The 144,179-nt window shown below is 38.5% G+C and overlaps 2 long non-coding RNA genes across 2 annotated transcripts; one reads left to right on the forward strand and one right to left on the reverse strand.

Moving 5' to 3' along the window:
- The first annotated feature begins 25,216 nt into the window (after nt 1-25,216).
- On the forward strand, nt 25,217-99,640 carry LOC145527046 (uncharacterized). Its single transcript, XR_014069429.1, has 5 exons — nt 25,217-25,304; nt 28,186-28,243; nt 32,371-32,503; nt 33,863-33,958; nt 95,561-99,640. It is a non-coding gene; the product is annotated as an uncharacterized LOC145527046 (long non-coding RNA).
- A 16,243-nt stretch (nt 99,641-115,883) lies between these two features.
- On the reverse strand, nt 115,884-117,438 carry LOC145527041 (uncharacterized). Its single transcript, XR_014069424.1, has 2 exons — nt 117,116-117,438; nt 115,884-116,299 (listed from the first exon to the last, which is right to left on the reverse strand). It is a non-coding gene; the product is annotated as an uncharacterized LOC145527041 (long non-coding RNA).
- Between the last annotated feature and the right edge of the window lie 26,741 nt (nt 117,439-144,179).

Genomic DNA, 144,179 nt, shown 5'->3' on the forward strand with positions numbered 1-144,179 from the left:
TGCTGGTAGAAATGTGAATTATCACTAAAGCTTAGAATGCAACCTGGCAAGACCTATTAAAACTAAAAACACACATACTTTTGACCAAAGATATCACATCTGAGAATCTCTTTCATTGGAATAAAAACTCTGGTTCATAGTTGATATTTATAAAAGTTTCAACAATAGAGGGTGAAGATGGAATTAAAGTTAATGTACAAATAGTTATTAATTTCAAAAATTTTGATAATACACATCATGTCATAGTAAACAACAATTAAATGGGGTTAGTTAGAACTATATAAGTTGACTTGGAGTGATATAAGTGAGAAATAGAAGATATAGAGACATGGATGTATTTTTATTGCATATTGGTGAAAAAATGAGAACAATTCATATACATGTATATTTGTATGGAATTGTATTTTTATGCATAGTTATACATGTCTCTCGGGGTTGCTAAGAGTCGGACGACTGAGCGACTTCACTTTCACTTTTCCCTTTTATGGACTGGAGAAGGAAATGGCAATCCACTCCAGTGTTCTTGCCTGGAGAATCTCAGGGACGGCAGAGCCTGGTGGGCTGCCGTCTATGGGGTCGCACAGAGTCGGACACGACTGAAGCGACTTAGCAGCAGCATACATGTCTCTGTGATATAAGAATATGGAAAGAAAAAAAATATACTAGATTTTTAAGCACAGATAAGATGGTGAGATGGGTGATGGGGGTTCAGAAATGTTGACTAGGAAGGTAAGTAAAACAATAAATAAGAGTGCAAAAAAATTCCCATTGAATGTGGATTGGACTATATTTACATATTTATGTCAAATTATTTATACATGTATATATGTAAAAAGAAATTTAAACTGGCATTTACTTATAAAAATTACCAATAATTAAACCCATAATTATTTCACTTGATATAAGTACTTTTAATAAATCTATTGCTGTCATTGTACAACTGTGCATTTTAACAAAATTTTATTTGTAAATACTTCTTTGTATCTCTATGGACTTTATGTTCCTACATTTAAATTGCTTCATATTTCCTTCTAGATAATATAGCATATTTACCAATTTTCCAAATGCTGAATCACACACATTTTAAAAATCAGGACTATATTAATATTCTTGTCATAACCATTTTTGTATATATAACATTTTCCCTTTGTTTTTTAAAAATAATTTCATTACAGTAGTTTAAATTCCTGGCTATGTGGTTATTAGGTCAAAGGTTATGAACATTTTTATGACTCTTGAAGCATGCTGCCAAATTTTATCCTCAAAGAAGGAAACAATGGATATTAATGGATATTATGGATATTATGGATATTAATGGAGATTATGGATATTAACGGATATTAATACCAGAAATTTGTGTCTCCAATTTTTCAAATTTTCCTCTAAAATTTTTTAATTTTAAGATATTAAAGGCATATTTTATCGCTTTAGAGATAAAGCTTGATTTTTTTTCAATATTGAGATAATCTTATCATTCCATTTTTGTTGATGCCTTTGAACTACATTTCCTCCTGTGCTTTGGCATTGCTCTTTTATAAACTGACATTTAAAATGTATTTTAGATAATTACTATTTTGAGAGCATATGGGAATTTTATGATGAATAAAGGGAATTTATTTGTGCGAACGGTGTCTTGCCTGGACCCTCAGAGTTAGGGACATAGAGGACACTGAAAAATTAAGGGGAGAAGGGAATTCTGTAAGGAAATGTGCTCAATAGTTGAGTAGCTATGTTTGAAGATGATTATGTTGCAATGTATTGTCCTTCGCGTCTCTAGTGTTCAATAATCCTGTAAGACTCAATTTAAACGTTGCTCCTCCAAAGAGGCTGTTTAGATACTTCCATATTTAAACTTCCATGCTCACATAGAACCTAGGAATGTCCCTGTCATCTTCACTTAGCATTCTGTTTTATTACATTTGGGTTATTTGTCTCCTCATTGAACTTGAAAACTATGAAGACTTTTGTTCTTTTATTAACCACAAAAATTATAAATTTGGGAGGAATCTCAAATGAAACATCCACACAGACAGATAATTATATATATATAAGTCTTCAATGAAGGGGTTTTTGTACCTTGATGTAATAGTCCATTCCAACGTATAACCAGTGAAGCAGTAAAAGTAAATTGTCAAAAAGTCTGTTGCAATTGACCATGTGATTCTATGAGAAAATTATATAAAGTAAGCTATTTATCATTTCTAAAGAGTTGACTCATGGGAAAAGACCCAGATGCTGGGAAGGATTGGGGACAGGAGGAGAAGGGGACGACAGAGGATGACATGGCTGGATGGCATCACCGACTCGATGGACATGACTTTGCGTAAACTCCGGGAGTTGGTGATGGACAGGGAGGCCTGGCGTGCTGCGATTCATGGGGTCGCAAAGAGTCAGACACAACTGAGCGACTGAACTGAACTGAAAGCGATACAATACTTTAAATAGTTTGTCTTCATATTTTAGGGGCTTTTAGGCTTATGTCTACTATAGCTCCATAACTGATATCGTGGGCCCTAACCAAAACATTATGAATAGAATATCACTAAGAGAGAGCACCTAAACACAATGATCACCATTAGAAGGGATACCGGCTGTTTACATATCAGACCTGGAACAAAAATAATAGTAAAAGCTAATGTTTACCCTGTATGTATTAATACATGCATTATATGCCAGGCATTGTTCTAAAGGTCTTATTAATACTTTTAAATCTATTTAATTTTCACAAAACCCTAAGAGGTGTTATAATTACATGTTGGCACTCTAAAATATTCTGGTGTGAACCTAGTTCTGTCAGGATACTCAACCACATGGAGCTTATGTGATTACAATACATAGTCGATGTACCAGGAGGGCCAGTGCTTGGTCTCAGACTTCCTGGATAGTATAATTTAGGTCTATTTTCCTTCCACTGATCATTTTCAGATATTTGGATTTTAAATTTTAAACAAAAAAAGGAGAGCTAAGATGATGTTGAAATTTTTTTCTTAATCCAAGTAAGGTAATTAAAAACCAGTATCTTTTTTTGAATAATAACAATAGCAAAAAAGGAAAAAAAGAGAAAGAAAAACCTACAAAAAGCAATGAATAATAACAATAACAATAATCTTACATAACATCTATTAATTTTTTGCTATTAGCCAGACACTGTGCCAAATTTTACATGGATTATCCTGTCTAATCCTCACACAATCCCACAAAGTTAAGTACCATTATTTTCATTTTGCCTTATCCTTTCACAGGAGAAAGTATACTTTTTTAAAAAAAAATAGGTAGAAAGGCCATGACTTTACAATAAAATTTAGTCTTTTAAATGGAATAAAATTTAGCTTTTTGAAAATGAACTGTATGTGTGTGTCTTTTTGGTTTGCTTGTTTTTCTGTAATCTATAACTAATCCATGGGACGCTGATATAATAATGGAGACCTGTCATTACATGTACAACCAAACCCATAGAGCATACAAGACCAAGAGTAAACCCTAAAGTAAACTATGGACTCTGGATGATTGTGGTGAGTCAGTGTATGTTCATCAGTGGTAACGAGTGTAGGGGATGCTGATCATGGGGCGGCCATGCATGAGTGGGAGCAGAGAATACATGGGAAATATCTGTACCTTCCACTCGATTTTGCTGTTAACCTAAAGCTGCTCTACAAAAATTGTCAAGTCTTGGGAATTTCCTGATGTTCCAGTAGTGGCTAAGACTCTGTGCTCCCCATGCAGGCGGCCTGGGTTTGATCCCTGGTCAGGGAAATAGTTCCCACATGTCTTGACTAAGAGTTCACATGACACAACTAAGACCTGCTGCAGCCAAATAAATAAATGAAAGTTAAATAGTTAAATAAGTAAGTTATAAAATCTTGAAACACAAAACAAATATCCTTAACCGTGGATCAGTATTGGCTAGCCTTTGCCTTATGCTATATTGCTTGCTCTCCTAACAGAAGACAGGAAAACTTTAGCAGCCATTTGGAAAACTGAAGCAAGAAATGACTGCAGGTTCCAGAAGAAGAAATGTTCACTTGACATCCTGAAATACAATGTAAAGCCTTGCTGTATAGTTAAGATATTCTGAGTATAGCAGCAGCCAAAAGACCCACTTGGCAGTGAGTAAATCCATGTAGCTCTTTTAGAGCAAAGACATCAGTAACCCATTGAGCAAAGAGACAGAGTCATGAGAAATGATTTGTTCTAAAATGGTCTCTAGAGCTACAAAAATAGGACAGTCCTCCAGTACATCTGCCCATGTGGCAAGATTGTTAGTCTCTCTCTGAGATTTTTAACCTTATCCATATATATGGCAAACAACTCCATTAGTAGAGTTATCTGTGACTGCAAACTACAACAATACATTATATATGTGCACTAACATATTTGCTGAATTTTAAAGTATGCAGCAATGTGAGAGTTGGAGTGAGGCTGTTGTTTATAACGTATATCATGAAATGAAGAACAGATGATCTAAGAATGAACATTTGTTGGAGTGATCTCTCTGGGCTTAAATATTTATTTTACTTCCTCCATCCCCCTCCCTTTTTGACAAAGTACTATGTTTTCCAAAATCTACAGTATGAAACCATGGAAAGTTTATGATAAAATCACCTCAAATTGCTACCATAAATTATTACCTCCTACATAGTCTTTTTTCCTGCAACGTGCAATTAATCAAGGAAGCATCTTATTCATTCTAATTAAAAAGTTGGTTCTCCGAGTTTTATTTTAGGTGTGAGAGGGGGGTCTTGATTTCTGGGGAAAAAATACATCGTTGCTCTATAGTATATTCTGTATTTTCACTTCAATCTTCAGGGTTTTGTATACGAACCCAAGGAAAGGGTGCACCTTGTCCTATTCTTCAGGGCAAGTGGGAACTCATCACTGTAAAAGTTTAAGGTTTGGAAGGCAGTCTTGAAGGTAATGATGTCATAATATGCAGTTTACACAGTAGATTTTTGGGAGACACACTCACAAGAGTTGGTTACAATCAATTTCTAGAGCTCATTAGAGAGGATAAAGATTTATTTTCTATGTTAACTCCTGTAGGGTGTGGTGACAATCTCATTGCTTATTTCCTAGGTTTTAAAAAAACTTGTTCTGATAAATTATTTCACCCAGAGCTCATTTATCCTTGTGGTGTGATGATTTATCAGTTTACTCATTCATCTGTCTATTTATCCTTCTATCCATGAATCCATCCAACCATCTTCTAACCAACTAATACATCAATGCATCTGCACTGGGCACCTGCCAGATACATACAGTGTAAGTCTTGACAATCCAAATATGAATTAAATGATCTCTGCCTTTGAAAAACGCCGAGGTCAATATAGTCATGCAATAACATTTGGTTCACTCCTTGAATTATTTTTCTAAAACTGGATCATGATAAGACACTTCAAGGGGTCAATCTTGTTATCAGAATAAAACTAGCCAGTGCACAATTTGAGGTCTTACCTGAATTCACCGTTAATTACTGTTATAGCCACACTGTGTACCACTTCTCCTTTTCAAGGCCCACACTTCGGCCCAGGCACCTTCTTCCCTTATATATTTCGTCCTTGTATTTTCCTGTCTCCTAAACCTTATTTGCATTGTTCCTTTAGTCCTGAATGGGCTTTTTCCAATTCTAGGGCTAAGCTCAAATTCTTCCTCCTTGAGGAATTTATTCTATTTCCTTTTTATAATCCAGCTCTATATTGTACCTCTTTTGAGGGCCTCCAGCCTCATTCTTCTACAACTAATAATCAGAATGTTCTTTTAAAGCATCAACTTGATCCCGTCACTCCATTTTAAACCAAGTAATGATTTTCTGTGGCCCCTGTAAGATGAAGTTCTAGGTTTTCAGCAAGGCATTTGAGATCCTTTATGGTTTGACTCCAGCCCCAGCCAATCAGGATTGTGTGACATTCCTTCAGCACAGCACATTCTCCTGTGTGTGCAATCCTTTGCACAAATTATCTTCTTTTCCTGAATTGCATCCATTTCCCTTTTCTATCTGATAATCTCCTGATTTTCTTTTGGCTTCCAATTTTGATGTCACTTCCTTCAGAAAATTGTCTTGATTCTTGAAGATTGGGTCAGGTGTCTCTTGTGTGTTCCCTTCCTGTCTTGCATTTCCCTAGCAAAGCACATCAGGTACCTTGTCACACTGACATGCGGGAGGTACCAGCAATAGGTATTCAATGAATGTTTGCTTAGTTGAGAATATTGGGTTGAGCCACCGTAATTTCCCTTAGGAAATGTGCAAGCTGGAAATTGATAGTAATGTTCTACCACATGGCCAGAGAGCATGTGAGAGCTGGAGGGAAGCAGGTGAGCACTGAGGTTAAATATTCCCAGCCCAATATGCATACACTAAAGTTTCTTATACAACTTGGTTTGAAACATAGTTTCCATAACGTAAGGATAACAATTTTCTGTCTAAAATACAGCAGTTATGGATTCAAAGAGTCAAATTACTAAGAGCTGAAAAACCAATTAACATACGGGGTTCAAGCAGTTCTTTTTGATTTCATTTGTTCTTGGTGGAGAGTGGATATCTTTCCTTATATCTCAGTCAGTTAGTTCAATTCAGTCGCTCAGTCATGTCCGACTCTTTGCAACCCCATGAATTGCAGAACGCTAGGCCACCCAGTCCATTACCAACTCCCGGAGTCTACCCAAACCCATGTCCATCGAGTCAGTGATGCCATCCAGCCAACTCATCCCCTGTCGTCCCCTTCTCCTGCCCTCAATCCTTCCCAGCATTAGGGACTTTTCCAATGAGTCAGCTCTTCGCATCAGGTGGCCAAAGTATTGGAGTTTCAGCTTCAACGTCAGTCCTTCCAATGAACACCCAGGACTGATCTCCTTTAGGATGGACTGGTTGGATCTTCTTGCAGTCCAAGGGACTCTCAAGAGTCTTCTCCAAAACCACAGTTCGAAAGCATCAATTCCTTGGGACTCAGCTTTCTTTACCATCCAACTCTCACATCCATACATGACTACTGGAAAAACCATAGCCTTGACTAGATGGATCTTTGTTGGCAGAGTAATGTCTCTGCTTTTAAATATGCTATCTAGGTTGGTCATAACCTTCCTTCCAAGGAGTAAGCGTCTTCTAATTTCATGGCTGCAGTCACCATCAGCAGTGATTTTGGAGCCCAAAAAAATAAAGTCTGACACTGTTTCCACTGTTTCCCCATTTATTTCCCATGAAGTGATGGGACCAGATGCCATGATCTTTGTTTTCTGAATGTTGAGCTTTACACCAACTTTTTCACTCTCCTCTTTCACGTTCATCAAGAGGCTCTTTAGTTCTTCTTCACTTTCTGCCATAAGGGTGGTGTCATCTGCATATCTGAGGTGATTGATATTTCTCCTGGCAATCTTGATTCCAACTTGTGTTTCTACCAGCCCAGCGTTTCTCATGATGTACTCTGCATATAAGTTAAATAAGCAGGGTGACAATATATAACCTTGACATACTCCTTTTCCTATTTGGAACCAGTCTGTTGTTCCATGTCCAGCTCTAACTATTGCTTCCTGACCTGCATACAGGTTTCTCAAGAGACAGGTCAGATGGTCTGGTATTCTCATTTCTTTCAGAATTTTCAACAGTTTATTGTGATCCACACAGTCAAAGGCTTTGGCATAGTCAACAAAGCAGAAATAGATGTTTTTTCTGGAACTCTCTTGCTTTTTCGATGATCCAGCAGATGTTGGCAATTTGATCTCTGGCTCCTCTGCCTTTTCTAAAACCAGCTTGAACATCTGGACGTTCACGGTTCACGTATTGCTGAAGCCTGGCTTGGAGAATTTTGAGCATTATTTTACTAGCGTGTGAGATGAGTGCAATTGTGTGGTAGTTTGAGCATTCTTTGGCATTTCCTTTCTTTGGGATTGGAATGAAAACTGACCTTTTCCAGTCCTGTGGCCACTGCTGAGTTTTCCATATTTGCTGGCATATTGAGTGCAGCACTTTCACAGCATCACCTTTGAGGATTTCAAATAGCTCAACTGAAATTCCATCACCTCCACTAGCTTTGTTCGTAGTGATGCTTCCTAAGGCCCACTTGACTTCACATTCCAGGATGTCTGGCTCTAGGTGAGTGATCACACCATTGTGATTATATGGGTCATGAAGATCTTTTTTTGTACAGTTCTGTTTATTCTTGCCACCTCTTCTTAATATTTTCTGCTTCTGTTAGGTCCATACCATTTCTGTCATTTATCGAGCCCATCTTTGCATGAAATGTTCCCTTGGTATCTCTAATTTTCTTGAAGAGATCTCTAGTCTTTCCCATTCTGTTGTTTTCCTCTATTTCTTTGCATTGATTGCTGAGGAAGGCTTTCTTATCTCTCCTTGCTATTCTTTGGAACTCTGTATTTAGATGGGAATATCTTTCCTTTTCTCCTTTGTTTTTCACTTCTCTTCTTTTCCAGCTATTTGTAAGGCCTTCTCAGACAGCCATTTTGCTTTTTTGCATTTCTTTTCCATGGGGATGGTCTTGATCCCTGTCTCCTGTACAATGTCCCAAACCTCTGTCCATAGTTTATCAGGCACTCTGTCTATCAGATCTAGTCCCTTAAATCTATTTGTCACTTCCACTGTATAATGATAAGGGATTTGATTTAGGTCATAGCTGAATGGTCTTGCGGTCTTCCCTACTTTCTTCAATTTAAGTCTGTATTGGGCAATAAGGAGTTGATGATCTGAGCCACAGTCTGCTCCCGGTCTTGTTTTTGCTGACTGTATATAGCTTCTCCATCTTTGGCTGCAAAGAATATAATCAATTAGATTTCGGTGTTGACCATCTGGTAATGTCCATGTGTAGAGTCTTCTCTTATGCTGTTGGAAGAGGGTGTTTGCTATGACCAGTGCTTTCTCTTGGCAAAACTCTATTAGCCTTTGCCCTGTTTCATTCTGTACTCCAAGGCCAAATTTGCCTGTTATGCCAAGTGTTTCCTGACTTCCTACTTTTGCATTCCAGTCCCCTATAATGAAAAGGACATCTTTTTGGGGTATTAGTTCTAATAGGTCTTGCAAGAAACCACTAAATTCTACGTTAATCAACAGAACTCCTCCTTGCAGGCTATGTAAACAGTGAGCATGGCCCTGGGGAGAGGGTTATTTCTGCAGTATATTCAGGTTCTAGTAGTTACTGTAAAAGGTACCCAAGTGTCAACTACAGACTGGCACTTGCCATCTACCTCTACAAGGATTAAATCATGTGCTGCTGCAGCTGCTGATTTTCAACACCCCCAAAAAGAGTTCAGAATGGAGAGCAGAAATGAGGCACTCTGTGCTGGGGCAGGGTAGGGGGGTAACTGGCAGAACAGGTCTTTGGTTAGTTAGTTATTTTCAGGAGCTGATTTTATGAGCCCAACTCTTTCATCTCCTCATATTTAGAAAAGCACTAAAATCCTTCATGGTGATGACTGTTCCTCATGACTAGCAGAATCCTTCTGCAAAAAATATGTGCTTCACTGTATGCCTCCCCTCTTCACCAAATTCACATATATATTGACCTTCCTCCTCTGTTTCTTTGGAGAAGTTTCTCAGAACTATCATAGGTGTTGTTTTCCAGGCTGCAGTCCTCTTTTGCCCCAAATAAAACTTAACTTGCAACTCTCACATTGTGTATTTTTTTACGTCAACACAAGGGAGCCAAGATCATCAAGATACGCTCTCTGGAAGTCACCCATTATGGAAATCTGTACTAAATATGTTTGAGTTACAAACCAGAATAAACAAACCTGGGGATTCTTCACAATTTGTGCACGTGTGGGGTAGGAGAGAACTATACCCATTCCAGTGTTCTTGTCTGGGGAATCCTAGGGACAAGGGAGCCTAGTGGGCTGCCGTCTATGGGGTCGCACAGAGTCGGACACGACTGAAGCGACTTAGCAGCAGCAGCAGCAGCAGCATTACTACTCTCAGGATGTGGTAATTAGTGTCAAATTGGAATTGGTTCACTGGATTTTAAAGGTAAAGCAACCAAATTTCATAATCATGGTTTGGGGAAGATTGGGGGCTTCTGAGTTGTATATCATTAATTAAGCCATATCAATTTACCCATTCTTTTTCAAATAATCCATAGTTTTCACATTTAAAAAGTGAGTTAATATAAACCTATGGAGCATAGGACCTTAACAAATTATACATTTGTTTCTCTGTCTCTAATCAGGTCCTCACTATAGGATTTGCTTGACTCTTTAAAAATCTTCCCTGGTGGCTCAGACTGTAAAAGCATCTGCCTGCAATGCAGGAGACCTGGGTTCGATCCCTGGATTGAGAAGATCCCCTGGAGAAGGAAATGGCAACCCACTCCAGTATTCGTGCCTGGAAAATCCCATGGATGGAGGAGCCTGGCAGGCCACAGTCCATGGGGTTGCAAAGAGTCGGACACGACCAAGCGACTTCACTTTTTAAAAATCTTCAAAGGGAACAGTTCCATAACTACTTTTGGTAGTTATTTTGTCTTCCTTGAAGTAATTTAGTTTATTTCTATAATAGTCCTTCCTGCAACAATTTAAAATCCTGTTTTCTTTTTGTAGTCTTGACTTACAATGACAGCATTGCTTAGTGTGCTATGATAAATGAAGCAAACTTTCAATTATCTGTGCTAATGGGGTGGGCAAGTGAAGAAGAGCATGGATAAATGAAATTTAGCATAGTCTCCAAACCTCATTTTGGCTCTTAGTTTTGACATTTTCTCCAACTAACCTTTCAAAGGGTCTACTGAATTTCATGCCTTTTCTTTTCTACCTTCTTCTCTGGTGGAGATGATAATGATCATTGAGATCCCCAAAGGAGAGGGAGACAGTGGGAGAGGGAGGAATCAGGGATGTGGATAAACTGGAGGCTACATTCATGCATTTGTAAAATGGTTTAGGTTTCTGGCTTACCAATCTGCTTTCTCCAATTGCTCCATAACTTCATTTAGCATTGTAAGCCGTGAAATCATTGTGCATGCATGTCATTTTGGATGGGCAAAATGTGCGCTTGAACAATATTCTGCATTGAGCAATGGTAATGTATCCAGTCTGAGCTCAAAATCCATGAACTATGTAACAACAAGGTGCTACTTAGGAGAATGCACTCACCATTTTATGAAAATGGAACAATAAAATAATAAATGCTCCTTAGTAATTAAAAACACAGCCAATTAAAGGCTTGTACATTTCCATAAATGGAAGAACCTTAAATTTTGCATTTCCTAGCTGATAGGATTAAACTTCCAAAGAAAGTGTGAATTAATGCAAATGTTAACATGGCATCTCCTAAATCCTTTTCTACTTTTACCGCCATGAACAGAATATAGAAAAGTAAAAACACATAATGAGAGGCCAGTCTCTGCTAGTTTTGTCATTTACCCAAGGAATACCAAGCATGCTTAGAAACTGTGGAGGAAAAGGGGAGGGGAGGGATAAACCGGGAGATTGGGATTGACATACACACAGTACTATATATAAAACAGATAACTAATAAGGTATAGCACAAAAAACTCTATTCAATACACTGTAATGACCAATATGGACCTATATGGGAAAAGAATCTAAAACAGGAGTAGGTATATGTATATGTATAACTGATTCACTCTACTGTACACTTGAAATTAACCCAACGATGTAAATCAACTATACTACGATAAAAAGAAAAAAAAGAAACTGTGGATTATTTAGCAAAATATCAGGTAGCAAACATGTATAGAGATTATATCTATGTCTATCAATATCTAGATCTATATGGTTGTTGGTGTTGTTCAGTAGCTAAGCTGTGTCTGACTCTGTACTGCAGCATGCCAGGCTTCCCTTTCCTCCACTATCTTGAAATTTGCCCAAATCATGTCCATTGAGTCGGTGATGCTATCTAACCATCTCATCCTCTATTGCCTACTTCTTTTGTCTTCAATCTTTCCCAGCAACAGGGTCTTTTCCAATGAGCTGTCTCACTGCATTATGTGGCCAAAGTATTGGAGCTTCAGCAGTCCTTCCAATGAATAGTGAAGGTTGATTTCCTTTAAAATAAACAAGTTTGATCTCCTTGCAGTCCAAGGGACTCTCAGTCTTCTCCAGCACCACAATTTGAAAGCATCAAATCTTCAGCACTCAGCCTTTTTTATGGTCCAACTCATCCATACGTGATTACTGGAAAAACCATAACGTTGTCTTTAAGTGGTATCTTTGCTTTTTTATACTGCTGTCTAAGTTTTTGATAGCTTTCCTTTCAAGGAGCAAGCATCTTAATTTCATCACTGCAGTCACTGTCCACAGTGATTTTGGAGCCCAAGAAAATAAAATCTGTCACTGTTTCCACTTTTTCACCTTCTATTTGCCATGAAGTAATGGGACTGGATGTCATGATCTGTGTGGATCATAATAAACTGTGGAAAATTCTGAAAGAGATGGGAATACCAGACCACCTGATCTGCCTCCTGAAAAACCTGTATGCAGGTCAGGAAGCAACAATTAGAACTGGACATGGAACAACAGACTGGTTCCAAATAGGAAAAGGAGTATGTCAAGGCTGTATATTGTCAGCCTGCTTGTTTAACTTTACGCAGAGTACATCATGAGAAATGCTGGGCTGGAAGAAGCACAAGCTGGAATCAAGATTGCCTGGAGAAATATCAATGACCTCAGATATGCAGATGATACCACCCTTATGGCAGAAAGTGAAGAAGAACTAAAGAGCCTCTTGATGAACGTGAAAGAGGAGAGTGAAAAAATTGGCTTAACACTCAACATTCAGAAAACTAAGATCATGGCATCCGGTCCCATCACTTCATGGGAAATAGATGGGGAGACAGTGGAAACAGTGGCTGACTTTATTTTTCTGGGCTCCAAAATCACTGCAGATGGTGACTGAATCCATGAAAATCAAAGACAGTTACTCCTTGCAAGGAAAGTTATGACCAACCTAGACAGCATATTAAAAAGCAGAGACATTACTTTGCCAACAAAGGTCCGTCTAGTCAAGGCTATGGTTTTTCCAGTAGTCATGTGTGGGTATGAGAGTTGGACTGTAAAGGAAGCTGAGCCCCAAAGAATTGATGCTTTTGAACTGTGTGTTGGAGAAGACTCTTGAGAGTCCCTTTGGACTGCAAGGAGATCCAACCAGTCCATCCTAAAGGAGATCAGTTCTGGGTGTTCATTGGAAGGACTGAAGTTGAAGCTGAAACTCCAATACTTTGGCCACCTGATGCGAAGAGCTGACTCATTTGAAAAGATCCTGATGCTGGGTAAGATTGAGGGCAGGAGGAGAAGGGGACAACAAGGATGAGATAGTTGGATGGCATCACCAACTCAATGGACATGAGTTTGGGTGAACTCTGGGAGTTGTGATGGACAGGGAGGCCTGGTGTGCTGTGGTTCATGGGGCTGCAAAGAGTCGGACATGACTGAGCGACTGAACTGAATCGGACTGGATGCCATGATCTTAGTGAGACCTAATTTTATCTGGTACATCCATGCAGTTCAGACTCCCTGATAAGAAACTCCTGACTAGCTTTATCTTTTCAGAGGCTATCATCTTTAGTGGTCCTATTCCTTAAGTGAGATCTTCCTCTTTATTATCTATAGCAGCCTTTCTAGGATGGTTGCCTTGTTGTCCTCTGTCCCCAGCAAAGCGTTTGTTTCCTTCTTTGTTCCTCTGCTTGTTTCCTTCCTAGTGGGATCTAGGTTCTATGATGGTGGTCTATTTTCTTTAGACATCTCTTCTTTTCAACTGGACCCCTTACTCATCACCCTGGGCTGGGGAAATCCAGGTCTCCACAGGGCTGCCTTTGCATGCCTATGACCCTGTAAGGTCAGGCATGTTGCCAAAAACTTTATCCCTATTGAACGTCAAGCCCCACAGTGTTAGGTTTATGGTTACATTTATAGCTGTGTCAATGTAAAGTACTTAGGACAATTGAATATTGGAGTCTGGATTGATCTTTATTTACCAGATTTGCTTTGGAGACGGTTGTAAGAATCTACATGCTAAAAGACCTCTGTTTTCTCTGTTTTGCATAGTTGACACTGCTTAATAAACATTCATGTGTATTTCTTCTCATCATTACCTACTCACTTACTGAATATCTCACTGACATTAAATATTTTGTAACCAGCAATTGCAAAAGCTTATGCTTATTTTTATGAAGTTTCATTTAAAATACAATTTCTAGAAGTGTTTTGCATTGTAAAAGCTGGAGTCATCTGTCAAAGATAAATGCCTACCTGCTCAACCAAAGATATAGAAAATACAGTGCTTGAAAAATGAGTTTCCATAAGAACACAAGTTACAATGACCCATAATATACAGTTCTTTGAATGCCATTATGTGCAAAGTCTTCATTCAGTTTCAAATAGTTTCTGTAGCCCATCCTCTCCTGACAATCAATATATTTAACATTTTTATTTCTGACAGATGAAAATCATTTGTGCAAATCGAGGTTTCATGGTTCAGCCATGTTGGGATGATTTACTGTGGAAAAGCAGCTGTGGTTCATTGTCTTGTGGTTCATGGCTTCTTTCCTTTTAAGGTGCTGCGGGGTGTGTCCCACTAGAGTTTTGGAACCTACAGCCAATCAGAAATGGATCTCTGGTTGTACTCTCCTCTTAAGGATGTGAATTTGAGGTCAGAGATGACTCAGTCTAGGTGATTGTGTAACAGTGAAGAACAAACTAACACCATGTTGGATTTATTTCTTTAACATTTGCTTTCCATTGCTTTTGTTGCTATAATGACTGAAAGGATGCTGTCTATAGCTATTAGTTCAGTTCAGTCGCTCAGTCATGTCTGACTGTGACCCCATGGACTGCAGCACACCCGGCTTTCTAGTCCTTCACTGTCTCCCGAAGCTTGCTCAAACTCATATCCATAGAGTCGGAGATGTCATCCAGCTATTTTATCCTCTGTCATGCCCTTCTCCTCCTGCCTTCAATCTTTCCCAGCATCAGGGGCTTTTCTAAGGAGTCAATTCTTTGCATCAGGTGGCCAAAGTAATGGAGCTTCAGCTTCAGCACTGGTTCTTCCAATGAATATTCAGGACTGATTTCCTTTAGGATGGACTGTTTGGATCTCCTTGCAGTCCAAGGGACTCTCGAGAGTCTTCTCCAACACCACAGTTCAAAAGCATCAATTCTTTGGCACTCAGCTTCCTTTATGGTCCAACTCTTACATCTGTACATGGCTACTGGAAAAACTATAACTTTGACGAGATAGACCATTGTCAGCAAAGTAATGCTTCTGCTTTTTAATATGCTGTCTAGGTTGGTCATAGCTTTTCTTCAAGGAACAAGTGTTTTTTAATTTCATGGCTGCAGTCACTATCAGCAGTGATTTTGGAGCCCCCAAAATAAAGCCTGTCACTGTTGCCATTCTTTCCCTATCTATTTGCTATGAAGTGATGGGACCAGATGCCATGATCTTAGTTTCTGAATGTTGAGTTTTCAGCCAGCTTTTTCACTCTTCTCTGTCAATTTCATCAAGAGGCTCTTTAGTACTTCTTTGCTTTCTGCCTTTAGGGTGGTGTCATCTGCATACATGAAGTTATTCATATTTCTCCTGACAATCTTGATTCCAGTTTGTTCTTCATTCAGCCCAGCATTTCACATGATGTACTCTGCATAAAAGTTAAATAAGCAGGGTGACAATATACAGCCTTGATGTACTCCTTTAACAATTTGGAACCAGTCTGTTGTTCCATGCCTGCATACAGATTTCTTAGGAGACAGGTAAGGTGGCCTGGTATTCCCATCTCTTCAATTTTCTACCGTTTGTTGTGATCCACACAGTCAGAGGCTTTGGCATAGTCAATAAAGCAGAAGTAGATGTTTTTCTGGAATGCTCTTGCTTTTTCAATGATCCAACGGATGTTGACAATTTGATCTCTGCTTCCTCTGCCTTTTCTAAATCCAGCTTGAACATCTGGAAGTTCACGGTTCAGGTTCACTGTTGAAGCCTGGCTGGGAGAATTTGAGCATTACTTTACTAGCATGTGAAATGAGTGCAACTATGAGGTAGTTTGAACATTCTTTGACATTACCTTTCTTTGGGATTGGAATGAAAACTGACCTTTTCCAGTCCTGTGGCCACTGCTGAATTTTCCAAATTTGCTGGCATATAGTGTGCAGCACTTCCACAGCATCATCTTTTAGTATTTGAAATAGGTCAGCTGGAATAGCGGAGAAGGCAATGGCACCCCACTCCAGTACTCTTGCCTGGAAAATCCCATGGACGGAGGAGCCTGGTAGGCTACAGTCCATGGGGTCGCTAAGGGTCAGACACGACTGAGCGACTTCACTTTCAGTTTTCCCTTTCATGCACTGGAGAAGGAAATGGCAACCCACTCCAGTGTTCTTGCCTGGAGAAACCCAGGGATGGCGGCCTGGTGGGCTGCCGTCTATGGGGTCGCACAGAGTCGGCCACGACTGAAGCAACTTAGCAGTAGCAGCAGCAGCAGCTGGAATAGCTATAAGCATACATAATGGCCTGTCTCAGGGAACCCTGCCCCTCTGCCTGAATGTTAAAGTACCTTTGTTCAGCTCACAGGGAAATACCCTGACACTGCCCACCTGTGAATAGCTGGAGGAAAGAAGAAATTAACACCCCCACTCCTCACCCCGCCCTAAGGCTGGCCAAACCAGAGATATTTTGCAAGACTTAGGGCCTTTTAAATTTATTTCCTCACCTCCTCCCCTTCTCTGTTCTATAAAAGAACCTAGCCTCAAGACCCTAGTAAGATGGCTCTCTAGGACTCCTGTCTGCCATCTTCTCGGGCTATTTGGCTTTCTGAATCAAGTTGCCTCGACACCTCATTTCCAGATTATTGGCCTGTTGTGTGGCAAGCAGACCAAACTTGGACTCGGTAACAGTGAGAGGTGAGGAAGAGCAGTCTGGAATCTCAGGATTCAACTCCCATCTTCTTTTTCACCAACACAGTACTACATTTTACGGTTTGTTTTTAAAGTTCATGATTGAATTCAGAGGAAGTCTTCTATCACTGTCCAGAAGACACTTTGGGTTTTGAAAATTACATTGTTTTAAAATTTTTTTACTCTAAATGAGCCATTTTTAACATCTCTAGGGTATTTTTAACTTGCTACCGTAGCATAGACCTCTCTGCTTTAAGACAGAGCCAATGTCCCCTGCTTTCCTCTCTCAGATTCTTCCCGAGAGGTTTTTGTGGGCTCCACAAATATTCTGTTAATTTCCTGTGTGGAGTGTTAGGGGAATCTATTTCCACCAAATTTCTTTTGCTCAGAAGCTTCCCATCCAAACGAGCCTTGTCCCAGGTTGGGTTCTCCAGAAAAAGATGCTGAGTCAGAGACTGGAGTGAAGGACGTACATTAGGGTCAATAAGTGTGGAAGGATGTAGATATGGGCAGAGGGCAAAGCTGAACTGAAATGCTGGCCAGATCTCTCACGAGAGCTCTGGATTTCTACTCTCAGAGTTGTCTCTTGGGGAGCTGAAACGGCCAGGTCTCTATATGATTGCTATGAGCAGTCTTTGGATGTGGTCCACTCTTGGAAGAGCCTGGCCTTGGCTGAGGAGAGCCTCTGCCACTGAGGCAAATCTTGAAGAAGCTGGCAACTAAGGGTCCTTTGCTGACAGCATTCCCAGCAGCTAGGACAACAGTGTCTCCCCTGAAGGAGATTTGGGTATCCCCATCTCCCCGTCCACTGCATGCAAGTACCCCTCACATTCTCTAGGTAGATATATGAACAGGAATATTTATTGTCATTATAATTATAATAATTAAAATAATTAAGAATTATTGGCCCCAATAATTCTTTTTGGGGAGATAGGAGTGGGAGGGGGCTCCATATTTATTGCAGGATATTTAGCAGCATCCTTGGCCTCCATTCACTAGATGCCAGTAACACTGCCCTCCCTTCCTCAAGTTGTGACAACCCAAAATGTCTCCAGACATTGTCTAATGCCTCTTAGGGAACAAAATTGTTTCTGATTGAGAACCACTGTGTTCCATAGGCAATTTCTTAGTTTGAATTATCTGATCTACTTAGACAGAAAGAAAAAAAATCTTTTGATAATATGAAGAAACATTCATTCATAATTATTGTGTCAAAAGAATGACTGCTAAAGTAGTTAGCAGAAAAAGAAGTCTGTGCTTCAGGGTGGAGATTACTGGGTATTAAATAACTTTGCATGTGCATAGAATGCTACATTTTCTTTTTTCCCATGTGCTCTGTAAATTTGCTAGGGAACTTTTTCCCTCTCTCTCTTTTTCTTAAAGATATCAGATTGCACATTTCATCTTTTCCCTTGCTTCTTCAATCTGGCTTTGCTATATCATATCACCCAGGGAAGTTAGTTGTATTCTGGGTGAGATTTTTGGGCGGAGGTGGTTTCTAGGTAAATAGTTTGGTTAGTGAGTTTTCATTTTTCTTTTACCTTCAGTTACGTAACTGAAGGTAAAAGAAAAATGAAAACTCAAGACACTGAAATAAGATATTTTTATTTCTTGCTTTTTCCTCATCTCCAGATATGAATGACTTCAACTTGTGTCTAGGCATCATTTTAACAACTGATCTAAGACTGATGTTGATTTCTTATATATATTTTCCAAGGTTGCTCCAGGAGAGCAGTTGATATTTTCTCCTTGTCAAGTGTAGAAAAACAAAGTATGAGAAAACATGAACTTAGAAACAATGCAATGCTGGATATAAAGTTTCTGGGAAAGTTTTCTTCATGATTGCTGAGGAGTGTATGATCAACAAGGCAGAACATTTTAGGTGTGTTTCAAATAATGGTATAAACTTGATGCTAGATTTTCTCCCCAATGGGAAGGCACAAGATTTCCTCTGAATGGAAAATTCATATTTGAAATGTCTGCATGAAATACATAAGCTACAATATTTACATTTCAGAGCACGAGGAAGATTGAGGAAAAAGAAAAATGAGTTAAGTAAAAATAACTATAAGGAATTTTGATTTGGTAGATTAAAAAAATAGATGGTACTTTTAGAAACCATATAAATATATGAGTGATGAATTCTGAAACCTTATGTATTTTAAATATTTAAAATTGCTTTTCAATGTGTCCCTTTACAATTGCTAGCAGGCGCTTCTCCCTGTCAGTGGTTTGTGATTCTCTCTCAGAATTATCAAATCCCATTAAATTGACGGGTATTATGAAGTGTGTTAGGCGCCCTGGATGTAAGACTGATATAAAACACCTATTCAAATTCTTGAGCCTAAAGTACTGCCAGCATAGTGACTGTTCAAGAGGTATCAAGTTTATAACAAATTTCTTGGAAGATTTCTCTGAGAACACACCATAAGATCTCTCTGTACCTGTTTTACTCCCTTCACCCATTTCTCCCCACCACTGACAACTACCAACCTGCTCTCTGTATAGATCAGTTGTTTTCCTTTCTTTAGATTCCACCTATAAGTGAGATCGTGTGGTATTTGTCTTCCTCTGACTTATTTCATTTTGTGTAATACCCTATAGGTCCATCCATATTGTCACAAATGGCCAGATTTCGTTACTTTTATGGCTAATACTATTTCTGTGTGGGCATCTCAGTGTTTTTCTTCCTCTGTCCACAGACGTTCGTGTTGCTTCCACATGTTGGTGCTCGTGCAGTGCAGCCGGGAACATGGCTGTGCCTGTAGCTTTTCAGCTGAGTGTATTCACCTTCTTCTGACAAATATCCAGAATTGGAACTGCTGTATCATGGGGCAGCTCTATTTTTGATTTTTGAGGAACCTCCATACTGTTTTCACAGCCAGTTTGTACCAGTTTGTGTTCCCACCAACATTACACTGGGCTCTCTTATCTCCACGTCTTCACCAGCACTTGTTACTTCTTGTATTTTTTGATGTGCACTATTCTAACAAGTGTGAGGTGATAGGCACAGCATGGTGACTGTAGCTGATAATGTACGACTGCATATTTGAAAGTTACTAAGAAATTAAGAGTTCTCCTAATAAGAAAAAAATTCTGTAACTGTGAATGGTGACATGTTGACTAGATTGACTGTGGTGTCCATTTTGAAATATATACAAATATCAAATCATTATTTTCTACACCTGAAGTGAATATAATGTTGTATGTTGATTATATCTTTATTAAAAAATAAGTAAAAAATCACTCTGAATATCCACACGTGTTTTCATTGCTCCAATATGACACTCTGTTATAGCTGATGCACAGTGGGACCCACACACACTCTCTTTCATGGAGAAGCAGGCAGCTCCCCAAAGAGAAAGGGATTCAGCCTACACATTTCCCCAGGCAGGGAACAATATGTCCCAGTGCTTGATAATGCTTTCTTGGACCTGCTTTTCCAGAGGGATTGGTTTGTGTCCCAGCTTGGTGGCCACGCCCCTTGGGAAGTTATTATAAACACTACTTAAAAGTAGGAAGTCAGGAGATACCTGGAGTAACAGGCAAACTTGACCGTGGAGCACAAAATGAAGCAGAGCAAAGGCTAACAGAGTTTTGCCAAGAGAACGCACTGGTCACAGCAAACACCCTCTTCCAACAATACAAGAGAAGACTCTACATGTGAACATCACCAAATGTTCAATACCAAAATCAGAGTGATTATATTCTTTGTAATCAAAGATGGAGAAGCCCTATACAGTCAGCAAAAACAAGACCAGGAGCTGACTATGGCTCAGATCATGAACTCCTTATTGCTAAATTCAGACTGAAATTGAAGAAAGTAGGGAAAACCACTAGACCATTCAGGTATGACCTAAATCAAATCACTTACAATTACACAGTGGAAGTGACAAATAGATTCAAGGGATTAGATCTGATAGACAGAGTGCCTAAACTATCCTAAACTATGGATAGACGTTCATGATGTTGTATAGGAGGCAGTGATCAAGACCATCCCCAACAAAAGAAATGCAAAAAGGCAAAATGGTTGTTTGAGGAGGCCTTACAAATAGCTGTGAAAAGAAGAGACACAAAAGGCAAAGGAGAAAAGGAAAGATATACCCATTTGAATGCAGAGTTCCAAAGAATAGCAATGAGAGATAAGAAAGCCCTCCGATCAGTGATCAATGCAAAGAAAGAGAGGAAAATAATAGAATGGGAAAGACTAGAGATCTCTTCAAGAAAATTAGAGATACTGAGGGAACATTTCATGCAGAGATGGGCACAATAAAGGAGAGAAATGGTATGGACCTAGCAGAAGCAGAAGATATTAAGAAGAGGTGGCAAGAATACACAGAAGAACTGCACAAAAAAGATCTCCATGACCCAGATAACCACAAAGGTGTGATAATTCACCTAGAGCCAGACATCCTGGAATGTGAAGTCAAGTGGGCCTTAGGAAGCATCACTAGGAACAAAGCTAGTGGAGGTGATGGAATTCCAGTTGAGCTATTTCAAATCCTAAAAGATGATGCGGTCAAAGTGCTACACTCAATATGCCAGCAAATTTGGAAAACTCAGCAGTGTCCACAGGACTGGAAAAGGTCAGTTTTCATTCCAATCCCAAAGAAAGGCAATGCCAAAGAATGCGGAAACTACCGCACAATTGCACTCATCTCACATGCTAGCAAAGTGTTGCTCAAAATTCTCCAAGCCAGGCTTCAATAGTACCTGAACTGTGAACTTCCAGATGTTCAAGCTGGATTTAGAAAAGGAAGAGGAAGCAGAGATCAAACTGCCAACATCTGTTGGATCATTGAAAAAGCAATAGAGTTCCAGAAAAACATCTACTTCTGATTTATTGACTACACCAAAGCCTTTGACTATGTGGATCACAACAAACTGGAAATTTCTTCAAGAGATGGGAATACCGGACCACCTTACCTGCCTCCTGAGAAATCTATATGCAGGTTAAGAATCAACGATTAGAACTGGACGTGGAACAACAGACTGGTTTAAAAGTGGGAAAGGAGTACGTCAAGACTATATATTGTCACCCTGCTTATTTAACTTATATGCAGAAAATATCACACGAAATGCCAGGGTGAATGAAGCACAAACTGGAATCAAGATTGCTGGGAGAAATACCAATAACCTCATTTATGCAGATGACATCACCCTTATGGCAGAAAGTGAAGAAGAACTAAAGAGCCTCTTGATGAAAGTGAAAGAGGAGAGTGAAAAAACTGGCTGAAAACTCAATGTTCAGAAAACTAAGATCATGCCAGCAGGTCTTATCACTTCATGGCAAATAGATGGAGAAACAGTAGAAATGGTGACAGACTATATTTTGGGGGGGCTCCAAAATCACTGCAGATGGTGACTGCAGACATGAAATTACAAGACCCTTGCTCCTTGGAAGAGAAGCAATGAAAAACCTAGACAGCATATTAAAAAGCAGAGAGATTACTTTGCTGACAAAGGTAATCTGTGGTGTTGGAGAAGACTCTTGAGAGTCCCTTGGACTGCAAGGAGATCAAACCAGTCAGTCCTAAAGGAAATCAATCCTGAATATTCATTGGAAGGACTGATGCTGAAGCTGATATTCCATTACTTTTGGCCACCTGATGAGACGAACTGACTCACTGGAAAAGACCCTGATGCTAGGAAAGATTGAAGGCAGGAGGAGAAGGGGACGACAGGGGATGGTACAGTTGTATGGCATCACCGACTCAATGGGTATGTGTTTGAGTCAGCTTGGGAGTTGGTGATGGACAGGGGAGCCTGGAGTGCTGCAGTCCATGGGGTCCTACAGGGTTGAACATGACTGAGCGACTGAACTGAAGAGTTTGGTTATCATTTTTGGATTAGAAAGTGTCCACAGATAGAAAAAAGTTTGTGATTCCAGAGAGATTTATGTAAACTTAGAACATTTTTCACTTAGAGCAATAAAATAAAGTTTTTCCCTCTCTATGATTGCATTGCTAAGTATGGAATCTGAGCAAGAATTGGTTGGATGATCCAATCAACTGATGAGACTGATGATCTATCTAATCAGCTGTGTCCAACTCGTTTTCAATCCCATGGACTGTAGCCCATCAGGCTCCTCATTTTATGGAATTCTCCAGGCAAGAATACTGCAATGGGTAGCCATTCCCTTCTCCAGGTGATCTTCCTAACCCAGGGATTGAACCTGAGTCTCTGGCATTGCAGGAAGACTTTTTACCATCTGAGCCACCAGGAAAGCACTCTCACCAACTAGTGACCTGCAACCATTGTGGTGTGATTTTGCTGTGCTTGTCACATTCTTGGGACAGTGCTGGTGACATTCCTCAGCTCCTTTCCAACAGACATCTTTTATTTATTTATTATTTTTCATTTTATTTTTTGACCACGATGCGAGGCATGTGGGATCTTAGTTCCCCAGTCAGGGATTGAACCTCTGCCACCTGCAGTGGAAGCACCAGTCTTTAACACTGGATGCCCAATAGACACCTTTTAGACTGAGACATTGAAAGCCCATTCAGAAATGGTGAAAACCTTTTTAAAAGATGCTTCCCAGCAAGGGCAAATATATTTTGTAAAATACTTTTAATAATACTTATAAGGGATTTGTGTTAATAATATTGTCAAATGTTATTCCACTTTTTGTTTGGAATATGTTTTCTTAAAATAGCAAGGTTATGCTGATTATATTTTGAGTTCTGAACCTCTCAATCTCCTGCACTGTGTCGTTCCTAATTTACCATGTTCTATAAAATTTAACATATTTAAAAAGCCCATATATTCTAAGTGTTTTACTCACTGGGTTTTCACAAACTGAAAATACCCAGTGGAACTAGCACTGGATCAAGAAACAAAATTTTCAATACCTAGGAAACTACCTCACCACACCCTGAGGCTCATGCCCACTTCCAGTCTCTAACTATTCATCTAAGAGTAAACACTATTCTGACTTCTGTAGCATAGAATTGTTTTGTTGAGATTGGGATGCTTCGTTTCATCAGAATTTTTTTTGTAGGTGGTTGTGTTGATTTCAACCTTCTTGTTGCCCCATATGCTGCATATAGATAGGAAATTATCTGAGGAAGGGCTAACCAAACTGAACTGCTCCAACAGCGTGATGTACTCTGGGTAGTGATTACAGGTAGAGCAATGGAAACTGGGAGGAAGTGGGCATCATGGAAGAAGGACTAGAAAAATAAGACAGGCAGAGGTCAAAGAAAAGGTTTCCTGTCTTCACACCTCTGCTTAGGAAAAACTCTAGAGAACAGAGTTCTCATTTCTCTTTGCAACTTTTCTCTTGAGACCTATGTATGGTTTTCATTGTTGACTTTGCCATTTGTGCTTGTAAAGATCAAGTGTTATTTTTAGTACCAGACAACTTGGTGAGTATTAAAGACATAAATACTGAGATTTATAAGAACATTCTGCTTATACGAGTATTTTATTTTAGTGCATTTTCAGGGAATGTCTTTCTCAGGACTGAAATAGGACCCGTATTTTCAATTCATCAGCAGATATTAGTTACTAACAAGAGGTACAAATATTGGTCAAAGCATAGGATCGCATTATTAATGAGAGGGTGGAGGGTGAGCAGAAATTGATGTCTTCAGGTGTGGATTTCTAGTGACAAGAACTACTGAGAAAAAAATAAAACACTGAGTAACTTCCAGAAATACCCATCAGCTCTCACCTGTTAAGGGTTGAGGCAGTTCTTTATTTCCCTCTTTAAGGAACATCAGTCATGAGCGCCCCTTACTAAAGATGAGAGAAGGAAGCAGCAGTGTGAATTATTCAACTTCTGCGTAGGCTGAGAGCAGGACCTTTTCTTATTCCCAGAATAATTCTTGGAAGGTTTATTTCCTGGAAGAGTATGGCTCAAAGAAACACCTAATAGCCCTGGATGCTTCCTTTTCTTTTATTTGAAACAGACCCCACCCTTCCAAATGCAACAATGATTTCAGTTGTTAGAACACGTGACACGTGACTTACTAAGGCATCTTAAGGGCCTGAGTTGCTTTTCTGTCTGATCTACTTTTATATGGTCCCCTGTGATACTCCCTGGTAGCTCAGCTGGTAAAGAATCTGACTGCAATTCAGGAGACCTTGGTGTGATTCCTGGGTTGGGAAGTTCCCCTGGAGAAGGGACAGGCTACCCACTTCAATATTCTTGGGTTTCTCTTGTGCTCAGCTGGTAAAGAATCTGCCCGCAATGCAGGAGACCTGGGTTGGATCCCTGGGTTGGGAAGATCCCCTGGAGGAGGGCATGGCCACCCACTCTAGTATTCTTGCCTGGAGAATCCTCATGAACAAAGGAGCCTGGTGGGCTACAGTCCATGAGGTCATAAAGAGTCAGACAGGACTGAGTGGCTGAGCACAGCACAGTGTTATTTCCGACAGTTAGCATTTGAACTGGAGTCAAGGGAGATGCAGAGCTAGGCAAGCCTGGAGACTCATTATTCTGTTCCCCCACACAGGCAAGAGCAGCCATACCTGCCAGCTGGAAGGGCTTTGTATATCCTGTGAAGTCTTGGTAGTCAGTAGGCTGGGAATAAAAGACCCCTAAGTGTTAGGTCTGGGACTCTCCCTTCAGGTTCATTCTGAGCCCTAGGAATCTCACTGAGACCCACATAAAAAGAATTCTCTGAAGTCCATCCTTATTTACAGCTTGCTTTCTGTCATGCTTTCTTCTCCAGTCTCAGTTCTCTTTGCCTTCCAATTCTGATCTCTGTGTCATTTTCCCCCTATTTGTCTCCCTCTCAAATTTCTCTCTTATGCTCAGTAGGTTTCTTTTGACTTCTGCTCTGATTCTGTTCATCTGGTATTCAACTTAGCTCCCACTTTGTGCAGCTGGGTCTACCAAGGTGAAACTTTGATGAATCCTGGTTTCTGATGTTCTAGTTATTCTCAAGAAGGACAGCTCAAGCTGTGGTTTAGTGCAGGGCTCTCCCTCTGCCTTTTCTGCCCCTCCTCACCTCTTTATTTTTTCCATCCATGCCAACTTAATTCATTTATAATGAGAAATACAAATGTCAAGTTTATTGCAGTGCTTGTATTGTTAGATTGCTTTAATTTTTTCCCTGTAAGTAAAAGAAATCTTGCTTAGCAAACATGGCATCTGATGTAGGGTAGTCAATTATTATTTGACTGTTTAATCATCTTCAGAACAGGAAAATACTTTCCATCCCATGCTTGTGCTTAGGAATGTGTCTGCCATGTTGGGTGATACCAGTATTATATGTGGGAAATTCTCCTTCTCCAGGCTCCAACGTAGGCAGCTTGCGTGGCTAAAACTTTGGCTTTGAAAGTGCTTCTAACTTCTCAGTATCTCCTTCCTTTCTGCTTTCTTTTTCTGCTGCTTTAATATTGCATTTCTACACTTCTCTTTTTTCCTTCATTTTCCTATTTTTTGTTTCTTTTTTAAAAAATTATTACTCTGTTTATTTACTGGAGCATAATTGCTTTACAATGTTGCATTTCTGCTGTACAATGAAGTGAGTGTATGTTTACATATATCTCCTCCCTCTTGAACCTCCTCCCACGCTCACACCCAATCCCACCTGTCCAGGTCATCACAGAGCACCAAGCTGAGCTCCCTGTGCTACACAGTAGGTTCCCATTAGCTATTTGTTTTACACATGGTCATGTATATATGTCAGTCCTAATCTCCCTCCCTTTTCCCATTGTGTTCACATGTTTGTCCTTTACATCTGTCTCTATTCCTGCCCTGCAAATAGGTTCATCTGTACCATTTTTTTTCTAGATTCCACATATATGTGTTAATAAATTAATACAATGTTTATTTTTCTCTGACTTATTTCACTCTGTATGACAGACTCTAGGTTCATCTACATCTTTACAAATGACCCAACTTCATTCCTTTTCATGGCTGAGTAATATTCAGAAGGAAATGGCAACACACTTCAGTATTCTTGCCTGGAAAGTTCCATGGACAGAGGAACCTGGTGGGCTACAGTCCATGGGATCACAAAGAGTCAGACACGACTGAATGACTAAACAACAACAAACCACATCTTCTTTACCCATTCATCAATTTATGGACATTTAGGTTGCTTCCATGTCCTGACTATTATAAACAGTGCTGCAATTAGCATGAGGGTACAAGTGACTTTTGACATTATGGTTTTCTCAGGGCATATGCCCAGTAGTGGGATTGTTGGGGCATATGGTAGTTCTATGTTTAGTTTTTTAAAGAAACTCCATACTGTTTTCCATAATGGCTGTATCAATTTACATTCCAAACAACAGTGCAAGAGGGCAGACGAAGCAACTGACAAGGGATTAATCTCTAAAATACATAAATAGCTCATGTAACTCAATATCAAAACAACCAACGACCCAATTAAAAAAATGGGCAGAAGATCTAAATAGACATTTCTTTAAAGAAGACATATAGATGGCAAGAGACACATGAAAAGATGTTCAACATCACTAATTATTAGAGAAATGTAAATCAAAACTACAATGAGGTTATCACCTCACACTGGTCAGAATGGCCATTATAAAAAAAAAAAAAAATCTACAAGCAATTAATGCTGGAGAGGATGTGGAAAAAAGGGAACTGCACCTTTTGTTTCTTTCCCCAGAAAGCACTCTCTCTTGCAGCATCCTATGCCTTCCTGCACGCTCCTGACATTACGTCTTTCTCTCTGTCCTCCTGGCCTCTGCTTCTACTCATTTACCACAGAAAACAAGATCATCATTGGTAACTAAAGACAGATACCCGCAAAATTCATATATCTTTACACTCCCTGGAAATAGCAAAGTGCAATCACCATTCATTCCTATTTCTCTAGCTTCAGCAATGTGGTAGGGACCAAGGCACGCCAAAGATATTTGGAAAACCTCAACTGTTAATAATTGTCAGTCATGGTCATGACCCATGAAAATACTACTTTGGAGCTTTTGATGCATTATGTTTATAGCGAGTGTTATGTCATAATATTTACCTTAACCATTCTGTTGTTTATTTATCTTACCAGGTTGGGGTGGAGTGGGAGTGGCTCATCTTAGAATCTGTTCTGAATTAGTTACTTTAGGACTTGCTCTTAATAGTTTTTTTTTTCTCTGTGTGTGTGTGCTTTTCCTGAGTAAATGAGTAAATATGTGGGGAGATTCTCAAACTTGATGGGAAAATGAACCCAAGAAGAATTGAAGATGGGTAAAGATATCATTCCTTTTGCTTTTAGTGGTCAAAATTCCACATATTCATTAACTAAAATGAAAGCACTAGAAATCAATGAAATTAGAGTTAAAATGGGATAGAGTATTTCTAAAGAAAACCTTTTTGTTTTCATTTTTTGACAATGTGAATTAACTCCACTTATCCGCTTACAGCACGTTACCAGGTAGAACTCCTACCAAAACTGTTTTAATGAACAACAAAGACTCATTTGTAAGTAGTCATTTTTTTCCCCAATGACATTGTGAAAATATGTTTTTTTCTTGGTTTGCTATTCCCTGTACAATCTGGCTTATACTGATTTTCTCAGATCCTTGCTACTCAAAGGACTTTTGTGCACTGGGGGCGAAGTACTGGCAGTGTGTGGAAGTCACTCAGTCGTGTCTGACTCTTTGTGACCCCATGGACTTTACAGTGCATGGAATTCTCCAGGCAGAATACTGGAGTGGGTAGCCGTTCCCTCCAGGGGATCTTCCCAAACCTGGGATCGAACCCAGGTCTCCTGCACTGCAGGCAGATTCTTTATCAGCTGAGCCACCAGGGAAGCCCCGAGGGACCAGCAGGAAGTCAGTTAAAAGGCAGACACTCAGGGCCCCACTCCAGAGCTGCTGGAATGCTTTTAACAAGATCCCCAGATGATTCCTATGAACATTAACATTGAGAAATATTGACCTAGAAGATCTTTCTCCCCAAATTACCAAAAAGCTAACTTTAGTTTATTTTTTATGAGATTATCTGAAATTCTGAATTAATAGAGTCAAAATTAATCAACTTGTATTAAATTCCACTTCTAGTATTTATAGGGAGAAGGAACTGGCAACCCACTACATATTCTTCCCTGGAGGATCCCGTGGACAGGGGAGCCTGGTGGGCTGCTGTCCATGGGGTTGCACAGAGTTGGACATGACTGAAGTGACTTAGCATGCATGCATGGGTGCATTGGAGAAGGAAATGGAAACCCACTCCAGTGTTCTTGCCTGGAGAATCCCACAGAGGAGCCTGGTGGGCTGCTGTCTATGGGGTCGCACAGAGTCGGACACGACTGAAGTGACTTAGCAGCAGCAGCAGTGTTTATAGACTGAATTTTACCATTTGATTTTACTTATAATTTTATTATCTGATAGTTTATTTTATATGCTTGTATTATCTACTTTAGAGAAAAACATCAATTAAAAGCTGGAGTCATCTTCTTTCAATACTCTTTCAATCTATTCAGCGTAGATGGGCTCTATCCTTAGGATTCTGTTTGAAGGTGGTTTTGACATCTTAGCATTTCCTTTTCTGGAGCATTGTATTCTTTCCTCTAATGGTGTGATGGACAATTTCCTCAGTAGCAACCTATGTTTCATGTTTATTCCCTGAATTAAGAACTCTCAACAAACTTAGAGAAGTCTCCCGATATATGTTCAACTGACAATATTTGGAACCTAGTTGATGAGGTAGAAATTTCTTAAATTCTGTAAAACACATTCAAAGGTAAGTGTCAGCTTTTGGTTCAAATAGGAGGAAATTTGCAGAATGTCAGGGCAAACCTCTACTTATGGTATACACTTTGCTTTTCTTACTTCTACTTTTTCCATTATCTTTGTGCTTCAAACAATAGCTCTAAGTGGTCTAAGAGGTCTTTGTGGTCTTTGAGGCCTAAGTGGCCTTTGTGCAAGCCAAAAACTATAAGGCCAAATAAAAACTGTACAAGTCACATTTGCTTGATATCACTTTAAAAGGAAAATTTATTGATCTCTCTGGGAATCCATATTTTCTTTTAAAGACAGATAATACTGTAGCTATCTGGATGGCAACCTTTATCCTTTGCCACTTTATTAAAAATACTTTTTAGACATTAATTTATTTCAGATGACTCTCAAATTATTGTAAAACTAAGATATAAACTCTCTGGAGGCAGTATTTTTCTCTGTTGTATCTTCTAGCACCTAGGACAGTGCCCCACAGAGGGTGTATGATAAACTCTTGCTGACAGGATGAATAAACGAATTAAAAGATTAAAAAGATGAAAAATGTAAAGTCTCTTCAGAATTAAACAATTTAGATTCATTTCTTACTGGTAGCATTTTGCCAAAAATATCTTTGAGTAAGAGTCTCCCTGGAAACAAGATCTTATCTAAACAACTAAATAAGGGAAGCCAAAGATAATTGTGATTCTTAAAAGGACTATGTAGGAATGGTCCCAACAATATGCCCAGTGTACCTACAGCTCATCTATTTCACAGCTTTCATCTATGATGGTATCACAGCTAAAGTGCTTTTCTCTTAAAGCACCTCCTCTTCCTATCACTTGACTTCTGGTAACAAAGTTGTTCAGAGGAACTTCCTTTCTACTTCACACCTATCACCTTCCTGGACCTGAGACAGAGCCATTTTTTTCCTTTTAACCTTGACTTTGATGCCCTTCTCTCTATGGCTGGCTGGTGATATGGCTCTCTGATATTTATCTGATAGGCTTATGACCCCCATTTTACCTCCTTTTTCCTTATGGAAGAACATACTCTATGCTTATGGTAGGGTAGGTAGATGGGTAGATAGGGAATAATGGCATGATTATTTTCCCTCTTGGGGGCTTTGTGGTCAGAATAACTTCTATCTTCTCCCATTTCATTTGTATGTCCTATACCCCTGCACCCCCACAGAAGATATCTGGCCTTCCTACAGCCCTGCTGAGTTCCACAGCTTTTCAAAAGGGCTCAATATTTTAAAAATATATTTTATAATTTTAAAAGGAAAATCCAACTCTGTTGTTTTCTACTTAATTTTACTGCTAAAAATGTGATAAGCAATTCCACATGTTTTGTGGACTGGCCCAGAAAACTTAATTCCTCCTGGGAAATACATTCCTTTAAAAAGCCATGATTTGCTAGTGAACTTTCATAAGCTGGGAACTGCTGCTAAGTCGCTTCAGTCGTGTCCGACTCTGTGCGACCCCATAGACGGCAGCCCACCAGGCTCCACCGTCCCTCGGATTCTCCAGGCAAGAACACTGGAGTGGGTTGCCATTTCCTTCTCCAATGCATGAAAGGGAAAAGTGAAAGTGAAGTCGCTCAGTCGTGTCCGACTCTTAGCGACCCCATGGACTATAGCCTATCAGGCTCCTCCGTCCATGGGATTCTCCAGGCAAGAGTACTGGAGTGGGGTGCCATTGCCTTCTCCAAAGCTGGGAACTGTAATATACAATAAAGTAGGTTTACAGTCCAAAATCATAAAAGATTTTGAAAGGATTGTATAATGATAATAATTCCTTAAGCATTGTAAAAGCAAACAACTATCCATTCAGTTGGTAAAAACAATGTGTAGCCTTTATCATAAGAGGTGCATTCACAAGCAAAGCGTGTATGTAGAGCTAACATATTAGGATGGCCAACGGATGTGGGCTCTATAGTCAGAATCCCACTTCTGTGACTTACAAGTTCTTTGCGATCAGCAGGTTACTTCTGTTGGTGTCCCAGTTTTCTCATCTATAATAAGAGACACAATAATATGACTTATTTCTAGAATTTTTGTAAAGACTAAATAAAATACTGTATGTACAGTATTAAGATACTGTAAGTACAGTGATTATCATGCATTAAGTGCTAAATAAATATCAGTGCTAATAGTCTTTTTGTTGTTGTTCAGTCACTTAATTGTGTACGACTCTGCGATCCCATGGACTGCAGCATGCCAGGCTCCTCTGTCCTTCACTATCTCCTGGAGTTTGCTCAAATTCATGTTCATTGAGTAGATGATTTCATGTTTATCTTTGAAAATTCAACTGCCTTTGAATGAATCTAAAAATCAATGGCAAGTTAAGACATTCTGAGAGTTTTACATCATGTGCTCTATTAAAAACACGATATAAGAGTGAGTTGATTAGCTGGAGAGGGAGCTTAGCTCACCTTGGCATCCACATTTTATGTACTTCACCCTTTTCCATTTGATCCCAGACGCAAATGATGGCCCTGGAAAGGAAGCCAGGTGCTTATGTTGGCGACAGTATTGGAAAATTTGAAGATGCATGGACATGTTCTTTATACGAGCTAATGGTCTATTTGCTGTATTTGCTATTCCTTAAAAATGTAAGCTACTAATATCATTATTTTGAAAATAAAATTCAAGTCAAATAGTCCATAGTATATGACTATACTACATCAGCGGTGGATCAAATATTACAACTCAAACATTTTTGTTCATGTTAGAGAGGCAGATTCCAATGAGGACAGCTGAGAGCTTCAAGGCACAGAACTAGCTGAGACATAATTCAGGCAAATATGCCTGTTTGAGCCAGGCCTGTAATAAGAGGGTGAAATCAAAAGAAGGAATCACACTGTTGTTTTTTTTCCCCCCCGCAGTGAGAATTTAACATAAAGAATTGTTAATTAATGATTGAAGAATTGACAAGGCTAAAAGACAACCTGAAGTTATCTCCAAGGTAACAACTGCAGGGAGCAGCCATCAACCCTGAGGCTGAGAGAGGTTGAGAAGGTAAAGGGAGGAGTCGGAGTTATTACAGCTTAAAGCTTGGGGGAGGGGGCTGGTTTGTGGATGGTCAGAGGAGGGACCCTGTGGACCTGGGACCTGAATTTTTAAAGAGAAGACACAAACTGCTGCTGGTGTCTCTGAGCAGGCATATAAAATTGGAAAAAACCTGCAAACTGGATTTAATATTAATTGGGATTAACTGCCAGGGTGAAGCAGAGGCGTGGTTGATTGTTGCTGTCAGGAGCAGGAAGCAGCAGACTCTTTCCCTTTCTCCAGCCCTGTAGTCTCCTCCAGCAGCCCTGTTGGAAGAGTCTAACAGAGCCAGCGAAACAGAAATGCAGTCTGCAGAGTCCTAGTCTCAGCATCACAAGGCAGAGAAGAGAAGGGCGGGTTTGAAGCAGATAGACCATAGCATAATATGGGGTCTGCAGGGTAGTGATTGGAGTAGTTGGAGGAACAAGGCAGGATCGGTGGTCCCATGAGATCGCTCTGTCCTTCCTAGGGCAAATGGGGTACTATGAGATAGGATAGCCTTGTGGGGGAGGTGTCAGTCATAAGTGATGCTGAGGCAGTCTTGGGGGCATGTGCCTGGAACTTAATGGTTTGGCTGCTGGTCTTGCGGCAGGATGCCATAGCCTCCTAAGTGTTAGGCTGAAGCTGTTGCAATTATTGTTGTCCTTGTCAAAATGACTCAGAAGCTAATGCAGATCTGAGGCTGTAAGTGAGGGTCATCAAGTGACTACTGTGGTGGTGAAGGAGCTAATGTAGGGAAAGAGGATTGAGAACCCAAGTTAGTGCTCAAAATATTCCATGGAGACAAAAGCCAATACTTCCATAAGCAGACAGGAAATACTTCAGTTTGCAGCATGTGAGTTGTGAGAGAAAGAGAGAGAGAGGATGGGAGAGAGTGCTTTTTAGTATTGTGTATATTGACTAAAGAAAGGTAAGTGGTCCTCAGGACACTGTAGAATTGATCATGGAAAACTCACATTCAATCTCCCAAGATTCTCGACCAATTGGAAAGTCCATGGTGAGGGATGATGTGGCCCCAGAGCAAGGTAGTTCTTAATTGCCTTGAGCTGGCATTCATGGAGCTTTATAATTTGACCCTTTCTCATGTCTCTGGGGCTGCCCACTCCTATTCCCTGCCAACAGTCCCTGTCGACCAGCCATGGAACACTGCCGATAATACTAGTGCTTTATCTCTCCCAGACCAATTAAGCCAGACTATTTGGATATGGGATAGGGTTGCTGGTATTTTTTAAAAATTCCCCATGAAATTCTAATGTCAGCCAAACTAATGAACTATGTGTTTGAGAATCCAATGCCCCAACTAATCTGTTTTTCAATTTAATTTACCAGGCAATATTTTTGGTGCTGGAGGTACAAATGAGAAAAGATAAATATCTTATGATCCAAGAGGAGAGATCAAGACATAGATATATATGATTTAATCTGGTAAGTTTTATGAATAATTAGCTATTGAAAAGGATGATAATTAATTCTACCTGGGCATATCTGAAGCGAAAAGATGAGGAAACCCTCACATCACAAAGGAAAATATGCATCTAGAATGTAGAAGATTAGTCTATAATTGAGTTAATTCTTGGAGGATGAATAGGCTTTTAACAAAGAGCTTAGAGTATGAAAGAGCATGCCTTGTTCAGTCATGATGAATAGTCTGTATGACTAGATATTTGGGTGAATTGGGTGAAAAGTTAGAGATGAGACAGAAAAGGAGAGTGAAAACCACATTGTAAATGGTTTTGAATTCAATGTCGATTGAACATCCATGAGAATCCTAGTACTCAGCTAAGTTCTAAAGGTACAAAAATGAATAAAAATCAGTACCTATTTTTAAGATGCTCTCAGTTATATGGATGAGTCAAATACAAGGTGGTGGAGGGCAGCAGGGCAGGAAGAGAGAACTATATGGACGAAAACACAGAGGCTTGACCATGCCTGTGATTTCAGTACTGCTGAATGGCTGATAGAGATGGATGGAGATAAATCTTAAAAGCCAGAGTGAATGAGATTGGAAAGCACTGTGGACTGTATTTTTATTATTTTTAAAATTTTTTACTGGAGTCTAGTTATTGAATAGTATGGAAGTTCCGTAAAAATCTAACACGAGAGCTACCGTATGACCCAGCAATCCCACTACTGGGCACAGGCTCAGATAAAACTGTAATTCAAAAAGATACGTGCACTTCAATGTTCATCGTAGTACAGTTTACAGTAGCCAAGACACAGAAGCAACCCAAATGTCCATCACCAGAGGCACGGATAAGATGTGTACCGTACTGAGGAGTTTGGATTTTATGCTATGACTTAACAAGGGGGTATGAGGATTTTAAAGTGAAGATTGACATGGCTCATATCTGATTTATAATTGATAATCTTGGTTGTACCGCACAAGTTTTGACTTGGCAGAAAGGTGGAAATTGGAGAACAAAACACCAGGTAAGTACTATTAAAGTAGTCCAGATAAGAGATTTTCTGATTTAAGGCAGCTGGGTTTTGTCATTAATGGGTTGGAGTTTATGGGCTTAGGAAGAGAGGGAAGGGGAATTTTTTCCTTTTCATACGTTTTGGTGAGAGGAAAGAGGATGCCTTGAGTCTGAGGTTTCTGGGTTATCCCGGTGGAGCAGGGACAGCTGAAAATACACTTCTAGACCATAGACTAACATAGACTGGAAATGGCGGTGTGGTGTCAGCAGCTTGTGGGGGGCGGATGAAGCTAAGTAAACAGCCAGATGTGAACTGACTCTTGGGGAAAGTCAACATTCAGACATGAACAAAAGAAAGATGCAGAAGGAGACTAGAAAAAATGGGAGAAAATCAGGAGGGATGAATATTTCAGAGGTCTTTCTTCTCTCTAGATATTAACATTAGGGAGAAGATCATTTCAGGAGGAATGGATTGTACAACAGTGTCAATTTTTGACTGAAAAGAAGTCAAATAGTATAAAAAACTGAGAAAAAAACCTTTCAGACCAAATTCCATGAACAAAGGGGACCATACATGTCTTTGATACATATTAGGTACCTAATGTCTGTGGAATGAATGAAGGGATTTATGTTTTGGATTTACCTTAAGGGACATTACTGCTACGGTTCTCCAATTTTCTCTTGCCTGTATATAAGATAACCTATATTTCAAACTATAACCCATATTAGATAGGAATATTTCTCTGGTTTTCAAAGAAAGGAGATAGAATTAACCTAAAAGGAATATAACCATATTTTTCTAGTTAAAAATGGGCATTATTTTGCACAAAAAAAGCATCTTCCTCTCATTTCCAGATAAATGATATATTAGGTATTAAACAATAGAAGATGAAATAGCACATATTTAATTTCCTTTGTCATTAGAAGTATGTTCCTTTTGACCTTTACAAGTTAAATTCAAAAGTTAATTCAATTTTCTGACTAAAGGCTATTAAGGTTCCAAGGCAAGGATTTAGGTTGGATTCAGAAAGATTTTAATGAGTTGGAGGTGGGTCAAAAAACATTTACCACTCACTTTCAAAACTGCTCCTATTTATCATGACTTTTTCTCTCTTTTCATAGTGTGTCCTCTATCAAAATTAAATCCTATTAGGTGATCAACCGCTATAATAATTTGAAAGAAGCCAAATGTCTTTCAAGGGACCTAATGAAATAATTTGTAGACTATTTAAAAAATACATCACTTGAAAGGAATTTGACTTAATTTTTTTTCAGTGAAGAAGCTTCAAAACTGCTGCAAACCTAAATATTGTTTTAAATCTTATTTGTACTCTTCTAACTTTCCATTTATATTCACATTCACTAGGATGATATTTAGTTTTATATTCTCTTTGAGGGAGAGCATTATGAAGGTGATTAACAGATTATGTGAAATTTTAGTTGGTTAATATAAACTTATTCAGAAAAATTCTGTTTTTGAGCATTGCATGTACGCATAGATTGCTCATTATAGATTAGTAAGGAATGCAGATGGCATGGTTTTATTAGTGGTTTGAGCTACTATCTTAGCTTAGTTTTTCCAGAAACAGCCTCAGAGAAGAAGATTTGGGGCCAAGTGATTTATTAAGGAGGTACTTCCAGGAGAAACTAGAAAGAGAAATGGGGCAGGGAAGGAGGCAGGCCAAGTAAGGGTGGGGGTTCAGGCAATGTCCTTCTTGGCCTCACCTTGAGCCCAAAGGAGAGCTCTGGGGCATTTTGAATCCCCTGAGTGCCTTACCCTAGGCAAAAAACTTGGACTGTCTAGTTTGGTATCAACAAGACATTGGCTTAGTGCTATGGGCTACTCTAGTGGGCTCAGATAGTAAAGAATCTGCCTGCAGTGCAGGAGATCTAGATTTCATCGTTGGGTTGGGAAGATCCCCTGGAGAAGGGAATGCCTACCCACTTCCGTATCTTGCCTGGAGAATTCCATGGACAGAGGAGCCTCACAGGCTACAGCCCATGGGGTCACAAAGAGTCAGACACGACTGAGTGACTGACACTTTTCACACAGTGAAGGTGGAGGAAGACAGGGGAGTACACTCCCAGAACTTTCTTCTACTTTATTTGGGCAAAGCAGTGGTTGCAGTAGCCTGAGGACAGACGTTGGAGGAGCGTCTATGGCACTGGCCATTGAAGTCAAAAAAGGTAGGTGTAGGGTGTGAGGGTTGAGTAGGGGGTAAGAAATTATAGAAGTGATATGAAGTGATCTCAGCAAAGCAAAAACAATATGCTTTATATAGTCAAAACCTAATTTGTTTGAAGATATTACAACTTCTACATTCCTCTAATTTCACTTTAGTTCTTGATTCAAAAGTCCATACCAACAAGGTTTTATGTAACTACTTATAGCACGTTGGTTGCTGAGTTAAAAATGTCCACTCTTCTTTATAGATAAAACCAGGTAGAAATACATTTAGAGACATGCTAGCTGGCTAAAGGAAATGTTCTTTATTGCTCTATTTTTTTTTTGTTTGGAGAGGCTCTTTTCTGATCCTAGAACAAACTATTCCATATGACATTCTTCGATAGTAAAAATAGGTACCTGATTCACCAAGATAGCTTCCACATCACATTTGACAAATGACCATTTTTCTCATTCAGCAGTTTTTTTGTTTTTTTTTTTTACAGATCCACATGAAGTTTGTTTTGCTTTTGTTATGGGGAGTCACTCTTCTCATCTTAGTTTGGCAAAGATATTTTTTTGGTCCAAGGATAAAGAAAGCATATAAAAGCATGTGATGATGTTTTTAGCTCAAAAGCACTTCACAGAAATCTCTATGTCATTAGTTTCTCTTTATTGAGAGTATGAGAAGTTAGTTGGTACAAAAGTTCCTTCATGGTTTGCAGTAACTGCTGGGAAGATTAAGCAATGTAGTTTGAAACATACGCTTGCTTTGCTTTTGCAAAGAGTGATATTCTAAGCTCCATTGTCCTCTGAAAAGATTCAGATTTTGATGGAAGAAAATATGACAGAGATCTTACGACCATAACTAATATTTCTTGTAGAGTCAAATATTTCATTATAGTGTTGACAAACCACAGACAATAGGCAATCCAGGTCAGAGTTTACCCACTGCCTTCCCTTTTGCAGGGGACTGAGAGAGGAGGATGCCTCAAACTGAGGGTGAGAGGTTAATCCAATCTCTGTTAGTCCATCTTGGCTGCAAGTGGAAATAGAATCTTTGTCTTTTGAAAGTGGATATGATTTTTAAAAACAGCCCAAAGAGGGGATCCAACCAAGATGGCAGAGTAGCAGGATGGGAAACTCACCTCCTTCCATAAATACATCCAAGATACATCTTCAAAAAGAACAATTCTCACAGAACATGTATAGAATATCAGCAGAAGACCTCAAACACCTGAAAGGATAGGAAAGGTCTCTATGTAACTTGGTGGGACAACAGGAAAAAATGAAAGTGGAAGGGGGATGAGACCTGTGCCTCTGGGAGGGTGACGAGAAAGAAGAAAAGTTTACACCCTGGAAAGCCCCCTCACTGGTGCGAAGACCAGGCAGGACAGAAAGGAAGTATCAAAGGATCAGAGGCGAGCACAACAGCTCTTTGTGACAGGTGGCACAGAGGAAGACCTGCACAGAGTCCATGCCACCCCTTGGTTTCTCCAGCCTGAGATGTGCCTCTGCTGGTATGGGTAGGGGCTTGGTAATGGAACTCAGGGTTCAGAGCACCGACTCAGGGAGAGTACTGCTGCTGGCTGTAAGGAGACAGTTGAAGGGACTGGAGTGTGGTACTGCAGCAACCAGAGGTGTTTGTCAAAGAAGCCCTGGGCCCACCACAGAAGCAAAGCTCCATCATTAAGAGGCACCTAAAGGGAGGGCTGAAGCCACCATTACAGCCTTTTCTCTGTGAGTTGGCCCCTGCCTCCATCGGCTTTGGGAAGACAATCCTAGCTGCCACTTTAGCCAGTTCCTCCTGAGGCAGGCTTTGTAAATTTAGTGCCTTCAGGACATCTGAATGGACAGTGGGTACTCCTGCAGTTGGGACGGGTCTGGCCGTAGCAGCTGTGGGCTTTGTGAGAATGTGCATGTGGGGGCTGGGCTGAGCCACCTCCAAAGCTCCCACAGCAGGTCCGGGTGTGCAACTACTACAGTCTTAGGACCTGACTTCTGTGGATTTGCACTGATGACTTTGTGAAAACAATGTCTGCAGGATACCAGGGCTGATTATCAGCATTCCCAAGGTTGAGACAGGGTCAAGGGCAGTGCAAACAGCAGTGTATTTTGTAAGCCCACACAACAGGTGATAGGTGACAAAACAGTACATTCAATGGTGAACAGCTCTGGCAGAGGAATGCTCAGTGGCTCTTCTCCCAGTGGAAGAGCTCCAATCCCACCAATTTCACACCACAGATCACAAACACAGCACAAAAATGGATCTCAAGGGCTCCACTTCAACAGCTAGGGAACAGACCTTGTCCCTGACAGGACTGTGACAACCAAGCAGCAAAGAGGAGGCCCTGCTCAATATTCAGTGCAGGCTCTGGCCACCACAATACCAGTCACACCTCCTATCAAGGGGGACACGGCCAGCATACACTGAGAAGAGAGGTGGCAGGCATCCACACTAAAAACAGCGCTTATGCCAAAAAAATTAAACCCTAACAGGCTATATGGGGATGTTCCCACATAAAAATAGCCCTCCAAGACCATAGTAGATAACTGTTTCTCCTAAACTCATACAGCAAGAGAAATAAAAGTAAAATGAAGAAGCAGAGGAACCATTCCCAATTAAAAGATCAAGAAAATTCCCCTGAACAAGCTAACAATGAAACAGACCTCCTCAGTCTAATAGACACCACTTTAAAAAGGAGATAGTGAAAATACTGAAGAAATTAAGAAAGAAAATTGACATAAATGCAAATTACTCTTAAAAAGAGCTAGAAACTATAAAGAGGACCCAAGAAAAATTAGAAAATTCATTTGCAGAGATGAAAGCTCAACTAAAGGTGACGAATAGCAGGATGAATAATGCAGAAGAACGAACAAGTGATCTGAAAGACAGAAAAATGGAAATCGCCCAATCAGAACAGCAGATAGAATACCAAAGAACAACAAAAAAAGAGAAAACAGGATAAGAAACCTATGGGATCATATAAAGTGTGCCAGTCTATGCATAACAGGGATTCCAGAAGGAGAAGAGAGAGAGAAAGGGATGGAAAATGTAATTGAAGACATTATCACTGAAAAGTTCCCAATTAAAGAAGGAAAAAGATATCCAGGTACAGGAAGAACAGAGGGTCCCAAATAGATAACCTCAAATCGACCTACACCAAGACATATAATAATAAAAATGTCAATAAAGGCAGCAAGAGAAAAACAAAGAATTAATTATGAGGGAACCTCCATAAGGTTATCAGCTGATTTCTCTACAGAAAGATTGCAGGCCATAAGGGAGTGACAAGATATATTCCGAGTCCTGAAAGAGAAAAACCTGTAACCTGGGATATTCTACCTAGCAAGGTTATAATTTAGAATAGAAGGAAAGATAAAGAATTTCTCAGAAAAGCAAAAACTAAAAGAATATAGCATTACTAAGCCTATTCTAAAGTAACTATTGAAAAGTCGTCTCTAAAAAAAAAAAAGAGTAAGACTCTATAGCAAATAGAAAATTACAACTGGAAAGTAAATCACTTAAATATGCCAGTACACAGATCAAAAAAATATAAAAAATAAATTTCTGTGAAAGTGACGATAACCACAATGAGCAGCAAAAGGATGAAAATGAAGATGTAAAATACAAAATAATAAAATGTGGGTGAAAAGAGTAAGAAAATGTAGTTTTTCCTAGAATGTGTTTGAGCCTATATGACTACCAGCCTAAGGCAAGAAGATATAGGGGGGTGTTACTACACTTGAAAAATAGGTTAACCACAAACCAAAAACATATGATAGATTCACAAAAATCAAAAACAAGAGAACATAAACATAACACAAAAGAAAACCTTCAAACCACAAAAGGAAAAAGAAAAAAGGAACAAAGAAGAAATATAAAATCAATGGGAAAAAAGGTTTGAAATGGAAATAAATACATATCTAAGAATAATTTCCTTAAATGTCAATGGACTAAATACTTCAACCAAAAGACACAGAGTGGCAGGTTAGATAAAAGAAAAAGAGCCTACAATATGCTGCCTATAAGAGATCCACTTTAGGGCAAAAGGTACATATAGATTGAAAGTGAGGGGATGGAAAAAGATATTTCATGCAAACATAAATGATAAGAAAGCAGGGGTCACAATACTCATATAAGACAAAATGGAGTTTTAAACAAAGGCTATAAAGAATTATAGAAGGGTCAATACAAGGAAAGGATATTACACTCATCAACATGTATGTACCCAATATAGGAGTGCTCAAATACATAAAATAAATACTAACAGACATAAAGGGAGAAACTGGTAGGAATACAACAATAGTAGGAGACTTGAACAATCCACTAATGTCAATGGACAGATCTTTAAAACAGAAAATCAATAACGCAACAGAGATCCTAAATGATACAATAGTACAGCTAGACTTACTTGATATTTTCAGGACATTACATGGAAAAAAAGTAGAATACACATTTTTTCAAGTGTACATGAAATATTCTCTAGGACTGACCACATACTAGGGCACAAAACAACCCTCAAAAGTTTAAGAGTATAATAATTATTTCAAGCATCTTTCCTGACCACAGGGTTATGAAATTAGAAATTAAACACAGAAAAGGAAATGACAAAACAACAACAACAACAATTACATGGAAACTAAACAACATGCTACTAAAAAAGCCAGTGGGTCAACGGTGAATCAAAGAAGAAATTTAAAAATACCTTGAGGCAAATGACAATGACAACGCACCATACCAAATCTATGAGAGGCAGCAAAAGCAGTTCTTAGAGAGAAGTTCATAACAAAACAGGTCTTTTTAAAGAAATAAGAAAAATCTCAAATAAATAATCTAATCCACTACATAAAAAATTAGAAAAATAACAAACAAAATTTAAAATCAACAGAAGGAAGGAAATAATAAAGATCAGAGAGGAAATAAATAAAATAGATAATTAAAAAATCAATTGAAAAAATCAATAAAACTAAGAGCTGGTTCTTTGATAGGGTAAACAAAATTGAGAAATCTCTGGCCAGGCTCATCAAGAAGAAGAGAGAGAAAACCCAAATAAATAAAATAAAAAATGAAAGAGAAGAAATCACAACTGATACTACAGAAATGCAAAATGAACAGAGAATACTGTGAACAATTAATACGGCAACAAATTTGACAACCAAGAAAAAATGGGCAAGTTTCTAGAAACAATCGGCCCATCAAAACGAAACAGGTAACTTGAACAGACCAATCACTGGAAGTGAAATACAATCTGTAATTTAAAAATACAACTCCACACAAACAAAAGCCCAGGACCAGAGGGCTTTCCAGGAAATTCTACAAACATTGAAAGAAGAACTTATATGATCCTTCTCAAACTCTTCCAAAAGGCTAAAGAGGAGGAAACATCTCCAAAGACATTCTATGAAGCCATTATCACCTCAATACCGAAACCAAAAACACTTCCAAAAAAGAAAATTACAGGCCAATATCTTTGATGAATATAGATGTAATAATTCTCAATACTGGCAAACTGAATCAACAACACATAAAGAAAGGTCATACACCATGACCAAGTTGGATTCACCCAAGGTCACACGAATGGTTCAACATATGCAAATCAATCAGTGTGATACACCACATGAACAAAAGAAAAGATACAATCATCTTAATAGCATTTGATAAGATTCAACATCCATTCATGATAAAAACTTTATAAAAAGTGGGTATAGAGGGAACGTATCTCAACATAATAAAAGCTACTTATGACAAATGCACAGCCAATATAATACTCAATGAAAAACTGAAAGCCTTTCCACTGAAATCTGAAACAAGACAAGAATTACCACTCTCGTGACTTCTATTTAACATAGTACTAGAAGTCTTAGTCACAAAAATCAGACAAGAAAAAGAAATAAAAGGTATTCAAATTGGTATGGAAGAGGTTGTATATAGAAATGGGTTGCATTTCTTTACACTGACAAGGAAATATCCAAAAGTGAATGCAAACAAAAGACTCCTTTAAAAATGACATCAAAAAAGACAAAATACTTGGGAATAAACCTTACCAAAGAGGTAAGACTTATATGCTGAGAACAATAAAACATTCATAAATGAAACTGAAGATGATTCAAAGAAATGGAAAGATATTCCATGCTCTTAGATTAGAAGAATTAGTATTTTTAAAATGGCCATACTACTCCAAGAAATCTGCAGATATCATGCATCACCTATTAAAATTTGCATGACATTTTTCACAGAACTAGAGTATATAATCCAAAAATTTATATAAAAGCATGAAAGACCCCAAATTGCCAAGGCAATTCTGAGGAAAAAGAACAAAGCAAGAGACATAAATCTCCCAGATTTTTGACAATACTACAAAGCTATAGGAATCAAATGTGTGGCATTAGCACAAAAATAGGCATAAAAAGGATGAATGGAAAAGGACAGAGAGCCCAGAAATAAACCCATATACCTATGGAAAATTAAATCTTCAGCAAAGGAGACAAGGGTATACAGTGAGAAAAAGAATCTCTTCAGCAAGTTTTATTGGGAATGTTGGACAACCACATGTAAATCAATGAAGCTAGGACACATCCACATATCATACACAAAAGTAAACTCAAAATGGGTTAAATATGTACATACAAAACATCATAAAGCTCCCAGGAAAAACACTGGCTGACATAAATCATACCAATGTTTTCTTATGTCAGTCTCCCAAAGCAACAAAAATAAAATAAAAATAAACAAATGGGACCTAACCAAACTTATAAGCTTTTGCAAGGTGAAGGAAATCATAAATAAGACAAAAAGACAACCTACAGACTGGGAGAAAAAACTGCAAATAATGCAGACTGGCAAGGGATTAATTCCCAAAATATACAGAGAGCTCATACAATTCAGTATCAAAAGAAAACAATCAAAAAATGAGCAGAAGACCTACGTAAGACATTTCTCCAAAGAAGACATACAAATAGCTAATGGGCACATTAGCTAATTATCATCACTAATTATTAGAGAAATGCAAATCAAAACAATAATTAGCTACCACCTCACACCAGTCAGTATGTGCTGTGCTGTGCTCAGTCGCTTCAGTCGTGTCTGACTCTTCGCGACCCCGTGGACTGTAGCCCGCTAGGCTGCTCCGTCCATGGGATTCTCTAGGCAAGAATACTGGAGTGGGTTGCCATTTCCTCCTCCACCTGTCAGTATGGTTATCATTAAAATGTCTACAATAATAAATGCTAGAGAAGGTGCAGAGAAAAGAGAACCCTCTCATACTGTTGGTAGGAATGTAAAGTGGTGCAGCCACTATGGAAAATGGTATGCAGGTTCCTCAAAAAACTATAAAGAGTTGCCATACGATCCAGTAATACCACTCCTGGGCTTATACTCAGATAAAACCATAATTCAAAAAAGTACTTGTACTCCTATATTCATAGTAGCACTACTCACAATAACCAAGACATGGAAACAACCTAATGTCCTTGACAGATGAATGGATAAAGATGTGGTATATACATGTATATATATGTAAACATATGTTTGTGTGTGTATATATACACACACACACACACATTCACACACAATGGAATATTACTCAGTCATAAAAAAGAGTGAAATAGTGCCATCTGCAGTAACATGGATGGACCTAGAAAGTGATATTATTATTGAGGTAAGTCAGAAAGAGAAAGACAAATACCATATGATATCACTTATGTCTGGAATCTAAAATACAACACATATGAACATATCTGCAAAACAAAAACAGACAGATACAGAGAATGGAGGTGTGGTTGCCAAGTAGGAGGGTAAATGGAGGGGAGGATTGGGAGTCTGTGATTAGCAGATGCAAACTATTATATATATGATGGATAACAACAAGATCCTACTGTAATACACAGGGAACTATATTCAGTATCTTATTGAATATTGAATAGGTCATAATGGAAAAGAATATGAAAAAGAATATATGTATGTAATAACTGAGTCCAGGCAAGAATGTTGGAGTGTGTTTCCATTTCCTTCTCCAGGGGATCTTCCCAGCCCAAGGATTGAACCTGCATCCCTTGCATTGGTGGGTGAATTCTTTACCACTGAACCACCAGGGAAGCCCAGTTTAAGCTCTTACTTGGAGCAGTCCACATCTTCAGATATTAGCAAAAATGACTCTAAAAACACTTAAACATATACTCTTCCTATTGCCAAAAATGTAGTGCAGAGTAAGGTCCAAAGGGATAGGGCACAATGGAGTTGATTGCAAAGAAGCAGAAGAAGCAGGGAGAAAAAGTTCCTGGACAGTTGAAATGAGTGGTTCACCTACATGGGGAGACATCATTTCATTTCAAATTTGTTATCAAAGCAAAAGAAAACATATTTTGATTTCTCTCTTCCTTTGCCATCAATCTCAGATCACTTTGACTTGAATGGGCCACAGGCTAGAAGAAACTTGGCTCAGTTTATCCCCAGCAATTCTGTCCTTTTCTTTCCAAATTCCCAACAGAAATCATGAATTTCAGAGGATGATATTCCATGTGAAACTAAACACTGGAAAAATGAGGTCCAGAAGTGACGTGACTACTGAAGAATGTACGATGTAATGGAAATGAACTTAGCCATCACCCCTTGCCATGTCCCTGGACCACTATATTTCCTATCATTGTGCTTTCAATGTGGAGTGAAAATGGTGTTAGAAGTAACAGCAGCTATTCTGTCCTCTGAAACCATAGTGGTAGGATGCCAGGCCGAGGTGACCATTCCTTTCCTCCATTCTTCTCTCTGGCTCTTCATTCCTATTGATCTCACTATCTTCTCATTTCCTTATAGTGGTTTGAATGGACATGCTTGGGGTCCTGCAATATCTACATCTGTGGCCAAACTGCAGTTTGACAGGAGGCAAATCACTGTTCCTGTTGAGTATCCATTTTCATCACTTAAAAGCAAGGAAGTGTGCACAGAATGTTCTAGACATGCAGGGTAAAGTACTACATACCACAGGTTATCTACCTATCTCACCGGGATATTATAAACTAAGTGAGATCATATGTGAAATATTTTGAGTTCCATGGAACATAAGCAGCATATGCATTTGAGCTGTTATGATTTATGTTCTATGTAGCTATGACCATATTTTACTTAATACATTTATTCACTTCTTTATTAATTCTATAGCAGACTCCACATGGGCAGTGATTCAATAGTGGGAAAAGAGAGATTGCATTTCTAAAAATTCCCAAGGAAGTATCCAGTCATCCAATAAATATTGTAGGTCCTGTCTACACACCACCACCAAGCTGTCTATTGTGATTTATATTTTCATTCCAATGAGGAGGGAGGTGGAAGGGATGGTAATGAAGGAAGAGAGCAAAGAGAATATAATGTCAGAGAGGTTTATATTCAAGTAATTCTAGCTCTCCTAACACTCAGCATGCTGAAAGAGCCTCCAAGCATTAAGACACTGAAATGTCTCTTTGGGAATAATTGATCAGTGGAATGGACTTGAATTTCTCTGTTTGCTACAGGATAAAAAGCTTTTACTTAAAAAAAAACAAAACATACTTTCATGGAGATCTGTTTTAAGAAATATAGGTCATCTAGATCAACCCCCTCCATGGACCATTCACATTTCAAAGCACCATGAAAAATGTCTCCTTACTGCATGTTTAGAGTTTATTATAATTACCATATTATTTAGACAGGCTAATAGAAAACAACACAGATTAATTTGATCAACAAAATATTTGGGAGGGGAAGCCAGGCAGTCCACACAGTATAAGAAAGACCTAAACCAGCAGACTTTGAGAAAGGAAGGAACATCTGCTTCTGCCGTCTGAAGAGCAGGAATTCAAGGCCCTCTCCTTTGGTTGGGCCCATCACTCAAATAAGTATCTGTGTTCTGCTCAAGATTCAACTCCATGTGAGAAAGTATAATTAAATTAGTTTGGATCAAGTGCCCATCTTGGTGGTGGTGGTGAAGGGTTCAGGACATTGGCAGCCCTGCCAAAAAACATGGACCTTTCCCCAAAAGGAAAGAAGGTTGGTGGACCAAAACCCAAGACATCTACTACTTCAAAACTATACTATATACTAAGTTGATTCTGAAAAATATGCAACAGAGGATGAGACGGATGGATGGCATCACCAACTCAATGGACAACATGAGTTTGAGCAAACTCCGGGAGATGGTGAAAGACAGGAAAACCTGGCATGCTGCAGTCCATGGGATCGCAAGGAGTCAGAAATGACTGTGACTGAACAACAACATTTTATAGTGTATTGGAGTCCTGACAGATTTTATATTATATTTTCATAAAATTTTTAAATTTATTGTAAGAGGATACAAGGGGTGAAGTGGTCTATATACCTGGGTTTGCCTTGGTATGGCCACTAACTAGCAATTTTACCTCGGTAGGGACCTTAATCTCTCAGGGCCTCAATTTCCAGAATTGAAAATGAGGGAATTGATAGATCTATCATTTTTTCCATATGTTTTTGTTCTTGTCATTGATCTGAGTTACAGGATTATTAATTATTTACCTTGGTATATAGCACCCTATCACATTCTTCTAAGCAAGATGCCTTTCTTGTTTTATTTTCTACTTTATCCTTAATCTCCATTCTTTTCGCTCCATATATAACCAATCTAATACTTTCAATACATATTCTGGTATATGTAAAATATACAGCATTTTTGGTATGTGTTTGTAGATGTATTCATATACAAATTCATTATATATACATATTTAAGTTATTTATAAATAGTATTAGCTGTTTGTACCTATCACCAGTAATTATAATCAGTAATTAGCTACTGGTATCATTCTGTTTTTTTAAAGTGCTTTCATGCAACATCATGATTTTTAAGGCTATCCACATTGGCCCAGGTATATCTAATACATTGTTTCTAACTGCTTTATAGCATTTCATTATATGTCTCACTAGTGAAACCACTAGTGATACCATGAGTGTACCACTGGTGATAAATACACAGTTCAGTTCAGTTCAGTCACTTAGTCGTGTCCGACTTTTTGCAACTTCATGAACCACAGCACACCAGGCCTCCCTGTCCATCACCAACTCCCAGAGTCCACCCAAACCCATGTCCATTGAGTCGGTGATGCCATCCAACCACCTCATCCTCTGTCGTCCTCTTCTCCTCCTGCCCTCAATCTTTCACAAAGCAGTGCCAAATTCCACTAGCATACTGCTTGCTTTTACCTGTCAAGAATTTATTTGGGATATTCCTATTGTAGTGAGATTAAGATATGAAATTTATAATTTCACTAAATACAGTAAAACAACTTTTCAGAAAGATATTACACTTACCACTTCCATCAGTTTAGGCATAAAATCTCTTGTTTGTCTATATTCTCTTAAAAATTTGGCATTATCCAACGTTATAAATATACATACAGAAATATTGACATATGCTTATATACATATAAATATATATATATATTTTGCCCCCAGTCAGCAGGATATTCACCTATACTTTCTCCTATTTGCTTTATCATTTTAAGTTTCATACTCATGTCTTTAGTCCATCGAAATACATCTTTGTTTTTCCTTATTTTATTTGTTTATTTATTTTTGGCTGTGCTGGGTCTTTGTTGCTGCGTGGACTTCTCTTTAGTTGCCACAAGCAGGGGCTGACCTCTAGTTGCAGTGCTCAGCCTTCTCATTGCAGTGGCTTCTCTTGTTGCAGAGCACGGCCTCTAGGGTACACCAGGCTTCAGTGGTTTCAGCACATGGGCTCAGTAGTTGAGGTTCCTGGGCAACGGGCTCAGTAGTTGAGGTTCCTGGGCAACAGGCTCAATAGTTGTAGCACACGGGCCAAGTTCACCTGTGGCATGTGGGATCCTCAGAATCAGCAATCAAACCCTTGTCTCCCATACTGGCAGGTGGATTCTTCACCACTGAGCCACTTGGAAGCCCATAAATCTCTGTTTTTCACTTTGACTTTCTCCATGCAAACTAATTTTTCCAGCTCATCTATTAAATAAGTCTTATTTCATCTTTTCTCACATATTTTTGTGTCAACTTTATATTAGTATAGCAAATAATATATAAATATTAGCCTACTTCAAGCACTCTGCTTTGTTCCATTGATCAGTCTGTTTATTTTTATACCTATACCACATTGCCTCAAATTAGTGCAGCTTATGGCATACCTTAATTTCTGAGAGGTTAAGTCCCTGTTCTTTGTTTTCCTTTTTTCTAAAATTGACCAAAAATGACTAGCTATTCATAAGGAAAAAGAAAAATATGATCTATTGTCAAAAATTAACTCCAGACAAATAAGGGCTTAGAAATAATTTTTAAAACTTGGCTAGATATCTATGAGCATAAATGCAGAACAGATGGATTACTGAGGTCTTCCTAGTGAAATTGGAAATCCAGAGGCCATAAAGTAGGAGATAGAAATATTTGACTATGTAGGAAATTAAAACTTTTTAGTGGCAAAACATCCCATAAAACATCAATAGGCAATGATGGAACAAGAAAAACACATTTGTAACTCAGATAAAAAAGTTTTAATTTCTATGTTATTCAAAGGTAAACCACTCAATTAAAAATGGATGATATGAATAGATAATTCAGAAAATGACAATTTAAATGGTCAAATATGAACAGAAGTACACAAGATGATAGAGAACTTCACATTAAAGAAATATTAAATAAAATATTCTTCTCATTGGACACAGATATAGGGGAAAGGACAGTATGATAAATGTTGGTGGTGAGACTGTTAAGATGTATAGAATTTTGGAAAAGAAATTAGTTAATTTCTATGAAAACTAAAAATACACCTTCTTTTGGTCAACTAATACTTGACAAAGGAGCAAAGAATATTCATCAGAGACAAGACAGTCTTCAATAAATGGTGCTGGGGAAATTGGACATTCACATGCAAGAGAATGAAAACTTGATCCCTATATTACCTCACTCACAGAAATTAAACCAGAAATGAAACCATGAAACTATTAGAAGAAAATACAGGAAAAAAACCTTCCTCACGAGGTCTTGGTAGTGAATTTTTAGAAAACACACCTGACAGCCTCTTCAATCCTTGGTGCTGGAAAAGCTGGACAGCCACATGTAAAAGAATGAAGCTAGAGCACTTCCCAATACCACTCACAATGAAAGAAACTCAAAATGATTAAAGACTTAAATGTAAGGCCAGAAACTATAAAGTGCTTAGCAGAAAACATAGGCAGTATATACTTTGACCTAAATCACAGTAAGATCTTCTCTGACCCACTTCCTAGAGTAATGGAAATAAAAACAAAAGTAAACAAATGGGACCTAATTAAACTTAGAAGTTTTGTACAGCAAAGAAACAATAAACAAGATTAAGAGACAACCCTCAGAATGGGAGAACATAATTGCAAACAAAACAACTAATGGAGGATTAATCTCCAAAATATATAAGCAGCTCATACAGCTCAATATCAAAAAACCAAACAGCCCAATCAAAAAATGGGCAGATCTAAACAGACATTTCTGCCAAGAAGACACACAGATGGCCAATAAACACATGAAAAGATGCTCAACATTATTAATTATTAGATAAATGCAAAGAAAAAGTACAAGGAGGTATCACCTCACAGCAGTCACAATGGCCATCATCAAAAAAATCTACAAACAGTAAATGCTGGAGGGGAGGTAGAGAAAAGGGAACCCTACTGCATGGAGAAGGAAATGGCAACCCACTCCAGCACTCTTGCCTGGAAAATTCCATGGATGGAGGAGCCTGGTAGGCTACAGTCCATGGGGTCACAAAGAGTCAGACACAACTGGGCGACTTCACTTTCTTTCTTTCTATAGTTTCTTTTGGAGAAGGAAATGGCAGCCCACTCCAGTGTTCTTGCCTGGAGAATCCCATGGACAGAGGGGTCTGGTGGGCTGCAGTCTATAGGGTTGCAAAGAGTCGGACACGGCTAAGCAACTAACACACACACACACACTGCATGGTTGGTGGGAATGTAAATTGATACAGATACAGCCACTATGGAGAATACAATGGAGATTCCTTAAAAAACTAGGAATAAATCTATTGTATAAACCAATAACATGGTATATACTCAGCATATACCCTGAGAAAATCATAATTGACAAAGACACATGTATCTCAATATTCATAGTAGCACTATTTTCAATATCTAGGACATGGAAGCAACCTAGATGCCCATCAACAGATGAATGGATAAAGATGTGATACATATGTACAATGGAATATAACTCAGCCATAAAAAGAATAAATTTGAGTCGGTTCTAGTGAGCTAGATGAACCTAGAGCCTGTTAGAAGAGTGAAGTAAGTCAGAAAGAGGAAAACAAAAGTCATATAATAACACACATATGTTGGAGGCTCAAGGGGGAGGTATATGTATAATTATGACTGACTTGCATTGTTGTATGGCAGAAACCAACACAACACTGCAAAGCAATTTTCCTCCAATTACAAAATAAATTAAATTAAAAAAAAACACACCCGAAACACAAACAATAAAATAAAAAATGAACAACTAGGACTACATCAAACTAAAAAGCTTGCACAGAAAAAGAAATCAATTGAGTGAAAATACAACCTACAGAATGGAAAAAAGTATTTGCAAACCATATATCTGGTAAGGGGCGATATCCAAAATACATAAAGAGCTCATACAATAGCAAAAAATTACCCACGTAATCCTTTTAGAAATGGGCAGAGGATCTGAGCAGACATTTTTCCAAAGAAGATATATGAGTGGCCAATAGGTACATGAGAAGTTACTCAACATCACCAGTCCTTAGGGAAATGCAAATTCATGAGGTATCACTTCATGTTTGTGAGAACAGCTATTATCAAGATGACAAGACATAGCAAATGTTGGGTGGATGCAGAGAAAAGGGAACCCTGTGCATTGTGGTCAGATTGCAAATTGGCATAGCCACCTTGAAAAACAATATAGAAGATCCTAAACAAATTGAAATAGTATCATATGATACAGCAATTTCAATTCTGAGAAAGTGTAAAACAATAAAGATACCAACTCAGAAAAATATCTGTACCCCTGTGTTCATAGAAGTTTTATTTATAATAGCCAAGATAAGGCAGCAACCTGTCTGTTGATGGATGAATGGATAAATTTGTGATTTATACATACAATGGAATATTATTCAGCCATAAAATGAGAAAACTCTACAATTTGTGACAACATGGATGACCTCAAAGACATTATGCTAGATGAGATAAGTCAGACCAAGACAAAAACTGCATGATTTCACTTACATGCGGAATCTATAAAACAACCCCAAAACTCAGAACATCAAACTCTTAAAAGAGATCAGATTTGTGGTTACCAGAAGTCAGGGTGGTGTTAGGGGGAGTTGAAAGTGGTCAAAACATATGAAGTTCTAGTTACAAGATAAATCAGTCCTAGCAATACAGTAATATTCAACATAGTGACTATAGCTAACACTGCTATATGATATATTGTAAAGTTGTTAACGGAGTAGAACTGAGTTCTCATCACAAGGAGAAATCTCTTTCTTACCTTTTATTGTACATATATGAGATGGATGTTAACTAAACCTATGGTGATAACCATTTTAAAACGTATGGCAATCAAACCATCATGCTGTACACTTTAAACTTAAATAGTGATGCACGTCAATTATTTCTCAATAAAAATGGAAAAAATACATATTCTCTTCTACTCAATGATTCTACTTCCAAAATCTCTATTACAGAAATAAAAACATAAACCTTGTCCACAAAAATAAAATACACATTTGTATGAATCTACAACTTACAAGGACATTTATTGCAGCATTCTTTATACTGACCAAAAACTAAGTAAAGAATATGACTAAAGAGATGAATATAATTATGGTTCAAACTCTATATAATATTTAAAGCCATGAAAATCAGAACATATATGTATGCGTAGGATATAGGACCTAACAGAAGCAGAGGATATTAAGAAGAAGTGGCAAGAATACATAGAAGAACTGTACAAAAAAGATCTTCATGACCCAGATAATCACAATGGTGTTATCATCCACCTAGAGCCAGACATTCTGGAATGTGAAGTCAAGTGGGCCGTAGGAAGCATCTCTACGAACAAAGCTAGTGGAGGTGATGGAATTCCAGTTGAGCTATTTCAAATCCAAAAAGATGATGCTGTGAAAGTGCTGCACTCCATATGCCAGCAAATTTGGAAAATTCAGCAGTGGCCACAGGACTGGAAAAGGTCAGTTTTCAATCCAATCCTAAAGAAGGGAAATGCCAAAAAATGTTCAAACCACCACACAATTGCATTCATCTCACACACTAGCAAAGTAATGCTCAAAATTCTCCAAGCCAGGCTTCAACAGTATGTGAACCACGAACTTCCAGATGTTCAAGCTGGATTTAGAAAAGGCAGAGGAAGCAGAGATCAAATTGCCAACATCTGTGGGATCATTAAAAAAGCAAGAGCATTCCAGAAAAACATCTACTTCTGCTTTATTGACTATGCCAAAGCCTTTGACTGTGGATCACAATAAACCGGAAAATTCTTCAAGAGATGGGAATACCAGACCACCTGACCTGTCTCCTGAGAAATCTGTATGCAGGTCAAGAAGCAACAGTTAGAACCGGACATGTAACAGTGGACTGGTTCAAATTGGGAAAGGAGTATGTCATGGAGGTATATTGTCATCCTGCTTGTTTAACTTACATGCAGAGTACATCATTTGAAATTCTAGGCTAGATAAAGTACAAGCTGGAATCAAGATTGCTGGGAAAAATATCAATAACCTCAGGTATGCAGATGACACCACCTTTATGGCAGGAAGTGAAGAAGAACTAAAGAGCCTCTTGATGAAAGTGAAAAAGGAGATTGAAAAGTTGGCTTAAAACTCAACATTCAGAAAACTAAGATTATGGCATTTGGTTTTATCACTTCATGGCAAATAGATGGGGAAACAATGGAAAAACTGAGAGACTTTATTTTCTTGGGCTCCAAAATGACTACAGATGGTGACTGCAGCCATGAAATTAAAAGACAGTTGCTCCTTGGAAAAAAAGGTATTACAAATCTAGACAGCATATTAAAAAGCAGAGACATTACTTTGCCGACAAGGTCCATCTAGTCAAAGCTATGGCTTTTCCCACTAGTCATGTATGGATGTGAGAGTTGGACTATAAGGAAAACTGAGCACTGAAGAATTGATGTTTTTGAACTGTGGTGGTGGAGAAGACTTTTGAGAGTCTCTTGGACTGCAAAGAGATCCAACCAGTTCATCCTAAAGGAAATCAGTCCTGAATATTAATCAAAAGGATTGATGCTCAAACTGAAACTCCAATACTTTGGCCACTTGATATGAAGAACTGACTCATTGGACTAGACCCTGATGCTGGGACAGATTGAAGGCAGGAAGAGAAAAGGATGACAGAGTACAAGATGGTTGGATGGCATCACTGACTCTATGGACATGAGTTTGAGCAAGTTCTGGGAGTTGGTGATGGATAGGGAAGCCTGGAGTGCTGCATTCCATGGGGTCGCAAAGAGTCAGACATGACTGAGTGACTGAACTGACTCCTCTTGACTCCCCTTAGAGCCACAATGGGAATTTTCTTGGATCTTTACCCTGAGAACCTCATCGGGTTCCTGACGATAAGGATCAAATGACCCTTGGATTTTCACTTTTAATACATGTTCATCTCCCAGAAATTAATCAAAATTGTCACTGAAGTATTCCTACCATTGTGTGGCTTCCATGGCTTCTGAGCAGATCTTGGCTGTAAGTCTCTGGATTTGTCTATCTTTCTAGATTTTGAGAAGGTAGTTAGTCCTGCAGACTCAGTTCTGATTTGTTCAAGAAAAGTTATTGATTTTCTTTTTGCTCAGCTTCTTGTTTTCGTGAGAAAAGGACTTGCATATTGAAGCTGAAACAAAATTCAGCTCACTTCTTACATCTTTGTTTAATGCATCCACTCATTTTCATTGTTTTCAGCTTTTCTATATTCTCCTCTTGGTATGTCTCTTGTGTTGGATGCATTGCTGGATAGTGTCCTTTTTAGTGCAATCTAAAAGTCTTGATCTGTGTAGTTAAAAATTACATGTATTGTAGTTACTGCTGAAGTACACCTTTCAACTTAAGTATCTTGTATTTTCTGTTTGCTGCTTTTATGTTTCTTTTCCTATATTCTATCTATTGCATTTTCCTGACTTTAAAGTTATGCTTTTGTTTTTAGTTTTTTGGAGACTCCTCTTAAGCTATAAAAGCTCACACCTAAATTTCTGTTCCTTATTCATTTTGAAGTTTCTTTACCCTATCTTCCTCCTGAACCAAATGACTACTTCTGCCCCCCTACAGCTACTCTCATTTTTCATTACCAACGTTCTCTGCTCTTCCTTAATATTGTATGTTGGTATTTCTCCAGGTTTAAGTTCAGGCAAAAGAGCCACCAACTATGCTACTTGCCACTGTATCAGGTGCTGAAATATCATTGCTCTAACATTTCATGGATCAAAGTCCCAACTGCTACTCCATGTTTCACTTGGTAGGGGCAGTAAGGATGTACTTTGTCTATTGGAAATGAGAATGATACCATTTGTGTGCATAAATTGACCTTACAGATCATTTAGTGTAATTGTCTTGTTGAGCATATAAAAACTCATTTCCTTGTGGCTTTCTAAGCAGGTTGCTCCCATTGTCTTCATGTTGTGAAAAGGAATAGTTAATTACAAAACTTAGCTACTCTGCACACTATATTTAGTGTCACTCTCACCTCTAAATGAGCTTCCAGAAAATTTCAGATAAAAGACAAGTGTCACTTCAGTGTAATAAGGGATACCTGATTTAGTTTAGTTGCATGCTTTTCAGAGAAATCAATGTAAAACTAGGTAGGTTAGGTGACTGTGGTCCAGCTCATGTAACAGTTCAGAAGAAGAGCCAAGGCTGGGTCCTGGGCTCTGACACCTGTTTCAGTGCCTAGTCCCTGGAACCTTAATGGCTCCTATTTAGATTCTATTTTGTGTTGGTGCATATGAGGAAATAGCGACATGTGAGTACATGAAAATTCCATATCACAATACGATGCTGTGTTAGAAGGAGAAAGTAATTTTCATTATAAGCCATCCCTTTCTGCTGTTCAAAGCCTTCTGAAATAATCTCTTTTAGATATAAATTATCCTATCCTTGAAAAATGCCTGGTCAAAACCCAGAGGTAATTTTACTTTGAAGAATTTGGGCAGACTCTTTTGAGATACATCAGATTACTAGACAATTAGAGAAGAAAGGAATTCATGAAGACTCACTCTTCTTAGCTTTTATTCAATGCTCAACTTGCTGAATTCTTCATTTAATTGGAAGAAAATAATAAAATCATAAAATAGTTGAATAGTTAACATGTTAGGCCACTTAATTTTTAATTAATTGAAAATACCAATAAGCACCATGACCCTTATTTTTCTTGCCTTTAAAAGAAAAAATGGCACCAGCTGAAACATATACACACACTAACAGGACCACCCACAGAAACTTGTATTTAGGTAGGATGTTTGAACACTGTAATGTCGGTTTTCAAAATTAAGTTTCTTTATGAAATAAAGCACAAACTCAATATTTCTTGCTATTCCTGTTTCTTGCTAAATATTTAGTTAGGCATTTTTGCACTGATTGAAAGGAATAGAGAACTGTTCTAACAACCCAAGCAATTGTGGCATTTGGGGAGAATGGATGTGGTCTGAAGCTAGAAGAGGAAACCCACTGAAAACTGAACTGCTCTTTCTTGATTTCACTCATTGAGTTTTAGTTTCTCTCTAGGTGTCTTTTTTGGCTCTTTTCTTTCTTCTGGCAGATTCTTTTGTTTATTTAAATCTTTCGCTCCCTCCTGACTTCAATGTGTCATTGCAGACTCTTTGGCCTTCCTATATATGCATCATAAGTATTCATCTCCACATGATCCTCAGAGAACAGAAAACATCCACCCACAGGTCACAGTGATGTTCACCTTGATGCACCTGGTTTCAGGTACATGCAGTGAGGTCATGTAATACAAGCTTTGCCTGCAGAGTTCCTCATGTCTCCAGCACAAATAGGTACTTACATACACATATTTAACCAGCAATGACAAATGGATACATATACATTACCATGTCCATGTTGTCATCATAAATTACAGTTATTGGGGACCTCAGTAAATTACTCCAAGATGTCAAAAGTGATACTATATATAGGCTACAACTGTCTAAGATAGTTTCCCAAGATATTTACTATTAATCTCTTAGCTGGATATTATTCCAGTATTTTTATGTAATTCAGACACATTTCATGAATTGCAACATAGACAGTTGCTACACATTATCATATCTCAGGAGTTTCTATTTACAATTTTATTGAGGTGAGGGAGAAGGGGGATAGAGAACACATAAAGAGGAAAAATAAACTCAAATTGTCAATTTTTTTTTGCTTTGATCAATGCATATATACAAAGGTAGATATATTTGGCAGTTACTTTTGAGACCAGGGGTTCCTCCCCTGACTATTTTTAGCTGACTTTCCTTTGCAATACCCTTTTCTTCACTAAGTGTTTTCAGTTGACTCTATCTGAATCCCTAGGAAGAGGCAGTCTGAACACTGAGCTTATCCCTGGTACAATTATGACCTTTCACGGCAATTCATGGATCATGCTGTTCCAAGCAGGTTGTAGGAAATGGAGAAAATTTATTTTAAAAGCTAGTTCTTTGAAAAGATAAAAAATACTGACAAACCTTTAGCTAGACTCATCAAGAGAAAGAGGAGAGGAACCAAATCAACAAAATCAGAAAAGAGAAGTTACAATTGACACCTCAGAAATAAAAAGATCTTAAGAGACTACTATAAGCAACTATGTGTCAATAAAATGGACAATCTAGAATAAATGGATAAGTTCTTAGAAAGGTACAATTTCCCAAGACTGAACCAGGAAGAAATAGAAAATATGAACAGACCAATTACAACTGCTGAAATTGAATATACAATTTAAATCTCCCACCAAACCAAAGTCCAAAAGCAAATGGCTTCACAAGTGAATTCTATCAAATATTTAAAGAGTTAACACCAATTCTTCTGAAACTATTCCAAGAAATTGAAGATAAAGGAACACTTTCAAACTCATTCTATGAGGCCACCATCACCCTGACACCAAAACCAGAAAAGATACCACAAAAAAGAAAATTATAGGTTAATATCACTGATGAACATAGACTCAAAAATCCAACAAAATACTAGCAAACTGAATGCAATACATTATATATAATACAGTATATTAAAAGGATCATACATTATGATCAAATTGGATTTATTGAATGGATGCAAAGATATTTCAATAGGTGCAAATCAATCAGTATGATGATACACCACATTAACACACTGAAAAATAAAAGACATCTGATCATCTCTGCAGACGATAAAAAGTTAATAAAATTCAAGATCCATTTATGATAAAAACTCTCCAGAAAGTAGACATAGAGGGAACCTACCTCAATATAATGAAGGTCATATATGACAAACTCGTAGCTAACATCATCCTCAATGGTGAAAAGCAGAAAGCATTTCCTCTAAGATCAGGAACAAGACAAGTATGCCCACTCTCACCACATTTTTTTCAATATAGTTTTGAAAGTCCTAGATACAGCTATCAGAGAAGAAAACTAAATAAAAGGGATCTAAACTGTAAAAGAAGTAAACACTGTCACTGTTTGGAAATGACATGATACTATACATAGAAAATCTTAAAATGTTACAGAAAACTGCGAGAGCTCATCAGTGAATTGGTAAAGTTGCAGTATATAAAACTATGTATAAATCTGTTGTATTTCTATACCCTAACAATGAGAATTTTGAAAGAGAAATTGATGAAACAATACCATCTACCATAATAAAACAAATAAAATACCTAGGAATTAACCTACCAACGGAGGCAAAAAGCCTTTACTCTGAAAACTATTAGACATAGAGGAAAGAAATCGAAGATGACACAAACAGGTGAAAAGATACATTGTGTTCTTGGACTGGAATAATCAATATTGTCAAAATGACTATACTACCCAAGGCAATCTACAGATTCAATTCAATCCTTATCAAATTACCAATGGCATTTTTCAGAAAACTAGACCAATTTATTTTTTTGAATTTGTATAGAAATACAAATAGCCAAAGCAATCTTTAGAAAATGGAGCTGGAGGAATCAGGCTTCCTGACTTTCAGTTCAGTTCAGTTCAGTCGTTCAGTCGTGTTCGACTCTTTGCGACCCCATGAATCGCAGCACACCAGGCCTCTCTGTCCATCACCGACTCCCGGAGTTTACCCAAACCCATGCCCATCGAGTCAGTGATGCCATCCAACCATCTCATCCTCTGTCATCCCCTTCTCCTCCTGCCCCCAATCCTTCCCAGCATTAGAGTCTTTTCCAATGAGTCAATGCTTTGCATGAGGTGGCCAAAGTATTGGAGTTTCGGCTTCAACATCAGTCCTTCCAATGAACACCCAGGACTGATCTCCTTTAGCATGGACTGGTTGGATCTCCTTGCAGTCCAAGGGACTCTCAAGTCTTCTCCAACACCACAGTTCAAAAGCATCAATTCTTTGGTGCTTAGCTTTCTTCACCGTCCAACTCGCACATCCATACCTGACTACTGGAAAAACCATAGCCTTGACTAGACGGACATTTGTTGGCAAAGTAATGTCTCTGCTTGTTAATATGCTGTCTAGGTTGGTCATAACCTTCCTTCCAAGGAGTAATCATCTTTTAATTTCATGGCTGCAATCACCATCAGCAGTGATTTTGGAGTCCAAAAAAATAAAGTCTGACACTGTTTCCACTGTTTCCCCATCTATTTCCCATGAAGTGATGGGATCAGATGCCATGATCTTAGTTTTCTGAACGTTGAGTAAGCCAACTTTTTCACTCTCCTCTTTCACTTTCATCAAGAGGCTCTTTAGTTCTTCTTTGCTTTCTGCCACAAGGGCGGTGTCACCGGCATATCTGAGGTTATTGATATTTCTCCTGGCAATCTTGATTCCAGCTTGTGTTTCTTCCAGCCCAGCGTTTCTCATGATGTACTCTGCATATAAGTTAAATAAGCAGGGTGACAATATACAGCCTTGATGTACTCCTTTTCCTATTTGGAACCAGTCTGTCGTTCCATGTCCAGTTCTAACTGTGGCTTCCTGACCTGCATACAGGTTTCTCAAGAGACAGGTCAGATGGTCTGGTATTCCCATCTCTTTCAGAATTTTCCCCAGTTTTTTGTGATCCACACAGTCAAAGGCTTTGGCATAGTCAATAAAGCAGAAATAGATGTTTTTCTGGAACTCTCTTGCTTTTTTGATGATCCATCGGATGTTGGCAATTTGATCTCTGGTTCCTCTGCCTTTTCTAAAACCAGCTTGAACATCTGGAAGTTCATGGTTCACGTACTACTACAAAACTATAGCAATCAAAACAGTATGCTACTGGCATGAAAATAAAAATATAGATCAATGGCACAAGATAGAAATCCCAGAAATAAACCTATGCACCTATGGTAAATTAATCTATGACAAAAGAGGCAAGAATATACAATGGAGAAAAGATGGCCCCTTCAACAAGTGTTGCTAGGAAAACTGGACAACTGTATGTAAAAGAATGAAACTAACATCATGCACAAAAATAAAATGGATTAAAGATCTAAATGTAAGACCAGTTACTATATAACTCCTAGAGGAAAACATAGGCAGGACACTCTGACAAAAATCAGAGCAATATATTTTTAGATTGATCTCATAAAATGACGGAAATAGGAACAAAAATAAACAAATGGGGCCTAATTAAACTTAAAAAGTTGCACAGTAAAGGAAACTATAAATAAACAAAAAATACAACCTACAGAATGAGAGAAAGTATTTGAAAATGATGCAACTGACAAGGGGTTAATTTCCAAAATATACAAATAGCTAATACAGCTCAATACCAAAAACAAATAAATAACCCAATTGAAAAATAGGCAGAAGATCTAAATAGGCACTTCTCCAAAGAAGACACCCACATGATTGAAAGGCCCATGAAAAAGTGCTCAATGCTCAACATTGCTAATTATTCAGTTCAGTTGCTCAGTCGTGTCCGACTCTCTGTGACCCCATGAGCAAGTTAAAATTGTTCAATACAATGAGGTATCATCTTACCCCAGTCAGAATGGTCATCATCAAAAAGTCTACAAGTAAATAAATGCTGGAGGGAGTGTGGAGAAAGAGGAATCTTTCCACACTGTTGGTGGGAATGTAAAGTGGCATAGCCACTGTGGAGAACAGTGTGGAGGTTCCTTAAAAACTAAAAATAGAGCTACCATATGATCATGAAATTTCACTCTTGTGTATATATCTGGAGAAAATCATAATTTAAAAAGATGCATGCACCTGAATGTTCATTGCAACACTATTTACAATAACCAAGACATGGAAGCAATCTAAAATCCATGGACAAACAAATGGATAAAGAAGATATATATGTATATGATATATATACATCATATACATATACACACATACATACATATATACACACATAAATACACCATATCATAATAAACCCACTTGCCAATGCAGGAGACTCAAGAGATGCAAGTTTGATCCCTGGCTTGGGAAGATCCCCTAGAGGAGGAAATGGCAACCCACTACAGTATTCTTGCCTGGAAAAGTCCATGGACAGAGGAGCCTGGTGGGCTATAGTCTATGGACTCACAAAGAGTCAAACACAACTGAGCTACTGAATATATATATCTACACATACATATATATGTATGTATGTACATATATATATAATAAAATATTACTCAGACATAAAAAAGAATGAAATAATTAAATCTGGAGCAAACAGACATACCTAGAGGTTATCATACTAAGTGAAGTAAGACAGACAGAAAAAGACAAATATCTTATGTCACTTACATGTGGTATCTAAAAAAATGATACAAATAAACTTATTTACAAAACAGTAAGTTGACTCACAGACCCAGAAAACAAACTTATGTTACCAAAGAGGAAATGGGGACTGGAGGAAGGGATAAATTAGGAGGATGGGATTAACAAATACATGATACTATATATAAAATAAACAACAAGGACCTACTGTATAGCACAGAGAACTATGCTCAATATTTATATATAATAATTTATAAAGGAAAAATTATAAAAAGCTATATATATACAGGCTTCCCAGGTGGTGCTAGTGGTAAAGAACCCACCTGCCAATAGAGAGGATTTAAGAGACATGGGTATAATCGCTAGGTTGGGAAGATCCCCTGGAGGAGGGCATGGCAACTGACTCCAGTATTTTTGCCTGGGAAATCCCATGGACAGAGGAGCCTGCTGGGCTACAGGTCATGGAGTAAGACATGACCTAGCAAATAAAAAAAACACAGGAAAGCCTACTTAGAAGTTATCAGAATGCAAGTAACCGAGAAGAGAAAAAGTACCTTGTGACCAATGAAAATAATTTGAAAATGACTAAATACATAGGTATGTATAATTGAATTACTTTGCTGACTTAAATTACTTAGCACACATACATGTTGTTGTTGTTGTTCAGTCGCTCAGTTGTGGCCGACCCTTTGTGACCCCATGGACACCAGGCTTCCCTGTCCTTCACCATCTGCTGGAATTTGCTCAAACTCATGTCCATTAAGTCAGTGATGCCATCCAACCATCTCATTCTCTGTCGTCCCCTTCTCCTCCTGCCTTTAGTCTTTCCCAGCATCGGGGTCTTTTCCAATGAGTCGACTCTTCACATCAGGTGGCGAAAGTATTGGAGCTTCAACTTCAGCATCAATCCTTCTACTGCATATTGATTGATTTCCTTTGGGATTGACTGGTTTGATTTCCTTGCAGTCCAAGGGATACTCAAGAGTCTTCTCCAGCACCACAGTTCAAAGGCATCAGTTTTCCGCACTCAGTTTTTGGGTTTTTTTTTTTATTGCCCAGCTCTCACATCTGTACATGACTACTGGAAAAACCATAGCTTTGACTATATGGAACTTTGTCGGCAATATCTCTGCTTTTTAATATGTTGTCTAGGTTTGCCATTGCTTTTCTTCCAAGGAACAGTAGTCTTTTAATTTCATGGCTGCAATCATGGTCTGCAGTAATTTTGGAGCCCAAGAAAATAGTCTGTCACTCTTTCCATTGTTTCCCCATTTATTTGCCATGGAGTGATGGGACCAGATGCCATAATCTTCATTTTCTGAATGTTGAGTTTTAAGCCAGCTTTTTCACTCTCCTCTTTCACTTTCATCAAGAGCCTCTTTAGTTCTTCTTCACTTTCTATCAGATATCTGAGGTTATTGATATTTTTCCCCACAACTTTGATTCCAGCTTGTGCTTCATCTATCCTGGCATTTTGCATGATGTACTCTGCATATAAGTTAAATAAGCAGGGTGACAAATGTACTCCCTTCCCAATTTTGAACCAGTCCATTGACCTGCATACAGGTTTGGCAGGAGGTAGGTAAGATGGTCTGGTATTTCCATCTCTTTAAGAATTTTCCACAGTTTGTTGTGGTATACACAATCAAAGGCTTTAGCATAGTCAATGAAGCAGAAGTATATGCTTTTCTGGAATTCTCTAGACTTTTCTATGATCCAATGGATGTTGACAATTTGATCTATGGTTCCTCTGCCTTTTCTAATCCAGCTTGTACTTCTGTAAGTTCTTGGTTCACATACTGTTGAAGCCTAGCTTGAATAATTTTGAGCATTACTTAGATAGCATGTGAAATGCATGCAATGTGTGGTAGTTTGAACATTCTTTGGCATGTCCTTTCTTTGGGATTGGAATGAAAACTGAACTTTTCCAGTCCTGTGGTCACTGCTGAGTTTTCCAAATTTGCTGACATATTGAGTGAAGCACTTTCACAGCATCATCTTTTAGGATTTGAAATAGCTCAGCTATAATTCTATCACCTCCACTAGTTTTAAAGTTCAGTGCTTCCTAAGGCCCAGTTGACTTCGCATTCCAAGATGTCTGGCTCTAGGTGAGTGATCATGCCATCATGGTTATTTGTTTTTTTGTGTTTTTTTTTTTTTTGTATAATTCTTCTATGTATTCTTGCCACCTTTTCTTAATATCTTCTTCTTATAATCATATACATATATATATGTGTGTGTGTGTGTGTGTATAATTGAACTACTGTGCTGTACACCTGAAAATAACATGATATTGTAAATCAACTATACTTCTATAATTTTTTTTAAAGGTAGATCTGTCTTCACCACTCTGGTCTTTAAAGTCCCAAAACTGCATAAGAAGTAGGAAAAGTAGAAAGATAGAGCAAGAGGCCAAGCTCATTCTGGAATAGGGGCATCTGTGGATGAATAGGTAGAGATAAGGGATCCAGATGATCAAGTCCCACTCTACCTGCTTTCAAGTTCCTGCAGGCTGTCTGATTAACCAAGTGGTTCATGGGAAAATCGTTAATAGTCTGGTTTGCAAAAGCTCTACTGAAGTACTGATCTTGTATTTATGTGAATGCATCTGTTATTTGTAAATCTTCTGCAACAGCAGAGGCTCTGGCGAGAGCACATTTCTTCAGCAGGAAGATTCACTGTGGTGTAATAGAAAAAAAACCCTAGAATAAGCATCAAGGCATTAGAACCTGGATTTGTCCTCATGAGCTGTTTGATCTTTGGCATTTATGGGACTGGGTTCTTCATCTGAAAAATGCAGGTGCTTTTTTTTTTTAATTATTAAACATTGAAACACCCACCCTACTTTTCCTTAAAATGAAACTGTAAATAAAAACCTAGTATGCTCAAGATTTTATGCTGAGTGGCGATATTCATCAAGCTTTCTTTTCACTCTTAGAGAAGTCTCTGAACATCTTCTGCAGAGTCTTAGGACTCAGAAGAGAGTCTGATATGATCAGATTATCTTAGTGCTTCCTGGGCTGTGCTCCCAAAGATTCTAATTCAGAAGTGTTGGGGGAATTGCCCAGGAATCTGAATTTTTCATGTCCGTCACTCACCAAGTGATTCTGACATGGGTCAGGATTTCTGAGGGTCTCTTGGTCTGTTACTTTAGTTTTGTGAAATTTCACTTGGATAATCTGTACTTATAAAGATTAAAATAGTATCTTACTTCAAAGGGTTTTTTTGTGAAAATCACATGAGACAATGTATGCAAAATTATGAATTTTAAAAAGACATCTGTTGAAAGATGATTAAATACCTGACAGTCTATAGAATACTATAGTCTACTAAAAATAGCTTCATGTAAAAATGCAATCCAGATAGTGTAAAAAGGAAGCTTGAATTCCAAAACTTCTATCTGAAGATCTTCTAGAAAGAAGGTGGTGTTTTTCTCTAACAAAAAAAAAAAAAGTTATATGTACTATCTGAATGATTAAAGTGAAATAGTTCTTAAAAGAATAGTACTTTTTACAAGTTTTCTTTTAGGAACTTCTGTGTAACAGGGGGATATAAAGAGACTCTTCACTATTAAACTGATGCTCATTCCAAACAGTTCTTTAATTTGACAAGAGGTAGAGGGTCTCTGGCTAATTTTCACTGCATATAAAGACCATTCCTTTTTTTTGGATGAAAACACACTTGTGTACATTCGAAGAAGTTCAGCTCTGGGATATATTATGTTCAGTTTGACACTAAAACACTTGTTCATTTCAAAAGTCTTCAGAACTGTATTCCCACATCTGTAATATAAGAAACCAGGGACTTCCCTGGTGGTCCAATGGTTAAGACCTTGCTTCTACTGCCAGTGGCATGGCTTTGATCTCTGGTCTGGGAACGAACATCCCACATGCCCCATGTCCAAAAAATTAAAAACAAGCAACCAGATCATTTCTAGGTCCTTCAACCTAAGCATAAGCCTTTGCAGTGTGCAAACAGCACTCTGGAGGGGATAAATTACTTCAAAACATCCATGTAAGAGGGGGAGGCTATTGCTTGTCTTATAGTCTTCAATTTTTGCAGCAGCTGATATTTCTTATGATTCTGTAGAATTTTCTGATTTAACAGTCACTATTCATTAGCCTGGGCTTCCATGGTGGCTCAGTGATAAAGAATCCACCTTCCAATGCAGGAGACTCAGGTTCAATCCTTGGGTCAGGAAGATCTCCTGGAGAAGGAAACAGCAACTCACTCCTGTATTCTTGCCTGGAAAATCCCATGGAAAGAGAAGCCTAGTGGACTACAGTCTATGGGGTCTCACAGAGTCAGACATGACTTAGCAACTAAACAATTCATTAGCCTGTAACCAGGAAAACAACAATTCATTAGCCTAGAACTGGAAGGTCCACTTAGCCTTCGCTTCTGACCCAGGCTCCTCTCAGACCTAGTGAAGATTAGAACTGGGATGACTGATATTTTCAATGTGGGTCTTTCTGAAGCAAGATACAGCATATCTTGCTGCAATATATACAGTATTCCATTTGCAGCAAGAACAATCTGAACTTTCATCACATCATCATGCCAAGTTTCTCTTTCCAATGATAATATCCTTTTGATGGAATCTTTATAAAATATAGGCTCTCTTATAGCATTATAGTTATGGAGAACTTAATAATAAAAGCATGCAAATAAGTTGGGCCATATTATATTTCCAAATAGAATCAAATGAAAACGCATTCAGGAATTTAGTCAATATGCCTTCCTGAGCCCTCACTGCTTTATACACATGGAAACATCTATTTCTCTACTGTTTCCCACAGACACCACGTGATGCATGCTAAGGGCTCAGTTATTTCTCCCCAACTCCAGAATTTCTTTGTAGATGAAGGGGAAAGCTATTTCAAAGGAAGTAGAATAGAAAAGCAAGAAGTATTAAAAAGTTGCTCTTGAAAGAATTTATGATAAGTCAATAAACCTTTCTATCTCTGGCATATTGGAAAAACCCTGATGTAGGGCTTTCAGTAGATTTTTTATAATTGCCTTTGAATATCTTCTGTGTTTCCTCCTACAGCCTGGACATCTTCCTTGCACCTGTGTTTTCTCTTAACAACTGGCATAGAAAATGTTTTCCTTTGGTTGTGTGACAGCTGGTAACCTTAACTTTTTACCTCATTGTATTCTTCTGAGCTCATTGTTTTGATTACTCCACTCTTCTAAATACGGTACAGATATGTATTGTACCATGGGTCCTCTGCGGAGTTCTTTGGGCCTAATCAATAATATGACCAAGTGAATCAGCACACACACAGTGAATACTTAATGATGACAAAATGTCCCGTTCATGTACCTCATATATGTTAGCACACGAGTTATAACAGAAAGTTTCAATCTGAAATGTTGAATTATGACTTTTTATAGCTGACTATTTTAGGGATTCTGTTAGCAAAAACAAGCTCGCTCAAGCCAGCATGAATAAAGGGGTTGTCTCATGTCTTTTCACTGTGAACTAGAAAGTTAAGATTTTTCCTCTTTTCCCCTCTTCTTGTCACTATGCATGTAATATCTTCAGCTAGTGTCTCTGGTTGTCAATTCCCAGGAGAGAGAACCAGGTGGGCTCAGGTGTTATGTAATCTCAGTGCTGGAAATTGGTAGGGAGCAGAGAAAATAAGGAGAGGCATGGAAACTGGGCAGAAATGATATTTCTGGTAAATAACAACGCTACTTTAAGAATTTCGGTTGTAGTATCTACTATACATCTTTTTTTCCCCTCATGTACTTCCATAGTCAAAGCATTTTAAAAAACCAGATTAACTCACTTCACTAGCATCCTCGTTCTATTATTATTACTATTATTATTTTCTGATGCTATGCTGATCTTGGGCCAGACTGTGCCCATCTTTGTTCGTTTCTTTTGCTCTGGTCCCTGTGGTCCCATTGCCTGCTTCCTACATTAATTAGGGTTAGCTAATAAATGGTACTCACAAGATCAGGGTAGGTGGAAGGGAGATGCATGGGTCTTCCTTCCTCTTTTTCCTACTTCGGCATCATTTTTTGGTGTTAGCACCTTCTGTGTGTCCAAAACTCCTATGGGCTATGGTGGTTCCAGCTTCCTCCCTGCCCCAGCCCCTGGATCTCATAAGGGCTCTCTCCCTTTGTCTTTTCAGCTTAAGGGTAGATGTTGTTTCCTGCCATTGCAAATCAAGTTGCCCTCACTGTCTGTACCGTCTCTGATTCTCATCTTCCACCTCATCTATGTAACTAGTCCTTGTTATTAAATTCCTTCTGGTTTAAATAATTAACAGTGGTTTATGTTTTCCTGTTTGGACTAAGATTGATACATACTGATAGATTGTTATCACTTAAGACAGTGTTTGGACAAATGTGTTATGACTGTAGAGAGCTAATTCCAAATTATGTGGTTTTCTATTCAATGTATAGAAATAAAGAAACTATATATAGAAATAGAGCAGTTTTAGGTTTACAGAAAAACTAAGTAGACAGTAAAACACTTCTTATCTATCCCCTCCCCCTTCTCAGGTACCAATTCTCTGGTGTTAGTAGTTGCATTAATATGGCACATATGATGACTGCATGCATGGGTGCTCAGTTGTTAAGTCATGCCCAACTCTCGGTGACCCCATGGCCTGTAGCCCTCCAGGCTCCTCTATCCATGGGGATTCCCCAGGCAAGAATACTGGAGTTGGTTGCATGCCCTCCTCCAGGGGATCTTCCCAACCAAGGGAATGCACCTGCATCTCCTGTGTCTTCTGCACTGTCAGGTGGATTCTTTACCTTGCAGTCACCTGAGAAGTCACATTTGATAAGACTGATGAACAGACAGTGATACATTATTATTAACAAAGTCCATAGCTTACTTTAGGGCTCACTCTTTATATTATGCATTCTATATGCTTTGATAAATATATAATGATATATATCCACCAATATAGTATCATAGAGGAATCTTTTGTGTTCCATCTATTTATCCTTAACTTCTTTCTTCTTTCTCCTTCCTACTGGAAGCTCCTGGCTTTTTACTATCTCTGTAGTTCACCTTTTCAGAATGCCATATAGTTGGAATATATAGCCTTTTCAGACTGGCTTCTTTTTACTTAGTAAATATACATTTAAGTTTCTTCCCTATATTTTTGTGACTTGATAGCTATTTTTTTTATTGCTGAATAAAGCTCCATTCAGACCACCTTACCTGCCTCCAGAGAAACCTGTATGAAGGTCAAGAAGCAGTAGTTAGTACTGGACATGGAACAATGGATTACTGGTTGAAAATTGGAAAAGGAGTACATCAAAGCTGTATATTGTCACCCTGATTATTTAACTTCTATGCAGAGTACAACATGCAAAATGCCAGGCTGGATGAAGCACAAGCTGGAATCAAGATTGTAAGCAGAAACATCAATAACCTCAGATATGCAGATGATACCACCCTTATGGAAGAAAGTGAAGAGGAACTAAAGAGCCTCTTGATGAAGGTGAAAGAGGAGAGTGAAAAAGTTGGCTTAAAACTCAACATTCAAAAAGTGAAGATCATGGCATCCAGTCCCATCACTTTATGGCAAATAGATGGGGAAACAGTGGAAACAGTGGCTGACTTTATTTTTCTGGGCTCCAAAATCACTGTAGATGGTGACTGCAGCCATGAAATGAAAAAATACTTGGAAGAAAAGCTATGACTAACCTAGACAGCACATTAAAAAGCAGAGACATTACCTTGCCAACAAAGTTCTGTCTAGTCAAGGCTATGGTTTTTCCAGTAGCCATGTATGGATGTGAGAGTTGGACTATCAAGAAAGCTGAGCACCGAAGAATTGATGTTTTTGAACTGTGGTGTTGGAGAAGACTCTTGAGAGTCCCTTGGACTGCAAGGAGCTCAAACCAGGCAATCCTAAAGGAAATCAGTCCTGAATATTCATTGCAAGGACTGATGCCGAAGCTCCAATACTTTGGCCACCTGATGTGAAGAAGTAACTCACTGCAAAAGACCCTGATGCTGGGAAAGATTGAAGGCAGGAGGAGAAGGGGACGACAGAGAACTAGATGGTTGGATGGCATCACTGGCCTGATGGACATGAGTTTGAGCAAATTCCAGGAGATGGCGAAGGACAGGGAAGCCTGGCGTGCTGCAGTCCATGGGGTCGCAAAGAGTCAGACACAACTGAGTGACTGAACAACAACAACAGAGCTCCTCATGGACTTCCCCGGCGGCCCAGCGAGTGGCACCGAATACACCTGCCAGGCAGGAGACACGAGTTTGATCTCTGCATTGGGAAGACCCCCTGGAGGAAGAAGTGGCAGCCCACTCCAGTATTCTTGCCTGGGAAATCTCATGGACAGAGGAGCCTGGTGGGCTGCAGTCCATGGGGTCACAAAGAGTTGAACATGTCTTTGGAACGAAACAACAGCAACAACAATGCTCCATTATATGGATATACTACAGCTTGTTTATCTATTTGCGTATTGAAGGATATTTTGGTTGCTTTTGAGTTTGGCACTTATGAATAAAAGTGCTATAAACATTTGTGTGCAGACTTTTGTGGAGGTGTAAATTTTTGACTCATCTGCGTATCTAATCGCTGGGTGATATGGTAAGAGTGTGCTTAGTTTTTTAAGAAATTCTCAGGCTATCTTCCAAAGTTGGTGTGCCATTTCACATTCCAACCAGCAATGAATGTGAGTTCCTTTTGCTCCACATCCTTGCCAGCTTTTCAGTGTTTCGGATTTTAGCCATTTTAACCACATTTTTTGTTTGTTTGGCTATCAATGTTAACTTAATCTTTTTTTTTTCTTTTCTGGCGTAAAAAATTTAGCTGTGTCATGACTGTTGGTAAGATGCTTTGTTAATTATTACTATTTCTTAAGGACTTATATGTTTTGAAACACCTGTTACGTATTTGCTTCTTTTGGGTCTCATTGCTTCTTTGGTCACAGTCTTGTGTTTCTGGAGAAGGCAATGGCAACCCACTCCAGTATTCTTGCCTGGAAAATCCCATGGACGGAGGAGCCTGGTAGGCTACGGTCCATGGGGTCGCTAAGAGTCGGACACAACTGAGCGACTTCACTTTCACTTTTCCCTTTCATGCACTAGAGAAGGAAATGGCAACCCACTCCAGTATTCTTGCCTGGAGAATCCCAGGGACGGCGGAGCCTGTTGGGCTGCCGTCTATGGGGTCGCACAGAGTCGGACACGACTGAAGCAACCTAGCAGCAGCAGCAGCAGCAGTCTTGTGTTTAATTTCCTAATTGGTAGCATAATCCAGAAATCAAGGATGGTTGTGTCTGTGTGTGTGTGTACATTTGCCTGTGTGTTGTAGTGTACACCAAAACATCCACATACAAGGCAGGAGAACAAGACATATTTCCTATATTTTCTGTGAGAACTATCCTGGTCCATGTTTTCTTTGTTAGATATGTAGACCAGTAAGCCTAAATCATTATTTACTAAGGCAGTCTATAACTCACAAAAGAGGAACAAGATTGTACTTTTTCCATTATAGTTTTGGAAAATGTTCTAGGGCTTAACCTACTTTTGCTGTGTCTTTCATGTTCATTTCCAATACTCCAACCTCACTTCTAGCTTTGTCGCCACTTGGGTCACACCACTAATCCTCCAAGTGACATTTCTGCCTGCACATTCTCATTCATTTACTCCACAACTACAATACAAGGTCATGACAAATCTACGATATGTCAACATTATGCTAATCAGTGGGGATAGAGAGACCAGTGAGATACGGTCTCTGCCATCTAAAGTATTATATTGTAATACTATATTGCCATACAGTAGGAGAGAAATTTAGGTAATGACATAATCAGAACAGAATTTAGTAGGTTAGACAATAGAGATATCACACAATAACAACATACTTACTCATGAATACCCCCAGGTAATTAGTTTTGGATCAAAGACTGGTTACTATGCCAATAACTCCAACAAGAAAAAAATGATGAGGACCTTGACTGACTCATGGGCAAAGCCTTTAAGATCATCTGGGAATTTAGCCACATAAAGTACAGTGTAGATCTTGGTTGTTCAAAAATCCTACAGTGGATTTGAACTAACTTTTAAACTAAAACCAAATGCTTTAGCTTGAAAATTAAGGCCATTCATGTCCAGACCTTTGCCTCCCTCTCCAACTCTGTCACATTTTACTTCTGCAAACCTATTGCACGTATAGTCAAACTAGGCTGCAGAACCCCATGTCATACTCGGCTCATATCATTCAATCTATAAAATTCCCTCCTCACTTCTACCTGTCAAAAATTTTACCTACTGTTCCAGTTCAAATAACAGGATACTTGTAAATATACTGGGGGTCTCTCCAAACACATTCAATCTCCTGATTTCCTCAAGCATTTACAACACATATATTTTCCTTTTTGTGTCTTACCAGAATGTGAATCTTTGTATAATTTTCATAGTTATCTAGTGTACTTTAATAGATTAGAGGTCTATTGAGGGGTTTTTTGCCCCATAAAAATGTAGCACAGGGCTGTGACCATAACATGATCTCAAGAAATATTTGTTGAATGAGCGAGAGCTTGAATTCTCCCTCTCTGTGAATGTCAGCTGAGTTTTCAGATGTGCAGTTTGAGAAGCTTTAACTCTTACGGAAGCATAAATCTCATTGTCTTTCCAACCGAGAGGTTCAGATTTAACTGAGCAATAAAAAACATACTCCCTGTTCTACAGAAAAAAACCAAGTATCTGTTTAGAACATTGCTTGTTCTTCTTGCAAGTTTCCATTAAGGTAGTATATAACACTATAAATATCTTGCATCTGGACCTGCAATAGAGCTATAGTTGTTTTCCCCTCTGGCTCTGACCGTTCTAGCCTGTGTCTAGAAATTTTGGGTTGTATGCAGAGGCAAGTCAGAAGACTTCCCTGTAAAGGGGATAGCAGAGAGAGGTCCATCTCTAGGGGTATCCATGGAAAGGGAACATCAAGCGTGTGGAGTCACCACACAGAAATGGAAAACCAGACCCACATGCGTGTGCATGATCAACCAACCCACAAAACTGTTCCTCATATCTCTAAAAATATGAGTTGTTATTGAACAGTCTAGGTGTGTGGTAAAACACTAGGCACTTTTGCATCTATGATTACTTTGAAATAAACATGCTACAAAATTTGCCAGCAAAGAGATGGCTTGATGAGAGTAGCTTTGGGGAGAGGTGGTCAGTGTACTGATGAGTGCAGAGAAGGGGTCCTTGCCAAGAAGCTTATGTTTGAAGCACAAGGTAATAGGGAGACCTTGAGGAAGGAAGGAAAACTAATAAGAGCAGTACTTTAAGAAGTTTGCACAGCAGTGTTTCCCCCAACCCAGAGAAGCTGACAGGAGAGGTGGACCTTTGCAAAGAGGGCCTGTGTTTGCAATGAGCTCAGAGGTTGTCCTCTGGTCTTCAGCTGTATGTTCTCTGGTGAATGTTGTAGCCCTGCTCTGTCTGGCTTTTTTTGGTGTGTGCTCTGCCCTTCCAGTTTGGAGGTCCACTCAGCTCTGAAGGTGGGGATGAAGATGTCAGAAACACAGATGTAGCAGTTGATCCCTAAGAGGGAATCTGGTCAAATGGAAGATGCAGGACTCAAGGGCTACACCTTGGGGAGAGAAAGGAAAAGGAGTCAGCAAAGAATTGGAGGCCTTTGTAACAGAGCTTGAGATGAACACTGGATCAGGCTATATGACCAGCAAAACCAAGTGAGTTTCAAGAAGAAAGGACTCTTCTTTGGGATCAAGGGCATTGAGTCTGTGAAGCACCTAGGAAACCTGTACCATGACCCTGGTTAAAATTAATTACTCCCTCATCTCTGCATACCCTGAACAGCCCTTATTTTTAGAGGCTCAGATATATAGTTGAGTCCATGACCTTTTATACTCATGTTGCTTAAGTAATTACAGGTTTATGCAGTAAATATCATTGTCATCATTGTTATTTACTGGTTGACTGCAGGTGAGGAAACTAAACTCAGAAAGGTGAAATAACCTAGCTGGGTTTATGCAGCTGGTCAGTCAACCTGGGATTAAAACTCAGGTCTGTTTGTGTCCAACGTCTGAGTTTTTAGTACTTGTAGTCATTGGTGGCACTTGAGGTTTTGTTTGTGTGTCTCCCTCCTCCAAAAGTTAAGTCCCTTTTTTCTACTGCTTCTTTGATCTTCACTACCTCATGCGCACAGTAAAAATACAATGCAGATTAAATGGGTAAGAGAGAAATGGAATGAAAAAGAACAGGCTGTCAGCATAGATGATAGAGACATAGTAATTGGTACCTCATGAAATCAGATTGCAAAGGATTTACCTCTGACCTAAGCTAGATTTACTATTCCCTCTCCTGGGTGGTCTGGATGCATCTCCAGATTCCTATTTCCATTATCTGACTGGGCTAAGAATTACCGTGCATCCATCCCATAACCGTAATTGTTAAGGGTAAGGTTCTGAAGCTAGAATAACTTTTGACTCACTGGCCCTTACCATGTCCTGAACATGCTGTCTGTCTAACAACACTTTTATTTGCATAGAATTTTCTATAGTTTTTTTTTTTTTAATGTTTTGTAGGCTAATCTTGGTAAGAGAAAACTCAAGGACCACTGAGTGAAATTGAAGTACTTTGCTCACTTTGAATAAAACATTGGATTTGCCCTTCCTTGTCATCTGAAAAAGAGACTACCTACATGACTCATCAACAGAACAGCAACAAAATTGAGTGAAAAAGGACTGTAGATCCTTGGATAAACAGGATCTACAAAAGATCTGAGTGACCCTATTTAGAGATACCCTATGCAAATTAGAGTTGGATTTTCCCCTAGACGAGTGAATGTTGGGTGACATTTAAATTGGGGTGGTATACCACCTTTTTATTTAAAAAAATGTGTATGCTGGAAGTTTCTATTTAAATGAAACACGGGATCACTGGATTCACATTGGCTCACACAGATGAGAAAACTGAGATTAGCCAACTGGTTTTAAAAATCCCAAAACTAAGAAGGTGGGGAGTACACCAAGACTCTTGCCCTGTCCTATTTTCTGGTTGCCATGGCAAACTGCCACCCAGCAACTCTGTGGTCCCTTCCTCTCAACTGCCTGGAAACAAAATTCTGAGATTTTCAAATATTTCTTATCTGGGGTCATAAAATTTATTTTAGGATGTTAATCCCAGCACCCACTTTTTGATGCATATATTATACAATAATTAGGGGGACTTTTTAAAAGAGCCATGTTAATTCAGCGACTTAAGAAATGTTTACTGAACTTCTGTCATATGCCAGGCACTGTGCTAAAGCCAAGCGACACAATGATGAGCAAGGCATGGGCCCTCAACTCCAGACACCTCAGTGATAGTAAAACTGGCTTCATGTTCGGCAATTTCGGAGCTTAACCTCGGGTTAATTACCTAACCTCTTGGACTTTTCAATTTTCCTTATCGTACAAGGGAATGATATCTCATAGAGTTTGTATAAAAGTACACATGAAAATCCTAATATACAGGAGCTCAGCAAATGGAGCTATTATTAGAGGCTCATTTTATAAGCAAGGAAGCTATGGTCCAGGAAGGCCGAGCTATTTGTGGAAGGTCACACAGTTGTGGGCAATCTGATTCATCATCCGGCCCTAATTAAATGGCTGGGACTTTCTGAGCATGCTCAACCAAGAACCCTTCATTTACGTTTTGCTGAATAATATCTCATGCAACAATTGCTTTCTATGGCATTTTGTTACACTGAAATCTCTTTGAATGTTGAAGTGGATGACAAAATAACCAATGATGATTTAGCAGGTATTAAGGGGGATAAAAATGGATATTTTCGACTTGAATTCTTCATCTCTTATAATGAAAGAAATCTCAGAGGTCATTCAGATAAATACTTTGTATGTATAGGTACTGGCTTTCTTAAAAGCTGTCTGGTGTTAATTTTCAAGGATACTTATTAAGTACCAGATAATCATCTTATCAAAGCACACTCAGTGTGATAGAAATCTCCAGTTTAGAAAACAATACATTTTCAAATACTGTGTCCTTTTCAGACCATAATGGTAGGTTTGTTTCTGTGTAAAATAAGGTGAAGAGGTACCTGGTGGCCATTCAGTAATATTCAAGTAGTTTTAGGAAGATTTAAATTTCAGGGCAAACAAAATTGTAATTAGTCATATGTTCTGTTATCCTATACCACATTTCATTTTAAGAAAAAAAAATTGTTACCTTTTTCGGGACTGAGTTTGAGTGAGCTCACTCTGGGACCAAGGTTAGGAAGAGTCATCTTCAGGGTTAGACTTCCGCCTCTCTTCTGCTCCTCAGTCACCATCTCTTCCCCAGGGTGTCTCAGGATCACTGGGAGCTTGTTACCAACGTAGATTCATCCAGACCAACTGAAGCTGATCTTCTGGGGGAGGTTCGGGGTGGGTTTGAGAAAACCCACAACTTCAACAAGCTCTTCAGGTGGCTTTCCCTGCTAATAAAGTTTGAGAGCAGCTTCAGGTGTGTCTGTTTACTGTCTCACTCTGGCCCCTGTTTGAAAACGATGGTTCTCAAACCAGGTTGCCTGGAAGAACCACCTGGAAAACCTTGAAAAAATGCTGTTGCCAGAGCCGCACCCCTAGTGATCCTGGAATAGCTGGCTTGGGATGGAGCCCAGCCATCATTGTTTCCCCCAGGGGGTTTGCACATGAAGTTGAGAACTACAGTGGTCCTTCTGGGCTCCCCACCCAGGCCTCTCTCCCACCCTTCCTCTCTCCCAGTACTGTGCTTTCTTCCACCACTTTCCAATTTGCTGCTTGCTTTACTTGCTTTGTACATCCCTCATTCCTGACAGATGGGATTCACAGACCGTTTGGCCTATGAAAAGGGATACCGTAAAACATGGAAAGCAGGAAGTCCCTCTGTATTTAACGTCTGTATTGCTTACTTGTAACCTCCAGGAAGGTTGTGTTCCAAGCACCATCCTATAATCCAAATGATGCCCTTTGCACCTGGCTCTGCGATTCTGATTATGAGGTGACACACCTTAAAAATGAAACAACAGAAAAAAAGGAAGGATTGATCCTATTGCTGCTGATGTTTCCATTTGCTATTAGGACATGGGGGAGTGCTGGGACACATATCATTGGGCCACATGCTATATTGCCTGTAACCTTTGGAGACCCAGTTTGAAGACTAAAGTTGGTCCATTTCTTTCATTTCATGACATGTGGAGATTTACTTCCTCTTCTGGATCTTAGCAATCATTGTTTTGTGCATTATCTTCATTTATAAATATTTATTGGATGCAGGCACTACTGGGATGAGAATGATCTACAGCCACATGCAGCAGTATGGATGATTCTTCCTATCATAATGCTGAATGAGAGAATTAGACCCTAAAGCAAATGCACTGTATGATTTATGTAAAGTAAAAGCAAGTACAAAACTAATCTATGCTGTGATAAATCAGGATTATCATTACCCACTGGGATGTATTGACCAGTAGAGGCAAAATGGGGGGCTTCACTGGATCATGTTCTATTTGTTAATCTGGGTGATGTGCTGCATTTGATTCATGGTTATTTATTATTTTGGGGGGCTCCAAAATCACTGCTGATGGTGATTGCAGCCATGAAATTAAAAGACGCTTACTCCTTGGAAGGAAGGCTATGACCAACCTAGATAGCATATTGAAAAGCAGAGACATTACTTTGCCAACAAAGGTCCGTCTAGTCAAGGTTATGGTTTTTCCAGTAGTCATGTATGGATGTGAGAGCTGGACAGTGAAGAAAGCTGAGCGCCGAAGAATTGATGCTTTTGAGCTGTGGTGTTGGAGAAGACTCTTGAGAGTCCCTTGGACTGCAAGGAGATCCAACCAGTCCATCCTAAAGGAGATCAGTCCTGGGTGTTCATTGGAAGGATTGATGCTGAAGCTGAATCTCCAATACTTTGGCCACCTCATGTGAAGAGCTGACTCATTGGAAAAGACCCTAAAGCTGGGAAGGATTGGGGGCAGGAGGAGAAGGGGATGACAGAGGATGAAAACGGTTGGATGGCATCACTGACTCGATGGACATGGGTTTGGGTAAACTCCGGGATTTGGTGATGGACAGGGAGGCCTGGTGTGCTGCGATTCATGGGGTCGCAAAGAGTCGGACACGACTCAGCGACTGAACTGAACTGAACTGATTGAGCTTTTAACTTATGATGTGGACATGATTTTGTGGCTATTTTATATTCCAATAAAAGTTTAGAAACAATGTGAAAAAGTATTTATTTCATGGACACAGCAGGACACTAGGGATTTGGTGGCAAGTCAGTCAGACCTGTATCCTGCCCTCCTAGTATTTTTTTACAGTCATGTGGAGAATGCAGGAATGTTAGAGTAAATAAGGTTTAGTGGAGAAAATGACAGCTAAGGGATTTGAAGTGTGAACAGGAGTTGGCTGGTATAAATGGTAAGGGAAGGGAAGATGTCTACAGTAGCAGGAACCATATGACCATGGTCCAGAGGATGAGCAAGCACGGAGTGATGGAGGCGCAGAATGACTTGGTGGGATGGGAATATAGTGAATAAAGGAAAGCGATGGAGGCTGAGACTAGATAGATACACTGGGGCCAGAGCAGAAAGACCTTTATAAATAATTTAAGGGCTTGTACACCAAAGCCTTTGACTGTGTGGATCACAACAAACTGTGGAAAATTCTGAAAGAGATGGGAATACCAGACCACCTGACCTGCCTCCTGAGAAATCTGTATGCAGGTCCAGAAGCAAGTTAGAACTGGACATGGAACAACAGACTGCTTCTAAATTGGGAAAGGAGTACGGCAAGACTGTATATTGTCACCCTGCTTATTCAATTTATATGCAGAGTACATCATGAGAAATGCTGGGCTGGAGGAAGCACAAGCTGGAATCAAGATTGCCTGGAGAAATATCAATAACCTCAGATATGCAGATGACACCACCCTTATGGCAGAAAGTGAAGAAGAACTAAAGAGCCTCTTGATGAAAGTGAAAGAGGAGCATGAAAAAGTTGGCTTAAAGCTCAACATTCAGAAAACTAAGATCATGTCATCCAGTCCCATCACTTCATGGCAAATAGATGGGGAAACAATGGAAACAGTGACAGACTTTATTTCTTTGGGCTCCAAAATCACTGCAGATGTGATTGCACCCATGAAATTAAAAGACGCTTACTCCTTGGAAGAAAAGCTATGGCCAAGCTACATTGGAGTATAGTTGACAACTCCAACTATATCCTAGAATGCTAGGAAAGACAAGGCAAATAGAGAAGAGGGTGGCAGAGGATGGGATGGTTAGACAGCATCATTGACTTAATGGACATGAATTTAAGCAAACTCTGGGAGATAGTGGAGGCCTGGGAAGCCTGGTATGCTGCAGTCTGTGGGATCACAAAGAGTCAGACAAGACTTGGGGACGAACAACAATAGTTGATTAACAATGTTGTGTTAGTTTCAGGTGTACATCAAAGTGATTAAGCTACACATATACACCTATCAGTGCAAACAGTGTCAGACTTCATTTTTCTGGGCTCCAAAATCACTGCTGATGGTGATTGCAGCCATGAAATTAAAAGACGCTTACTCCTTGGAAGGAAGGCTATGACCAACCTAGATAGCATACTGAGAAGCAGAGACATTACTCTGCCAACAAAGGTCCGTCTAGTCAAGGCTATGGTTTTTCCAGTAGTCATGTATGGATGTGAGAGTTGGACAGTGAAGAAAGCTGAGCGCCGAAGAATTGATGCTTTTGAACTGTGATGTTGGAGAAGACTCTTGAGAGTCCCTTGGACTGCAAGGAGATCCAATCAGTCCATCCTAAAGGAGATCAGTCCTGGGTGTTCATTGGAAGGACTGATGTTGAAGCTGAAACTCCAATACTTTGGCTACCTCATGCGAACAGCTGACTCATCAGAAAAGACCCTAATGCTGGGAAGGATTAGGGGCAGGAGGAGAAGGGGACGACAGAGGATGAGATGGTTGGATGGCATCACCGACTCGATGGACATGGGTTTGGGTGGACTCTGGGTGTTGGTGATGGACAGGAAGGCCTGGAATGCTGCGATTCATGGGGTCGCAAAGAGTCAGACACGACTGAGCAACTGAACTGAACATACCTATCTGTTCTTTCTCAAATTCTTCCTCATTTGAGTTTTTACAGAATATTGAGTGGTGTTCCCTGTGCTGTACAGTATGTCCTTGTTGGTTATTTTTAACATAGTAGTGCAATACAGCAGTGTGTACATGTGTTAATTCTAGCTGAGAACTCTCTTACAAAGGTGAGCTTTCTGCTCAGCTTCCAGTCCTCCCTAAGGGTGAGGGCTATTTCAAAACAATGGCATTAATGGTGAAATAAAAAGAAGCTGTTAGATCCATCCATGGGGCAGCTTAAGGCAAGTCTCTTAACCTGAGATTTCTTTTCCTGTAAAATGATGATGACTAACAAGCCCCACCTACCCCAGGGAAGACGAGAAGGTAAAGTGAAATCCTAATTGTCATCACCCTATACCTAGATGCAAGGAGTTACTGTTACTCTTTCACCCTACTGGGTCTTGGAGAGCCTTTCCCAGTGTTTCCTTCAGGACTCTTGTTAGATGATATCAAATGCATGCGTTTTAGCTTCATGTTCCTAGGAAAGGTGTTTCTGATATGTGTCTGTGAGCTGCTCAGTCACGACTGACTCTTTGTGACTCCATGGACTGTAGCCCACCAGGCTCCTCTGTCTATGGGATTCTCCAGTCAAGAATACTGAAGTGGGTTGCCATTTCCTCCTCCAGGGGATCTTGCTGGCCCAGGGATCGAACCTACATCTCCCACACTGGCAGATGGATTCTTTACAAACTGCGCCACCTGTGTTTCTGATATTCCTGGAAAAAGGGCTGGACTCATCCCCTCCTCATTTTTACCCTTGAGGTGGATCTTTCTGTCCCCGTCTTGGCCATGTTGGAATTTCAGTTCATTCTGTGCTCTGACAAGCTGCTCCTGCAGTCTGTGATCCCCCTGGATCTGCTGGAAGCATGTTTCAGTTCTAAAAGTGGCCCCACCATCCCACAGGTGGGGTGTGCCATCTTGGGCAGGAACTGGAAAGTTGAAAAAACTCCATCTCACAGACTGAAAGACAAAATCACTGCCCTCCAATTGCCTGCTTGCTGCTCACCAGTGAAAAAATCAGAGCTGTCACATTATAACTGCGATCACCAGGACAGAATGAACTAGGTTCATTTCCAGGGCAAACCATGCAACATAACAGTAATCCAAGTCTATGCCCCAACCACGAATGCTGAAGAAGCTGAAGTTGAATGCTTCTGTGAAGACCTACAAGACCCTCTAGAATTAAAACCAAAAAAGATGTCTTTTCATCATAGTGGACTGGAATGCTAAAGTAGAAGGTCAAGAGATACCCCGAAAAACAGGAAAGTTTGGGCTTAGAGAACAAAATGAAGCAGGGCACAGGCCAACAGAGTTTTGTCAAGAGAATACACTAGTCACAGCAAATACCTCCTTTCAACAAAAGAGATGACTCTACACATGGACATCACCAGAAAGTCAACACTGAAATCAGATTGACTATATTCTTTGCAGCTGAGGATGGAGCAGCTCTATACGGTCAGCAAAAACAAGACTGGGAGCTGATATGGCTCAGATTATTAGCTCCTTATTGCAAAATTCAGACTTAAGTTGAAGAAAGTAGGGAAAACCACTAAGCAATTCATGTATGACCTAAATCAAATCCCTTATGATTATAGAGGAGGTGACGAACAGATTCAATGGATTCGATATGGTAGAATGCCTGAAGAACTATGGACAGAGATTCAAAACATTGTACAGGAGGTGGTGACCAAAACCATCCCAAAGAAAAACAAATGCCAGAAGGCAACGTGATTGTCTGAGGAAGCCTTACAAATAGCTGAGAAAAGAAGAGAAGCAAAAGGCAAAGGAGAAAAGGCAAGGTATATACAACTGAATGCAGAGCTCCAGAGAAGAGCAAGGAGAGATGAGAAAGCCTTCTTAAGTGAACAGTACAAGGAAACAGAGGGAAAAAATAGGATGGGAAAGACTAGCAATCTCTTCAAGAAAATTGGAGATACAAAGGGAACATATCATGCAACGATGGGCACAATAAAGGACAGAAATGGTATGGACCTAGCAGAAGCAGAAGAGATTAGAAAGAGGTGGCAAGAATACACAGAAGAACTATTCAAAAAAGATCTTCATGACCCAGATAACCACCATGGTATGATCACTCATCTAGAGCCATACATCCTAAAGTGTGAAGTCAAGTGGGCTTTAGGAAGCATCACTACAAACAAAGCTAGTGCAGGTGATGGAATTCAGCTGAACTATTACAAGTCATAAAAGTTGATGCTGTTAAAGTGCAGCACTCAATATGCCAGCAAATTTGGAAACTCAGCAGTGGCCACAGGACTGGAAAAAGGTCAGTTTTCCTTCCAATCTCAAAGAAAGGCCATGCCAAATAATGTTTAAACTACCATGCAATAGTGTTCATTTTGCATGCTAGCAAGGTAATGCTCAAAATCCTTCAAGCTAGGCTTCAATAGTACTTGAACTGAGAAATTCCAGGTAAACAAGCTGGATTTAGAAAAGGCAGAGAAGCCAGAGATCAAATTGCCAACATCCATTGAATCATAGAAAAAGCAAGGGAATTCAAAAAATACATCTGCTTCATTAACTACACTAAAGCCTTTGACTTTATAGGTCACAACAAACTGTGGAAAATTCTTAAAGATATGGAAATACAAGACCACATTACTTGTCTCCTGAGAAACCTGTATGCAGGTCAAGAAGTAACAGTAGAACTGAACATGAAGCAACGGACTGGTTCAAATTTGGGAAAGGAGTATGTCAAGACTGTATATTGTCACCTGCTATTTAACTTATATGCAGAGTACATCATGTGAAATGCCAGGATGGATGACTCACAAGCTGGAATCAAGATTGTTGGGAGAAACATCAATAACCTCAGATATGTAGATGATGTAACTCTAATGGCAGAAAGTGAAGAAGAACTAAAGAACCTCTTGATGAAGGTGAAAGAGGAGAGTGAAAAAGCTGACTTAAAACTCAACATTCAAAAAACTAAGATGATAGCAACTGGTCCCATCACTTCACGGCAAATAAAAGGGGAAAAACTGGAAACAGTGACAGATTTTATTTTCTTGGGCTCCAAAATCACTGCAGATGGTGACTGCAGCCATGAAATTAAAATACGTGTGCTCCTTGGAAAAAAACACTATGACAAACCTAGACAGCGTATTAAAAGGCAGAGACATTACTTTGCTTACAAAGGTCCATAGAGTCAAAGCTATTGTTTTTCCAGGAGTTATTTATGGATGCGAGAGTCGGACTAGAAAGAAGGCTGAGTGCTGAAGAATTGATGCTTTCAAATTGTAGTGTTGGAGAAGACTCTGGAGAGTCCCTTGGACAGCAAGGAGATCAAACCAGTCAATCCTAAAGGAAATCAACTGTGAATATTCATTGGGAGGACTGATGCTGAAGCTGAAGCTCCAATACCTTGGCCACCTGATGTGAAGAGCCGACTCATTGCAAAAGACTGATGCTGGGAAAGATTGAGGGCAGGAGGAGAAGGGGACAACAATGGATGAGATGGTTGGATGGCATCACTGGCTCAATGAACATGAGTTTGAGAAACTCTGGAAGACAGTGAAGGACAGGGAAGCTTGGTGTGCTGTAGTCCATGCAGTCACAAAGAGACAGACACAACTTAGTGACTGAACAACAACAACACTGTCTAAGAAGATATGTGAAAATCCTTTTAACATGTAGGTTTGAAAACTGCTCCAGTATGAAAGTTTGGATTTATGCTAATCACGTTTTATTTACAATTTAAACCATAAATCACAAAGTTATATATTGCTTGTATGGCTAACTACTGTTTCTAAGTATTGTTGGTGTGTGGTATTTTTGAATGGAGTACCTGTCTTAACTATGAAACATCCCTAGTTTCAGAAGAAAATCTGCAAACATTATTTACTGCTATGAAAGTTCATCATGTAAAAAGTATTTGTTATTTTTAATTGTTTTAGGCTGTGCTGTGTGACGTGTGGGATCGTAGTTCCCCAACCGTGGATCAAACCTATGACCCCTGCATTGGGAGTGTGGAATCTTGATCACTGGACTTCCAGGGAAGTCCCCACTATTTTTAATATTAGACAAAACATGAACAACTATATCATAAATATTAGTCACAAGAATCAATTTGTATAGTTTTAACATACAATAAATAACTTGAGAGCTGTTGAATACACAGTGAAAGTGAAAGTGAAAGTGAAGTCGCTCAGTCGTGTCCGACTCTTTGCAACTCCATGGACTGTAGCCTACCAGGCTCCTCCGACCGTAGGGTTCTCCAGGCAAGAGTACTGGAGTGGGTTGCCATTTCCTTCTCCAGGAGATCTTCCCAACCCAGGGATCGAACCCGGGTCTCCCGCATTGCAGGCAGATGCTTTACCATCTGAGCCACCAGGGAAGTCTCGAATACACAGTATTACATGGTATTAGAAAACAATTGAGCACTGAAGAATTGATGTCTTTGAATTCTGGTGTTGGAGAAGACCCTTGAGAGTTCCTTGGACTGCAAGGAGATCAAAGCAGTCAATCTTAAAGGAAATCAACCCTGAAAATTCACTGGAAGGACTGATGCTGAAGATGAAGCTCCAATACTTTGTCCGCCTGATGTAAAAAGCTGACTCATTAGAAAAGACCCTGATGCTGGGAAAGATTGAAGGCAGGTGGAGATGGGGATGACAGAGGATGAGATGGCTGGATGGCATCACTGACTCGATGGACATGAGTTTGAGCATCTCTGGGAGATGGTGATGGACAGAGAAGCCTGGCGTGCTGTGGTCTATGGGGTCGCAAAGAGTCAGACACGACTGAGCAACTGAAAAACAACAACAGAAAACAGTTAATCTGACTGAAGTATTTATTACACATTTAATTTATTTTTAGTATATGTGCATCCAGCTACATTCCTAAGTATTGAACTTGCATAACTGATCTATAAGCCCATGGATTCTGGGATAGTTTAGATATATTATTTTAGATATTCCAGATATATTATTTTAGGTATTCCAGATATATTATTTTAGGTATTCCAGATATATTATTTTCTTTCTCATGTCTGTCTTCCAATGCACCCTTTCATTCCCTGTGCTGTGCTGTGCTTTGTTGCTCAGTCATGTCCAATTCTTTGTGACCCCATGGACTGTAGCCCACCAGGCTCCTCTGTCCATGGGATTCTCCAGGCAAGAATACTGGAGTGGGTTGCCATGCCCTCCTCCAGGGGATCCTCCCAATCCAGAGATCGAACCCAGGTCTCCTGCATTGCAGGCAGATTCTTTACCATCTGAGCCACCAGGGAAGTGCAAGAATACTGGAGAGGGTAGTCTATCCCTTCTACAGGGGATCTTCCTGACCCAGGAATTGAACTGGGGTCTCCTGCATTGCAGGTGAGTTCTTTTTCAGCTGAGCTACCAGGGAAGCCCAATTCTTTCCCTACTTGGGCCTAGACTATTTTTTAATCCATCCATTAAGATTTTTATGTCACTGATTATTTGTGTTTGGTTGTTTTTAAAACCTGCTTGTCTTGTCTTTGTTTCTCTGAATGCTGAAAACCATCTCAGGTTGCTCTTTACCCGTAACTCTTAGTTTGTGAACTTTACTGTTTGTTGAGGTTCTTTTCTGGGATGGTTGTTCCCATCTGTTTGTAATTTTTGACTCTTCCATGCAAACTCCACTACATACCCTGCTCAGGCGACTCAACATTCAGTGGGACCCAGTTCTCCCCAAGATGACTTTCTCGTACCTTCCTCTTGTTAGTTTTGCCTTCTCCTCTACCTCCAGAAATGCCTGCTGTCACTGATTTCTGAACAACTGTACAAGTGAGCTGTATTCTTCTATTTGTGTTTCATCCACAGAGTTGTGGATAAGAAAAAAGCCATATTTGAAGGCTTTAGTTAAGAACATTTTAAAACACTATAATGAAGAACATGAATTATGGGTATTAATTTAGAACATAAGCGTTTATTACATATTAGGTGCGAGACCCCTTCTGGTTATTGGAGACAGAGCTGAGCAGGGCTTATCTAGGTAGGAGATTGACAAGCAAACAATTATTACATGATTTGATAAACACTATTAGAGAATCATGACAAAGTGTTCTGGGAGAACAAGTGATAACGATTACAGCAGCCGTTGATGGATACTTTGTGCCAGGTACTGTGCTAAACATTTAACTTTGTAGTGACTGCACACATACACACATACACACACACACACACACACACACACACAAATAACCCTGAGAGGCAGCTGACAGTGACAGACACATGTTTATATGCTTGTTTTACAAAGGAGAAAACAGGGGTCATCCTATGAACAGGAGTTATACCCCTAATAACTGGCAGAACTGTTTTCTTTCAAGCATATCTTTGACTCTGAGACACTTCTTGTCAGAAGAAATTGGAGGGACTTCAAAGAGGAGTTAGCCACTGATCTGAGTCCTGGATAGGTAGATGGTAGCCAGTCAGGAATGTTCTTAGAAGAGAGAAGAAGTCGTAACAGCATGTGGAGGATCCAGGAGTGGGGGGCTGCTTGCTGAAATGGGGACATTGAGACTGTGGAAGCACTGTGGGAATGGGGTAGAAGATGAGTCTGGAAAGGTAGACTGGGGACCAGATGCTGAGCATATCATAGCCACTACTGTCTCTACTGCTGACCAGCTCCAGCACATCGTTGGGATTGGAGAGAAATAAGGGATTAGGGGAGGGGTTGAGGTGATGGGTAAAGTATACAACTGGTGTGTATTTCAATAAGGAAAACACAAAATTAAGGTTCTGTCATTGCATGTGAATTCCCAGCTCCTGTTTGCCGTGTGTATAAAAGTACCACGGAGCTACGTCAAAGGGGCGGGTGCAACCACCATCCCGATGCTGTGTTTACCCTGTCAACACTTACTGCCTCAGTGCACCGTCCTTCCCTCACTGCAGAGCATCTGTTTCGATTTATTACTGGACTCCACCTCAGCAGTTTCAACTACCAACTTTTTTTTTTTTTTAATGGTGTGCTGTGGTTGAAACTTTGCAAGGAAGAAAAAAAAAATCCCCCTCCCTCAACTGTGTTCTGGAGAGTATATGCTCTATTTAATGACTTCAGACAATCAAGTTAAGAACACAATAATAATAACTGGTGATGTTTACAGGAGTGACAGTGACCTAGGGCTTTTTGCCCTTTGGTTGGCACGTGGTTATCACATAGGTAGAAATGTCTCCCTGGTAATAAACATCACTCAGGGAATGCGCTACGTTTGGGGCTTTTTTTTCAATGCCACAGAGACAGTTTTACCAATCTGCAGGACAAACAATTTTTTGAGGCATTTTTTCTGCATTCACAACAACATTCCTTTGCTTTACTAGTGGATATTGTAGCGAAAGTGTAGACATGAAGTGTTGTTACTTACTGTGGCCCCTTATCCGTATAAAAATTTCCCTCTCAGGTACATGCACAGTGATTAAATAGAAATGCTCTGAGTGATCTGAGCACATTATTTCATTTGAAATCCCAATTAAAGTGTCTTGTAACTATCACAGGTTTAGCTGAACTGTGCTCTTGGCTTGTGCTGTCAGCCGTTCTTTTTATTTCAGTGCCGGATCATCACTAAATTCTTGTATTTATTTCCATTTTGCCAATTAGCTTAAGTTGTTAGTGCAAATTTATATGTCCTGGTTCTTCTAAGTCCTTGCCAATTACTTTGGAACATTGAACACTTAACTGCGCTTGCTCTGGGGTACTAGCAATGAAACAGTAATTAACTGAGATATTTGCCTCTTTTCCTTAAAAGCTGGAGAATAGGATTATACTCCAATAAACAAGCTTAAAGCAACATGATGGTAACTCTTTTGATAACAAGTTTTTAATCATCGTTTACATGCAATTTGTTTTTTTTTTTTTATTAGTTAAACACTACAGAAATGAAAACAAACCAAATTAGCATTTGTCAGATATAATAAAATGCTCACAGATCAAATCTGGCTTGGCTCAGCAATGCTCTACAATTTACATGACGTTTTAAATGAATCATAAAATGTTAATCATGCAGAAATCTTGACCTAATCCAAGTAATCGGATTCAGTTCTGCAATATATAGGAAGCCAGTGGGATTTTCCTTTCTAATTACATTTTTATGTAATTTTTTACATTTTTTATCTTTTAAAAATCCATTTATGGTTAGTGAGACTTTGAAATAATTTTTAAAATACTACTTTAAAATTAAACTCTTTCATCACCTTCAACAGTTTGGTCATTTTCTAGTGGAGAAAAGCAAAATGAGGATTAAATGATTTCAAATGTTGTGTTAATAGTTAAGTTGAATTTCAGACACACTGAGGGACAATCAATAGGTTGGCAACTTTTGCTGAGTCTCTACTAATGCATCTAGATAAGGATGCTGCTAAGGATCTGTAAAGATACTAAGGAAGACGTGTGTGTATTAAAATGTGTATATGTATAAAACATACATATCTGTATGTAGACATATATATGTATACACATATACACACACACACAACCCACTGTAATTTTATAAACTGCTTACTTACTATGGATCTAGGACTTTAGAAGCATAAAATCCAGAGATGATATACGAAAGGATTATTTTGTGTTGCGTGACCTTCAGATACTTGGCTTGGGGTAAAGATTGTGATGCAGATGAGAGATTTGAGTTGGGAAGTTCTGAAAGTGACACAGAGGGAGAGATGCTCTATCTAAACAAAGGTGTAGTGTTAAATGGGAGGACCAATCGCTTACTCCAACACTTCTTAAAAGTCTTCGGCCTACTAAGAAGATCATTTTTTTGAAGTCAATATATAGTCAATTAGGTAAATGAAAAACATTTAGTGAAAATACTATATAACCATTTCCTAGATAATATGTGGGTTTCATAAAGTCAGAGATTCTTATGAAGCACTCTACAACTTTCTCCTAAATTCAATGCCATTGGTTCTGTAGTGGGAGATGCCACTGTCCACAGATGACATTCTTTAGTTGCAGCTTCTTGCTTTCAGATCTAGGTTTCAGGGCAATAGGAATTTGCACAACCAGAGAAGGAAAACTAGCTTGTTTTAGGCTTCCAAATCCCCAAGGAAGTTTATCTCTTCTTGCTGTGAAACCTCTCCACGTGGCTTACAGTTTACATTTTTCTCTTTTAAGATCCAAGTGTTTATTTCCTATGAAGTTTGTTACATCTCTGAAAGTAAGACTTAATACTACTATTCTTATATGGACATGTCATGACAAGACACAAAGATTTCAATTTCATTTATATCAAAACCTTAGAAGGTAATGGTTCATTAGGACATCTGTATCTTTGTTTTTCTTTAGAAGTTTCCAATTTCCCCTTCAACCTCTGAATGAGTATCAAGAACCGTCTTCCCACTCCATCTTAACTTAATGCAGAATCAAGTGGACCATCAGATGTTCATTTCTAATAGACATCTCTTTCTTGACATATCCCAAACTGAACTTCCGATCCCCAAACTTCAGCCCACATGCCCCATGACCCTCCCCTCGTGCAACTTGCTCTTGCCTCCATCTTCCTAATATCATTTGATAACCACACCATCCTTCTAGTCACTTAGTTTAAAAACTTTGGTGCAATTCCCCACCCTGCCTTAATCACCCCATCCTGGTCTACTTTATCCCTCTTACCATGCTCCACTTTTTCTTTTACTCACAGCACGTACCATATTCTAATACACTGTAATGATGTACTCATGTATAATGTGTATCATATAGTATCTGTCTCTCCAGATTAGAATATAAGATTCACAAAGGCATGAGGATGAGAATCTTTGACCCAAGGGCCTAAAATAGTGCCTCTCTAGATAAAACTCAAGAAATATTTGTGACTAAGTGACAAAATAAGGTATGAACAAATTCCGAAAGAGATTGAGTTAGCTCTTTTTCTTGCCTAGATGTAGCTAAACGTACCCAATATCAAGAAATCTCCTGCTGACTCTCTAATTTAAAACAGTCCCAGAATTGCTGGGATTTGACTTTCAAAGTAAGATTGAGCTGGGTTAGGTTGGTCTCTAGAGACACCCTGAAAGTGAAATTAATGTGAAAGACTGGAAGAATGATCTCTAATCTTATTGATATCTAATCTTTGATAGATAATTTGCACAGAACCTTTTTAGAACTGAAGGGTGTAGGCAAAGACATTCACTGTGGTCTTGAGAAAAATCCAGCTTATATTTTGCTGTTCTTGCAATTCAGCATGATCACTTTATTTAAAGAGCCTAGCTTTAATTCTGACAACACTCTCAGTAAATTTGGATGATTAAATTCTTTCTATTTAAACTGCCTCAACCTAGCTAGGCACTTAGATAGTTTTGTACTTATTTCTGTTCTCAATCAAGAAGATACATTTAATTAGTTTTCTTTCAAAAATTTCCAAGAACAGGGAAAAAGCAATAATAAGAATAAAAAGTTCAGAATATATTTCATTTTCTTCTCAGATAATTAAGATAAAAGGCTATTGTTGATCAGATAAATTGTGTAGGTAATTTGTGAGATATAAAAGTTGAATTTTTATAGTTATTACTATTTTGTTTTTTTCCAGAAGGACTGGCTTTTATTTAATGTACTTGATTAAAATATCTGAATCCTACTTAGTTTTGAGTAATATCAATTTGATGGAATTTTGGAGACATCAGGTGATTTACCCAGAGGTTCCTCACCACATAGCTAGTCAATGTCAGAGCCATCCATGGAACCCAGGAGTGAGGACTGCCAGGTCAGAACTTTTTCCCAATGTATGTGCAGATTGCTTTATTTATTTCCTTCTTGATTTAAGCTTCATTTTATTACTGCTGTTACCACTGGAATATAACTTCTGTTGTGTTTAAGACCAAAAGGTAACCAAGAAGCCAGGCTAGTGTGGAATGGCATACTTTCTGCCTTGGGGCATAAACTTGCGCTTTTGGCACCCAAGCAATCCTTTTATATATGTAATCAGTTATATGTGATTTTCTGATTCTTCCAAATTTTTCATAATGAGCACATGCTATTTTACAATGGAAACTTAATTTTAGAAAACATTATTGAAGTAAAAATATTCTTCGTATGTAATAACAAAGTAAATATATCAATACAATAAATATAATAATCTAGACTAGATTCCAATTTATTTTTTATCTTTAGGGAATAAATTATGTCATGTTTAGAAAGTTGTTTATTACTTTTGATGTTTAGAAAAAAAGCGTACTAAAGTCAGCTCTATCAGCACTCATCCTTTCTTTTTCAGATTCCTTGTGTATAAACAGTACTTATCTAAATATATCTGCTTGTTCTTCAAATATTTAAAACAAACCTTTCAAGAATTGGATATATGTAACAGTTTTATTGTAGTCACGTTTCCATTTGTGGTTAAATTTCTCTTTTAATCTATGGTAGTTACACTTGAATTACCCAGTCATGCACTGCTTTTCTTGATATTATCTGTATGTACAAAGGACAGTTAGACGTTTAAACTATATTTAGCTTCTCTAGTGGTTTTCATTTTAATTTTCCAGAAGCTGAATTTTGAGCTGAAATTAGCTGGCTACCTTGGAACCTGACCTTCTAGTTTAGTTTTGTGGAAGAGAGCCTTCTTATTATACAGAGAGAATTCCTACCAGGCAGCAGTTTGTATCTAAGAACTATCATGTTTCAAATACCATTAGGAGAAGCCTTTAGCAGTACTGATTCATTTGGAAAAATCTGGAAGAGAAGACAGAAACCTGTAAATCATTATGAGAAACAGAGTCTACAGATTGGTTGAAGGAGAAAAAAAAAAAAAGACCAAAAGAGGAAGGAACTGATATTCTGGATAAGACAGTGCGGGAGAGAGAAAAATGCACTAAACTGCTAAGGTATGCCGCTCCCTCTTGAAAGGAATATGGTATAGAGTAAAATGGCCTTGGATGGAGAATAAGTGGAATTAAAGCTCATCAGTCCAGCGGCCCTGGATTGATGAGTCCAACAGTCATGGAGAGGAGAGATGACAGTTTATCTGGAATCAAGTTGACCTTGGTTCCAGAACTTGGTGGGTGCCAACTACAAAGACATCCCTTAAAGATGGAATTTCTTGCATCCAGAATTTGTCTTGAGGGGGAGTCAGGATATGATACATACAGAGTATGAGGAAACATGGGAATCTGTTCAGCCTAAACAGAGGAGGAAACATAAATTTAGATCTCATCAGTTAGTCCCTGGAGGGACATAACACCAGAGGTTGTAGGGGATGTAAACCGACTTTGATATATTAAGTAATCCCTGGATTTTTCCTGTCTAGACATTGTCTATGTAGTGAGTATTAAAATGTGTTCATGATGGCATGTTATTTGTACTTTGTCTATGGTCAGTCCCTCCTGCTCTGTTCCTCTCTTCTTCATGAGATTCTGCTTGATTCTTTTGATGGGGAACCACACACAGTCCATTGTTTTATACCTCAACTGTTGTTTTATACCACTAACAATTGCAGGCCCATTGCCACCCATGATCCAGTATCCTCAGTCTCTCTAGCCTGCCCCATTTTGATCTCCTTGGATTTATCATGATCTAACATGCTATATAATATACCTATATATTATGTCTAAGTTATTATCTGTCTCATCTTCTGGAACGTAAACCCCATGAGGATGGATTGTTGTCTCTTCTCTTAGTTGTTTTCCAAAAGCCTAGAAAAGTACCTTGGGGTTAGGAAGTACTGAGTAACTAAGTGTTGTTTAAACTGTTGGGTTCCTTGTTAAATATCTTGGTTGGTGGCATATATCTTATGGTTATGCTATTCTCCTCTTGTAAGTAGAGCTGCAAAGCTTAAATCAGCATAGTCTCTCCTATTTTTCTGTAAGACGGGAGCAATTATAATAGCTGTTGACCTGAAAGGAGAGAAGGGGCATCAACTAAGGTGGGACTGACCCTGGGACCTGGAGAGACAGATGCCCAATGAAGAGAGCTTCTGCTGCAGTCTCTTCTGATTCTCAGCGGCTCAGATTTCCTTCAGTGCCCCGAGTTCCTGCTTAGGAGAGCTTGGTTCTAGATTTGTTCTGTCACTAATTTACCATGTGACATTGAACAAATCACTCTCTTGGTCTCACTATCTAGAATATGGGAAGAATAATAGTCTGCTATTTTTGTTTCACAATTTTTCAAGTTAACCCTGTATACGACATGTTTAAATAGTTTTAAAAGTTTGCTGTTGTTTTAGTCTCTCAGTCACGTCTGACTCTTTTGCGACCCCATGGACTGTAGCCTGCCAGGTTCCTCTGTGCTTGGGATTCTCCATGGAGTGGATTGCCATTCCCTCTCCAGTTTAAGTTTAAGATGCTGTATATCTGTAAAAACATTTATTATTATTATTATTGAAGCTTTTATTTTTCAAAATACTTTCCCTAAGGTATCATATCTCTTTGTACAGAATAAGATTTTAAGGCACAATATACAATTTGTTTAGGTGATATTATTTGTTTAATATCCATATGAAATGTTTCCTGGTTTTGAATATCAATCATTTTTGTAAGGCATGATTTTTTTTTTTTGGTATTTTCTTCATTTCGATAAGAATATAAGTTACTCTGTTGACAATCAGACAACGAAGTTTGGCCCTTTGTAATCACTGATTTTGGCTGAGAAGGTAGTGAATTTGAAGTGGAGGTTGTATCCAAGGCTGGTGAGGAAGGCTGAGGTGGACTGTGAGTGCAGACGAGGATTAAGTGTGTCAGGAGCCAGCTCATCAGGTGCATGGGTCATAAAATGAGGGCAAGAGGGACACAGTGTTCCCGATGACAGTAGTAAATCCGTTTCAAATAAAGTGAACTGTTTGCTTAAACTTTCCTATGTTCTGTCAGATCTCTGGCGCTGAGAACCAACTCAATATAGAAATAAGCTCACCCAGAGGCTGTAGGGCAGAAACTCAAAGGACAGACTGTTGCATCAAAATTGTGTTTAGAAACACAAAGTTCTCATGAAATATGTGGTGTGTTGCTTTTTAGAACTTTCTAGTTAGAACAGATTTACCATTTCTTATATTACTGCTCTTTAAGTATAACATTTGCAACCAAGTACTTACCTGATGAAATATATATATATTCAGCTCTTTGACAAATCTATGCTCTTTAAATTTTTTATTAAAATTATACAAGGAAAATTACTTAGCATCCCAAGGGAGAATTGACTGTACTGATTCTCTTGGATATTTCATTAAAAAAAAAAAATTACGTGGACTCTTTTCAACTCTGGTTTCTCCAGTGAAGATTGTTTTAAGTAAAGCTGTCTGATATAGAAAGACATGGTTGCTAGGGAGCCAGAGTCACGATGGCTGATGTTACTAAGGAGGATACAGAGGTGAGTCCCTGATTATAGAAGAGAAGCATTTTTCATTCTCCTTGAAAGTGAGTCTTCTTTATACACAGATGACAAGCTCACTAACTCGGTAGGAGTAAGACTTCAGAAAGAAATATGAAATTTTAATATGTTTCCTCAGAGTAACGTAAATCTAAAGCTATTTCTTCAGGATGAATACAGTTTATGCCCACCTGTACCTTAATGAATGGTGGAAATGCTTTTGGCAGTTCCACGTGGTGCAAATCTTTTGGCAAGCTCGCTAAGGCCTTGCCACCTGATTGGAATGAGGAATCTCTGTCTAATATTTCTTCCATCTTCATATTTGGCTGAGTATAGGCCAATAAACATTTACTGAAATCTACTATGTGCTAGGCATTTTACGAGGGACTTTTAACCCATTTTCTCATTTAATTCTATAATCCTGATGCAAGTTATTATCATTTCAATAAACACTAGGAAATATTAATATTCTTTGCCAGTTGGAAATGGTAGGATCTGAATCCTATTTGGTGTCACTAAGTTCTCTCTTTTCAAATGTCTCATGTTAAGGAAAAATAGGAAGGATGAGATGGTTGGATGGCATCACTGACTTGACAGACATGAGTTTGAGCAAACTCCAGGAGTTGGTGATGGACAGAGAAGCCTGGTGTACTGCAGCCCATGGGGTTGCAGCGCACTCCAGAAAGAGTCAGACATGACTGAGTGGCTGAACTGAACTGAAGGAAGAATAAATACATAAATATAGTGATGTACTTTTTCTGTTAGTTTTACCAAAGATTTTAAACGTTAATAAGTGGGAAAGTTTAGTGAAAGACTTTCGGGAGATTATCCTATTGAAAACAAAATGTGGTAAACATTGCTTGCTTAGTTTTACTGTTAGATAGTGCCTTGTTGTTCAGGCTCCCTGTAAGATGCTAACAAACACAACAGAACTCAACTTAAACAAACAAAAAAAAAACTTACTGAGTAGATTCTTTGTACAGAATATTGTGTGAGGAAGGGTAAGACTGTCATTATGAAGCTTTCACTATAATACTGTGAGGATATTACCAGATGGTAAAAGGAAAGGACTCTGAGTAGAAATCTTAAATGCTCCTGCAATAATTGAGTTTTGCCAAGAGGCAGTCCTATCAATGATATGTTACTCTTCAACTTTAGATGCCTTCAGTCTTCAACATGCTAGAACTTTTTCATGGAGTCACAAGGCCAAAGTCAAAGAGTGTCTGCAACTTCTTCTGAGAGGACGGAATGTTCACTTATGGAGGCTGAAGGAGGGCAGATGGGATCGACTGCTACCCTTTAAGAAAACGTTGTGAGTGTTTGCGTTCACAGGTGACCAAGGCATGAGCCAAGCTGAAGACTGGAAAGGGCACCCTGCTAGCCTGAGAAGCCACATCTTGTAGCCCAGTAAATCTTTTAGAAAGCAAAAGTGGATTAAAAAAAGAGAAAGCAATGTTCTTGGAGAGCAAGCTGTGTGGCCGGAGTGAGATTTATGGAGGTAATTATTGTGTCTGGGTCTTCAAAAGTGCTGGACAATTTTATGACCACCACCAGGTCCTTGCAGCCTGGCCAGTGGAGGCTGAAGAGAAAGGTTATTTAATGTTTCTGAATATGGGTTTATTGCCCATGGGAATTAAAATTGAGAGTCTTTTCCATGTAGTGCTTTTTCTTATGTTATTTTATTTTTTAAGGAAGTTTAAAAAGAAAGAGAAAGGTCTCTTCCTCTGAAATACCTGTTTGTTGATTACTCTTAGCGGCAGGATATTTGATTAGATAGACGAGAGCACGTACAGCAAATGCCACCCTACTTGAGTAGAGGTTGCTAAGAAACATAGTGTTTGGGGACTACTACCTTAATGGTTATCTACGAATTTAACACCACCAATCTCTTATCTCACAAAGGGTGTGGGCAAACTAAATGACTCCAATTTTAGAGATTGTGGCACTGTGCATTAGCTTTTGCAGCAGACCTGAGCCTTGGACAGGGACTGAGATAAGAGATATACATGAATGATTTTTATCTATAAGCTGGCTTTCCAGGAGAAATCTTATGAACAGTTGTAATAAGATGACATATCAATGTAAGTTGTTAAGGGAAACAGCAATGTTAAAATCATCTGTAGGACTGCATTGTTCATAAACGAGCCAGTTGGTTTTGAAGCATTTGATTGATCCAGTGAGTCAAAATAGCCAAAATATTTGTATAAATTACCTGTATTGATATAACTAGGGATTATATGTACATGCAATTCACAAAGCATTCAGATATTAGTAGAAAGTCCTGGATGTGGTCTAATGTTGGTCTCTCTATAATTCAGAAAAAGATACATTCAATTTACTCCTAATGTATCTGCTGAGTCCTTATTTTATGTCAGGCATTGCAGTTGTGACTATGGACTAGATATGGGAAAAACTGTACTCTTACAAAGAAGAATATTTGCTAAATCCAACAATGCTATTGAGACAGACTGTGCCACACAAAATAGGACTATTTGACCTTGGTTGTCATGTCAGTCAGAACTGACTATTCTAGAGGATATTGGTCCATCATAGCAAAGACCCAAAAGACCTGCATATTTTAGGTTATAATCATAAGAAATTTAAAAAATCTGTTTCATAAACATTTAAAATCTTCTTTGTTCTTTAGACATACACAAATGATTGCTGCTACATTTCTTCTCTTTCCCCTATTTTAACAGGCAGTGGCTACAATTGATTCAGCACTACTTTACCAGACTAAGCAAAGGTCTAGTTGCCTTACATGATATTATTAACAAATTAAATCTGTCTGAGAGATAAACAACTTAAATTTTAATGCTTCACATTTAAATGTGCATCTGTGCTAATATTTAAATAACACAATACCCTATCTTTCATACTCAGATTCCATGCCTTGGTCTTCTTTGATTTTAGGCTTTTGTTGGAAGCTCTAAATTTATTTAATCATTCTCTTTTCCAGAAAGGTAAGAGTATTGCTCTAAATTTTATTCAACTGAAAAAATTGTGCAAATCTTACTTCAGATTCATCTACTGAGTTATTTATTTTACCAGGTTAGATCAAGACTTAGTCACAAAGGCAAATAATATAAAGCAATATTACCTATAATATTCTTTTAGTATATTTGATAGAAGTATAGAGTGACCACATCATTAAATGTATGCCTATAAAGAAATTTGTTTCATGTCATTTCTCACTGATTTGAATTACTTCTTTCCCCAAATAACTGAAGATGAAGTGATCCTTCTAGGATTTCTATATAAATATAGGTAGTTCTTTTTCACTTTTCATATATCAGATGAACCAGTAGAGTCTAAATACATTTTCCTGTCCAATTTTTCCCTCCTTTATATTGGAATATATTGTTGCCAAACTGCCTCCCTCCATTTTTGTGAAGGTCTATATGTATATGCTCTCTCTGTCTCCACACTCAGACATAGACACACAGGTATACTCACTTTGCCTCATGAGAAGAGACAGTGTGAGAAAAAAAATTCAAGACCCTAACACTATTCTTTCCATTAAATGGGTAAGTTTCTAAACCTCAAAGAGCTTTAGTTTCTTTATTTACAAAATGGAGTCAATCAAACCTACCTTTTGGGGTTTTATGACGATTAAATGAATATGCAAAACAAATAGATTCTGAAAAATTATGGGCAATAAAAATATATCTCTTTTCTTTTTATTGCTAATTGTTGAATGCATTAGCAAGGCAAAATAAGCTATTCTTTGCTTTTTTCCACTAAGATCTAGGAGACAAGGTAAGACTGTATTTTACTTTTCAAAATGTATAAAGTTGCTGATCAGAAGTAGGATTTAGTACTAGGTGAAATAATTTAGTACTAGGAGATAAACAATAATGATATTGTTTCATGTATTTTCTTAGAAGAAATATATTCATTTGAAATTTTATTAACCATAGAAACTATTCTACAGTTTGACAAATTATTTCAATAAATGAGGTTGTTTAAATTTTGTGTGCTTTTTTTTGGAAAAGCTTGTACACACTCCAACCCTTTTTTTCACCATGCCAATTCAATTCACAATTATGCCAAAAGGACATCCTGATAAGTTCAACAACACAATGCTCAGATGTAGCAGTTCACACCTAATCTTTCAAAGATTCTTTAAGTTTTAGGCATTTGTGGTAGATAGTATACAGCGATGGCCACTACCAATTTCTTCCTTCTCTGAACATGTCTGTTGCCCCTCATGTCAAGAGTTGGAGTCTAATTTCCATAACCTTGTGTCTGGGCTGGCCTTAGTGACCAGTGTAACCAACAAAATGGGTCAGGAGTGATGCTCTATAGCCTCTGAGCCCATGCTACCAGAAGTTTCATATCTTCTTTGTTGATCTTTCGGGATATTTCCTCTCAGAATCAATCAGCCTTGCTGTTAGAAGTCCAAGACACATAGAGAAGACTTGCAGGAGCTCCCGCTTAGTCCCAGTTGCTAGCCATTATTAGTGACCAGCAATGAGAACAGGCCATCTTGGATGTCTAGCCCAGCAAGGATTCACAAGACTCTAGTCCCAGCAGCCACTGGACTACAACACACAAGACAACGCAAGTTAGAGCCAGTCAATCTATAGAACCATAAGACAAAATGGTAAATTGTTGTTTTAAGCCACCAAGTGCTGGGTCGTTTGCTATGCAACAAAAATATAGATAACCAGAGCAGCATTATAACCAGAAAATGTGATTCTCAAACAAACATGTTCATATAAAGATGCGGCATCTGTTATGTTAAACCTCAAAATATTAAGCAATTTGTGCCCTTAATTAGGCTTCAAATTCTGTTTCTGATTTCAGTATCAACAGACTTTAAGAAATATTGTGAGTGTATGGTGTTAGATTTGAGGGGGAGAAGTGAAATATAGCATTTTGGAGCTCTGAGCTTCATATGTATCCATCCATTCATTTAAATATTGATTATGCAAAGCAATATGCCAGGTGCTGTGGGGGATAAAGGCATGAGTCAGAAAGCTGTACCCATATTAGCATTTTGGAAGACCCTCCCTTTTCCCTCTGAAGACAATTAACACAGTGTTCAAGCTGCCTGCTGGGTTTGCATTTGATGTTCTCTTGAGTTTTCTGTCTTCCATTTTTGGGGGGCCATTTCCTACCCAGATTGTTTGTTTTTTGAGTGTTTGGTAATTGTAGAAAGAAAACAAAGACTCTTAATTTGAAGGAAAACCAGTTACATATATAAGGACATGGTAATATTAAAAAAAAAAAACAAACTAGTAATACTAATAAGCAAGCTAGAATTTTGGATTTTTATTTTTCGCTCCCATTTCTATTGATCCCAGAATGTTACTGTTCTCTCAGCGAGATTTAAGTTCATGATCTGGTATAAATGACAGGATGGATAACAGAATTCCTATGTAGCCCAGATGCTTTAAATGTGATAAACCAACTATTAATAGCTTTCAAGTGCTGTGGCTTTGCTAAGAACAGGAGATTTGAAGAGAGAAAAATTGAACTCTGACAGTTGTTATTTTTTTACTTTAGGTAATTTTGAAAATACTCTAAGCCTGTTGCATTTTCTATAAGGTGAGTATAAAAGTGGTCTTGATATCCAAAGTATTGCGAGATTAGCTGTAGTTATGTATATAAAGTACTTGAAAGACTCTAGTGTATAGTAAGAGAATCAACGTTATTCTGAGATCATGGTCATGGGAATTACATTTTCTATGGTGTAAAAAATGGTGATCCTGAGAGTTCAATGTGATTTTATTTAGGTTCCTCAGTCAGGGGTGCAATTAAAAATTATCTGGATCTACTTATTGTTTGGGCTTCCCTGGTGGCTCAGCGGTAAAGAACATGGCTGCCAATGCAGGAGACATAAGAGATGTTGGTTCAATCCCTGGGTCAGGGAAGATCCCCTGGAGAATGACACAGCAAACCCACCCCAGTCTTGCCTGGGAAGTCCCATGGACAAGGGAGCCTGGCAGGGGGCTGCAGTTCATAAGGTTGCAGGGGAGTCAGGCAAGACTTAGTGATGAAACATTTACTTTTCCCAAGTGGTTTTAAATTTTTAAAGGATCATTTAGAAAGCAGTGCAAACTTTCTTTCAATGAAATCCCACATAGATGGACCATTTGTTTGGTTGAAACAGGGATGGGGACTAGTCTCCCTTTCTGATGGTTGAAACAGGGATGGGGACTAGTCTCCCTTTCTGCTGTGGTTCTCATGACAAAAACCTAATGGTTTAGCAAAGTTCACTTTAAAAACTACTGCACTAGCTATTTTTCCTATGCTTGCAGCTCTATTTCTTCCTAGTCCTGCTTTGCCATATGTTGTAAGCACTTGAAACTATATATTATCCTAAACGTCCTATGTCATTTCTTGCTTTCCTATAGGGGGTTACAGTTTCTTACTCTTGTGTGCCTAGTTCTAATCTGTACTTTGGCTATTCAAGTTCAGCCTTCTTGCACCAGATCGGAGGTGAAAGTATATAAAGAAAATATTATTAAGGTTAAAAAAACAAAAACCTTAAGATGCATTAATTTGCTATTGCAAATGTTTTACCCCAATTGCAAAATGAAATCAAGTATGTTTCACCATAATTGCTCAAGCCAGCTGAGCAACATTTTCATCCCATAGTTTTAAGTTTTATAATTTGGGATTTCTCCAAATACACTCTAGGGAAGTTGGTAAAGGCAGCTGGTGAACACAGATGTTATTTCATTAACATATTTAGCCAAATCTTGATAAATCATAATATACATTTCCTTAAACCAGGAAGTTCCTTTCCTTGAGTACCTTTTCTGACTTCCAGAGATTTTCAGGGATGGTGACCTGTATTCATGAGATTTACCTGGTTTTAGTTCTTTTTACAGTGACCACTTAAGTCCAGTCCAAATTTCACAGATCTTTGATTTGCTCCTGGGTTCTCATGCCCCTCAAGGCTTTGCCTCTGTTGTCATGGTGAGGCTGGGTGGCCCCTTATATTTAGCATAGTGGGGAGGTCTTAGAGCCTGCTCTTGAACCGGTCAAGTATGAATAAGAACATCTCTTATGTATGCCAATATACGGAGGAGCTTAATGTTTGCTTGAACAGATAAGAACTCAAGTAGCAGGTGACAGCTTTTTTTAATTAAGCAAAAATCAAATTATAAAAATAAAATGTTTATTTTAAAATTTGAAACAACAGAGACACATGTAGATAAAAGGGGGGATCTCCCATTTTTTGTTCATTTTGTTCAGCATTCTCTAAGTTTCTACTTTTATGTTTCTATATTTATTTTTTTTATCAGCATTCTTAGAAAGGAGAGAAAATGAGGCAGAGGCAATATAGAAACTTTGTTTTGATTAATGTTTTATGATATACCTTTACCCAGGCTTTCATTTTCAAACTTCCTCTTTCTTCTAATTAATAAACAATTGGAATTTTAAAAAGGTAGTCTAAAATTTTTTTGTCCTTTAACTACAACATGTAATGTATTGAGGTTTAGTATTTCAAATTGTTTCAAATATTTCAAATTGTCCTGTGTTTTCTGTCCTTTCTTGTGTTTTTAGAACTGATTATTTTTTTTTTTATTATTCCCTTCTCCTACTTTGGAAGTTGTATACTCTGTTTCCTTGCTTTTAGTGGAATAGATGTTCTTATTCACACTTTACAGGTTCAAGAGCAGGCTCTAAGACCTCCCCACTCTGCTAAATATAAGGGACAGCCAGCCTCACAGTGACAGCAGAGGCAAAGTCTTGAGGGGCATGAGAACCCAGGAGCAAATCAAAGGTCTAGAAATTACAATGTGACTAATTAACACATCAAAGTCTAATGGAAAAACTTTACCTCTCTCCTAGACAATATAAACTTTAAAACACCTCTAATTCCACTTACTCTCCTCCTGATTTGTATGATTTTGCTAGGAATTATAATTATATATTTTTTATACTTCATGCTATATTACTACCACTATTGATTTTACATTGTCAAAACTCAGGTTTACTCAAAAACTTACTCATTTCTTTGCTATTTCTTTCTTGTATCTCAGACTTTCCATTGGGATCACTTGCCTTACACCTGAGGAATATCCTCTAGAATTTTACTACATAAGGTCTGCTAATGACTTTCTGAATTTTTGTTTATAAGGAAATTCCATTATTTTTCCCTTGTTAAAAGTGATATTTTCTCTGCATATAGAATTCTAGATAGACAGTCGCTTGTTTACAGCGCATTGAATGTATCATTCCACCGGCTTTGTTTTCACTGAAGCTGTTGAGAAACAAAATGTCAGTCTGTTGCTTTGTTGAAAGAATCCTCTCCCCTCCTCCTCCACCAAGCCCTGGTTTCTTTTAACACCATCTGTCTTGGGTGTTGTGCTGGTTTACTATTGACACAGAGTGAGATTTCTTTGATGGGGACCTATGAGGTTTCTTAAATCTGTGGATTGATGTCTCACCATTTCTGGAATATTTTCAGGCGTTGTCTTCCTAAATATTGTATCTGCCTCACTCTGTCTCTCCTTCCATCTGAAGCTTTGACAGAAAATTTGATAACATGCTAACTCTATGTGCAACCACTCTTGACTTTCATTTTTTCACTACTTTCTTCATATTACATTGTAGATAGTTTTCTCTGTTTTACAGTTCTTAATTTTTCTTTCAGCTGTGTTTAATTTGCTCACAAACATATCAATTGAGTTCTTAAATTTAAGTACATGTATTTGTCATTTCTAAAGTATCTCTGTTTTTAGGTTTGCGGGTCATTTTTAATAGTGTTCACAGGTTAATTCTTCTCTTTAATAGGCATTTTATAATTTAGTGCTAACTATTCAAATATTTGAAATCTCATTTTGTTTTAGCGTTTTAGTTGTTTTCATAATGCCTTGATTTGATGTGTACAGATAAGTTTTAATCCTGAGTTGCTTGTTTTCTCTGGGAAATTATTTATAGGAATTTTTGAGTCCCTGGATGACGATGAGTTCCTCTAAGTATCTGGGGAGTAGTTTTGCTTGTTTCTGTCCTATACCTGAGAGAATTATGTCTAGGACAACTTTAAAATGAATTTATAGTCTGAAGTCTCTGAACACACAAGTGATATGTATTTGAGCTACAAATCTATATAAAAGCTCATTTAAAATTATGACATCTCAGGGAAAATGTATCCTTTTTGTTTCCTCAATATCAAAGCAAATTTTCCTGTAGCTCCCTGAAGGTGGGGAGGAAGGAATGAGCTTATTTTTTATTAATTTTCACTGAGCATTTGGCCAACTGGAATCCCAGATTATTGGTTGGCAAGACTCTCTTATAGACTCTCTAATTTGGGTTAACCTTTGTTTCCAATCCCTACGATGCTATGAGGCTGTAAAATTGCAATTTAAGTTTCTAGGTTTAGAAAATGCCCAATGGTAAAAGCAACTTAGTTGTCTGCTTATCTGAGGATTCTCTTTTCCACCTAGCTTTTGATTAGCAATAATTTATTATTTTTGTTATATCATAGATACTTTTAATATGACATTTTCATATTTAATCCAGTATTTTTAGTTGTTTTCAGGAAGATATTAATAACCAATCCTTTCAAATTCCCTAGGTACCATAACATATGAAGCAGAAATCTCCATTTTTGTCTATATCAAATATGGTTATCATTCAGTCATATGGAGACTTTGAGACTCCATATGTGGAATCATATGGAGACTCTTTGTTACTAATAATGATTGGGTTGTATAACATTTTATTTGTAGGTGCCATCATTCCAACTGCATTATAAACTCCTTAAGACAACTTTGTTGTAATCTGCATGGTTCCCAAATAATGGGGTTACATTACTGGCCCCCAGAATATATTGACTGGCTGAAAGACTAGGGTACACTTTCTTCATTCAAGGAATATTCTGTTTTTTATCCATCAGTAAGGCACCACTGATCCACTGGCAGTAAGTCATGCTCTTTAAGTTCTTTTCTCCATCAATACTGATTAATTTGTACTGATCTATCTCTCCTCTCTGGGCAAGAACATTTGTCCCCAGGGCCTTGAATTCATGAAGACAGAGGAAGCTAGGAAATACACAGGCAGACTTCTTCCAAGTGTGTGTGAAATAGCAATGACAGAGATGGTTAATTTTCTTTCAATATCTACTTCTACATTTCTCTCATTATAATAAGATTGTTTTAGCTAGATACATGACTTTCTAGGGCTTCCCTGGTGGCTCAAATGGTAAAGAATCTGCCAGTAATATGGGAGACTGGGGTTTGATCCCTGGGTGGGGAAGATTCCCTGGACAAGGGAATGGCTATCCACTCCAGTATTCTTGCCTGGAGAATTCCATGGGCAGAGGAGCCTGGTGGGGTCGCAGAGAGTCAGACATGACTGAACGACTAACACTTTCACTTATATTTTCCTAGAATAATAGAATATACTGGCCAGCTTCCTTTGTAGGAAGCATGAAATATCACTATGTTCTGGTCGAAGGGACATAAGAGGAAATACCTGTGATGGCTTCCAGGACCCTTCCATATGAGACAATTGGCATCAACCCAATGAGCCTTCTTATCTCTTTTCCCTAACTTGATGCCTATAATTTATATGATGTCTGTAATTCCATTTCAGTCCATGAGTGAAGACCATGCCCAAAGGATGACAGAGTGGAAAGTTAGAAGGAATCTGGGTCCCTCTGGGCTTTGTGGAATAAGGCTGCCTTACCATCTCTCTGAATTGTTTACCTCTTTTTTCCTGAGAGACAAATAAACTTCTAGTTTATTTAAACCATTATTAGTTTAGGTTTCTGTTACTCATATCTGAACACTATCTGAACTAATCTAGTGAGTAAACATTTAATAACATAAATGATGTAGTCAGGGGTTTGTTTATAAATATCTCAGATGCATGATATAACATCTAGTCACACTAATTAATGACTTTTGTCTATCCTTAGAGGTGGGGTTGGATGGTAAATAGCATAATCTAAATATATGATATCTGTTTTATGTGTTTAAATTAAAAGCATAGTGAACTTTATAGCTTTCAGAATGTTTTGAGTTCCGTTATTCTATAATGTCTATACCAGGGCTTAGAATTGGTAGGTTTTTCAACTCATGAGAAGGTAGACAGGATGGCAAAATTCCTCTTGATTCCAGAAAAAGATAATCCCCAAATGATTCACTTACGGATACAGAAGCAAAAGACGTAAGTCAAATAAGAGCAAACTGAAGCAGTCACCATACACCATAACCAAGGTGGTTTATTTCCAAGTTTGCCACTATTGTTCAACATTAGGAAAGTTACCAGTGTGATTCATCCTATCAGTAAATTAAAAGTGTGTGTATGAAGGAAATCACTCAGAAGATACTGAAAAATTGTTCCTACTGGAAAATCTCTTAGCAATATAAAAACAAAACCTTTTAACCACACATAGTGTGTTTCTAGAAGACATTAAGCATAGGCTTTACTTAATGGTAAAATGCATCAGAGCCAAGCATGAGGTAAAATGTTCACTAAAACTGGTGGTATTCCACATTAGATGAGAAATCCTGTTCAATTCAATTAAAATGTTTATATTATGTAGAAATCATACACACTTATCTTTTATCATACTATTTATAGTATACAATGGATATGATATTATTTCATAGTACTTATATAATACATGATTATATAAATAATACATAAATATTTCTCTATATAATATCATATATATAATAAATATAAATATAATACTCTTGATTCAAAAGAAATTAATAGACCAAGAGGACTCTAACAGAATCTCCAAATAATTCATAATAAACATAAGAATTTAATATATATAATAAAGGTGAGTTTGAGGAATGCCTTCCTAAATAAGACAGAAAATCTAGAATCTAAAAAGGAAAAAAACAGAGGTTTGATTTTTATAAGCCCAAAGAAACCGCCAAAATAAACCTGAGTATGTTAAAAGGTAAACAAATTTAAAAGGCAAAAAGTAGACTAGAATAAAAAATGTATGTAAGAGCATATAATAAAAAATACTGCTTTAGCAAAAACCTGTATATATATGTATAAAAAAAGAATTTAAAAAGCCAATAAAAATTTAAATTGCCCAATAAAGAGATGGGCAAAGCATATGAAATACAAATAAGTGAATGAACTTTTGAAATAACACTAAGTCTGCTATAAAATTCAAGGAAATGAAATTAGAACAATTGTGATATACATATATCACCCCAAAATGAGAGAAGAGTGAAAAAGGCTTGGTGAATTAGTCAGGAAATGGTGACTCTGAAAACTCTCTTTGTGGGGAAATAAATTGGTTAAGCCTCTTTGAAGGTCTTTTGAACATTTATATCAAAATTAAAAATTAAATTTAACACGAGCCAAATTTTAACCTTTACACATATAGGGACAGACTTATCTACTTAGATAATCACCTAAGCAAAGTTTGCAATTAAGAATAATTGAGATTTTCCTAAATGTAAATTAATAGTGGAATGGTTAATACCCCAGAAAGTCAAAGTTTTCACCTGAGAAACAATGCAAACTTAAATTGGGAATTACTAAAATTCAGTGTGACACGGTTGAGACCTTTCTAATTCACGGTGAAAGAGAAGTGAAGAACTTTAAAAAAGGAAAAATGTTTTCAGTTATTTGATCTTAGAGGAAGGCAAAACATTTCTTCTTTTATGAAGAAATAAATTTATTGATGTCCTTTGGGAAGGACATACGATCTATGAGAGGCAGTGAGAGAAGGGCCTCAGGGAAAGTGAACGGGGATATTTTCTTTGTAACCTACATATTTCTGTATTATTTGAATTTGTTAAAAAAAATATAGCCTAAGGGATTTTAAAACAATTACAAAGACCCAAGATTCTTCTTTCTAGTTTGGGGTTACTCCCGTATGAAATGCTCTGTTAGCAAGTCCTATAACATTCTACGTAGCCTTTTTAAGGAAACCCCGATTGATCATTAGGAATTAAGTATACATACAAAATAGTTCTGCAGGAATAAAAATGGTATAAAATTTTAGCTATTGTTACAATACATGTGTATTGTTATAATAAATGTGTATGTGGACAGTGGTTTCACATACAGTAGGTATATGTGTTCTAACAATGCCAATTGTTTGGGTGTAAATACAATTTTTAGATAGTGAAGACTTGAGCAAAGAGAGTGCATTTCTATTTCTTTTGAGATAATCTTAAAGAGCTTGAAAATTAGAAAAGAAAAAATTAAGTGAAAATTGGTACAGGAGTTGTTTCTAGAGTGTTTCATGTTCTGCTAGCTCTAAAAATTCTCCTTCACCTACTACCTGTTCCGTGTGTTTTCATGGGTCAGGAAGAGGTGACTTCATCAAGTCCTTCTCAAGGAATCTTGTATCTTACTTGTAGCCACTGGAATGCCTATCATGCTTTTACTACTTAGTAGAAACACATATTTGTCACATGAATAGTAATGATGGCAATTTTTTTTGACATCATCAATATCCCAGAAAGTCAAGTTTTTCACTTGAGAAATAATGCAAAATTAAATTGGGAATTGATAATACCCAGTGTGATACTGTTGAGACCTCTCTAATTAATGGTGAAAGAGAGGTGAAGAACTTTAAAATAAGGGAAAATGTTCTAGGTTATTTGATGTTAAGTAAAGTAAAAGCGTTAGTCACTCAGTTGTGTTTGACTCTTCGCAACCCCATGGACTGTAGCCCACCAGGCTCCTCTGTCCATGGGATTCTCCAGGCAAGAATACTGGAGTGAGTAGCCATTCCCTTCTCCAGGGCATCATCTCAACCCAGGGATTGAACCCTGGTCTCCCTCATTGCAGGCAGATTCTTTATCATCTGAGCCACCAGTGAAGTCCTATTTGATATCAGAAGAAGGCAAAACGTTTCTCCTTTTATGGTTGGAGAAAACAAATGAATGAAACAGGTGCACCAGTTATATTTTCATTAGTTATTGCTGACAGATTCAACTTCATATTGATTCTATTTACGAAACCTGATTTTCTCTTGTGTGACTCAGTTAAAAGCTCTGCCAGCGGACAGTGGGTCAAGCAATGCAGTGGGAGACAAGTTAGTGTGTGGAGTGCTTGTCAACTGCAGAAGACCTAAATTTTCAAACGACTCTTGAAATGTCAAGATCTATAGAAACTGCAGCCAGAGAGGCACCACTAAAGTTTACTGTAAAATCCTAAGGTAGGAAGAGGCTCACTGAGAAAAGGCCTCAACAAAGTGGAGGAAACTGAACGCTTAGCAAGCAAAACCGCACATCTGGATAGTATCACTAATGTGGGATTTCAGAGGCCAAGCATGTGAAAGAACAAAATGGAGCCTTAGATGAAGAGACCAAGAGCAAGGGACGTCATGAAGCAAAGGTTCAGCTCTTTGTGTCTTGTTTCATTCTTGGTACACCAAGAGCAGCTTTCTGTTCTGGTTCTATCTACAGCTCTTTCTACTACATCCAGTTCTTATTTTTTTCTTGGGAAGAGAAAGCCTTTTCTCAAAAACAGCACTGAAGCAAGTCAACAATATAATCTCTAAGGATAGAAACATGAGGGGTAGTAAGGAGTTTGGTAATTAAACATGTTGATCAGCCAAGAGTGGTGAGTTGATTCGCCAAAGTGTATTTGGAGGTAGAATGTGGTTAAGAAGACTTCTTTTCTGGAATTGGGTGAAATTAAAAACGACATCCACCAATATCAGACTAAAATTGGAATCATATACTGATTGAGATGCAAATGTTTCTGGTGCTGATTCTATGTTTGCAAAAATGGTTTTTCTTATTGAAAATGATGGCTGCTTAAATAATCATCCATGCTTCTGTTTGGATAGTTTGATTGTTAGAAAGCCATTAAAGATATCCCTGGCTATGTTCGATGCATAGCTTGGGTTCAGATTATATTTGGTATTCTCTTTTGACAATCTTTGTCAAAAGCATTTCTTCCACCTTAGTTTCCATGGTGGGTGTTTGAACTTAATTACTTAGTTAATTCATTAACAGGTTCATCGTACATTTACTGAGTGTACATTCTGTACCGGATATTATGCTGTGGCTAGAGTGGTGAATAAGGTAATAATGGTTTCTGTCATTATAGAGTTTTCAACTAAGTGGCTTTTAGTAGAACAGGACAATGTCCCCTTATCAGAACTTTTAGATAAATTTTTATACTCTGTATAAAATTAATGCACAGACCTAATGCAAAGTATAGGAAAAGATAAGAATGCACAGGATAGATGAAAAAATGGTATCTCTTATTCCCATCTATTACAGATAACAACTGTTAAAGTTGTTATAGATATACTGCTTTCAAATTATTTTTCAAAGATATGGAGATCTGTGTATCAATGCCCTTATACTTTTACCTATTTGTCATCTATTAATCTTTCTATTCCTCAATATGAATGTTCAGGTTTCTGAGCACACACAGACACATATACAACCATTTTATTAACTGAATAAAATTAAAAGACCACAAAGAGTATTCTTGACTTAGTACACATTTTATATAAATTTAAATTACAAGGGCTTCCCTTGTGGCATAGCTAGAAAAGAATCTGCCTGCAATGTGAGAGACCTGGGTTTGATCCCTGGGTTGGGAAGATCCCTGGAGAAGGGAAAGGCTACCCACTCCAGTATTCTGGCCTGGAGAATTCCATGGACTGTATAGTCCATGGACTCACAAAGAGTTGGACACGACTAAGCAACTTTCATTTTCAAATTATAATAATATATTCCTTTTTGAAAAAAGATTCACATTCAGCTTCTAAAAATGAGTAATCTAAATAAAAACCTCAATTGTCCATTGAAATCAAATCTTTCTCTCTCCATTCAACCTATTTTTTTTCTCTTTATCTTTCTTTGTTGAAATATAATTGACATACATTAGTTTCAGATGTACAACATAATGATTTAACGTTTGTATAAGGATATTCATACCTAGTAGTTCTCAACCTGTTTAAGCTCTAGACTCTACACAGAGCTTTCTAAGAATAACATATGCATGGGGTTCACCTCAGACATTCTAATCAACCTGGTCTAGAGAGGGGCCCTGGCAACAGTGTTTCTAGAAGTTCCCTACATGATTCCAAGGTGCAGCCAGAGCTTTAAAAAGTCCCACTACCCAGGCTGTACCCTAGATATCCCACACCAGGTAAATCATTATCTTTGGATGAAGCCCAGACACAGTTTGGTTTTTTTTAAAGGTGCTCAGGTGATTCCTATGCTCCCAGGTGATTCCTATGTTACTCAAAATTGAAAACCAATGGTTGAGAACCACCAAGTTGCTTGACTTAAGGCTTAAGCATGTCAACTGTTCTTTTTCAAAAAAATATTCTTCCTGAACCAAAATCAGTTCTAGATAATCACTGTAATTCACCAGTAAAGAATTGTAAGCTTTATCCACTCTGATAGTACCTTATTCAAGGAATTTCTCCTCAATTTTTCTACAAATGAAAAAGAAGCAGAAGAAAGATATGGAAATCACATGAGAAATATTTCAAAATACTTTTAGCACAGTAATCCATACCATATCAGACTCCAATTCATAGTGAAGAATAAAACTGAAAGCAGAGTTCACTTTGGTTGAGGCTATAATGTTAAGGGGAGCACAACTTAGAAGGTAATCATAGCATCTTCCAGTGAATTATAGGGCAACAAATAATAATTACAATAATTTTCCCGTGACTCTCTAACAGTTCAAGATGCCAATGTAAACCATATTCTTATATCAGTTTCAAAGAATGCTAGAAAATACATTAAAAATAATGAATTCAAGAGAATTTCTGCTCAGAGACCAAAATATATAGTTAAATTGTACATATTTTATGTGTAAAATATATATCTTACATTTACTTAAATTTTTTCAAATATTCTAATGATCACATGAAAAAGACATCCTCCCCACATTTTTTTTCATTACTTACCTTAAGGAAAGAACGCCTCACAGAGCACCAGGAATCAAAGTCTGCACTTTCCACAATTACAAATGGCAACTAATGGGAGAAATCTGGGATACTAAACTTCTTTAGGCTTCCACGCACATCTGTTTGAAATACTTAAAACAGACACAAAATTTGGATTAACATCACTGTTGCATTGCTCCGCCACTTAAAAATTTTATCACTTTTAGTACCCATATTAATTTAAACAAGCACATCAAAATTCATATTTACCACGTAGAAAAATATATATCTATCTTTCAGTTCAATATATATACTGAACTGTATATATATATAATATTCAATTCAATATATATCTAACTTTCAGTTCAATGTATATTTGAATTACAGCTCCATTACGGGCTTCACGGGTGGCTCAGTGGTAAAAGAATCCACCTGCAATGCAAGCAGGCGACACAGAGGAGACCAGGATTAGATCCTTGGGTGATGACTTATCTCCTGGAGAAGGAAACAGCAACCCACTCCCAATATTGTTGCCTGGAGAATTCCATGGACTGAGGAACCTGACGGGCTATATATAGTCTATGGAATCATAAAAAACTCAGACAGCACTTAGGGACTAAAGAACAACAACAAATAAGTTCATTGCTCAAGAAGTTCCATTCAGCGGAAGAAAAATATGGAAGAATTAAATCTATGACTCTTGCCTTTCACCGTACGACTCTTAACGCTTCACCAGAAGAGACAGCGGTTCCCAGCGAGTCACTTCACCCCTGCACGGGGCCTCCCGGAAGGTGAAAGCGAAGTGGAGGCAGCCAATCAGCGGCCTAGGAGGGAGAGCTCCAGCTCCGCCCGCACCACTCGGGCAGGCGCAGAACGTGGGGTGAGCAGGCTGCAAGCGCTGCGTGGCGGGAGAGCCGTCATATCCGCACAGCCACCCAGACCAGAGGCCTGGTCCGGCCTGTAAGGGCGGAGGGCCCTGAAGCTCAGCCTTGTGTCAGCCTCCCGAGGCTGTCCTCCTGCACTGGTGCTCTCCGGCCACCCATCCATTCAACCTATTTCTGACCCACGTGACCCAAGGGCCCACAGCGAGGAAGGTGAGCATGATTTTTCTTAACTAAACTTCACTCCTCAGTCTGCTCTTGGATTGCCCACTATTTGAACAACGGAGGGGAAATTAGAGGAAAAGAAACAAAGTCTTCAGTTCAGTTCAGTTGCTCAACTGTGTCCGACTCTTTGCGACCCCATGGCCTGCAGCACGCCAGGCTTTCCTGTCCATCACCAACTCCCGGAGCTTGCTCAAACTCATGTCCGTTGAGTCGGTGATGCCATTCAACCCTCTCGTCCTCTGTCGTCCCCTTCTTCTCCTGCCTTCAATCTTTCTGACCATCAGGGTCTTTTCAAATGAGTCTGTTCTTCGCACCAGGTGGCCAAAGTATTGGAGTTTCAGCTTCAACATCAGTCCTTCCAATGAATATTCAGGATTGATCTCCTTTAGGATGGACCTGTTGAATCTCCTTGCAGTCCAAGGGACTCTCAAGAGTCTTCTCCAACACCACAGTTCAAAAGCATCAATGCTTCGGCGTTCAGCTTTCTTTATAATCCAACTCTCACATCTATACATGACTACTGGAAAAACCACAGCCTTGACTATACGGACTTTTGTTCGTAAAGTAATGTCTCCGCTCTTTTGTCTGGTGGCTCTATGGTGCGGTTAATGGCTACCTCCTCCAAGAGGGCTTATGCCATGCCCAGGTCTGCTGCACCCAGAGCCCCTGCGGCAGGCCACTACAGACCCGTCCCTTCCCAGGAGACACTCAAACACAGTTTGGCTCTGTCTCTGTGGGGTCTCTGGGTCATGGTGTGCACAAGGTTTATTGGAGCCCTCTGAGCATCTCTGGCAGCTAAGGGGTTTGATTCTAAATGTGATTTTGCCCCTCCTACCGTCTTGCTGGGGGTTCTCCTTTGCCCTTGGGCATGGGGTATCTTTTTTTGGTGGGATCCAACATTCTCCAGTTGACGGTCGTTCAGCTGCGAGTTACAGTTTTTGAGTTCTCGCAGGAGAAGGTGAGTGCATGTCCTTCTGCTCCACCATATTTCTGGGATGGCTTAAGACTAAGACAGTGTCTTAATACTGTTTTTGTTTTTGTTATTTGTTATAGTCAGTTTACGTGTATATGCACACACACAGACTTGTGCTCCATCTAGACTGTTTCCTCAAACAGATGTTTCTCTAACTTCTTGACATGTCCTTTCTCACTGCACCAAAAGCTCTCACTGTCTCTTGGATGGGTCACATCCTTCATTCCACTTAGCCCTCTGGAATCTTGAACATGCTTGCCTAGCTATGAAGTTGAAGTACCAGCTGCTTCTTACAACTGTCCTTTGATCCTTACCTTACTAACTCAGATGGCTCCAGCCCATTGCCTGCTGTCAGACTGAGAAGCAGTTTGCAGTCTCCCCAGATTCCAAGAGTCTCTGTCAGGACTCTCACTTAATTTCAGTTTATTTCAGGGTTGGGGCACATGAGTGATGCCAGTGTCTCTATTTTGTGGCTGTTACATTCCTCTATGAATGTTTCTTTTTGCAGCATTTGAGAGCGCGTTTGAAGGGAAGGGAAAGTGCCACTACACTCTCTGTGAATTTGCCTAATCCTCTCTCTTAAAGGGGCTTTTTAATCTACTTTTGCACTTTAGACTTAAGTAGGTTAGAGGTGGTGGTGGGGGTTGATAGTGAGTTGCTGGAACCTGTTTTTCTCTTTTCACCCAACCTCCATAGATGGGTCTAGCATCTTTCTTTAGAATATGCAGTTATTTATAACCCATTGTTGTCAGTTTTGGAGCTCCAGCCAAAATTCTAAGACAACAGGAAGAGTCCTATTCAAATTCCTATTTTATATACGTGTATACAACACTCACACTCATACACACACTCACACACAACACAATCGATTTCACATGGCTTGTCCAGTGCTTTCTTACTTGTCTAAACTTATATCATGTGCATTTCATCTTGTCATTACATTTCTTTGGAAGTGTTTCATATTGTTTCATCTAATAAAAGTGTCATAATTTATTTCCCTTTTTAATTGTTCAAAATATGTTTTTTTTTTCAATTTGATTATAGCAGTAATACTCATTAAAGATATTTATAAAATACAGAAAAGTACCAAGAAGACAACAATGTCATTTGTAATTGCTTGAAAAAGAACTGCCTATATTTTCATATGTTCCCTTCTAGGTTTTCTCCCTCTGAATAGATATAGATAGTTATATGGATACATAGAAGTAGCTGTATCTGTGTGTGTGTGTGTGTGTGTGCATATTATCTATATGCATTTTTAATCTCAACACATATTATCATGCATCTACATTTAAAAATGAATGAGGTTTCTCCTGTATACAGTTTTATATCCTGTTTTCACTTTCAATTATATTTTACTCTTTCTTCATATTTGAGGTATTTTAAAACCCTAACTTTTTATTACCATAAAATCACATGCATCACTTATAGAGAATTTAGAAAACATAGATTAACCAAAAAGAAAGTAGTCATAATAATGTTAACTTTTGTTATTTAACCATTCTGAATCTATCAGACGGCTTTTAGATAGAAAAAGGAGCTCATGGTAACGGGACCAGTCGGAGCTCACTAGCTCTTCTGTGGAGTTTCCCCTCGGGTCCCCACCCTCTGCAGGTATTTGTGGGCATTCCTCACCATTCAATGCTGGTCATTCTGCCACTGTGCTCATCTGCGGGGAGCTACTGTATGTAGATGAGAGGATCCGGAGGCTGTGGCCAGAGACGCTGGTGGGTGGGTGTGCCGTCAGCTAGCATGCTGTAGTCTCTGGAACCATGACTTTTGCCCACCTGGGAGCTCAGTCCAGTTTGTTTTAGTGAGCTCCCTTGCTCCCTCGGATTCTCTCCAGGGACCTCATAGCTCTGCCCTAAAATCTGTCCTTGTACTATCCTTCTTCCATCTCCCATGGTCTGAGAGTTTTGTCTGCATATATACGGAATTGAATTGTAGATACAATTCAAAAACATGTTCCTCCCGGGACTGCTTCAGCCCCCGCTATAATTCATTAGAGTTGTTAGGAGGGAAGTTGACACTGGCCGTATGTGGTTACACATACACCCATACACTTTTATAATTATGAGATAATTTTGATAAAATGCATGAAATTTTATACCATGTGCTTTTCTGGGTGTGTTTATCATGAAATCTTTAATGTATTTAAATATTTTTTATCTATATATGTCTGTGTACATGGTGGTTTCAAAGATGGGTCTGTGGATACTTTGACACTCCTACTCAAGAGGTGCAGCTTAATTACCCTAAACCTTCATTGCTGGTGATTTCAGTGACTTTCTCCTTGTGGTAGGACATCACTTATAGTGTTGTAATAGATAACTAACACAGGATAGGTATATGATAGATATAAAGACTGTGTAAAATACAAACCTGTGATCTAGCACTCAGCTTGCAACGTGCTTTGCTACTCAGTATATCCTGAATATTTTATATGTCTTTAAGTTTTATCCAATAGTTTAAAAATGATCGCTAGCACTCTGTGGTATAAATATAGTTCCCTTATCTCCAATATCAAAGTTTGGTTTTTAATTAGTTTCTAGTCATTCATAATTAATAATTCTCTGACAGACTATATAACTGTAGAATCAGGATTTTTAATTGCAAGCAACGGAAACTTTTTCTTGCTGATTTAAACAGGGAAAAGAAATTATTAAAAAGGTATTAGATCTAAAATTAATTCAAAATAAAAGGTAAAAAAAACATGGAAAACAAAACAAAAGATATTAGAAAATGGAAAAACAGCATACTATGTGGAGTCTGAACAGTTGCAGAATGCGTCCAACGAAAATTGTAGAAAGTCTCCACTGAGGATAGTGAAGTGACATCAAGATCTTCCATGCTGATCAACACTCAGCTGCTCCTGCTGACACCACTGCCGTACTTGCCCTGGGCATTCTCCGTGTTTCAGCTGCCACAATTGCCTGGGAGGATTCTGGTGATCTTTGCTTCTTTCTGATACTGACTCCTGAGTCTGGGGTTGATGAACGTGACTGATGAGAAGGGAAACATGAGAATTTGGCAGTTTTAGTTTCTATACTGAGAGTTAGGTTGAGTCTCTCACTGAGAAGGGGGTTTAGTTACTGAGAAGTGAAGAAGCGTGCCAAACATGCCTTGAAGTCTGTGTTGGCATCTATACCGTTGACTTGAACTCTTCCTCCAGTAGTTAAAAAAAATTTTTTCTCCAACTAACTAGCCTTCAGGTATCCAAAATGCATTCTCCTCCTCTTCCTAAGGGGACACTACAAAGTCTCATTCCTTACTGTGTCCTGACAAATCCATTTTTCTTCTAGTTGATATATAATTCATTTTAATCTTGTGGGCCATATTGTAAAGTTGTTTAGCACCAATATACCCTCTCCAAAGGGGATTCCCAGGTTGTTCAGTGCTAAAGAATCTGCCTGCCAGCGCAGGAGATGAGGGTTTGATCCTTGGGTCAGGAAGATCTCCTGGAGAAGGAAATGGCAACCTACTCTAGTTTTATTGTCTGGGAAATCCCAAGGGCAGAGGAGCCTGGTGGGCTACAGTCCATAGGGTTGTAAAAGAGTCAAACATGACTTAGTGACTAAACAACAACAATAAGAAAAACTACCCTCTACAAAATACAGGGAGGGAAGGGTAGGAAAGAAGAGAGAACTTAATTAAATATACAAACACAGGAGAGGAAAAAACACAACACGTTGTTGCAGTCCTCTTTGTAACTGGTCATGAGACTGAAAGTTGACAATTAAGACTTTTCTCTTTCGCTGTTCATTTCACATATCTTTTAAAAAATGTAGCCAATATCTCAGATGTTCAAGATTCCTTACCTGGTCCGGTGTCCCAAATCTTCATTTCTGAGAAAGCTAAGCCTTTGTTTGCTTTTCCTACATAGATGCCATGGTCTTCCAATTAATTTCTTCAATGAGCAAATCAGACCAGGAAACACTCCAGGGCATTCTTTGAGTTCCATCAATATTTCTTACTTTTCCTATTTGTGCAGCAGCAATTCTAATCCCGCTTGACAGTCAAGATCAATCTCAAAAGTCAACACCATAATTCCCTTTATTGCCTGTTTACTTAGTGTGTGAAGAGCTTGAATTGGTAGGGTGGTATGGTCAGTTTACCAATTAATGACTCCATTGTTGTATCTGCTGAAACATTCCAACCTTGGTTACTAGGACAACCAAACCAATAGCACCCAGAGTTTCATAGATGGAAAGCTAAATTTTGAGAGTACCTTTGTTTTGTGCATGGCCTTTTGAAATCTAGGATTTTTTCCCCCATTTTGATTAATTGACCATAGGCACCTCTCCATGATAGCTGAGGCAAAAATAAAAGTGTGTGCATGCTCAGCTGTACCTGACTCTTTTGTTACACCTATAGACTGTAGCCCTCCAGGCTCCTCTGTCAATGGGATTTCTTTTTCAGGCAAGAATACTGGAGTGGGTTGCCATTTCCCTCTCCAAGGGATCTTCCACACCCAGGGATTGAACCCCTGTCTCCTGCATTGGCAGGCAGATTCTTTACCACTGAGCCACCTGGTAAGAGGTAAAAATGCAAGTAGAAATTAGTAAAGTGGCTCCAAAGCTCATTTGTGCTTTCAGAACCTAATCAAATCTAGTTCTATACATCCATTTCCATTTGTTGATGGAGCACTTTGGAGGCATACCTGACTTTGTAGTGAAGTGAGGTCGCTCAGTCGTGTCCGACTCTTTGCGACCCTATGGACTATAGCCCTGTAGCCTACCAGGCTCCCCTGTCCATGGGATTTTCCAGGCAAGAATACGGAAATGGGTTGCCATTTTCTTCTCGAGGGGATCTTCCCAATCCAGGGATCGAACTTGGGTCTTCTCAGGTCTTCCACATTTCAGGCAGACTCTTTACCCTCTGAGCCACGAGGGAATAGGTGAATTAATACATAAATTCAAAGTGTGACATTTCTTGTCCCACGGTCATATGTTTAGTTGTAGACTGGTACCAGAGACAAGCCAGGATCTGTTATTCAAAATAAGCACAGACACTTGAAAAAAGGGTAGTTGCTTTACCCACGAATCTTAATGATTTCTGCTGTGATTCTATTTGGCTGGCTGCCAACCTAACCATTAGATTTCCTGGGTAAAAAGCAAACTAGTGAAGCTGCTTCCAGAAGTGTCTGGTCAGCTGAAGAGCCTTCTTTTTCTCTGGGATCTTACTTGAAACTGGCACCCTTTAATATGTCTTGTAAATGCTCAGATAGCATACTGAAAAGCAGTTATGTTTTCTCTCCTAAAACAAAAATGGCCCAAGTGTCATGACCTTTTGTAGTGGCTAAAAAATATTGTATCTTCCATTTTGTTTGGGAGAGCCCATGTTGCCTGGAAACATCTTTTCAAGAAGTTAATATTAACTTCTGTAGTTTTGTTTTTAAGCTTCTCTATTTTATCTTTTGTCTTTATCTTTTTGCTTTTATTTTATTTTGTTTTTATCTCCTATTTTCTGACAAATGTATATTTTACTCAGATATATTTTACCTAGGTGTCTTACTATTTCCGATGAACTAGAATAATGTCTGTAAGATAATGAGACAATCCACTTCTCTAAAGGGAGTCCAGCTTATCTCTCACCAAGACTCATAAGATATGGGATTCCCCATATATTAGAGTCTCAGGAAAATGACAAATGTCCACTGCAATAATGAGTGATCCCCGTAAGGTCCAAATTTGCAATCAAGGAAATTAACAACTCAAAGTACTTATTGAATTGAATGAGACTGAGCAATATAAGTCTGACAACCAGGCTCTTAAAAAGGAAGACCATTAATTAAGTGCATCTTTCGAATATAGAACTCCATGGACTCCTTTTAGTCAGTTTTACCATACCTTGATCCTATGGGCAAAACATCCTTCAGAATTTTTAGTTTATGTTGTCTTGATGTGGAAAATGTGAATTTTTCATGGATAGATTCAAATTTTCTGAACAACACTAGGCTCCTGTGGTTATTTGTCCTGGGGACAAAATGGATAAATGGGATTAAACCAGGTTGAACAAGAGGCACCCACTATACTGAATCTATCATGCTTTTCTCCCCTTGTTAATAACAGAAAAGGGGATAGTTCCAATGTGCAGAGGTGGGGAAATGCTGCCAGAATTGTTAGTTTGTCTAGCCTTTGTTAAAAATCACCTGCTTTTTCCTGTTCATTCACCAAATCCTCCATCTTTTTCTCATTTTCCCAACCTAGTCATTTGGAATTTATCTCTCTTTATACATATTTCCCTGAAGACATTCCAAGGATAATTACATAAGCAGAGCTTTTAATTACTAAGAGTTAACACTTAGGGAATGCCATATTTAAAACATTTTTAATTCCAATTAAGTGACAATTTTACTACAGGTCACAAGCATTTCAATTTATTAGTAATATCATATGGGTGAGTATTAGTTCATATTATGTTTATAAGATGCATACTGCACATGTCTATGATTATTTTTGTAAATGAAATTTCTGGGTCAGAGGGAGTACATGTTCGTAAGTCTGTCTCGGCACAGACTTGCCCCCAAGACAAAGATAAATTAATTTGTAAGTCTATCAATAAGTGTACAAAGAACTTACTTCTTTATACCTTTGGTAACCTTAGATATTACAAGTAAACACAGTTTTTGACATTTTGTTAGATAAAAAATACTGTGTCCATTTAAAAATGCACAAATCACATATTTTTATAGATTTCTTATAATAATTTTTGCCATTTTTTAAATTGAAGTTTTTGTTTTATTGATTTCTAAGAACTTTTTATTTATTAAGAATATTAAGGATGTAATTACCATTTATATCTAAAATATTTTCTCTAGTTTTTAATGTGGCTTAAGGTAGAAGAAATACAAGTTTTAAGTATTGTTGTTGTTCTGCAGTCTCTTAATTTGTGTCTGACTCTTTTGCGACCCCATGGACTGTAGCCCACCAAGCTCTTCTGTCCATGGAATGTCCCAGACAAGAATACTGGAGTGGGTTGCCATTTCCTTCTCCAGGGATTCTTCCCATCCCAGGGATAAAAGCCTCATCTTCTGCATTGGCAGGTGAATTCTTTACCACTGAGCCACCAGGGAAGCTCAGTTTTAATTATATATGTGATAAATTTTGTCCAACTCAAGGCTTGTTCCTGGACTTTCTCTCTACTTTTCACTTCAGTCAAGCTCAATCTTACTTCAGTTTGATGTATGTCATTTGCTTCTCTAATTTAATAGAGGGCATGCTTTCAGGAAATTTCCAATAACATCAGGTGATTAACTTCTAACATCACTTATAAGAAAGTGATGCTTTCTTATAAGACTTCCACACCTTGAGTGTATCTTTCCCTTTTTTCCCCCATGTAGAATCTCTTCAAATTTTCCATTATTTAGAATTTATAATTACCCATTCTTGAATAAAAGAGATTAATTCAAGCTCATTGTTTGTCATTAAGCGACTTAGATACTTGTGTGTAGATGTCTTTTGTTAGGTCTTCAGCTAGTATTTGGATGATGTGCACAATTATAAATTACAGAGTATTGAGCAGAGCTCCTGTGCCATACAGTAGGTCCTTATTAGTTCTCTCTTTTATATATAGGAGTGTGTATATCTCAGTCCCCCAAATTTAAATCTGACAGATGTTACAGATTACTGAAATTGTTGTTCATTAATAGGAGAAAAGAAGGATATGAGTGTCCAAGAGGGATGAGCAGAAATGGGGCATTCTCTTCAGTGCTGGCAAGGAAATTTGATGTGAACATTTATCAGTATTCAGAATATTACTGTTGCAGCTTTACGTCTCTGTCTGTGGTGTGTGGGCAAGTACAGTGTTCTAAGAAGGAAGAACATGTATGTTGGCCAATAGATAGGAGAGCCCAAAATTGTAAGCACGTTGTATGAATGGACTGCATATAGAAAAGGACTAGAGGAAATGAGGCTGAGGATAAGGCTGAGGGATTCATCATGTATATTCCTGCATGTGGAGTTTAACTTTATCTCAAAGGATATTGAAATGTTTAAAGCACGTGTGGGAACATGCTGGGACAGAAAGGTCACTTTGGCAATAATTTGATTGGAACAGGAGGAGCTTCTTGATGGAGAGAATGCATAGGAAGTCATTGCAATGGTCCCAGCAGGAGAAAGGTAACATCCTTTGTCTGTTGTTTCATTTACTGTTATTTTCTCCATTCTGAGAGTTGTCTTTTCACCTTGTTTATTGTTTCCTGTGCTATGCAAAAGCTTTTAGATTTAATTAGATCCCACTTGTTTATTTTTGCTTTTATTTCCATTACTCTAGGGGGTGGGTCATAGAGAATCTTGCTGTGATTTATGTCATAGAGTATTCTGCTTGTGTTTTCCTCTAAGAGTTTTATATATCCTTTGAGATAAAGTTAAAATCCATAGACAGTAAGACCCTGGAGAGAAAATGAAAGACTTTGTGACTGGAATACAAGACAAGGAAAAAAGGGAGGAATTCAGATGATTCTTACACATTTGGTTCAGGCTATAAAGTCAGTGAGTGTGGCATTCACTAAAATAAACTGGTCTGTTCGTAATGCAGTATGGTGTGATAATGAATTCGTTTTTGAAATTTCCTTAATGATTTCAGATAGAAATCACTATCAGAAATTTTCTACATAGGCAATGATCATTTCAACTTTAGTGAAACAAACTTAAAATGTTGCCAAGAATAAAATGAACTTAATTTTTTAACATGTATGTATGTAGCCTATCTCTGATGGCTCAGCAGTAAAGAATCCGCCTTCAATGCAGGAGACACAGATTCAATCCTGATTCGATCGGGAAGATCCCCTGGAGTAGGAAATAGCAGCCCACTCCAGTATTTTTGCCTGGGAAATCTCATGGACGGAAGAGCCTGGCGGACTACGGTCCATGGGGTCGAAAAAGAGTCAGACACGACTTAGTGACTAAAAACAAGCAAATAAACAAAACTGCCTATTTCAACTATTTGGATTGTGATATGTTGCTGTTAAGGCTAATAAAATGGGAGAGAATAACCAGCAAGATCAGTATTCAAATCAGGTTTGAGTTGGCAGCATTAGGGAGTGAGAAGGAGCTTATACTTTGGAAGACAGGAAATTAATATCCTTGAATGGAGTTTACTCATTAACAGTGGAATTTGGGGCAAGGCACTTAGTCATTTGCTTCCTCAGTTCCCTATTTGTAAAAGATAGATAATATCATCTTTCAAAATTTTTCACCGAGTCTTAAGCTCTGAACTAGATAGCTGATATGAAATTGCTTCCATATGCTGGTTTCACACCTGGAATGTTGAGAAACAAAGTTATTAGGTATTTACTGAAAATTGGCATTAGGACAGACATTTTCTAGTGAATTGGCCTATGAGGTAAATAAGACGAGGCATGTGTGCATTTTAATGCTACCTTTGACAAAAAATATATATATTTAATTCATTTTTTAAACACAATAATTTAGAGACTAGAACATTGCAAATGTAAATTATGACACATTAAAAATGAAATTGAGCTAAAATGGCAGTACTTAGCATTTTGGTGATCAATTTTTTGATTACCATTTTCCTTTATTAAAAATACAAGAAAGAGAAAAGAAAATGGTTTTGCATTCAATATTAATATAAGTTTCAACTGCTAGCTATGGTCACACCATATATATCACAGCCAAACTTCTTACAGAAGTAAATACAGAGCATTTCATATTCTTTCAGATAAGTTCACATAATTAAGAAAGTATTTTTCAAATGAAATAGAATTATCTCATTTACTCTGCTGTATTTACATATGTCTTTCATGAAGAGCTATTTGGCAGTAAATCTAGTCGTTCTTTAAATAAACATACCAAAATACTTCTTCAGAGTCTAAAGTTCTGCTAAGAGGAAAAAAATCCACACCAGTGTTGCCTCTGTAAAGATATTATCACTGCTCTTTTTTTTTTGGTCTAGAGACAAAATATTGGAGAAAATGGAATTTTACCCAAAGCAAGTTATGAATTCCCCTTCTACAGAATCTTATCCTTCAGTATTTTGTAAACCAAAAAAGTTAATAGGTTATTTTTAAAAAGTATTATTTGCTCAAAGTATGTCAGAATAAAGAAACTGATCATTATTTGCCTAGTTTCAATCCTAGGTAAGCTCTCCTTGGGCAGAAGTCCAAATGAAAGGCTTAGCCATTGCAGCTAGTGTTTGTCAGGTGAAGCCCTACACATTTAAAACTCAAAACTTACAGGCCCCGCATCTGACCGATAGATGTTTTTAGCTAGTGTCCATTCAGCACTGTGGCTTTCATTACCAAGTTGACATTTTGGGGTGTGTTATCTTTCAGAGATTCTATTTTAACTCTGTTGTAAAAAAAAAGAGGGGGGAGATATTTTCACAGTTGAATAATGTTGAGAATCACTTTCCAACTTGTATCTGAGTGTTGAGCACATTCGTGTTGATGCCAGGGCCTCAGTCCAGTGCATGGTTCAGAGCTGATCTTTGCAGTCAGGCTGCTGCTGCTGCTAAGTCGCTTCAGTCGTGTCCGACTCTGTGCGACCCCATAGATGGCAGCCCACCAGGCTCCACCGTCCCTGGGATTCTCCAGGCAAGAATACTGGAGTGGGTTGCCATTTCCTTCTCCAGTGCATGAAAGGGAAAAGTGAAAGTGAAGTTGCTAAGTCGTGTCCGACTCTTAGCGACCCCATGGACTGCAGCCTACCAGGCTCCTCCATCCATGGGATTTTCCAGGCAAGAGTACTGGAGTGGGGTGCCAAGGCTACTTGGGTTCAAATCCTGGCTTGGCCTCATAGTAACTGTGACTTGAAACACTTTGCCTTCCTTTGCTGTGCCTTAGTTTCCCTAATTTAAAAAATGGGGAATATAATAGGACCTATCTCATAGCTGTTGAGATCATTACATTGGTAAACACATAAAGTATTCTTGACACCTAGTTCATGCTCAGTAATGAAAAATTATTGTTGTTATTATGAACTCAGAATTGTTATTATAACATGAAGATAATAAACAATAAAAAGGAAAAGATTAGGCTCTTCAACTGGTACTTTTGCCATTGTGGGCTTCCCTGCTGGCTCAGGCAGGCAACAGGTTAAAAAAATCCACCTGCAATGCGGGAAATCTGGGTTCAATCCCTGGGTTGGGAAGATCCCCTGGAGAAGGCAACAGCAACCCATTTCTGTATTCTTGCCTGGAGAATCCCATGGACAGAGGAGCCTGGCAGGCTATAATCCATGGTGTTGCAAAGAGTCAGACACAAGTGAGTGACTTTCACTTTTACTTTTCACTTGTCATTGCAGGGATTTGGGGAAGGAGGAATATATCAGAAGGCGGCTCTGCACCCAGAGATGCCCCCTCTTCCTAGTGCTTGGGATCAATCTTGGAAAATCAAGAGAAGGGGGAGTGTATCATTACATCCCTAAAATGCTTGTGACCTAATCAGAACCTTCAGTTCTCTTCTTATGGGTAAAATTCATTCCCAAATAAATCCCTCCTCTCCTCCCTGCCCCCGCAAACTTGCAAAACCCACATGCCTCATTTGAGAAATACATGTGCCAAGTTTGAAATTTTAAAATTCAGACTCCTCTAATTTTTTTGCATACACATAAATTCTGGCAAATTTCAGTGCTGGTTAAAAAAACACGTTTTTGCTTGTTGGAATGCTATTATCGCTCCAAACGATTGAACAGATTTCTGTAGCCTTTCTGAATGTAGTTCATTTCTGAAAAGACAATAAGGATGAAGAATTTCTTCCTCAAGGGTCATGCTGGGGGAGGCTTAGAAAGTACTAAGTTGGTGCATATGATACACAGAAAAAGTTTCCTCTCATCTTTAGCTGGTTATTTCATGTATTTCTCTTTTTTTCAAACTTCCCAGTGAGACAACATAGCCTTGACAAAATGAAAGATGAGTTTCAGTTGCAATCTGTAATCCTCACATAACCCGTTACGATGGATAGTCTCTTGGCAAGTCTGGTGGGCTGTAGTATCCACTGTTTCAATCCCAAGCTCATCTAGGTCTTGCTTGAAGTTATTTTGTAGAAGTGCTTAATATCTGCAATCAGTCGACTCTAAGTAAAGAAGATGTTCCTTGATAATGTGGGTGAGGCTCATCAAATTGGTTGAAAGGCCTAAGAGCAAAACTGAGGTGTCCTAAAGAAGAAATTCCATATGAGATCTGCTTTGTCAGCTCCTGCACCAGTTTCCAGCCTATAGGCCTGCTCTAGTAATTTTGAACTTTGGTCCCATCTCATAACACAATATCTTCACATTAATAAATCTCTTTATCTATCTACCTACCTACCTACGTTTCTTTATATTTATCTATCACTGGTTCTCTCTCTTTCTCTGGTGGAACCCTGACTGATGAAATCTTCATCTCAATTGTGATCTAAAATGCAAAGTACCAATTTCACTGGCCCAAGACTTTTTATTTCAATTGCTTAAACAATTTATTTACAAAAGCATTTAAGCAACTGACATAGGCTGGGTTTTTTTTTTAATGCTTTATTGAACTATTTCACACATGCACACACACATGGAGAGCACAAATCAAATTGAACACATTGGTGTAACCAACTCTTAGATCAAGAAATAAAATAATCTGCACACACGGAGATGCCTTGGTGCTCCTTAGCATCATGCCCCACATCCTCCTTCAGCATTAGTTGAAAGGTGGATCCTTAGGAGATGAAGCCAGGAAAAGACTCTGAAGTTCCTGTGTATACTCGCTTAAGTACTGCCTCCTTCCAGCTCCCTGTTACACCCCCCTTCCCTTAGTCTGAGTGCTCAGTCCCATTCCTCACTTGGAAAGCATTACTCATATCTAAATATACATATTCTCCAAATCCCTTAGGTTATAAAAATGTTCATGGCAATTGGTTTAGGGATGTGAAAAAAAGAAGAAATGGATAAGAGAAATGGAAAACCCTTTTAAAATAGCTTGACCAGTGTGGTGATGAGAACAAAATTAGATTAACCCGGCTGTTGAGGATTTGCACGTTGATAAAATATATGTATTTGTGTCATAGTTATGGGCTTCCCAGGTGGCGCTAGTGGTAAAGAATCCTGGTAATGCAGGAAACATAAAAGATGTGGGTTCAATCCTTGGATCGGGAAGACCCTCTGGAAGAGGGCATGGCAACCCACTCCAGTATGCTTGCCTGGAGAATCCCATGGACAGAGGAGCCTGGCGGGCTACAGACCATAGGGTCACAAAGAGGCTGACATGACTAAATTGACTTAGCATGCACGCATATCACAGTTTATACAGGTTCATATCTTATCTTTGCTAATATGCCACAAACTCCTTAAGATATCTTCTCAGTAGAGCTTAGTGATGCCCCCACACTGCCTAGGGCAGATGCTCAGTCAGCACCTGTTACATGGATTAAAAACAATAATCGTTATTCAGTTTTCAGTACAGACCCATTAAAATTAGAGCAGATTATGCATTTTGAGAATGGCCATTGTTTATCCTCCTAAAGAGATTTTAGATTTCCTGATGATTTCTTAATCTACTAAAGCAAGAATACATGGAACAAATCTAAATCAAGCCTTAACAGATCAACACCTGGGATGCTGCAAAATATTCTGATTTTGTCCTCTTGAGAAACAAGATCAACAGAAGTAATTAAGGGGACTGATGTTTTCCTTATAGTAAATGATCAAGGAAACCATGAAAGACCTATAACAAGGATGTGAACAAATACTATGAAATTCTTAATGTCATTTCTTCTTTTAGTTATCAACCTTTCCTTTCCTTGGTGGCTCAGACTGTAAAGGATGGGCCTGCAGGAGACCTGGGTTCGATCCCTGCTTCAGGAAGATCCCCTGGAGGAGGAAATGGCAACCCACTCCAGTATTCTTGCCTGGAGAATCCCCATGGACAGAGGAACCTGGTGGGCTACCATCCAGGGGGTCACAAAGAGTTGGACATGATGGAGCAACTAACACTTCCACTTTTCACTTTCTTTTCCAACAGAACTCCTTGAAAACTTATCCATTCTGTTTGGATCTAATTTCTATTCTCCTTGCTCCCTCAAGCCCTCCCCAACCTACTTTTTGCCTGTACCAAACCTACCAAGACTCACCTCGAGGGGCCGCACAGCTCAGGCCTTCTAGGACTGAACCATTTGAGGAAACTGGCCACTCCCTCTTTTGTGACGTTCTTGGCTTGGCTTCCGGGACGCAGTCTTGAGAATGCTCCTGTGCCTACTCCTTGGGAGGTTTGTGTTGATCCCCTCTCAGCTCCCAGACACCTTGTGCCCAGAACCAGGTCTTGCCGCTTCTCTCTGTCTCCACCATCTCTTCAGTCTCATTTCCTGCATCACCTTCTGTATGTTGATGACGCTCAGGTTTAGAGTCTCGGGTTCCCCTTTGGCAAGACTCCCAGTTCTAGCTACCCAGTCAGTTTCTTTAATGGATCTCTACAGTGCACTGTCAGTGGTAACATGTCCAAACAGGCCTCTATCTTCTCCCAAACTTCCCCTGATCTTTCACTGCAAACTTGTTTCTTGTGTGTTTTTTCTAATCTCAGGCCAGAATCTCATCTTTGATTTTGCTCTTTCACACTCTGCTTCCAATCCATCAACAAATCCTATGGTTCTCTCTTAAAAATGTTTTCAGAACTTCACATCGCTTTCCACTACTCACATCATCTCTTATGTGCATGCATGTGCTCAGCTGCCAAGTTGTTTCCAACTCTTTGCAACCCCGTGGACTATATAGCCAGGCTCCTGTGTCCCTGGAATTCTTCAGGCAAAAATACTGGAGTGGGTTGCCATTCCCTTCTTCAGGGGATCTTCCCAACCCAGGGATCAAACCCATGTCTCCTGCATTGGCAGGTAGGTTCTTTACTACTGAGCCAAGCCACCAGGGAAGCCCCGTACCTCACGTAGATAGTTGCAGTTGTCTCCTGACATAGCCTATCTGCTGTAGTTTTTCCTGCCTCTCGTCTTTTCTCAGTACAGCAGCCAGAGTGATCCTGTTGAAAAGTATGTCAGATCATGTTACTCTTCTGCTAAAAACCTTTTGTTGGCTTCCCAACACACTCAGAGCAAAATCTAAAGTCCTTGTTATCTAGGCCTGCAAGAGCCAACGTGATCTGGCAACCTCATTTCTTACCACACTTTTTTTCTCCTGCTCGTCATGCTGGCCTTCCTGCCGTATTCTCAAAGTTCCTGCATTTGCTGTTTCCTCTGCCTGAAACACCCTTCCCCAGATAGCAGGCCCTCGTTTCCATCCAATGAGCTTCTCCTGGGGACTTTCTGTCTCTATCATATTTGAAATCACAGCCACCTCCACACTCTTTGTCTCACTTTCCTGCATAATTTTTGTCCAAAGTACTTATGAACACGTGGTATAATATATATTTTTCTTATTTAAGATGCAGAATGAACGTTCTAGGAAGGCAAAGGGATGTTTTGTTTGTGTGTGTGTGTGTGTTTTCTCCAATAAATCCTGTCACCTTGAAATTTAAGTACTCAAATTATTTGTTGAATGATTTTGCTTCTTCCCTTCTCTCCTCTCCTCTCCTCTGCCCCGTTTCCCTTCTCCTCTCTTCCCCTTTTCTCTTGTCATTTCTGCTAGATGTATTCTTTTGATGATCTCCTCAGTTGCACGGCTTTGGTTACCACAAGGAGTATAATCCCAAACTTAAAAAAATCTTATTGCAATGTAAAATATATTTAGAGCCATCTGCTCCTATTGAGAAAAAGAGCTAAGCAACATAGAACTAAAATGTTGTTTCAAATAGTTGGTAATTACCATATGGGACTTATTTCTACTACCAACAAGTTTACTCAATATCTTATCATCTCTGCTTGGATTATTAGAATAGCCTCTTAGTAACTCACATGTGAATGCTTCTAACTCATGTGTGAACTGTTTGTAACTTCTGTGTGAAAGCCTTTACTCTTCTTTTCAGTCATCAGTGTAATCATATCACACACATTTAAACAAATTTCATTGGTTTCCTGGAAAATAGGAGGAGGATAAAAGTGATAATGATGATAAAGGTGTAGAATCAAGTATTTTGAAAACCGGATGAATTTGTTCTTTCACTCAAAGTCAAATATATGTTTCTATATGAGTTAACTAACCCTAAGGAGACATTTCAAAGAATGCCTGGATTATATGTGTATATAATATTTCCATTTCTTGAATGACTGCTTAGTTGAGTCATAAGGCCTATATTGCAACTGGAACTTTTAAACTTTTGGTTCTTTTAAAGAAAGTAGAGTTAAAGCTAGGGGCTTCCCTGGTGGCTCAGACAGTAAAGAATCTGCCTGCAATGCAGGAGACCCCGGTTCGATCCCTGGATTGGGAAGATCCCCTGGAGAAGGGAATGGCTGTCCCGAGGAACATGATGTGTTCCTGTAATACTGTGGATTACAGCTCATCATTGGGCCCCAATTTGGGTTGGGTCGGCATCTTCTTTGCTAAGAAAGTCATCGACAAAATCCATTTTAGATAGATCCATTTCTTTGTTAAGTTACATGGTATTTTAGTGGTGCAGAGCGTGGATCAGTTTTCTTGCAGGAAACACAGAAGTAGAAGTGTTTTCCAAATCTTTCTTTACTTGAGTGACATTCTTCACTGGCCCAAACTTCTTTGGCTAATTGATTTTGCAAACAAGACCTCAGCCAACCTTCAGAGCAGCTGTTTCTGGAATAACGGAGACTGGCAAGGGAGGGAATAACTGTGGCTTTAACAGGCATGCATTCGCTTTCTACCACATTCTAAATTGCCGTCTCTGAAAGGATTGCTTTTGCTGACCAAATGCATCTTGTTTTCTCTTGGTTAAAAAAAAAGAAAGAACCTACAGCCCTGTTTTACTAGATGATGATAACACAAAGGAGTCACTGGAAAAACTGGCAAGAGTAGATTGGGCTCCTAATAGGCTGGCCACTGTGACTTGGGGTATTTTTATGAGAAACCCAGTAATGCCCGTTTCATTTTGGAATAGATTCCTTTTCCCCAATGGCACCCCAGGAGCCTCACTGTCTGTTTCAATTATAAATCCCCAGTCTTTTCATCACAGGCTCAGGGCTATAACTGACTTCTGGCAATTTATGATCAAGCCTAAAGGCATTTAGGGAGTGAATTGTACCATTTGTTGATCATGTAAAAGTCCCTGATACTTGGGGATGAAATTAAAATGTCATTTAGTAAATTAATATGTTAATGGCCAGGAAATCACTTAAGAGGGATAAGCAGTGTCTTACTTCCACCCTGGAATTTTAGAGCTGGAAGGAAACTTCGGGATCATTTAGTTGTAACTCTTGATTTTACCTATGAGAAAACTGAGGCCAAGGGAGATTAAGTAGCTGGTTTAAGGTCATATCTGACTTAAATAGGTCAGTCACCTAATTCCCTTCAATTGCCTATTTTGTGACCCACAGTTTTGTTCTCACTGTAATAAGGCTTTGGTGAAAGAGCAAAATTGGAAGCCAGACCAAAGATCTTATGTACTTACTTTCATTTGTTGACAGTTTTCTTTTTACTAGCAGCCCAGGGCAAGGTGGGCTTAGGCTAGGGGACAACTGTGAGAGCAGAGAGGCATCTTTGTTTGTTATTCAGTTGTGGTTGCGTGTGACTCTGCGACCCCATGGACTGCAACGTGCCAGGCTTTCCCGTCCTTCACCATCTCCCAGAGCTTGCTCAAACTCATGCCCATTGAGTTGGTGATGCCATCCAACCATCTTGTCCTCTGTTGTCCCCTTCTCCTCCTGCCTTGAATCTTTCCTATCATCAGGGTCTTTTCCAATGATTTGGCTCTTCACATCAGGTGGCCAAAGTATTGGAGTTTCAGCTTCAACATCAGTCCTTCCAATGAACAACCAGGACTGATCTCCTTTAGGATGGACTGGTTGGATCTCCTTGCAGTCCAAGGGACTCTCAAGAGTCTTCTCCAACACCACAGTTCAAAAGCATCAATTCTTTGGTGCTCAGCCTTCTTTATGGTCCAGCTCTCACATCCATACTTGATGACTGGAAAAACCATAGCTTTCACTATATGGACCTTTGTTGACAAGGTAATGTCTCTGCTTTTTAAAATGCTGTTTAGGTTTGTCATAGCTTTAGTTCCAAGGAGCAAGTGTCTTTTAATTTCATGGCTGCAGTCACCACCTGCAGTGATTTTGGAGCCCAAGAAAATAAAGTCTATCACTCTTTCCATTGTTTCCCCATCTATTTGCCATGAAGTGATGAGACTGGATGCCATGATCTTCGTTTTTTGAATGTTGAGTTTTAAGCTAGGTTTTTCACTCTCCTCTTTCTCTTTCATCAAGACGCTCTTTAGTTCCTATTTGCTTTCTGCCATAAGGGTGGTGTCATCTGCATATATGAGGTTATTGATATTTCTCCCAGCAATCTTAATTCTAGCTGGTGTTTCATCTGGCCTGGCATTTCACGTAAGGTCTGTGCACAGAAGTTAAATAAGCAGGATGACAATATGCAGCCTTGGCATTTTCCTTTTCCTATTTGGAGCCAGTCTGTTGTTCTATGTCCGGTTCTAACTGTTGCTTCCTGACCTGCATACAAGTTTCTCAGGAGGTAGGTAAGGTGGTCTGGTATTCTCATCTCTTTATAAGAATTTTCCACAGTTTGCTGTGATCCACACAATCCAAGGATTTAGCTAAGTCAATGAAGCAGAAGTAGATGTTTTTCTGGAATTCTCTTGCTTTTTCTATGATCCAATGTATGTTGGCAATTTGAGAGGCATCTGAGTCAGTATTATTTTGGAGTGTTATTGTTGCCGGCTGAGTGAAACAGGATGGTTATCAAATTATCTTTCATGGAAATAGCTACAAGTAGATAAGAACAGTTTTGAGGTCTAATAGTTGAAGACACAAGGGTGTTTTGGATTGTTGTTTTTAGTTAGTGTGAACACACTGGGTCACTGTCAGACATTCCTCAGTGTCTCATATTCTGGGTTTTCAGTTATTTTTGGTTATTGGGCAGCCACTATCAGAAAGCATGAACCTGAAAAACAAACTTAGAAGACCCTTTGGAATGCCCAGATAGACTGAATTTAACATTTATGGCTGAGACACTGAAGTTTTGTAGAAAGACTTGCTAGAAAGTGAGAGGAATGTTTTTGTAGTCGTAGGCCTTCAGAATTGTCTGATGCAGAATCAGTCTATTAAAATGGTCCCTGTGGAGAATGGATGCACCCAGAGATGCTGCAATATGCTATTGAAGATCTCAGGGACCCTAGAAATGTTTTAGGATTTGAATTTCCCTTTAGTTGGCAATGAGGCAGGCTCTGTGCTAGCTTCTAGAATAAACATTTTTTCCCTAACTAGTCCTGAACATTCACATTTGATTATGTTATACTCATATCTTGATTATCAGGGTATCAACAGTGTCTGCCATATGGTAGATACTCAAATATTTTTCAGGTGAATGTAAAAGGATTATGAATTGGATTTAATTCAGAGAAGGACAAGAAACCAGTGAAAGGTCTCAGCTTGGGTGTGGTCGTATTCAAGGCTGGACAAAATATGCCAGCTGTCTAGATCCTATCACCCAGAGGTTCATGGGAGTCACTTGTTCCTTTATTTTTTCCATCCAGTTTAGGGAGAAGAAGAACAAATTACCCACCCAGCCATAAAATAATGATCAACAGCCTTCTGTGGTGGCCTGTAACTGTTTTGATATATGTAAGGCCTATAAAGAAAGTGAAACTGTTAACAGTCAACAAATACCAATTTCTAGTAATTGGATATTAGTATCTAATAACTGGATATTAGTATTAACTATAAGTTAATAGATTCAATTTTTCTCAGCAAGCATTTTTCTATACCTTGCTCTGTGTGAAATGTTTGGCTTCCATAGATATAGAAGACCCCAGATATTCCATGTAAAGTAGTTCAAATTATAGTCTCTGTTAAAATTTATTTTAAATTGAAGATTTATTTGAAAAGAAACAAGAAAACCTGACTTCTTAGTACTTTCACCAACTGTATATAAAGTGATAAATTGGCTCATTGTTACTATTGTACTTTGAGGAATTCTTTCTAACTGACTGATTACATTAATATGATTATTTGGAAATACCTTGGCTCCAGTATGTTCATTTCAGTGATTGTAAAGGATTTCATGTACCATATAAATGCAGGAGAAAATGTATATAATTTATATCATATAATGGAGCTTTCCTGGTGGCTTAGATGGTGAAGAATCTGCCTGAAGTAAAGGAGACCCAGGTTTGATCCCTGGGATGGGAAGATCTCCTGGAGAAGGAAATGGTTACCCACTCCAGTATTCTTTCCTAGAGAATTCCATCGAGAGGGGAGCCTAGTGGGCTATAGTCCAAGGGGTCACAAAAAATCGAACACTGGGTGACTAACACACACAATGTAAGTGAATTCAGCATTTGAAGAGTTGAGTTTTTGGAACATCTGATCTCACTAGAAGGAAGTGCTGATAATGTTAAAAGGGTTTTCAAAGTGGAGAGGTATCAAGTTCAGTAACACCTCATTAGCTGCGAGGGCTTTGTCTGCAGGGAGGAGAAATTAATGATATCTCCACATCTTGCAACATTTGTCTTTGTAGTTCAGCAGCACAAAGATCCTATTGCTATAATGAAAATTTCAGTAAATGTATCTTTTCCTGGGCCGCAATTTTTAATCTTCTGTTAAAAATCGAATGTTCTGAAAGTGCAAATGTTAGTATCTCAGTCATGTCTAACTCTTTGCGACCCCATGGATTGTAGTCCACCAGGCTCCTCTATCCATTGAATTCTCCAGGCAAGAATACTGGAGTGGTTAGCCATTCCCTGCTCCAGGAGATCTTCCTGACCTAGAGATCGAACTTGGGTCTCTTGCATTGCAGGCAGATTCTTTGTTATCTGAGCCACTAGGGAAGCCCAATCTTTTGTTAGTGGGGCTCATTTCAAAGTTCAAAATTAGTGAGGGGTCATGTTGAAATATTGCCAGGTCTACATGGTTGATTATTGAGGAGTATAGATGGAGGGTATTGAGTGAGCAGAGTCAACTGGGCTGGGTAAGGAGGTAGGTGGGTGAGGGTGGTCACTGGGAATCTAAGGATACAAAGGGTCTTTTTGAAAACAAACAAAGAATTCTGTCTAGTAAAGCTAATAATTTATGTATGGCAAAAACTAAGCAGAGGTGGTGCTGGACTTTTCAAATCCTTGGAAAACTTCTGAAATAGCTATGGGTGTCAAAAATTTTTGAGGAACGTCCTTAAAAAAAAAAAAAAACCTAGAAAAAAATTTAAACTAAACAACCATTATATGGATAGACAAGAGGGTGAACCAGCACAGTTTCTTGGATTCTTCTCCCAAATGAATCCCCAAATTCCAGAAGAGATATAAGGAAACCTATGGAACTGGTAGCTAGCCTCAGACACTAACCTAAATTCTTCAAGAAACCTGTGGGGAGGCAGAAGATAGTTGGGTCTTGGCATGAAGGTGAAAACTGTGAGTCTGGTGTAAGAGACAGTCAGGGCTCTTCAGGGGGAGAAAGAATTTTCTGGCTCTGCCCTTTGCTGTTCTCCATGTTGCCTTGGGCAAGTCACTGTCCTGCCTTGCTCTAACTGTGGGACAGGAGAGCCGCCACGCAAGTCAGGCAGAGGAGACATCAAGGCCATGGCAGTGCTTGGGCCTGGCTGGGTGCAGTGTGGGCTTCATGGGTGGGGCTGCTGAGGGGCATTTCCTGTTTGCCACACCAGCCAGCTACCCTGTGACTGTGGCAACCGTAAGAAAAGCCACAGCTGTCATGCAGAAAATAGATAAATAAACTAATTTAAAATTTTAAAAAAAAGTAAAGTTTTACACGAGCTTTCTGGAAAACTTAAAAAAAAAAATTTGAAGAGAGGAATCATCAAAGTTGACTGGTGTACCTCAGATGTACTATTAATTAAAGATATACACAGGTACATTTATTAACACATCTAATAATACAAGGTGAGGGCTTTTCCTTTCAGTATAGGTTTCTAAGTTGAAAGTCCATCATCTTTCTAACATAAACCACATGACTATGAATATCTGTCGTTTCAAATTTTGATTCTTTAAATTGAAATTAAAATTGTAAGACATTTGAGGAGCATTCTGAAAGAGACTCCTGGATTTTTGTGATAACCCCCCTTATTAAAAATAGTTATAGTCCCTATATTTACTTTATGTGAATTATTTTTGAGTAAAACTCCAAATTCTTGATCTGTTTTCCCCAATCTTATTTTCATAGGAATACGTTTGTTTTTTTTCTGTTGTCATTTGTATTTCATTAACTTACATATCATTTAACTCAATTATGTTCAGTAATAAGAGCAACTGACATAAATAGGTTGGGCACAAATCAAACTAATTGGAGTCATTGTACTCAGTTGCTGAGAGTAACAGTTCATGGGCATGAGAGGAGCTGCTAGTTTTGAGGATTCATCATGCTGCTGCGTTTTCAGAGGAAATAGATGGAGTTACTTTTTTCAGGTGTTTAAGTATTGTCTTTTATATTAGCCAATTTATGTGCTTGTCTCAAGAAAATAAAAGATGAATGCATAGGAAAAAATAATAAGGCTAATGTGGAGAGCAAGTGTTAGGTAAAAAAAGGCAACACACAGAACAACCTGTAACAAGAAGTAAAAATAATGGAATATATGAAATAAAAATATAGAATATAAATTTAGTAAATATCCTGAGAGTGGTAAGGAAGAATAGTAAATACAGGAAAAAGAATTATGTAAAATAAACAAATGGAAATATTTGATATAAAATATTAGAGTTGGACTATAAAGAAAGCTGAGCACCAAAGAATTGATGCTTTTGAACTGTGGTGTTAGAGAAGACTCTTGAGAGTCCCTTGGATTGCAAGGAGATCCAACCAGTCCATCCTAAAGGAGATCAGTCCTGGGTGTTCACTGGAAGGACTGATGTTGAAGCTGAAACTCCAATACTTTGGCCACCTCATGCAAAGAGTTGACTCATTGGAAAAGACCTTAATGCTGGGAAGGATTGGGGGCAGGAGGAGAAGGGGACGACAGAGGTTGGATGGCATCACCGACTCGATGGACATGGGTTTGGGTAAACTCTGGGAGTTGGTGATGGACAGGGTGGCCTGGCGTGCTGCGATTCATGGGGTCGCAAAGAGTCGGACACGACTGAGTGACTGAAGTGAACTGAACTGAATTAATATAAAACAAAAGATGTTTTGATTAATAGACTGTTTATAGATAAACTAATTAATATGGTGTAGATACTTAAAGTATTGATAAAGAATGAAGAGATAGTAGAATAAGAGAAACGCTAACAAATGTGGAAGATAAAATTTTCCACATATATCAAACAAAAGAATAAATAAAAGGGAGACTATTTGAAAAATAATGACCATTATTTCCTTAGAAATAAAGCAAGTTGTAAAACTGCAGATAGAAAAGGCACTTAGAGTGCTAAGCAGAAAAGATGTGGGGAAAAACTCTCTACATATTATAGTAAACTTTTATACCATGAAACAAACAATATTTCCAGAGAAACACAGCAGATCACCTACAAAGTCATAAGAATCACACTGACATCAGGCTTTGCAACAGCATTATTGGAAACAGGAGCAATATCCTGAAGGAGAGGCCTTTGGAATATCAGACTTCTACAACCAAATCAACTGTTATTTAACTATTAAGCTGAAATTAACATATCCTCAGACATGTATGGTTTTAGGAGGTGGTTCACCTCCTAGGGATACTTAAAGGCTTAGAAGGCATTCTTTAATAACATGAGAGGTGAATCTGGAAGTGATAATACATAGAAATAAGGACAATCTTATTTTTAGTTAAAAAAATTAGCAACACACACAAAAATGTAACCAAACGATCTAAAAATACAACTCTAGATAGTAGTAGGGAAATGAGTATGTTATTGGGAATAGGTCAGAAGGAAGTCTGAGATTGTAGAAGTTTTTCCCTTGTTTGTGGCTAAGACATTTATTTATAAACATCAACAGAACTGAGGGGAAAAAACTTCATGAGTTTTATATAATGAGTGCCCTTCAGAAGAATAAAAATAGGATAGGATATATAACTATTAACATAGCAGAAGAAAATTTGATTTAGCCATTGGTAAGTAATAAAATAGAAAAATAAATGAAGTAAAATTATTTTGAAATAAATGATAAATGGTATGAATAAAACCTAATGTATTAGTAATTACAGTAAATATACATGGGTTAAAATCACAATTCACCATTCAAAAACAAAGATTCAGATTAATTTATCAAAATATACCAAGATCTAGCAATATATTGCCTAAAAAGAAAAAAAAAATTAAAACAATAGGGTGCATAAAAAGTTGAATATGAATAAAAAGAAAATTGGGTAGCAACTTTAGGAATGGCAAATATAATTTAAAGATTAAAATGTAAAAGGAAATAAAAGGAATGTTATATGCAGAAGATATAATAGTAAAGATGTATGCAGCTGTTAATATAGCCTCAAAATACAAAAAGCAACAAAGTGAAAAATAAAAATATGGTTACAGTAATAATTAGAGTTGAATAGTTAACTTATCCAGAATTGGAAGAAATAGCATAGAAGATTAGAATAATAGTATCATAGTGTATGTGAATTTACATATATACATATAATTTTCACCTTCCCAAAGAGAATACTTTGTTTCTGAGCACACGTGACACATTCACAAAAGTTGACTGAGTACTGATCCAAAAATTAAGCTTAATGCATTCCTGAAAGTTAATCCTAAGGAAAAAATTTTAAATTTATAACAAAAAGGGAGCTAAAATGTTTAGTGTATTTGAAATGATAAACATACTTTATATGTTACATAGCTCTTGATGCAAGAAGAAAATTATTTGGAGAATTTTTAATTAATATAGCTGTGAAAAGAGCACATATCAAGATTTGTGGGATGCAGTTAGATCATTCTCAAAAGTTATTTCAGACATTAGATATATTTATCAAAAAGCAAACAACAGTGACGACAAAGAAAAGGAGCTAAATATTCAACTCAGGCAGCTTGATAATGAGCACCAAAGTAAATTCAAAGAAACAAAGAAGCAATAGACAAGGGAAGAAATCAATAAAATGGGAAATAGCAAAAACAGTACCACCATAAATGTTATAAAAAGGAAACAAGGTTTTTTACAAAAGGTTGATAAAGTATGTTGTGAAAACCAGTCAAGAGAATGAGATAAGTTGCAAATTTAGAATGTGGAAAATAATTAGTAGAAACAGAAATTTAAAAAATTGAAAATCAGTGTATAGAACACTCAACTATGAATTATGAAAACTATGTCAGTAATTCAGAGATCCTAGATAAAGTATATAAAATATATGAACTTATGATTTTCATATGTAATTTAAGAATTTTATGCCTTTTTAAAAAACTTAGAGGGATGTTTGCATTGGTTGGACATACCAAATAATTTTTTCACTTTGATCAAAGTCCATGGTAATTTGCCAAGCCTGCTTTTGGGAGTAATGTAGTTCAGCCTTAGGGTCATATCCCTAATCTCTCAGGGTTTACAAGAGAAGACAGATGGCCTTACTATGTTAAAGCAGCTCCTAGTTAAATACTGTCTCCAGAGGATACTAACCAATGCTGATAAATAAATGAGAAAGTGAATTATGTTATTATGGAACAAATCACAAACAAAAGCTCCAGTGTCCTTGATGGTCAAAGACTCATCATCAAGGAAGCAATGTTAACTCAGAATAACCTGATCATGTATGGTTATCTCATGCTTAGTGGGCTGTGGTGTTTTGTTAATTATTAAGTAGACTCAGGAGAATGTGTGTGAGCACTCAACTTGAAAGCAGTGTTCTGATTTTCTGTGGGACCCTATGAACCATGCTTTCCGGAATCCATCTCACCCTTTAGTCACACGATTTACTCTATTGTTTCAAGCCCTCTAGCTTTGATACTCAGAAAGAGGACTTTCTCCAGATAGCAGTAGCTTGGATTGACTACCAAGGATTTCTCTGTGGAAGTAGTAAAGTGTATAATTTTCTCAGTACTTTTTTATGCTCTCGAGAACTGAAGAGAATATCTTATACCAGGGTAAAATGGTAACATTTATGAAAAAGATTGGCGTTTAGGACTTCTTTTTGTCCTTATTATTCAGAAGCAAAGGAAAGCTTTATTCTAGGATCAGAGCATGGAGGGGCTGGAGCTTGTGCCCTAGAGGACACTATTTCCCCCTGAAAGCCTTCACTGGGGCTGCTTTATAGGGACCTTTCCAGCAGGGTGGGGCGGGGGTGGGGTTCTTCCAGGTCAGGTGGGGTGGCGCTGCTCATGCTGCAGCTCCACGTGCAGGCACAGAGTCTCTAAACACCGGCCACTACTGCCGTCTTGGATTGCAGAACTTCTGCACACAGCCCCAGAGCCGAGGTGTCAGCACCCTCAGGTGGGACTCGGGTAGAGGCAGAGCCGAGTGGCCAGGTAGAGAAAGACCTCTTAAAAGGTACACTTCCTCTCCCTCCCCGCAAAAGCTCATTGTGATAGTTTCATAAGCACTTCTCACCTTGAGAGTACAGCTGAAGTATCATTTCCACTTTCCTAAGACTGGGACAAGAAAAAAATCTAAAATGATGTAGCTATTTGTACTCTCCCCTTTCCTATTCCCTTAGACCAGTGCAATTGCAAGGGCAAGAAAAGATACATACTATAGCTAAATGCAATATGTTTCCACAGAAATGCCTCAAATCTTACATTAACCACAGACTTTTCATTAATGCCCTGGCTAAGGTTGCAGACTTGTAATATAAAGAGTGGGTCAGTTGTGAGTATTGTCAACATTGTGCTGCTGACAGACTTTGTTACACATAAAAAGAAAAATCAGCTTTAGAACGTTTCAAGTGTTTTGGCTGAACAGACATAAACAAAAAGATTGGCATCCTTATAGCTGTATCTTATGTTTTCAGAAGTCCCTTTCTATCCATGGGGAAAAAAGAGTTCATAATGTATTTATGAAAAACAAAATTACCTATTCATAAAAACCGAAGGCGGTATGTTTTGCTTATTTCAGCTGGTAAAATTAATACAATTTTTCCCATAATAGTTCATTTGGTCTGACATGATTTTGAATATCGGAACAAAATGTCAAGAAGAGTTATAAATTGAAATAAGAGATAAAATTCTTCAAGTGAATTATTTTCTCTGTAGAGTCATAGGAATCAATTATTTATTATTCATAAGAAATGTTACACTTCTAATTTATACAGGGGCTTTCCATCTTTACTTATTGATTCACCTATAGGGCATGCCCCTATTGTAAACATCAGGTACATTGTTACTATTGCTGGCACTACCTATTAATAACTGGATATTCGAGCTGTGCTTCCAGTGACATGATTAATCTGCTTTTGATTAAACCAAGCCTTCAAATCTTCTTAGATAATATTGCCTTGAATCATGAATATTAGGAGCAACAAACTTTCTCTTCTTCCTCTCATGTTCTTTTAAGTCTGTCCCTGTTTTGTGAAAATGACTGGCGATGTATTGAAACTCCCTTGTGATCAGTCTTGCAGACATCAGTGTTCTCTTCTCAGAACAGGTAGTGATGGAACAGGCAGCTTCCTACATACAAGATAGCACTTGGTAGGATTATTCAATTTCCAAACTTGCTGCTGCTACCACGGCTGTTAATTGGTACCAGCTATGACAGCTTGTAGCGTGATTGGACTCTTGTTCAACACAAATAATCGTTAGCTGCTAATGATTTTAAATCACTGTGAACAAGGCAGAGATTGACCCTATGACCTAAATGTTCCAGGGGATACTCAGGAGTTATGTGTTCTCCTGAAATGCATAAAGTTAGGTGTCTGGATTGAGAGCTGAAATTTTTTTTTTTTTTTTGAAGTTCAGGCAAGGCTTTATTGGGACCCCTGCTGCAGCAGGGAGAAGCTAGAACAAACAACAGGTTCCTTTGCTTGCTCACTCCCCAAGGGATGTGGTGAGCTGTTTCCTTAGACAGGGTGAGGGTAGGGGTGTGTCCAGGGGTCAGGCTGGAGGGGAGCTTAGGTGTTTTGCCCACCCCTGTGCAGTGCTGGGTGAAAGGAACATGTTCAGTACCTTGCTTTTGCTCCTGACACTTATGTTTTTGCTCCAAGTTCTTCAGAAGTGGTGGTTGGGTTTTTTGGTCTCTTGGTATCTTTTGTTGCGAATTTTCCCCGACTGCACATACACGCAGTTATTTTTAATTCCATACAGTTTCTTTGTATTTTGTTGCTAGAGGAGACGTGTGTCCAGGTGCAAGCATTATGGCTCTGCAGTAAAGAGTCCCATACCCCTACCTGTTTCATTCCACCCTGTTTTTATTTTTATTTTTTTGTTAGTCACAGAAGTAGTTTCCTTAAATAAGTAATGTATGATATTGAGGTCTCAATTTACTTAATTTAAAAAATGAATGTTTAACCTGATGTTGTATATTGTGTAAAATTAGTTGCATACAAAAAAGCCACATAGGAAATGAAGTAATTCTCGCAGATTTTGTTTGCATCTTTTTAAGCTTTAGGAATGTCACTTTTCTTTTTCTTTCCATCATGATTACGATCATTAGTTCTCCCATAATCTCTAGATAATGGGTCACTAAAGATTTGCTTGGCTGAAAATGGAATGAATCAATGGAAAAAGAAAGATGACTCCATCAAAGCATTTTGAAAGACTAACAAAAGGATGAATTGGTGGTGTAGTTTTTCAAATATATTTTAGATATATTTAATATTTTGTAAACAGTTACTGGGGTTACACACACTAACAGAAGCATAATATATTAAGAAGAGGTGGCGAGAATACACAGAAGAGCTATACAAAAAAGATCTTCATGACCCAGATAATCACGATGGTGTGATCACTCACCTAGAGCCAGATATCCTGGAATGCGAAGTCAAGTGGACCTTAGGAAGCATCACTATGAACAAAGCTAGTGGAGGTGGTGGAATTCCAGTGGAGCTATTTCAACTCCTCAAAGATGATGCTGTGAAAGTGCTGCACTAAATATGCCAACAAATTTGGAAAACTCAGCAGTGGCCACAGGACTGGAAAAGGTCAGTTTTCATTCCAATCCCCAAGAAAGGCAATGCCAAAGAATGCTCAAACTGCCGTACAATTACACTCATCTCACATGCTAGCAAAGTAATGCTCAAAATTCTCCTAGCCAGGCTTCAACAGTACATGAACCATGAACTTCCAGATGTTCAAGCTGGATTTAGAAAAGGCAGAAGAACCAGAGATCAAATTGCCAACATCTGTTGGATCATTGAAAAAGCAAGAGAGTTCCAGAAAAACATCTATTTCTGCTTTATTGACTATACCAAAGCCTTTGACTGTGTGGATCACAGCAAACTGGAAAATTTTTCAAGAGATGGGAATACCAGACCACCTGACCTGCCTCCTGAGAAATCTGTATGCAGGTCAAGAAGCAACAGTTAGATCTCGACATGGAACAACAGACTGGCTCCAAATCGGGAAAGAAGTACGTCAAGGCTGTATATTGTCACCCTGCTTATTTAACTTCTATGCAGAGTACATCATGAGAAATGCTGGACTGGATGACACACAAGCTGGAATCAAGATTGCCGGGAGAAATATCAATAACCTCAGATATGCAGATGACATCACCCGTATGGCAGAAAGCGACGAACTAAAGAGCCTCTTGATGAAAGTGAAAGAGGCGGGTGAAAAAGTTGGCTTAAAGCTCAATGTTCAGAAAACTAAGATCATGGTATCTGGTCCCATCGCTTCATGGCAAATAGATGGGGAAACAGTGGAAACAGTGTCAGACTTTATTTTTTTGGGCTCCAAAATCACTGCAGATGGTGACTGCAGCCATGAAATTAAAAGACGCTTGCTCCTTGGAAAAAAAGTTATGATCAACTGAGACAGCATAATAAAAAGCAGAGACATTATTTTGTCAACAAAGGTCCGTCTAGTCAAGGCTATGATTTTTCCAGTCATCGTGTATGGTTGTGAAAGTTGGACTATAAAGAAAGCTGAGCGCTGAAGAATTTATGCTTTTGGACTGTGGTGTTGGAGAAGACTCTTGAGAGTCCCTTGGAATACAAGGAGATCCAATCAGTCCATCCTAAATGAGATCAGTCTTGAATATTCATTGGAAGGACTGATGCTGAAGCTGAAACTCCAATACTTTGGCCACCTAATATGAAGAACTGACTCATTTGAAAAGACCATGAGACTGGGAAAGATTGAGGGCAGGAGGAGAAGGGGACAACACAGGATGAGATGGTTGGATGGCATCACCTACTCAATGAACATGAGTTTGAGTAAGCTCCAGGAGTTGGTGATAGACAGGGAAGCCTGGCGTGCTGCGGTCCATGGGGTCGCAGAGTCAACACGACTGAGAGACTGAACTGAACTGAACTGAACCAGTTACTGAATTTATATGTATTGCTCTATCTAGAGACAGACCTAAGAATGATCTTAAACCATACCAGAATTAAATAAAGAGTTAACAAAATTTTTAATGTAGCCTAGGGAATATGAGAAATAAGAATGTAAGAAATATAAAAGTGTAATAATGAATAAAGTATTTGAGACCTCCCAGTGGTATTGCTAAATAACTTATAGCATTACTCTATGCTTTAACTTCTAAATAGACTGTTAGAGCATGTGAATTGGTATGGGTTGGGAGTAGAGCTTTGAGTTGTATTTTTATTTTATTTGCTACTTGCTTATTGCATGAAAGTGAAAGTGTTAGTGGCTGAGTTGTGTACGACTCTTTGTGACCCCATGGACTGTAGCCCACCAGGCTCCTCTCTCCATGGGATTCTCCAGGCAAGAATATTGGACTAGGTAGCCGTTCACTTTTCCAGGGGATCTTCTCAACCCATGGATTGAACCCTGGTCTCCTGCATTGCAGGCAGATTCTTTACCAACTGAGCCACTAGGGAAGCCCCAAGTGTTGCATAACAGCATCCAAAA

This window comes from Giraffa tippelskirchi, chromosome 11 (genome assembly GCF_054371585.1).
Source record: "Giraffa tippelskirchi isolate mGirTip1 chromosome 11, T2T-mGirTip1v1.2.pri, whole genome shotgun sequence".
NCBI classification, from domain to species: domain Eukaryota; kingdom Metazoa; phylum Chordata; class Mammalia; order Artiodactyla; family Giraffidae; genus Giraffa; species Giraffa tippelskirchi.